The sequence below is a fragment of the Juglans regia genome, chromosome 7 (genome assembly GCF_001411555.2).
Source record: "Juglans regia cultivar Chandler chromosome 7, Walnut 2.0, whole genome shotgun sequence".
NCBI classification, from domain to species: Eukaryota; Viridiplantae; Streptophyta; class Magnoliopsida; order Fagales; family Juglandaceae; genus Juglans; species Juglans regia.
In genome coordinates this window covers 40,202,723-40,346,901 of record NC_049907.1, presented here as the reverse complement: position 1 = coordinate 40,346,901, position 144,179 = coordinate 40,202,723, and the positions used below count along the sequence as shown (strand labels likewise).

Below are 144,179 nucleotides of genomic sequence, written 5' to 3'. Positions count from 1 at the left end.
GATGCAGTTTCAACACGGAGGGTAATCATTTTATCCTACACACAGCATATAAAATTAATATTGACACAATAATTTAAATATGTTTCATTAAAAGTAATTATAATACTTACAAAATTCTCACAAACATCGGGATGAGTCCACTCTCTATTACTATTAGAATGTGATGCAGCATATAATTTTGTCAGAACATAATTGATATCTAACTCTTTCTACAAGAGACATTGTTAAGATATAAAGTCAATATTAAAAATAAACTATATAAAATAAATAAAAAATGGTACATTACTAATAGGCGATGGAAAGATCTTGAGCTTGCATGATGATGAATCTTCAACTTCAATCCATTCGTTTTGTTTACAAAATTTCACTCTTACATAGAAGTTGTAAAAGTTAGTAAGTGAAAATTACAAATATGACACATAAATAATTCATTTAATTTACCTTATATTGTGGATTCTCAAACATGTCGTAAAGTTTTTCCCATTCTTCAGGTCGGACATCCTTAAAAGAATGCTGGCGTGCATCTTCCTTGTTCTCGTACTTTTTGTATTGCTCGTGACACATTGCCTCATACTTGCGGAATGCATTATACATCAGCTCTTCGACAGTCATACGCTCTTCTCTCCATCCAGGATTTAGTTCGAAGTTATCATTGAAAAAATATATACACAAACGTATTATCATTTAGAATACTAAATAATATAAATATAAATTTATTATTTAAATATTACGTACCAAATAATACTTCTTTATAAACTCTTTCACATTTTGTGAAACTCTATGTTATAAAATCGTAGCCAAATGTGCATAAGTCCATGTAAGAGCACCCATATGCGATGCAAGTCAAGCTGCTTGTTGTCCCTCGACTCTGGTATGTTCGTCAGGAATGTTAACTTTAATCTTATCTACTTTACGATATTTCTCCAACATCACGTCACTAGCAGTGCCTCGTCCGTGAAGAGATTGTACTGTTATCTCTATAAAAAAATATTAGTTATTTACCTCGTATCAATTATCATATATCTTAATTGAAAAAATGAGTATTAGTTATTTACCTTGTTCAGTAGAGTCAGTCTCTAATGGTGAGTCATACAGAGAGTTAGGAACATGTGGAGATGGGATGCGAACTTCCTTCCTCTTTGGTGACATAATTGTAAGATACTGTATAATGTGAACACAAAATTGGTTAATCATCTATATCAGTTTCATCTATAGATCTACTCTTTTCATCTGTAGATACTTCAGATGACTCAATACTTTAATCAACTATCGCCTCAACTATTTCAGCCTCAATATCTTTCCTATGTAATGGGATCATCTCGTACTGGCTCAAATACATAAATAAGTTAAAGACATGTTGACTCTCTTGGTATGCTTCTTGAATAGATGGACCATCTTCTTCTTCATTTTGTCCCTCTGCCTCTGGGATAACATCATAAATATTTCTAGGAGAAAAACTTTGTACTACTTGCCATTGATTTCCTAACTGAGGATCGTCTAAATAGAATACTTGAGATTCTTGGAAAGCCAAAATAAAAGGATCATCTTCATACCATTTTTTTGATGTATTAATATTCAGAAAATATTCATCATGGCATTTTCCCCTTCGAGGATGGTTTAAATCCCACCAATCACACTTAAATATATATACCACAAGCTCCCCCACATATCTCATTCCAATTATATCTACGATAATTCCATAGAAATCAATATTGTCTCTATCATGACTCCATTTGACAAGGACACCACTATTTTATGTTTTCTTATAAAGTTCTCGATCAATTGTGTGATACCTACTTTCTCGAGAAATACATGCAGAATATCGAGCAGCGAGTCTCAAGGGGCCACGTGTCAGTGCATATAGTTCATCTGATATATCGTCCGGATTACTCGCAAGCATTTGTACAACTTACATATTAAATAAAATATAAACATTCAACCGTTAACAATCCAGCCTATTTTAAATATGTTAGTACAAAATTGCATCTGTATTAATGTCATTACCCGTTGTTCGAACCATTTTTGGAACTCTTGTTCATGTCTCTGGTCTATATTATTTACTCACAGTTCTTTGAGCACGTTAATATGATCATTGAAATTAAAAATTACCAACAATAAGTATATTCGTATAATTGTTTAATAAGTAAATTCAATGATTAATTAATAATTAATTTGAACCTACTTCAAACGGCTCTCTATATCTGGATAATTATTTAGCACGTACCACTGAGTTTTCTCAAACTCCCTTTTACTCAAATCATAACCACGCTGAGCACCAAGTGGACGTGCTTGTTGGGAAAATACAAAAAATCCGTTCCGTTGTCTTGCTTGGTCAATATCAAACTTTTTTTCCGGCCAATCAAACCTTGTGTCAATACCGTGAAAGTATTTGGAACAGAATATATGCCACTCATCATCAATATATATTTCTGCAATTGATCTTTCTTGGTGAACCTTATTACCCACTGTGCGTTTCAACTTTCTAAAAAACCGTTTAATGGGACACATCCATCTATATTGGATTGGTCCTACAAGTCGAGTCTCACATGGCAAATGAACGACTAAGTGAACCATGATGTTGAAGAATGACGGTGGGTAAATACTCTCCAACTTACACAATATTAGTGCAATTTCTCGTTCTATACGATCCGAAATTTCTACATTCAACGTTCTAGCACATAAATTTTTAAAAAATGCACCAAACTCAATTAATGCAACCCACACATCTCTGGTCAAGAACCCACGGATACCAATAGGCAAAATACGTTGTAAAAATACATGAGAATCATGACTTTTTAGTCCAATAATTTTCCAGTCATTTGTTCGCACATACCTTGTTAGATTCGAGGAATATCCGTCCGGTAATTTAATCTTCTGCAACCACTCACTAAATGTATCCCTTTCGTTTCTTTATAATGTATACCATCTAATTGGCATGTAAACAGACGAACCACTTTGTTGCAAGTGCATTTTAGATCTAATTCCCAACCGCTTTAGATCTTTCTGTGAGTTTATATTATCCTTCATTTTACCTTCAATTGACATCAGCGTTCCTAACACGAACTCGCATATATTTTTCTCAATATACATAAAATCGAGACAATGCCGCAATTTTAACGTCGACTAGCAGGGGAGTTCCAAAAATATACTATTCTTTGTCTAATTCAACTCATTCGTACTTCGTTTTCTCTTTCGCTATTTTTTACCAAAATCATTACTTCCGATATCCACAAATTGTGCAATACCATTTTTGCCAAATAAGAATGGTGGAGGGTGTCCCAATTCAATAGTGTCATCAAACATCATACAATTTCCACGCCATCTATGGTCACTAGGTAAAAATCGACGATGACCCTTGAAGCATAGTTTCCTTCCATACGTAAGCCATTCAGATTGAGTATGTTTCTTAGAAGTCAGACATGCCAATTTCCCTTTAGGGTACGTTTGGGTGTTGAAAAGTGTTGAGAAGTGTTGAGAATGTTTGTGAATAGTTATGAGTAGAGATTGGAGTGAGTTTGTGGGTCCCATTGAGAGTATTTTGAATTGTTTGGATGTGTGAAGTATGTTGAGTTGTTGACTTTTGAGTAAGTAGTTGATAAATGTGTGGGTCCCATAAATATTATAGTGATTTTATTTTTAGTAATAAATATTATAATGATTTTATTATAGTGATTTTTTAATATTAATAAATATTGTAGTGATTTTATTTTACTTTTATATATAATAATGATAAATAGTATAATGATTTTATTTTTAATTTATATATAATTGTGATAAATATTATAATGATTTTATTTATATATATATATAGTTATAAATATTATAGTTATAAATATTATAGTAATGTTATTTTTTATTTATATATTATAGTGATTTTATTTTTAATTTATATATAATAGTGATAAATATTATAGTAGTTTATTTTTTATTTATATATAATAGTGATTTTATTTTTTATTTATATATTATAGTGATTTTATTTTTTATTTATATATTATAGTGATTTTATTTTTTATTTATATATTATAGTGATTTTATTTTTTATTTATATATTATAGTGATTTTATTTTTTATTTATATATTATAGAGATTTTATTTTTTATTTATATATAATAGTGATAAATATTTCTTATTTATATATTATAGTGATTTTTTATTATTTATATATTATAATAATTTTTTTATTTATATTTAATAGTGATAAATATTATAGTGATTTTATTTTTTATTTATATATAATAGTGATAAATATTTTTTATTTATATATTATAGTGATTTTATTTTTTATTTATATATTATAGTGATTTTATTTTTTATTTATATATTATAGAGATTTTATTTTTTATTTATATATAATAGTGATAAATATTTTTTTGTTTATATATTATAGTTATTTTTTATTATTTATATATTATAATGATTTTTTTATTTATATTTAATAGTGATAAATATTATAGTGATTTTATTTTTTATTTATATATAATAGTGATAAATATTTTTTATTTATATATTATAGTGTTTTTATTTTTTATTTATATATTATAGTGATTTTATTTATTTATATATTATAACGATTTTTTTTATTTATATTTAATAGTTATAAATATTATAGTGATTTTATTTTTTATTTATATATAATAGTGATAAGTATTATAGAATGTTTGTGAATAGTTATGAGTAGAGATTGAAGTGAGTTTGTGGGTCCCATTGAAAGTATTTTAGGTTGTTTGGTATGTGAAGTATTTTCAAAAGTACGAGAATACTTGGAAAGTGTTGAGGACACTTGGTCACCCAAACACAGCCTTAGTGTTCCAACCTGACAAGTTTCTATAAGCGGAAAAATCATTTATTGTCCATAACACTGTAACATGTATCTTGAACGATTTGTCTGTTGATGAATTAAATGTTAAGACCCCACTCTCTCACAAATCTTTCAATTCTGTTATCAGTGGCTGCAAGTGTATGTCTATATCATTTTCTGGTGATCTCGGACTTGGAATGAGCAAACTCATCATGAAATATAGATATTTCATACACTTCCACGATGGTAGATTGTATGGAATAAATACAACTGGCCAAGTACTATGACTAGTATTCATGTTCCCAAACGGATTAAATCTATCTGTTGCTAACCCAAGTCGAACATTTCGAGGTTCTTCAGTAAACCATGAGTGTTCCAAGTAAAATTCATTCCACTTGAGAGTCTTTAGGATGTGACAAAACATTATCATTCTTGACTCTAGATGATGAGCGTCATGTCATATCCACAGCCTTTGAACGTGATATAAATAACTGTTGTAATCTAGGTATCAATGAAAAGTGACTTACAACCTTCCGCGGCACATTCTGCTTCTCAGTTGTCTATCTTCATTCATGGCAAATGGGGCACATGTTCAACTGCTTATTCTCACGCCAAAATAACACACAATCATTCTTACATGCATGTGTTACATTGTAATCAAACCCGAGTCATCTTTTCAACTGTTTTGCTTCGGAGAAATTGCGGGGTAAAATATTGTCTGATGGAAGTGCCTCTTTAAATAGCTCGAGCAACATATTGACAGCCTTAATAGATATTCGGCATATGGATTTTATATGAAGCAGTCTAAGTGTAAATGACAACTTATTGTGCCTTCTACACCCTGGATATAATTTATACTATCAATCATTCCACAAGCGGGTAAAAGTGTTATGACATGGATAATTTGAATTTGATGGATTTGTTCCACTTTCATTTATAAACATTCTCGCACTAATGTCGCCCAGCATTTACACCATATTCTCTTCGGGATCGTTACCAACAACCTCTGGATGTACATCTTCATCGATGTCTTCTTCTTCATCTCGAAATTTCGAATGACGTCGGATACGACTCTCCATGTAAGACCCAATCAATACAACCTTAGTCAATACCTTTGACAAATAGATGCTCTCTCACCAACTTTATCTTATGAGAACTCAAATTCTTGTAAAGTCGGCATGGACATCTAATATGATTGTCACTACCAATTGCATACGATGCGAATTCCAAAAATTTCTTAACTTCTTCAGCATATACATTGTAATCTTTACCCAACCGATCTCTAACTTGCATCCAACTCTTATCCTTGTCTAATATCTTATTGCAAACAGTCGCATGCATCAACTAACAATCAATTATCTAACATACTGTGCAATTTCTTCATTTCATCGGGTTGTTGGTTCTATCTCATTTGGGATTGTAAGATCATATTCGCCAACCTACCAACTATTATCTGTCATGTCTAACAAAATTTTTGCAGCATCTCCCAATAGTTATCAAAATATGCTCGTTTGGTCGTGCATACCAACGAGTAATACATCGATGCACCATCATCGAAACTGCACATCGAGCGAACAATAAGGGATGACTCTATCAAAATCATAACGTCAGATGCAATAGATATAGTTTGATAATTTGTGAGAACGATCTTACAATCTCAAACTATCCCCTGTGGACAATTCAAGAGTTATCAATCAAGCATTCCACATGATTGATAACTCTCGAACGGGTCTAAGATTTATTTCAATAGCAAATAGAAGATACGATATTAAAACACAATAATATTAAAAAATTCGAGAATACAAGATGATACGAAAATAGATGATACGAGAATCCCCATATCTTAATTATGTATTTTAATTATCAAACTATTTTAAGTATCTATTTATATTATGGGTATTTTAAGTATCCTGAATATTAAGTGTATTGTAAGTATCCTAATTATATTAATTTTTTAATATTAAGTGTATTTTCAGTATCTTTAGTATATTAAATTTTACTTAATTACTCGGTAGATTAATTATACATTATAGTTATATTTAAGTATTAATTAAAATTTCATTCTTATTATTTGTTAAGTTAGTCTTCATAGTTTTTAATTACTTATCAATTAAATATTAATATGAATTTAAGTACTAATAATTCTTATATTTTTATAATATAATTTTAGCCAATTTTAAGTTAGTTGTAAGAAAGTTTTTACAACTATTATCTTTTAAGTATTAAGTATTATTAATTCTTATGTTTATTATTTTTAAGTTATTTATAATTAATTTTATTATTTTTTAAGTTAGTTGGAAGATAGATTTTACAACTATTATCTTTTAAGTATTAATATGTGTTTAAATATTAATAATTCTTATGTTTATTATTTTTAAGTTATTTATAATTTAATTTTATTATTTTTTAAGTTAGTTGAAAGATATATTTTACAACTATTATCTTTTAAGTATTAATATGAGTTTAAGTATTAATAATTCTTATGTTTATTATTTTTAAGTTATTTATATTATAATTCATTAGTACAACCGTTCAAACACTTAAATGACTGTTCGAACACGTTTAATTGGTGGGATATTTTTCCACCACTCCAAGAGACCATTCAAATGATGACAAAGGACATTCGAACGGTAATCCAGAGTCATTGATTGTCAGGATAGTTTTCTACCACTGCAATAATCCGTTCGAACGATAACAAAGGACATTCGAACGATAATCCAGAGTCATTAATTGACAGGATATTTTCCCACTACTGTAATAAACTAATTGAATGTTTTTTTCATAAGTTCAAACGCAAATAAAGCATTCGAACGGTTTATGGATACCGTTTGAACACATCACCTTAATGTTTCAATATATTTATTTTCATCATTATATGAAAACTGTAAGATCATATGTATTAGTAATATATATTATCATATATATACTAAGATATACTATCATATATATAGTAATCTATTCTAAATATCATATATATAGTATCTTTTAAGTATTATACTATATTAAAGTGTACTATAAAAATGTAAGATGATATATATTAGTAATATATACTATATGATATATAGTAATCTATACTATATATCATATATATAGTATCATATATATTATACTATATTAAAGTATAAAGGAAAATATAAAATCATATGTATTAATAATATATACTCACATATATATAACCTTAAATATACTAAGATCATATAGTAAAGTATAGAGAAATTTATAAGATAATAGTATATTAGTAACCTATACTCTATATATGCTGTATAGTACCATATATAACATATACAGTAAAGTATAATAGAATATATTGTATGATATATATTAGTTAAGTATAAACTGATATATATAGTACTATATACTATCATATATATATATATATACATATATATTATCATATATAATACTTTGATAGTAAAATATTATAATATATTACTATTATACTATAATAAAATATATGTAAGTTATTATGTTTTCATTTAAAGTATTATACTATCATAATATATATATATATATATATATATATATTATAATATACTATTAGTATATTATTTTATGAAATTGTTCAATCAATTAATTTATTAAATTGTTATTAGTATATTATTTTGTAAATCTTTTCTCATATTAGATTTTATCACTAATGTTGAATATATATTTTATTTTTAAAATTTCAGGTTCATAATAATGTCTTATAGGGGCCGCAAACGTGGTAGATCAGGGGAACCTTAAATCCAAATAGTTCGAGAGTGAACTGTTTTACTTGTGCGGCAGGTAAAACTGTATGATTTTGTGATTCTTATATGGGAGGGTCATTCTTTTCCATCAATATTCAATGATTGTGGTTAGGCATGAATCTTAGATTAGCAAGAAGGAGTGAAACTCATTTTCTACATTGATATCCTTGATGAGTTCTATAAAGAGCTCTGTGGTGTCAGCCTAGACGATGGAGGGGCATACAGGATCTGTGTCCGAGTAGCTCTTGTTATATTTTCAGCGGACCTACTTGCTACATATCTTGGTATTCCTAGGCTGATCGATACCTATCCGAACCTGTTGCCTAGAGAGTTTGATCCTTCAGGTGATGCAGAGATGTCTCAGGACGAGGGACCAGTTTACACAGATGAGATCGATACACTTGCTGATCATGAGGTTAGAGCATTAGGCAGATATTTATCTTTTTTCTTCAAGATCATGAATTTGATCATTACCAACAATATTGACCCTCGGCAGCACAAAATTGAGGTTGGCATGGATCGAGCGGGATTTATGATACGGGTCGCTCGTGGCATTCCGATCGACCTCATAGGGTATATATTTGTGAAGATTCGATCAGGAGTTCGGTACATTACAACAGATATACTGCCATTTGGGATCTTGATCACTCGATTTTTGCTACATTTCGAGGTCGTGCCAGAAGTTGCCAAGCGTGCATGGGAGCCAATGAGACCGATCAACAGCACCACCCTGTCACGGAGCACAGGACACTCGATATTTTGTTTTCGTGGACATGTTCTTGACATGGCTGATATTCAGAGAGATGCACAGCCAGGAGATGCTGGAGTATCAGCTGGTGATGCATCTACACAGGCCGAGGCATCATGCACATCTACTTGCGAATAGATGACCGACTTACTCCGTGCTGAGATCGGCAAACACACATCAGCGTTGATTGATGCAATGCATATTGCCATGTCTGAGTTGCGTACAGAGATGACTGTTAGCATCTCTAAGTTACGTAAAGAGAATAATGCCAATAATGCAACTCAGATCACACTCAGTACTCGACTAACACAAGTAGAGAGACAATTAGTTGCAGTCGAGGATGTGTGTAGAGACCTCGCATCACAATAGTTTCTATTTTTTATTTTTATTTATTTTGGCTATAGTCATGGACAGTATATATGATGTTTTGATAATTTGTTTTAATTGTAAATTAAATATTTTATCTTTTCTAGAGTAATTATCAATTTATATTATATGGTATATGGTTGATAATACTTGTTTAACTAAAAATCTTATTTAATATAAAAGAAATCAATAAAATATTTTTAAATTAATTACATAAAATTAATTAATGAATTTGTATATATGATATATATATATTTTTTTATTTTTAATTACATATCGAGATTAATATTATACGTTCAAATGTATAAATGTAGTGTTTGAATATGTTCGAACAAAATATATTCCATTTGAATGGTTTAGAAACCTTCTCGTCAGGTTTTGCCACCAAATATTTTCCGTTCAAACAAAAATAATTATCGTTCGAATGATTTTAAACTTTCCCCAGCATAATATAAATTAGTTCTCCACGATGATTTTTCTGTTTAAACGTATTTTTTTCCGTTCGAATGAAAAAATTTTTTAAGACGATTTAATTTGTTACAGAAAATACTGTTCAGTCAAACAGTTTGTAAAGTCGTCAATTTTTAAATTTCATCCAAAAAATGACTTTTAGGGACAAAATTTAGTTCGTTCCTAAAAGAAAATTTTGTTGTAGTGAGTAACAAACCATGTAAGCTACACCTCGATCTATGTACAAAACCCTTCTCTTGAGCATTGGTACGTGTACAAAAAACATATGATTAAGAATTCTTATGTGTTAGGTATTTTTTAATAAATTGTATTTATTCGTAACGTTTTTTTATCATTACTGTTGCTTTTGTCATTAATGCTTTGTTTGTTTTCACAAATGAGGTGAGATAAGTTGAATTGAGTTGAGGTAAAAGTTGAAAGTTGAATAAAATATTATTACAATATATATTTTTAATATTATTTTTATCTTGAAATTTAAAAAAAGTGAATTATTTATTTGTATAGAAATTTAAAAAAATTGTAATGATTAGATGAAATGAAAAGTTTTGTAAAAATAAACGAGACTGTTTTCCTTCAATTTTTTTTCCTTCTTGAATTTTGAAGAAAACTCTTACAACATCTTTTATTTTCAAGCGTTTTTAAGTTTTGAACGGTTAGTGCTTTATGGCTAGTATCTATTTTACCGTTTGATTTTGTTTAAATATTATATATGGTAATAAAGAAAAAGAAAGCCGTTGGGTTGGGCATTAATTCAATCAATTTTTTTTTTTTATAAGTTTGCGTTTACGGTAGGGCTAAGCTTTGACTTCGACGAAGTCAGAGTTGAAGTTTCCAAACTCTGACTCCGACAGGAGTCGGAGCAGAATTTTTACTCTGACTCCAGCTTCAAATGGAATCGAAGTTCGACTCCGATCGGAGGTCGGTTCTCTGAGCTCCGAATGGAGGTCGAAGCTCTGACCGTCCATTAGGCTAAATGAATGTCCTTTTTCTACTTTTGAGCACAGCAAAACCCAAATCCAAATCTCTAAAAAAAATATACTGAATCGATAAAAAAAAAAAGATTAAATACAGTAGTTTAAAAACTAAATAACATTTATGATGTAACCATAAGTTATAACAGTTCCATTTATAACATAAAAACAACATTGACTTAGTCTTGAAAGATAACTACATAAATATTAAACACGAGTTTCACTCAAATCTCAATGGTCCATTAGTTATCACTGAAATGAAGATAGAAAGTTGCAATAAATAAATAAAAAAAAAAACTGTTAATAGAAAATTGAACACGGTAAAAGTAGAATTTGACTCTTACTAAGAAATGGGTTCTCCATGGGATGGAGTTGAGAGTCTATAGTCTCTCAACTCCATCCCAACTCTCAAGGGGTGTCAGTCTAAAACTCTCAGTCATCGGAAATTATATTAGGGTTCACAATTAGGTCTATAAAATCATAAAAAATAGAAGTTAAAAACATTAAAAATAATAAAAAAATCATTTAAAGGCATATAAAGTTACCCAATTCAAACCTATAGCTCTTGGCATCAACGCCAACGATATATAGTCCAATGGTGTTTCGCTTCATCAATTTAATGGTTCACTTAGACCTTTTACAATTTTTGCAAGAAAAATGATCACAACAAAACCAAAAACATCACCACTAGCAGTACCAGCAACAACAGAAACAAAGCAATAAAACACCAATCATCCATAAAATCTCATACACATTTTATCAAATACACTGCATGCATACTGGTTTGCACAGTCCGTTACCATCAACCATATTCAATTTTTGCTACATTTCCATACAACAACACAACTTCACAAGAATCACAACAATTAATACCAAAACAACTAATTCTAGGCAAGCCAACAACATGGAAAAAAAGAAAACAAAAAATTAAATCAATTTTAGGGCTCGGAATCGAAAACTTACAAGAGGCTACGGAGGCTGGCCTGAGAAGTGAAGGGGAATGGAGTGTTGCGCACTACAGAGGAGCAAACAGGAATGGCGGCAAGAAAGAGGGAATGAGGTGGCGAGATCCGAGAAGTTCATTGGTTCAGAGAAAAGAAAAAGGAGAAGGAAAAAGGAAGAAGGGAAGGGGTCCTGCATTTTGGATCCCCCGTGTGATGAAACGACGCTGTTCCACATTAAGTGGAATGGCGTCATTTAATATTTTCTTTAAATCCAGATGTCGTTTTACATTTGGATTTTTTAAAAAATATCGGAGTCGGAGTTCGGAGCTCCAAGTAGCTTCGAACTCCAACTCCTTATTCAGAGCTACTCCGATTCCAACTCCGATTTTCGATCTTTATTTTACATCTGGATTTTTAAAAAAAAATTGAAGTCGGAGTTCGGAGATCCAAGCAGCTCTGAACTCTGACTCCTTATTCGTAGCTACTCCGATTGAGTCAGAATCGGAGCAGAAATCGAACAGAGTCGAAATTTTTAAAAGTTTGCACAACCCTAGTTTACGGCATTAAAACCTTGGAATCAAGAGTCACTACCCAAAAAACTTCCAACGTTTAGATTTAAAAAAAGGTTGTACGAGAAGTGCATTGAAATGCATGGGTATAAATATCCTCCAAGTGGTTTTCTAGTAGCTAGGAAGTAGGCTACTTTAATTATTTTGATTGCCTATGTTGAGACAAAAGAGAGGTCATGTTTTTATATGTAGCGGAGCTTTGACCTCAAACTCTTGTACAGTCTTGTAAAGAGTTGGTTTGATTTATACAATAATTAGTTGAGTTATTATATCTTAGAGGAGATAAGTTAAGAGAAAGTCTATTGCAACAATTTATTTAAAAAACTTTGTATATCACTAAAGATCTGAATCTCCTTAAAAAGAGCGAAATTTCTATGACTTACAAACTAATTTCATTTTAATGTTAACTTCATTGTAATTTTAATTATATTATTGTGTATTTTACTAACAATTAACAGTTTTGTGAAATCTTTAATTTGTGCTAAAATATCACATGCAATGTTATATATATATATATATATATATATATATGTGGGACTTTCTTAAGAGATGAAAGTTAAATAAAATATTATTAGAATATATTTTTTTAATTAAATTTTTATTTTGAGATTTGAAAAAGATGAATTGTTATTTTATTTTATTTTAGAGATTGAAAAAATTATAATAATTAAATAAAATGAGATGAAATAATTTGTAAAAACAAGTCAGGTCTTAGTATTTCATCCTAAACTAATTACGGAATTTAAAGGAGCTAGAGAACAACTTTTTCACTACAAGATTGTATGGATACCGTTTCTAGAAAACGCTATATTATTGAAGAGTTTGAGGGGAAACTCTTCAATAATTTGTCGAGTGTCGTCTAGCTAGTACTGCGGTAGTCTGCCTGACTTTGATATATGCTTGATGTTCCCATTTCCCATCAATATTCTAATAATAAGAACCACACAAAATCAACCCTCTCGACCTTATCCAATTTGTTTTCATTTTATTCAGTTGCTTATACATATGGCGATGAGTAAACATCATGGGCAAGAAGGACCACTCTTGTTTGGCGGAGTAGTACAGCACGCATGGGATATTTATTCGAGAGAAATTATAGTTGCAATTACGAGTGTGTAAATATCATATAATTATTTTATAAAAAATGAATAAATATGAGATTCATATAAAAAAAATTAATTTGTTAATTATAGACCTTACTATTTTTCAAAGTTATTATATGACGTTTATGCACTCTACGATTGTATGTAACATTCCTATTTATTTAATTGGCACTCTTAAAATTAAGGTCTTTTTTGAATAATGCCTCACACTTCATCTCATCTTTTATGATCTAATTTCATTTTAATATCCAAATATTATAAATACAAACACTTTTTAATTTCAAATTTTTAACTTTTTCATCTAATAATATTACTTAATCATTACAACTTTTCAGAATTTCTAAACAAAACATAAAAAATAATTCAAAATTTTTAAATTTTAAAATAAAAATTATATTATAACAATATTTTAATTTTATAATATTTTTATTCAATTTTTTTTTTCTCTCATTTTTCAAAACCTCATAGAACATTTTGACTCAAATCATTTTTAACTCATCCCATCTCAACTCATATCTTATTACTATTTATAAATCATCCTAACTCACTATCCAAACTTGATCTAAAATCCACATGATCCAATCCTTTTTCCCACTTTCTTCTTCCGGGTTTGATGGACGTTGCTTATATATAGCCCAATGTTTTTATTCAGAACCAGAACACAATTAAGCAAGCCTTCTTTCTTCCGCCCTAAACTTCAAGGAAAAAAAAACAAGAAAAAGAAAGGGTTTCTAGCTTACATATCTTGATTTGCGTCGCACAATGGCGGGCAAGTGGGTTCCAATCTCAGAACAAGAAACAGTCAGAGATGAACTGAGCGTGTTAACCATGTCCGACCACGACATCATGAACCATATTCATGCAACCCATATTCCGGGGGATGAAAAGTTTGATGTCGACTCTCTTTTCCTTTTCGCTGAGAACATCCTTAAGCGTGCCTCCCTGATTGTTGACAATGTTGCCCTGGTAGTACTACATACTCTTTAATTTGTTGACAATGTTGAGCTTGTATTTCGTTCTTTTTATACCGGATTGTATATATTTAAGATTTTCTCGGTGAAAATTATTTAGGACTTGCTGCACGGTACAGAAGCACACCTGGAGAGCCTGGACGACATGATGAGCCCCAAAGCGAGCTTTAATCCGCCGTTGTGTACACTGAAGCGAATTTCCGGCGAGGTGATTTCAAAGGACAGTATTTTTTTTTCTTTATTTTACATATTTTATCGCCTGGACATCAAGGACTGGTAGATGGAAATCTTTCATAATTAAGCATAAGTGTAGTTAACATGATCAATCCTAAAGTTTGAACTCGAATTCACAGTGCATGAGACTCGTTAAAAATTCTTCTATATATCTGAGTTGTAGAAGGTCTCTAATTTTGACATCATCCAAAAGTCTAAGAAACGGCTTTTTTCAACCACAAAGAAGTCTAGTTAATTTTGATATCCTTGTATTAAATATTATTGACATTTACATCAAGCCCTTTTGTTATGTGTAACAAAAGTTAACCAAGGATTTAATGTTCCTATGAAAAAAAAAAAAAAAAACCAAAGGATTTAATGTATTGTAACGATTTTAATTAAGATTATTTGGTTGATGTCAATATATACAATTTAAATAAACCTCATATTTTTAGCATAAAAGTCAACATGCATCGATCACTCGCATTACTAACCCCGTGGTTCCTTCCGTAATTACCCGTAGTTATGTAAAAATGTCGATGTACGTACAGATGCAATGCAAGACCCCGGGAGAGGAAATTGCTCACAAGATAACGATGTCGATACTAAACAAGCTGTCTGGCTATTCGTGGGATGCAAAGGCAGTGCTTACGCTTGCTGCTTTTGCATTGGACTTTGGGGATTTCTGGCTCCTCGCCCAGCTTCACCCAACAGATCACCAACTAGCCAAGTCAGTGGGAATTCTAAAGCGAGTTCCTGCTATCTCAAGGCGGCCGGGGCTTCAGAAACACCGGAAAGCATTGATTGAACTTAACATGCTGATCCAGGCCATATTGGAAATGATGGAGTGCATCTTGGAGTTAGAGAAGTTATCTGCAGTACAAGCCTACAAAACTAAGTACGTACCGGCGCCATTGTCGATTGCCATGGAGCATCTCCCAGTTGATGTGTATTGGGTTATCTTAGCTATTGTAGCTTGCGCTACTAAGATGTGTGGCCTCACCAGGGACGAGTAAGTTTCTGTTCTTGTCAATCATGTTAATTATGTTCTTATCCTTATTAATATGCCTTCAAATCATTATTATATAAAGGATGATAACTATATTATTTTCCAATCAAAATATTCCTTTAAAAAATCTCCACTGCCTTAATTAGTTTTTGAGAAATTTTGATTTAATATAAAGTTAAGAAAATAGTGTCATTATTGTTATGATATATGCAAGTGGTTATAAAACATTAAAACTATTCTTGTCATTCTTTAATTTTTCTGAAAAAAAATATTGATCTTTGATATTGTCTATATATCAAATCTAACGCAAATGAATTAATGGTTGCCTCATTTCAGGGATCAGGTACAGGAAATCGCCCCTTTCGCTCACAAACTCAACATCGTCCTCTACCTACTAAAGATGCAGATTAAAATTTGCAAACAACAAATCGGTTAGCCACGCCCACGATCAGCGGTTTCATTCATAGGAATGCATGTACATATGAAATGCAGCTTAATTGCCTCTGTTTTCTTTGGAATGCAATGCCTCAAAAATGGACTACCACCCTTTTTTGCATTATATTTATCAATTATCTAACAAAAGTACTGTCGCTTTATCACTTTAGCTATAACTTCTTTTTATGCACTTTTATTCTCTTTTTAAAATTCAACTTCTTTTTATGCACTTTTATTCTCTTTTTAAAATTTGAATTGTTACAACCTCTAGTATATCGTCTTCATGTATCTAATTAAAAAAAATTTATATGCAGTTACTTTTACGTACTCAACTGATGTGATTGACTGTATAATTTTTTAATATAAAATAATTATTTTGACTAATCACATTAGTAGAGTGCACAAAAAATATATAAGAATACATGTATATATATCATAACTCATCTAATTAATGGTCAAGTTAATTCTAAAGTGAGGAACTTACAATTCTCAAATCGAAGGATTAAGCGAGAATTTTGTTTATTTGCTGATCGCACTAAAGAACATTACAATTTGAAGAAATAAAGTAGGATTTCCCTATTAAATAAATTGCTTTTCTTAGAATTTATGTTCGTTTATCATCTCTTCTCGAGCTTTCACATTTCTCATAAATGCTTTCTAAATTTAACATTTCCCAATAAGCCGTAAAACTTATGACAGCTTATTGGGTTTGTGAAGCCGGATTTATTATTGCATCGGCCTGACTTAATGACCCCACAAAATAAGGGTGCGTGATTTTTTTTTTCTTTTGCGAATTTTCAATGAGGCTTGGGTCATCTTCACTTCGGATTGAGTCAATTTTTAGGATTGTTTTTTATTTGAGAAGCGCAAGATAGAAAGTTTGTTCAAGATTTGCGTGAAGGTTGCTTGAACGAAATTTAGATAGAAAGTTTGTTCAAGATTCACTTGAGTGAATGATGCGAAAAAGTAAAAATTAGATCTTTTGCTGTATAATCTTATAAATATATATTTAATGAATAATATAGTTGTTCTAAATAGTGTGATTTTATTGGGAAGTATATTTTATCATTTTTCAGCATAATAAAACTATCTATAACTTTATGAACATATGCACATTGTAAATCATGTTAATTTTGTATTATGCGATTATTTGTTTGTTTTCTTTTTTTACTTTTAATCATTTTCTCACAACACAACTTTTCCTAAAATAATCGAATGGTTCGACATTGATTATAATAATAAAATTAATAAAATTAATAAAATTAAATTAATAATAATGATGATGATTATAATAATAATAATAATTAAAAAAAAAGCGCGCCATTTCCTTATAAGGAAGAGACAAGGGATGCGAGATCATTTAAACCAGTACCGCTTTTGGGAGAGATCCCTTGTGGAGGGTGGCACTCCTCGTTAATGCGTCCCCCGCTCAACATACACCTTCAGGCTCCAGATGCCATTTCTTCGAGAAGGTGAGGAAGATCATTGAACTGCTGTCACTTTCTTGGACTCAGACATGTCGGTAAACGGGCTAGGAAATCTGCTCCAGCGTTGCACTCCCTGTACACATGCCTTACTACCACATGGATATTTGATAGATGCCCCTGTATTTGTTCCCAAAATTATTCTAGGTACCAGACCCCACATTGCTTTTTCTCCAGCCACTGCACCACCAAAAGGGCATCTATCTCCACTTCCAACTTTACAAGACTGAGGTTTCTGCAGTACCTTAGACCATGGAGAAGAGCCATGAGTTTTGCTACATTGTTGTTGTCGTGACTCAGTCCTAAAGAAAACACCAGCTTCAACCTCCCCTTATCATCCCTGATCACCCCTCCCCCCAGCCCCATATGGCCTGGGTTTCCGAGGCTGCTGCCATCCACGTTCAATTTGAACCATCCCTTCGCCAGCTTTTGCCATTTTACAATTCTCACTCTTTTCCCCTGTGGGGGCCTTATAAGGAATGGATAGTGCCTTTAGTAACTTCTCGTCCCCATTTTGCATTCTATTTCCAGCTTTAAGACGAACCCCAACCCATGCAATTGTAGCCTTTATCGACTGTCATAGGGACTCCACTGAGTTCTCCTTACCTTCCATTCTCACTTTACAACGCCACAACCAAAGAGACCAAGTTAGGATAGAAGGCATAAGGCCAATCAAGCACCCTTTTTGGGATGACCGAGCTGCGCACCTGAACCAAGCTTCTATTTTTTCCTTCCAAGATTTCTGTGGATCAAAAGGCATGCCCACTTGGATAGCCGCTCTACGCCATATTTTCTCCGCAACTTTTCCTGTAGCCAACACATGATTTTGATCCTTCACACACCCCTCTCCACATCATTCACATTGTGAAACCATTGGTATGCCCAGCTTTTGTATTCTTTCATTCACACTAAGGCAAACCATTCATAGCCTTCCACATAGTTACCGTATAATTTTTTGGAAGAGCCACATTCCAAACCCAATCCGCCGAGTCCATTTTTGGTTCCTTAACTTTAACACACTCCCACACACTGTAGGAGGAAAAACTACCATTTACGTTTGGAGTCCATATCAACAAATCTTCACCTTATTTATGTTGACCCAGATCCTCTAGGATCTCTTCCAATTTATTCTCCCCCGCTAGGCTCTTAAGCAAATCCACATCCCATACATTTTCAATTCTACCCTCCCGAACTTTAAGAGAGGGCCGTGCATTAATTGTCATTTCATCCTCAAGAGTTTCGTGCCTCAACCATTTGTCATGCTAGAAGGACACATTGCCTTCTCAGATTCTCCATCTCACATTGTTTAGAATATGTGGCATACTCATCATCACGCCCTTCCAGAAACGTGTCCCACTGTGCGGCTCCACCAAAGAAATGTGGTCTGATATTACATGCTTGGCTTTGAAGAATTGCGCCCAAATCGAATTTTCAGACAATAATTTCCAAGCAAACTTGATGAAGAGCAAGCATTAAACTTCTTGTAAATTCCATAAACCCAGACCACCTTCCCGAGTTGGCATACACACGGATGACCAAGCTACCATTTCCTTTTCAGTTTACCCTCCCAGGACCCTCAATAAAATTGCTCATAAGTTGATTTATCTTCTTTAATACAGCCTTGGGTGCTTGAACTACTGAAAGCAGATGTATCGGCATGCATGTTGGTGACTTGCTGCAACAGAAGAACCTGAGCTCCAACCAACAAAAATCTTGCTGCCATCCCCCTAATTTTTCTCTGATGCGAGCAACCACCTCATCAAAATGGCTCACTTTGAGCCTTCCAGCCACTATCAGCGTTCCTAGTTATTTGATAGGGAAAGTCCCTTATGAAAATCTTGTTAAACGAAGCAGGGACCTCCTTCTACCCGCAAGAATTGTCTTGGCAAAAAACATAACTGACTTTTCCTTACTCATATCTTGTCCAGACCACTCCCCACATTCTTGGAAAATCTCCTTGATTTTTTTAATCGACGCACTGCCTCGAATAGCAAAAACCATGATATCATCTGCATAAAACAATTGTGAGATAAGTGGAGCTCCTTGAGGGTGACTGAACGGCTTTATTTTCCTTGGTGTAACCCATGGCCACTAGGAAAAAAAACCATCTGTAGTCCCATTCATGGCAATTGAGAACCCCGGTGATGAAATACACTGGCAAATTAGCCCATAGAGTTCTGGAGAGAAGCCAAAGGACCTCAACACATGCCCCAAAAAATCCCAATCTATGCTATCATATGCTTTTACCATGTCCACTTTAATAAGCATATTTCTACCATGAGCTTGGTTATCAATCTATTGCACCATCTCTTGGGCCAAAATGATGTTCTAAAAAAATATTACGGCCTGGTAGGAAGGCGCCTTGTTCCGAAGTAATCGGTCTACACAGTTTTGGAGACAGCCTCTTCACTAGAATTTTAGAGCAAACCTTATACACCACTGAGCACAAACTGATGCATCGAAAATTTTCGAAGCCCGTGGGAGGTTTAACTTTCAGGATTATGACTATGTGCGAGGCCGAAGAAAACCTCGGTAATGGAGTGCCACTAAAGAATTCTCTAACAGCTTCCATCACATCTATCAAATCCTAACATGATCTGCAAAATCTGGACCCAAACCCATCTGGACCCGAACTGCTATCTATCGAGATGGAGAACATGGCTTCTTCAACTTCTTGGATTGAAGGGAGCTGCTCGAGCATACAGTTCTCCTGCTCAACCACCTCAATGTTCACATGACAAACCTGAAGGTTCCTTCTGTGGCCTTGCTCATAGAAAATCACAGAAAAACTCCATTGTAGCCAGGTCGATAGCCTTTGGGGACCTCAGAGTATTCCCATCCCTTAGTCTCGTCTCATTCACCATTTTTTTCGACATGGCTTTGAAGGACCTGAAACAATGGGCTGATGCTTCCCCATTCTCCAGCCAATTAAATTTCACTTGCTGGGCTAGTCTTTTTTCTTCCCGTTGGTTCCCCACAGCCAGCACCTCCCCTATAACCAGCAAGTCCATTTTAGTATCTTCTGAGAATTGCTGTTGCAGCTACAATTTGAGGCTCTCAATCCTCCTTTCCAAATTCACTATATGATGCTTTGTCCTGCCGAACACCTTAACGTTCCATTCCTTTACGGCCACTTTGAGATTTTTTAGTCAACAAGACGATTAAGCCCCAGCTCTTGTGAAGGTAGCTGCCATATCTCCTTAACCACCTCCCTAAACCCCTCATGTGATACCCACATTTGTTGAAATTTGAATGAAGATGGGCCATACCAAAAATTTACTAGTTGAAGCTCAATGACCATAGGGGCATGGTCTGATGATCTCCTTGGTAAGTAACTCAACGTGGCCTCTGGGAGCAGCACAAAGGCCTTCGAGTTCATAGACACCTATCTAATTTCGACCAATTTCGAGCCAAGCCCAACTGTCCATTACACTAGGAAAATAGGCTTCCCAGTGACTTCATATCTCGTAATCCACCTGACTCAATGGAAGCATTCAACTCCTCCATCGCTACACTCAAACGAGGTCTGCCCGCACGCCTTTCGTTATCTCCCCGAATAACATTAAAATCTCCAAGGCCTAACCATGCTGCATCATGCGGAATGTCCTGCTATAAAAATTGCCAAAGCTCCCTGCGTTCATGGTGACTGCATTTCGCATACATAGCAGAGATATAAATCCGCTTGTTCTCAAATGACTGCGACAATGTCACGTGTTTGGCACTAGCATTTAGAACTTCAACTTGTAAACCCTCCCCCCATAACAACCATATCTTCCCACCAATACTCTGATTTGAAAAATAGGACTCAAAATTAAATCTACTTTGCAAGAATTTCAATTTAGATTCATTGGCAAAGGGTTCTGCCAACATAAGTAAGTTCGACTTCCTTCCAGAACATAGGCCTACACATCATAAATTCGGTCGTAAGGGTTTGCTAGGAACCTTGGTAGAGCTTCTTAATTGTCTCCTGCTTTTGTTTATCTCCATTCTTGGCTGCAACTCACTCTCCGATGGGGAATCTTTGAATTTCCTCAAGTGCTACCTGAGCTCCCCTTCAAGATCCGATAGAGATCCCTCCCGACCAACGTGTTCCTCCTCCCTTAAACCCATGCTATCCCCACATTCAACTCAGGCAATTCCATACCACAAAACCCACCCTCTAACTCTTTTGCCTCCCCTGGAACCTCTTCTAAGAGAAGCGGACAGGAATCAGGCACCAAAGAAACCTCCTCCATCAGTAAAGTATTTGACCAGGGCCCTTTGCTGAGCAACTTCTTTTCTCCCAGCTCCACCTCTCCCTCCTCAACGTCATCCCTTTTTCCAGAGCCTGTTTCTAGCACACATGAAATCGAGCCTTCCACCTGAGTCTCCTAAACCACCATTAATTTTATTACCGTCCCTCTCTTTTTCAATGTTGCTCTGCCCTTCCTTTATTGTTTCTACATTTTGGTTGCCCTTTTCCTCCTGTGTTTTCGGAACCCAACTCCTCTTCTGTTTCTCCCCTTCTTTCTTTTTGCTTTCCACTTCTTTTTTCCCTCCATCTTTCCAATGACAAGTTTTAGCTTTGTGCCCTTGAACATTTCATCTACAACAATACACCGGGAGGATCTCATACTTTATATCCACATACAAACAGGAAGGCTTATAGGGGATTCCAATCTAGAGCCCTTGAAGTGGGTCCTTCGTTGCATCCATTTCTACACACACCTGAGCCCCATCCGTTTGAGTCGCACACTTCGTGGTATTATCTCGGCGCAAATATCTTCCAATAAGGGCAATAATATTCTTCAAGATTGATTCATGATAAAAGTTTGGCAGCAGACCCGGAAGAACTACCCAAACTAGAACGAGAGAGGGCTCCCTATCCTCACTAACATCTGGATGCCATTGAAATCCCCAATAAGGCACTCCATCAATCTCGGTAGCTTCTCTGAATAAAACCTTCAGAAAATCAGTCTCATTTGAAAGCTAAACGAAAACGTTCCGAAGTTTGTGCATTGAAGAAACCATAGGTTGTGCCCCCAATCCCCAATGACTCCAAATGAATGAACGGATTGAGTCCAGTGTTGGACGTTGCCACATGAACTTCAAAACCATGAAAAATTTAAAAGGTTTTGCAGAGCGATCGATCTCCTATTTGAAAAAAATGACACAAACTTCTCAATCAATAACATTTGAGGGTCTCATCGGAATAGACTTTCGGGAGGGGCTAGGATGACTGCACAACCATGTTTGCGAAGGTTCGCAGTCGCCCAGCCATCGCCTGGGGGCCCTGCTGGCCAAAGTGGCGGCCATGATACTTACAATCATGCAAGAGACAAAATCTAGCAGAGCTCTAAAAGGTAAAAACATCACTCTAAAATAAAGTCTTAAAAAAATATTTTACATTTGAGTGATGTTTTGAAAGGAAATATTTAAGAACACTAGAAAATAATTGTGTTGGTCAAACGGAATGTAAACGAGACATAGTGCTATAAGTATACCATTCTGTAAACAGTAAAAAAAAAAAAAATCATCGTCGGTATAACATTGCGTAAACTTATCTCCGTGTACTAATAATTTCAATTAGGAAATATAGTAAATGCGAATAAATACAGCCACCCCACCAACAATTCTGATAGTTACAAGTCTAGGTTTTATCCCGTGATGCACATTATTGATCTCGATATTCCTCGATGGGAGCATAATTATAGATATATATATATATATATCTCGATATTCTTGATTGATCTGATCCTCAAACCGAAAATATATCGCTTGTTGCATAAACCTGGCATCGCATGTAAGACTGTTCATCCGGGCCGGGTTTTTTCCCGGCCCGGTCCGGAACCCGGAAAACCGGGTTCCGGTTCCGGGTTTCGACCCGGATCAAACTCGGGCCGAAACCCGGGTTTGAAAACCCGGACCAACCCGGTCCGGATACGGGTTTGAAACCCGGGTACCGGGTTTTAACCCGGTACCCGGATCTTTATTTTTTTTTATAAAAACCGGTATCAAAACGACGCCGTTTTGATACCGGTTATATTCATCTTCTTCCCCCCCCCCCCTCCCGCGTCTCTCTCGCTCGCTCGCTCTCTCGTTACGCTGCGAAAACCCTAAGCCCCTTGAGCCCATGACCCCGTGAGCCGTGACCCCGTGACCGTCCGCCGCTCGTCCTCGCCGCATCTCGGTCGCTGCATCTCGGTCACTGTCGACCTTTCCCTCTCTCTCTCGGTCGCTGCATCTCGGTCCCGCTTGTTTGGGTACTCTCTCTCTCTCTCTCTCTCTCTCTCTCTGTAACTATGATTCTGTGCGTGAGGAATGGATGGGGTAATCACTTGGTTGAGTAGAGTACTGGGTTTGGTTTTAATTGTTAGGGGAATATCCAACTTGATTTTATTTGTTGGGTTTGGTTGTTCTAACTTGTGTAACTATGATTATGTTGCATTGTTTATATAGTTGTTAATAGCTTGTGAACAACCGAAGGTCCGAAGCTATATTTTTGGATGTGTATTTGGATGTAAGCAAATCTCCTATACCAAGTATAGGAACGTGGAGGTGCCCACAATGCGTGGGGTTGTTTTGGAGGGTTGAAGATAGAACAGATACTATAAATGTCCATTAATTTTCAATACATTGCAACTAAATCCTTATTGGGTTTACATGTCTGCATTGCACATCAGTATTCAGTAGTGCAAAAAATGTACCTTCAATGCCAATAGGGCATAGCTGTGTGCTCAACACGACCATGGGCATCCATCGAATTTTACCCACTGTACTGGACACACATTCCTCCATATTATAAGCCTGTTCATCCGGGTTCCAACCCGGGAACCCGGGTATACCCGGCCCAAGCATCAAGCATGCGTTACTAATTATAAAGACTTCCCCCCAAATGGCACTAAGCCTATGACTTGGAAACACCACCTAAGTCTAGTATTATTTTTATCTTTCAATCATGCAAACATGTTGGAACTTTTTGTTTGCTGTTTTGTTTAAAATATGTATTTCCTGAAATAATAGGGGTACCCCAATAGGCAATAGCTCCATCATGTCTTATTATAGCTAAGCTCGTTTATCAAAATGGCTTTGGCAACAAGAAAAATTTCCCCATTTTCAACTACATAGATATCAACTGTCATGCATGCTTTTGTTCATAATAGAGCTAAAGATAAGAAGGCAGCTGGCTGCTTTATTTGATTTGTTAGAACAGTCTGAACAGATTCAAAGGCACATCTAAAAGCAGGCACAAAAAAAATAAAGATCCCTCACCACATATTCAACCATTAGCACAAAGAACTTCCCCAATCATAACGAAAAGCATCTCAAGGTTACTTCTTCAAAATAAAAGCTGGCTGCTCTTCTAAAAGCAGCCAATAAAAGCTGGCTGCAAATTGCTTAAATTGCTCAAATAATCCAATAAATTCTGCAAATTGCTTAAATTGCTTTAATTGCTTTATGTTTCTTCAACCGAAATTGCTTAAATTCTGCAAATTGATTATTATTGTTTGATTATTTATTATATTGTGTTTGGTGGTTTTTATTACTCAATAACAGATGGAAGAAGATTCTGTGAGTTGTAATGTCGGTACAACCCAAGGGGTTGGTGGTGACTCCTCGTCTATTCCAGTGGATGTAGAGGAGCATGGGAGTATTCCAACCCTTTCATCCACATATACACAACAACCTACCCATTCCATCCCACCTTTACCCAAGCAATCAAAAAAAACACCTAGTAACCAATCGGTGGTTTGGGAACACTTTACTAAAGTGCAACCTCTTGACCATAATAACCCAAAAGCTCAGTGTAATTATTGCACTAAGCTATACAGTTGCCACTACAAGAATGGCACTTCATCTATGTTACACCACCTCCAGAATGCATGTAAAACTTCCCCTCTTAGATTTAAAGGAGTTGGAAAAAGTCAGTCATCTGGTGTTAAGAGGGATGGAGAGGGAAGAGTGTGTAGCCCACAAAGTCTAGTGAAGTATGATGCAGAAAAACTTAGGATTTCAACTGCTAAGTTTTTTATTAGGTGTGAATTACCTTTTAGGCTTGTGGAGAACGAAGGGTTTGTCGAGTATGTGGCTGATTTAGAGTCTCGATTTACTTTGCCATCCCGAATCACTTTAAAAAGGGATTGTATTAAGCTGTATAACGAAGAGAAGATACAGCTAAAAAAATTGTTGGATGGTCAAAGAATCTCTCTAACCACCGATACCTGGACATCGGTGCAAAATATGAACTACATGTGTATTACTGCACATTTTATTGATTGCAACTGGAAATTGCACAAAAAAATATTAAAGTTTTGTCAAATTCCCAACCATAGGGGCGAAACTATTGGGAGGATGTTAGACTTGGGGTTGCATGATTGGGAGATTAATAAGATCTTGACTATCACAGTTGATAATGCCTCTTCTAATGATGTTGCTGTTGATTATATGAGGAGGAGAATAAAGGATAGTGATTGTACCATATTGGGTGGTGAGTTTCTTCACATGCGGTGTGCTGCCCATATATTGAATTTGATTGTTATGGACGGCTTGAGAGAAGTTTATGAGTTTGTAACAAGAATTAGAGATGCCGTTAGATATGTGAAGTCTTCACCGTCGAGGTTTGCCAAGTTCAAGGCTTGTGCGGTAAAGGAAAATATTAGTGGGAGGATGATTTGCTTGGATGTTCCTACTAGATGGAACTCCACATATTTGATGTTGAGTACCGCTGAAAAACACAAACAAGCCTTTGAACACTATTATATGTGTGTGGATAGTGAATTCGTGAACCCCACTGTTGATGATTGGAGAAAAGCACATATTTTTGTAGAGTTGCTGAAAGTATTTTATGATGTTACATTGAACATTTCTGGTTCTTTGTATGTGACGGCTAATGTATACTTCCAAGAACTCTGCACAATTGAAGATACATTAAATGATATGTGCAATAGTCATGATATTATCACTAGCACCATGGGCATAAATATGAAAAGTAAGTATGAAAAATATTGGGGTAGCACAGATAGATTCAACTTGATGATATATGTTGCTTTTGTGCTTGATCCACGATATAAAATGATAGCACTGAAGTTTTGGTTGAATCAGTGCAAAGGGGATGAGTTGGCGGATAGGATAGAGGCTAAGGTTAAACTCTTGTTAAGGCGCTTGATTGAGCAGTATAACAAATTTCGTGTGGATAGTGGGGGGAGTTCTAATGTGGTTCAAGGGAGGCCAAGCACTACTTCTACTTCTACTACTATGTCGACTAAATTTGATATCAGGTTAGAGAAATTTCTTTTGGAGCAAGGGTTTATGGAGTTTAGATCAGAACTAGATCGGTATTTGTCGGAGGGGTGTGCACAGAAATCACCCAGTTTTGATATTTTGGATTGGTGGAGAGTTAATGCCACCAATTATCCTGTCCTTGCTGAGGTAGCACGTGATGTGTTATCCACTCCCATTTCCACTGTTGCCTCGGAGTCCGCATTTAGTACTGGAGGACGCATCTTGGATCCTTTTAGGAGCTCATTGTCTCCAGAGACCGTCGAAGCCCTCATTTGCACTCAAAATTGGTTAAGGACCAAACCTGTCGACATCCAGGAGTTGGAAGAATACGTACAGTCGATGGATCTTGAAGGTAAGTTTGAAACTTGAAATATTTTTCTAATATCTATTTATCTCGATTTATTATCTATCTAACTCATTGTTAATATTTTTTTAGATGATTCTGTAGCTTCATTTTCAACAGAGGCTGCAGTGAGTCTCTCTTCTCATTCATGTTAAAAAAATTCAAGAGTAAGTGTTTTCTTCTTGCATAATCTTACTTTCTTAAATGATTTAAGATGTATTTTGAAACCACTTCTTCTTGGGTGTTGTTGTGGGTTTGGGCATAATCTTGCATAATCTTACTTTTTTTTTTTGGGGAAAGCTCTATAAAGAAAAAATATACTTTCCTCATTTTTTCTCCTTTCTGAAAGCCGAATAGTAGGGACTATTAATGCTATTGTCTTCTTGTTGTTACTGCAAATATAGCAACAAAACTTTATGTCTGCCTTTCTCATAATTTATTATTCTTGTTACTTAATTAAGGAGGCAGTAACTCCATAGCCAAAATCCCATACTGGATAGTGGATACTTACCAGGATTCAAAACTAAAGAAGAAAGCACATGGGTCATTTTATACGGATTCATGTTAATTTTATTTTAATTATTTCCTCCATATAATTTATAAATTTCTTGCAGGAAAAAGGTGGCAGCCTGTGTGAAGCATTTTGTGGGAGATGGTGGGACAACTAAGGGCATCAATGAGAACAATGCAGTGATTGACCGGCATGGGTTGCTCAGCATTCACATGCCTGCACTTCACCTTTATCAGACAATTGGCAGTCGGTTCATCTTCAAAGAACCTATATCGATTTTCTTTCATGTATACTCTCTTGCCCTTTACAACACCTTTGATTTGTTGACTGTAAACAAGTCACTTACATGTTCATCTAGTCGTAGGTCTTGTGGTATAAGGAGCTTCTTCTCAAGGGCATCCGTTTCACTTTCTAGCTTTTATGATATTCCCCCTTATCCTTGTCAACATTTTCCTTTTGGCGACTTTCTTTTTTCTGAAAAGTTTTATTGACTGTGCAGCATGTAAATTGATAGGTAAATTTTGACCAATCAATAGTACTACACATGCAAGTCTTCTTCATTTATCTGTCAGTTCATGCTCAAGGTCTTCTGCAAAGTCCTTTATGAATGATTGATCACATTTTTAGAAACTTTCACTATATCATATGTTTTCAGTCATCAATCTTCATTGTAGTTTGTGTTCTATTTTTAGTAGATTGTTACAAAGAGACCCCTGGCTGAACCCCTACCCTTGCTCTGGGCACCTCCTGTAGGTTTTTATCATACCATTTAGGTACTTGCACGGAAAGCTCTCATTTTGGTTTGTATCTTTGCAGGAAATGGAGAAATAGATGCATGGGATGAAATCAGTCAGGCTTTAAATGCAAAGAAGGCTCAGCTCTCTCAGGAGGGTGGTTGGAGTAAGGAAGAGACTTCGGGCAAAATGGACAATGAGAAATGCTGCTGGCATTAGGACACACACATATGCTGTTTCCTGTCAATGAGATTCAGCAATTTTGGTAGAAAGTAAAAGAATATCGTGATTAGTTTTGTGTATTTATGGGCTATGGATGGCCAAGGGCTTTGATATGGACACACACATATGCTGTTTCTGATTTTTATGTATTAGAGTTTAATTAAAGTAATGTATATGTTTTTATTTTACATGTATTTGTGAAAAAAAAAAAAAATCCGGGTTCAACCCGGAATCCGGAATCCGGGTTTCGAAAAACCCGGATTTATCCGGGTTCCGGCCCGGGTCTAACCCGGATAAACCCGGTCCGGGTTCCGGCCCGGGTTTGAAACCCGGGTCCCGGGCCGGGTATACCCGGGTTCCCGGGTTGGAACCCGGATGAACAGGCTTAATCGCATGACGGTCCTCTGCCTTTTTCTTATCTCTATAAAAAGAAATACATGCACCAACCACAGTCATGTCAACCTCCGCCAATGTTCATGACTGAGAGTTTTCACGTTGATATCCTCATTATTTGCCACAAGGAATCTCTAGACTGTAGGACGTACTATTGTTCAATGATGACAAAGGAGGCATGATCATGTCTGTGGGAAAAGGAAAGACAAATGAAGACATGATAATGGAGCTTCTTGTCATCGTTATCTGTTTCTCAAAGCCAACATGATTAATGTTTCTCATATTAATGCACCTTCGAACTGGAATGATCCTCTCACTCGGACTACAGGGTGGATGAAAAGGAAGAGGAAGGTAAGTACGTAACAAGTTGTCAGGAAGAGAAGGGGGAGTGAAAACCTTTCAAAATTGGTAAGACAAATACTACTTGGCCGATTACCGTTTTTTATTTTAATTTTGTTTACTTAACAATTAAGAAAACAATTTTAAATATATTCGTATATTTTTTTATTTTTTAAAAATATTTAAATATATTAAAAAATATGATTTTTTAAAAAAAAATTAAAATAAACTAACAGCGGTGCTTCTCAACCGGTAGAGTAGCACCGCTCAATTGGTAAATCATGCATTTATATATTACGTATCTTCATTTTTCGTTACCATGCAAAGCAACTTGATACATTGAAGATATAGAAATATTTTGTTTTCTATTTGCATGCATGCCCGCAAAATCCATGTACTAGAAATTACAGATTATCAAACAAAATACTTAATAAGTAAAAGATTACTTTTAATGCGAGACAATGATTGACAGTATGCTTTTATAACAATTTCTTTTCTACTTTTAAAAAAGGAAAAAATAATAAAAAAGACTGCCATCTGTTTTGCACCGAAGAAAAATACGGACACAATATTCATGTGAAAAAATAGTTGAATTGTAACATCATTCTTTCTCAGAGCTGGTCTCCACCAACTATGAATAATATCTCTTTGACAATCTGGATTATGCATGAAACGATTAATAGGGGTCACCTCTTTTCTTTTATTTTTTCCAACCGAGCAGGGGTTCCTGATGCTTGTTTCTTGGAACATAGTCTGTAGCTAAGCCACGTGTTCCTTATCTCGAAGGATCTACTTTTCAGACAAGATCAATCAATGCTTTTTTCTGGGATATTAATTACTCTGTGGCCGTGGTCACAGGGAACATCTTTGCACCGTTACAGATCATTTTTAGGTTAATTATTAATTAAAGAGATTAATTACGAATACAAACCTCTTCCTCTTTTAAAGAAATCCTTTGGAATACATTAGTGTGTGATATAATTAAGGAAGACATGAATATTAGCAAAAATTTTCTGTTTGAGTCATGTCATGATCAGGTCCCAAATGCACAAACTTTATCCAATTAGTCTCTGAGCAAAAAATAGACTCTATCATAAAATATAATTTTTTTAATCTTTTTTTGTTTTTATGATGGGTTTATTTTTTATAAAAGACTTATATAACACTTTTACATTTTAAATTTTTATATAAAATAATGTTAGAAAGAAATCATTATAACAATACACACTTTGTATTCACCATGTGACTACTTCTAGTTGATTATTTTCAATACTCACTTAAAAAAATATGTTTTCTAAATGATACTATATCATATATACAAAATAGATATTCTCAATAATAATTTTTATCTATATTTATTCTTTTATATATGATCATCAGTTCATCACCCAGTTTTTTGAGTCTTTGACGTCAAGAGAGATACAAATTATTACAAAACTGACCCCACAATATTTATATACTATTCTGTAATATTATTTCGAACATTTAAACGGAAGCGCTCATTTTATGCACTAACTTGAAACTCAAAATTCTGACGTAATTTTAGGGGAGATCGTTTTTCCTACCCCCATATGCTGCAACCACCGCAAGCTGCGAATACCTACCTATATGTAGGCCTGCAACATGGCCCGCCCAAGTCCTTTTTTACCCGATCCGACTCAGCTCGCAATCTAGGGCCCAGGGGGATTAAACCGACCCGACCCAACCCATTCGGATTGGGTAAAAAAGTATCGATCTTTTAAGAGGGTTGAAAGCTTTGCTCACATCACTCTGACATCGTGTTTCGCACACCAATCACCGATTTCGGATCTATAATTGCGGGCTAACGAACTATGAGAAGGACTACTGGTTTAATTTGGACTTGGGTATTACCCTTTTGTAATAATGTTTAATGAATTTCGATTACTCATTAAAAATAATAAAAATTTATTGTTTGTTGTTTAGGCCGGAAGATGAATGAGTATAAATTAAGAAATCAGGAAATGTGGGCTTATCATTCTCCTTTAATTTCTTCATAATTTATTGTGTTGGTGGTTTAGGATGTAGATAGATCGATAGCTGGACCTGCAGGCCAGCTTTTTCAACGTGCTGATCCTTGAAAGTTATAGAGATTTTGGGGCCATGCACAGATAATTATTAGGAAATAGCAATGTTAGATACAGTCTCTATTTGGAGACTGTAATACAAGCCTAGATAATTTTATCTTAAATTTTTTTAAAAATTATAAAACTATCCCTCTTGAAATGATGTTTTTTCTCATTTAATGAAGGGCCTGCACATGCAGTCTCCAAGTGGAGACTGCAAATAGAATTTCTCATTAGGAAAATGATAGAGCGATCGTTGGAGTTACCGTTGATTTTATTATATTTTTTTTATAATTATATTTATATAAATTTTTTAAATAATTTTAAATATTTAAAAAAATAAAAGATATTTATAATATTATTAAAAAATATTTTCTACTTCGTGATTAAAGAAATATTTTTTAATAATTTTTTACTTATTTTTTAATAATATTATAAATTTCTTTTATTTTTTTTAAATATTAAAAAATATTAAAAAAAAATCTATAAATAATAATTATAAAAAAAACATACTAAAAAACACATGGCTCTAGCAGGACTCTAATTATTATACTTTCTATCATTAACTGATCTGGCCTGGACCATATCCACTTGATCATATAAATATATATAAATATATATATATATATATATACTAGCGGTTGGGTAATGTGCGAGGCACATTTGCCCAGTTAAAAAATAATTTATTTTGTAAAATATAAATATGTTTTGGATTAAAAAAAAGAAAACGTAATCATAAGTAAAATAAGTAGTATATAGAGATTTTTTTTATGAACTCAATTTCTGTACCTAACAAGTGAAAAGAGATGTGGAGAATTTTTGTGATAGTGATAGTACTTCACTGCATAAATCGAAGCAATCCAACCGAAGAAAAAAAAATGAGAAGTGGTAAAATGAAGGGTTGGATTTAAATCTTAAAAATTTTAATGTACCAGCAGCAGCCTCGTCTTTCAAAAAACAACACACGTAGACATCATATCCTTAGATATGATTTGGATCGATGTATTAATAGTAGTGACATGGTTTGTGAATAGTAATATATAAAATTATTTGGATTAAGATGTTTTATTTGATTGTAGAAAATGAGAGAAAAAAAGTTAAAATAAAAATATTATAAAAGTTAAAATATTATTGGAATATAATTTTTTAATGTAGTTTTTGTTTTAAATTTAAAAAATTTATATTTAAGAAAATTGTAATGATTAGATTAACAAATAAAAAAATATTTTATATTTAAATAATATATTAAAAAATATATAAAAGTTTCTGAAAACCTAAGAATCTATTAATCTCTTCCTCGAACTCAATAATTTTGTTTGAGAAGAGATAGATTGTCAATTCCCTCCTGATCCAATGATGTTGTAAATTTTTTATTTTTTTAAAAATGTTTATGATGATTAAAAAAATACATGAAAAAAAGAAAAGAAAAATAAAAAAATGAAATACATATTCATGACATATTTTCAGGTTACTTTTTTATTAGTTGTAGCAGTTCTCTTTAGTTAATTAAGAATATTATCATATTTAAATTATGTTAAAACTCTAATTATTTATATAGTTATACTTTTTTAAAAATATTTAACAAAATTTCATTATTTATTTAATGATGAAATATTAGTATTTTATAAATGGCTTGGTTATTTTGAAATTAGTGGTACTTGTGTAAAATCCTGTATGGCGTAAGATTTTCTAATTGATAAAAGAAAAGCACGTTTGCCACATCTATCAAATTGAAGAAAAAAATAAAGTGTAATTTCAAATATTAAAATAGTCTAATGTATAAGAATAAAATTATTATTTATTTATGTTCATCATTTATTATGAAATTTAAATTATATTAAAAATTCAAATTAATTAGATAGTTTTTTTCTCTTAAAAATGTACAGTAAAATTTTATCATTTATTTAATGATAAAAAATTAGTATTGTATAAATTAAAGTTGATTTTTAGTGTATGATATAATAAACAGTAATAGGATATGCGAAAAAAACATGCGAAGAAAAAAAAAAACAACTTCTTTATTGATCATTTAAAACTTAAAAATCAATATTTTTTCCACTTTTTCTTTCTTCCTCTCTCTCATTCCCTATGCACGATTGCGGTATTACGTCGCACATTGGCATTCACATGAATAAAAAAAAAAAATTTTACTGTTCATCGTTCATCATACAATTGATGAATAGTAATAAGATAAGATAAGATTAAAAAAAAAAAAAAACCAGCAGATTTAGAGTTACTGTTCACGATGAACAGTAATAAATAGTAACATTATACGCACTTTTAAGAATAGGCAGATATTTATATATCTTATTTTCTCAAAAGTCAAAACCATCCCTTGTTTAATTTTAACCCGTGCCTGAATTTTATTTTTGTAAAATATTTTTATAAAACTATTAGTATTTATAATATTAGTCTGAGAAATACCGTACAACGTAGTAAATGATCATAATATATTAATTATTTAATATTATTTAGAGACGTGACATAAATATCAATATTTTATCTATTTTGCTTTTATTCTGGATCTTAAATTTTTGATAAAATTTTTAAGAAATATAATATGCAATAATTTATGTATATATGTGTGGACACATTACATTACTGTATCTTCATATAAAATATCATGTCATTAAAAACTTAATAAGTAATAATATTATTGTTCATTTATATATAAATTTAATAATAAAACATATATAGTGCGATCGATCGATGAGGTAATAAATATGCATGACGTCATCACCACTCTGAATATTAGCCAACAGAGAGATATGATGCCTGCATGCTTCATGTAAAGTTTATTGACGCACTACCGGTCTTATTACTCAGTCACTCATCGAGATTAGGTCATGTTTTGGTTACGGGCATTCGTTCACCAAACATAATAGAAAATATTACTTGTTTTTTTTTTTTTTTCTTTCCCTAGCTGATCGACTTTATAGCTTATCTTCTTAACGGGCATTATATGATTAAAAATTAATGTTACATATAATTGTAAAATGCGTAAATATTGTGTAGTCACTTTAAAAAAGAATAGAATCTATCATTAAAAAATTAATTTTTTTTATAAGTTCTATATTTATTCACTTTTTTTCGAATGACTACACGACTCTTGCACATTTACGACTGTAAGTATCATTTTTTGATTAAATTAGAGAGATCGATTAGTTTGTTTTCGAAAAGTTCAACTTTCTTTTTTGTTATAATGAATATTGTATTCAACTCAAGTACTAGTAAAACGAAGATATGTAATAATCATATTTCTAAAATTTGTCAACAATCAATAAAAATTATTTGTTGTAGAAAAAAAAGGAAAATAGTTGTAATTACCCCAGCAATATTAATTAAAAAACAAAAAAGTTCTACAGACTACAACTAGAACAAGATTATATAAAAATAAATTTATATTTTAGTTGATTCGTTAGATATATTTTACAATATAAATAATTTTACAATCTGATATATTATAAATTGACGTAATTTGATGTGATACGTTAAATTATAAATTTATTTTTATATAATCTATTTGTGATTAAAATATTTTTCATAATTAAAATTCTCCGCGCACGCATGCTTTGGTCGTTACAGTACTAATTTCGTTTTGAGCAATGCTTTGAGTTTTTTTTTATTTTTTTATACCCTTAACATTTTTTTTAAAAATAATTCATAACATCATTAAAAAATAATTTCTTAATTATTAAAAAAAAAAAAAAATTGTTGGGACCAACGTCAGTAGAGTAGCATTTTTCTTTCATTTTCGCCTTTATCCATCCAGACCAGGGTACAGCTGTGTTGTCCTCGAGCTGAAGCTCAACCTGATCTATTTTCTTATCTTCCATGGCTTCTTCTTGTCCATGCGCTTTAGATTCTAGCATGCCATCGTGTACGTTCTCACCTCCATGCAACTCTCTTGGACGATATTTATTATTTGGTAAAGCTCTGTGTTTTCTACCAGTCAGCTTCTCTACCTGCTCGACCATCTCCTTCGTCAGAGTGGACCCAAAATGAAGTCTTGATTTTTTTGCTTACATTAAAAAAATTGTCAGATATAAGAACAGATGACCAACAAAAACCTGAATACCCCTCACATAAGATTAGAACTAAAAACTCTGAAACGGAATTTGGCCTAATAAATTGGCTCTCACCCAAGATAAAAGTGAAAATCTTATTAATGAATTACAAAAACACACACACACACATATATATATATATATATATATATATTTTGAAAAAGTTGGGATTACATGTCCAGAAGTGATTCCTTCCAAATTTTATTAATAAAAACCCACTTATAGTGGAGGAAAACCGTGATAACAACAGAACACTTCAAGGTTCAAGATAAGGAAAAAAACTCAAAAATCCAAGTGTACCAGAGAAACACCTTAACCTCTAGAGACCAAGGACACCATGCAACAATATGCAAACGAAATTAAAAGAACCAAAAACATCAAACCTGAGACAGAGTCTAGCATTTGAAGGCATCAAGATCCATTAAGCTTGTGCGGAAGCTCTTGGAATGTCGCCCATGTACCTGATTTCTGATCTGAAGCCCAACGAGCTAAAAAGTCCGCCCCTGCATTTCCTTCTCTAAAGATATGTCCAATCTTAAATTCTAATGTAGATAGAATAGTTCCAACAAATGTTAATTTACATGCTTCGATAACGCGATATGGCCATTCCTCTTTCAAGTTCCAACAAATGTTGGTTTCGCATGCTAATTTCAGAGATGTAGTTAAAGAGACTTGGAATAACCCGGGCGTGCCTATGGGTTGTTTCGGTTTGGCTACTAAGTTGAAAAAGATGAAAGTGGTTTTAAAGGAGTGGAATTATTGGGTTTTCGGGCACACAGAGACAAATATTCAAGCCTTGGAAAATCAGATTGAGCATTTAGAAAGTCAGCTTCAGGGTGGTTTCTCAGAGGACGTTGATTCGGCTTTACTAGTCGCTAAAGAACAACTTGCTATATGGCTTCACAGAGAAGAAACTAGGCTATCACAACAGGTAAAGCTTAGTTGGATGGAAAACTGGGAGGCGTCGGCCCAATTTTTTAAGACTTTTGCCTCTTCATCTAAGACTATTGTACATGAAATGAGATTTCGGGATGTGACGTGTCTAAACAATCCGGAAGCTATTCATTCAGGAGTGGTGGATTTTTTTAGCTATTTCCTTCAAGCTAGACCACAGAGGAATCTACCAGATTTGGCGATGTATGTGCATAATTTTATTTTAGAGGGGGAAAATGATTGCCTCCTTCAACTCCCTTCAATCCAAGAGGTTAAAGAAGCTATGTTCTCCATTCCGGTATATAGCAGCTCTGGACCTGATGGGTTTGGTTATGATTTCTATAAATCGTGCTAGGATATTGTTGAAACTGATGTGGTGGCAGCAGTTAGTGATTTTTTCAATGGGGTTCTAATGCCTAGATTTTACTCAGCTTCTCATGTTGTGCTCATCCCAAAAATGCAGCAACATACAGGTTTTGAAAAATTTCAACCTATAAGTTTGTGCTCTGTCGTTTACAAGGTGTTTTCAAAATCTTGGTTCGCAGATTGTCACCCATATTGAGCAAAATTATCTCGCCTTAACAAGGTGCCTTTTTTCCCTAGGAGAAGTATATATGACAATACTACGTTGGTCCAAGAAATGATGCAGATAATAGACAAGAGGGTTTGTGGCGGAAATATGCTAATTAAAGTGGACATGGCTAAGGCGTATGATAGCCTTGATTGGGAGTGCTTATTACACGTTATGAAAGCTTTTGGGTTTTCTATTCGTTTTTGTGAGTTGATCAGGCAGTGTATTTCAACTCCTTAGTTCTCTGTGGTGATGAATGGATCGATAAAGGGTTTTTTTCCCAGTGGTCGTGGGCTTCGTCAAGGTGATCCATTATCGCCATATTTGTTTATTCTGGTTGAGGAAACTCTCACATTTGTTGAAACATAATTTCGCAACTGAAAAAATTATTCCTTTCTCTCATCCTCGTGGTACTCCCCTTATTTAGCACTTACTTTATGTTGATGATACTGTGGTCTTTACTAATGGAGGTAGATCTTCCCTAAAAGCTATCAGAGACGTTTTTGCTTTATATGAAGACTGATCTGGTCAAATGGTGAGTAAAGATAAGTCATCTATTTTCTTCCCCAATTACTATACAATTACTCAAAAAAGAAATGTATTGCAGCTAACCTCGTTCTCTGAAGGTTTCTTTCCAGCTAAATATTTGGGTGTCTCCCTTTTTACTGGCCGGGTAAAGGTTTCTTACTTTGATGATTTGTTGAATCGTACTCGTGGTCGTTTGGACGGGTGCCAAAATAGATTCTTAACCGTTGGTGCTCGTCTTATTTTATTGAAACATGTTGTTTTGAGTATTTCGGTACATTTGCTATTGGTCTTATAAGCTCCCAAGATTGTGGTGGCATCTTTAAATAGGCTCTTGAGTAATTTCTTTTTGAGAACATCGATTGGTAAGCAAAACCGTAAGTGGGTGGCTTGGCAAAAGATTTGCTCCCTCACATTGGAAGGGGGCCTGGGTTTAAGAAAAATAGAGGAAGTTCAATCCTCATTATTCATGAAGATGGCTTGGAACTTCTTGTCCCACGACTCTATGGGCAATTGTTTTCAAGAATAAATACTGCAGAGGAAAGAATGTGACCTTGGTGGATAATAGAAAAGGCTCATTATTATGGAGATGTGTTATTGCTATGGTTCCGAAGGTCATTACTCACGCTTGGTGGCGTGTTAAGGATGGACATGTGTCTTTTTGACGCGATCCATGGTTAAAATCAGGTTCTCTTATGGAGTCTTGTGAAATCTCTGCGCATCCATCTTTAAAGGTAAGAGAATGCCAAATTCAGAATGGACGGGATGTGGACTTGTTAAAAGAGTTGGTGGGGGAGTCAAAGTTGGAGGAAATTTTGAATGGTCTAGGGGAACATAAAGAAGGTGCAGATGTGCTGATTTGGAAACCGACGTTGAATGGGGACTTCTCATCTAGGTCAGCTTGGGAGTGCATCCGTGTTCGTGCACCAAAAACTGACTGGGCCTCATGGATTTGGCATTCTGCTCTTCTTAAGAAATATTCGGTTACAATTTGGTGGGCTTTAAACTCTAGCCTCAGTGTTGATGCACGTATTAGAGATTTGGGAATCCCACTGGTCTCTAAATGTGAGTGTTATGCTTAGGAGTGTATGGAAGATCAAGACCATGTCCTCGCCACATGGATGATTGCAATGAATATTTGGCGAAGAGCTTCCTTAACTATGGGTATGCCATATGACCCGGGTAGATCCTGGAAAGCTAATGTGGAGCTATGGTTTCGGAGAGCAACCCATTCATCACAAAAGGTACTATATTTGGTCTTGTTCCTATTATTATAACTTGGTTCCTTTGTGTTTGGAGATGTAAAGCTTGCGCGGAAGGGAAATTGAATAACGTGGATACTCTATGGGGGGCGATAAAAGTAGCTATTGGTTGGGTTGGTTTAAGATTGTGTGTGGGGAAAGATTTTAAAGAGGGGGATGAAAGAACTTTGAAAAATTTTAGTATTCCGATAACTGTTGTTTCTACACTGAGAGTTTGTCTTGTGAAATGGAATAAACCTTCTATGGGGTGGTTTAAATCAAATGTGGATAAGAGCTCTCTGGGTAATCCTGGTCGGATGGGAGTTGGCGGCCTTATTGGATGTTGGGACAAATAATGAATCTGAATTACGAGCCTTATATTATGGTTTACATCACTGTAAAGATTTGGCCATTCAAAAAGTTGAGATTGAAGTTGACTCTTTATTAGTTGCTAGTTGGTTGGAGAAAGCACTACAATAAAAATGTTTATTTACGACTAGTTATTTTCAATAAAATGATCATTTTCAACTAAAATGAGTCTGTTTTCATAGCAAACAGTCTTTTTCATCGCAACAAAATGGTCACAAATACCCTTTTCCTTGTAGTGAAGGAAGATGTAGCATAAGGTACTTGGAAGATTATTGGGAAATCCGCCTCTACATTTATTTCCTTCTCTAAAGATATGCCAGATCTTAAATTAATGAATTACATATGTTTATATAGAATTGTTACATCTATAAAAAAAAAATTATTACAAAAAAAAAAATTTACAAATTACCGTGCCTAACTTGATATAGGATGTCAGATCTAAATTTGAATGAGTTTTATAGTCTAACATATCAAATTAATTTCTAAATTTAATTTTATAAGATTTTTCTATTGAGCAAACAGTTTTTGTATTTTACCCTTTCTTCCAGGGATGATGATCTTATTTGATTGCATACAAATAAGGAAGTGGCGATCAAACTGCCAACCACACTCTTCAGTGTCGACACTGTGGAGTCACGCCGAGTGGTGATATGAAGTCTGGACATGCTAAAAACATGACCGAGTCATGGCTTCTCATTTATTTTTCCCAATAATATTTACCGCTCCTGTGGCTATATAAATGGACGACGCCAGCTGATTGCATCAAACGACACCATCTTTGCCACTTCCCCCTCTACTGCTGTCACCCAAAGAGAGCTTCAAACCCATCATTTTGTGTAACACAACATGGCCACCAAAGTGGGGTCGGCTTCTTCCCAGCATCCCAATAAGGGTAACCTGAGCTTATTCACCTCGACCGACCACGAGATCTTGAACCAGATTTATGCAACGCACGTCCACGATGATGAAAAGTTTGATGTTGAGTCTCTTTTCATCATCGTCGAGAACATCCTTAAGCGTGCCACCCAGATCGTCGATAATGTTGTCCTGGTATGGTACCACATTTACTTTGCTAAAACGTTTTAGTTTTGGGAGTACTGGAGGTTCGGTTTTCCCACAGTTTCACACCATTCTTCTGCTACACCATAACGAAAACATAAGGTTACTTGTTACAATGCTTGATTAAGAGACGCTAAGCAAATTGGCTAGTCGGTAAAACTACTTTTTCATTTATTTGAACAATGGATCGGACCAAGAGGTTAAAGGGAAAGCAGGACAGGAGGCTGCTGGTCTCTTTCTCTACTAGAAAGCATAAATCGCGACATGCTCACTTCTATTTTATCGGTTGGTTTTGCCAATTGCAACACTAGCTTTATCACGTTGTATACAGATGAGATGAACTAATTTTCAGCTTATTTTCTTGACCCGCAGCAGGGTAGCCAAGCAACGGTAGAACATTTGGACGAGAAGATCCCCAAAGCAAGCTTTAGTCCACCCCTGTGTACACTCAAGAGTATTTCCTGCGAGGTAATTACAAATCACCATTATTTTTCTTTTTATTCCCCTCCATGCGCCCCTCCCTCTTCTTTCAACTCAGTAAAGTCAGTACTCAAGGAAAAACCAAAGAGTGAATAAAAAAAGGAATGATCAGCTTATAATTTGGATGATTTTAACTTTTGGTTTTTATTTTTTTTACGCATGTACACGATTTAACAATATCAAATATGTAATGTCAGATGCAATGCAAGGCCCCTAGTGAAGAAGTTGCTTACGAAACAACCCTGTCAATACTTAACAAATTATCGAACTATTCTTGGGATGCAAAAGCAGTGCTGACCCTAGCGGCTTTTGCTTTGGACTATGGGGAGTTCTGGCTGCTTGCTCAGAATCAGTCATCGGACCAACTCGCCAAATCTGTGGGAACCCTGAGGCGGGTTTCTATCCTCTTAAAGGGACCAAATCTGCAGAAACATCGCCAGGCGCTAATTGAACTTAACAGTGTGATCAAAGCCACACTGGAAGTGATTGAATGCATCTTTGAGTTAGAGAAGCTATCAAATTATGACACAAAGGATGTGCCAGCTCTGTCAACTGGCGTGGATCATATTCCAGTGGATGTTTTTTGGGCCATTATCACCGTTGTAGCGAGCACGACTCAGCTTTGTTGCCTCACTAGCGATGAGTAAGTGCTTAATTTATGTTTTTTCATTTTTGGGTAAGTGATGAATAAGCTGTTGTCCAGGTCAACATGACTCTGCATATGCCAATTATACTCTTAGTTAGAAGTAAATCACAATCTGAATGCTTGGTAAAATTTTAGAAAGTAATAAGTTTCTCTTACATATAAACAATCTATCTTAAAATAATTCAAACGGTTTGCCCAATTGATCTTACAGTAATCTTAAGCCTTGGTATGGTATTTTTTTTAAGCTTTAATATAATTGTGGTTGCACGCCATCTTGCCAGTGTCAAAATGACCCTGTTTGATATACAGGGGCAAGAAACAGGAACTTTCCCTGTTTTCTCAGAAACTCAACGTGATCGTCTCAAAACTTAGGAGGCAGATAACGATTTGCAAACAACAGATAGGTTAGTTTCTTGGCCGCTACTTGAAAGAATGCAAGCTTCGGTTGGTTCATTTTTCACTTATTAATCAATTGATTGCCTTAAAAATGGACTTGATATATAATGATGAAAGGTTTTAATTCATTGCAGAGGAGACAGAGGCTTATTGGAGGCTTGTGAAACTTTTTCGAACTCCTACGGAAGTCATGGAGGTATTTAAGGGACTGATTTTCACCAAGGACAAATTGCAGCCGCTATTTGATGGTTCTACTAGAAAGCCGGTACGCTTATCTACGAATATTAGATGTTTGGATGTTCTATTGATAAATTAGCATATATATGGAAGACCTGAGTAACAGAACCGTCAAATTAACGACATAACTACATCAACCCTTTGATTACAACTTAATTTGTGGCTGATATCTGTTTTTCAAATTGATGATTATTATATTCTTTTTTGGCTGAAGTTATAAAAATTAAGCCCAAGTCATACATAGTTAAAATCAAGCATTAACGCTGCTCTTAATCTTAAATTTAGTCATCCTCAATCAATACATTTGAAGTGGTTTTTTTTTATCAATGACAGTGGTTAACCACTTGAAATATGTCTCGTATTAAATATGATTGGACATGACAAAACTTACCATGAATACAGCAATAAGGGGTCGGCTTGGTAACGTCAAAAGAAGAGTAATACAATCACAAGGATTACATAAAAATAATTCTATAAATTGATGTGATTTTATATGATCTGTTAGATCTATTTTATAATAATTTTGACAAATCACATTAAATTACATCAATTTATAAAATTACTTTTGTCAAATCATTTTGTAGCAAGAGTATTTTTCATGTCAAAATAAGTCACTCGGCAATTGAGATGTTTCGTCCGGCTTGGGTTTAATCCGAATGGGATTCGTTATTTACTTTTAGATAATACATTTTACATCGTTTCCATTCCATTTTTCTATTTCTTTTTTGGTTGGTGCGAAATACGTATAGTTCTTATTTTATATATAATTTACTTGATCTCTCCTTCGTAGATCAATGACCGCTTTTTGTAAAAATCTCTGAACAATATATGCAATTCATCGGGCTGGCCTTTAAATTAATGGGAAAGGAACATTGTCGACGATAAAAAAGAATTGCACATGCATGTGAGAATCAGTACTTTTCATAAAGCTATAAAAGCGACTTTTGTATGGCCAAGTTCTTTGAAAAATCATCTGGCTATAGATGCGTAAGTGGCACATTAATAATAGTTTACTTTTCTATGTATGAGAAATCATTGCTAACACGGGTTAATTTCCCCGCATCCGTAATTTATGGCATAAACAGGTTAGCATTGAGGTGCTGAAGAGGAAGAATGTATTACTGTTCATCTCGGGGCTAGATATCTCGGATGATGACATTTCAATTCTCAAACCAATTCATGAGTTAATAAGTAAGGAGGATCAGTATAAGATTGTATGGATTCCAATTGTGGAACAATGGACGGAGGACCTGCAAAAGAAGTTCGAGATGCTGCGGGCCAAGATGCCTTGGTACGTAGTGCAGTATTTTTCCCCAATAGCCGGCATCAGGTTCATCAAGGAGAAGTGGCACTTCAAGGGTAAGCCCTCCGTTGTGGTGTTGAGCCCTCAAGGAAGGGTTGAAAGTGACAATGCAATCCACATGATCAGGGTATGGGGAGTCAAGGCCTTCCCCTTCACCACTGCAGTGGAAGAAACCCTTTCCAGTAACAAGGATTGGATTGGGTCCATAGCAACTGGCGTTAACCCAAATATTGAGAGCTGGGTAAATTCCTTTCACGAATCTAGTGCACCCACGTGCACAGCACATACACGTACACAAATGTATTATCAATTGTCTCAGTCTTGCTTGCAAATCATTTTAATTAAGAAATAATGTATTGTGCTTTGGAATTACATTGAGAACTGAGATCATGTACGTCTTGTTCAAACAGATCAAAGAGGAAAAGTATATATTTTTCTATGGGGGCAAGGACAACGAGTGGATCCAACAATTTACAAAAAGAGCAACTGCTCTTGCCAATGACTCGGTGATAAAGGAAGCAAGGATTTCCATAGAGGTTCTGTTGGTAGGGAAGGGCAGCAAAGGAGAGGACAACCACAGTCTTCTAGGGCGCTTCTGGACCGGCATTGAGAGTATGTTCATTTCCAAGACTCAAAGGAAGACCGAAGCAGACGCTGTGACACTAGAGATCCAAAAGCTGCTCTCCTACAAGAATGAGAGTGGATGGGCTGTGCTCAGCAAAGGGTCTAGTGTGGTGCTCAGTGGCCATGGGACAACCATCTTGAAGGTCTTGGAGGAGTTCGACAAATGGAAGGAGCTTGTGCGGGAGAAAGGCTTCGAACTCTCTTTCAGAGACTACCACAACCAGGTTCTTCACACTTCTCACATCTGCTGCCGCATTGATATCCCAAATGGCAGTGGAAAAATCCCAGAGAACATGAAATGTCCCGACTGTCCCCGAATCATGGAGACGTATATCAGTTTCAAGTGCTGCCACATTGATGGTGCTGCCAACTCAGTGCATTAAAAATGGCCACCAGCTTCCTGAGGGCTAAATTAATGGTATGAGTAAATAAATTTATGTGGTTGAATATGTTGGTATCCGGAGGTTTGTTTGTAAGATGAGTTTGTCATGTGGATATATATAATTTCTTGGTTGTATTTTTCCTTAATTTATTTTGTCTACCGAGTGGATATGCGTGTAATCTTGCGTTGTCAGCTTGCAAGTGGCATCCTTCTGGTATGGACTTTCATATGCTCGATTCATTTGAATCTTTTAGATTTCTTTCTATCATTGTGGAGTAAATTACAAATTATATTTCAAATCGAAGGATTAAGAGAGAATTTTGTTCATTTGTACTAAAAAAAATACAATTTGAAGAAATAAAGTATGATTTCCCTATTAAATACATGATTCTTTTCTTAGAATTTATGTTCGTTAATCATCTCTTCTTGCGTTCTCACATTTTTCAAAATATTTTCTAAATTTTCAATTTTATCAATTCACTCAATCTGTTTGTTATACTTATGATCAGCTTTTCCTAAAATAAACTAACGATTCCACATTGACTTAGAATAATGATTGTAAATGCCAAAAATCGCATAACAGGTAGAAATGGGAAAATGGGAGAAAGAGTCATCCTAGTCGTAAAAAAAAAAAAAAAAAAAATATATATATATTTTACGGTCTCTTACGATCTCTCGTTTCTTACGATCTCTTGTTTCTCTCTATACAACGGAGATCCCTTTCAGAAATGGGTTGGAGATCCCTTTCCTGATACGGCCGATATTTTTTCTGGTACACAACACATCTCTTTTTTGTACCGGTTCGGCATATTCCGACTGTACCGGCCATTACGGTATAATTTTTAAAACTTTGACCGGAACTTTGAGGGAAGTTAGCACGACCACCATCTCGTCCTCGTCTAAATCCACGTCCATGACCTTGGTTAGATGGGGTGGATGAAGACAATGGCTTAGTGATTGTAGTGTTAGCCACAAGAGGACTTCCTGAGAGGAGAGAGCGAGTTTGGTGAGCTAGTCTTGATTCATGACCTAAAATATAACTAAAGACTTGGGATGAAGAAAGTGGTTCTGGCCAAGTCTTGATAGAGGTAACTATGGATTCATAGTCTGAACCTAAACCAGCTAAAAGGTAAATTCTGAACTTAGAGGTAGACAGTGGGTGACCAGCGGCAATAAGGGAATAAGCAAGAGATTTTGCTTTGTGAAAGTAATCGGTGATGGATTTCAACCCTTTCTTTAGAGTAGCCAACTGATATTGAGTCTGCATAATATGAGCAGAGGATTGAGTAAAGAGAAGACTATGGAGAGTAGACCAAGCTTCACGTGAGGTGATGCATTCAAGCACCTGAGCTAGAACAATATAGATAAGAGAAGAATTAATGGCTAAAAGAATCAACTGGTCTTGAAGAACCCATTTCGTGTGCTATGGGTTAATATGACCGTCAACTATGGGAGTGAGTATGGGAATTGAACCATTGAAAAAACCGAATAATTGGTGGCCTTTGAGAAATGGTAGAATCTGGGCTTTCTAGAGTAGGTAGTTGTCAATGGTAAGTTTTACAGTGACAAGGTGGGTGGCCAAATTGGTGATGCAGGGGTTGATTGGTGATTTTTTGAGTTCCATGATGCGCAAACAAAGAAGAAGTGGACGCGAGTCTTTTTTAGAGCTCTGGTACCATAAAAAGGAAATGAAAAGAAAAATACAGAGGAATTAGGTAATGCACAGAAGGTGCTTGACAAAATGCTTCTTTCATGGAATTCCATTTCAAATATATATTTGACTGACTCATTTTTTCCTCAATGCAATATATTCTGATTCTGAGAATTTATAGACTATTACAAAGATCAACAGAGAGTATTTCACAAACATGCACATTGAATCCAAGCCTGCCAACTCAGCAATTTTGTTATGTAATATTCTTCCAGATCCTTCCATAATATTCTACATGTGCATTCTGTTATGGTAGATTTGATTCATCATCCTTTGAGGCTATACCTCTTGAATCTTCCTTTGAGGAGTGGACGTTTGAAGCAGAGAGATCAGGAGTCTTAATAAATAGTGATTTAATGATGTAACGGTAAGGAATAATATGAATGATCTCTCGCATGATACTCGCCCAGGATATCAATCTCTCACGACAAGGCAACGGATTCAAAGTCCTAACAACTTGCAGTCCAACCATGATTGGAGAGGATCAAGTCATAAGTCAAGCCTTACTAATTAAAGGCTCAATCTATATAAATGGAGGTCAAAGCACATGCCAGAGGTAATTTCTGAACGATCTAAAAATTGAAATACTCCATACACTCTAATCTAACTTATGAATTGGAAGTGTCTTTCACCACGCCGAGCCCCTCTAAATATGCCATTCTTGGCCATATCATCCATTCCAGTAGTAAGAACTAAAAATTATTTAGTGGAATAGGAGAGTAAAATTATTAGTATCAAAGGTTTGAAATTTTTGTCCGTGTTATCAGATTCAGAATGCTCTTTAATGGTTTGAATTAGCCTTACTTGTCCATTGCTGTGGGGACTTCCAAATTTTTAGTGTTAGATTCTGTAATTCACGAATACAAAGGGTTTGATCCTTTTGGTCCCTTTTCCCCTATAAATGGTGCACATGTGAAACCTTCTCTTAAGATATTCCTCCATTCTCAAATTGGTTCAGCGTTCCAAGATCTCTGCTATTGAGGAAGTTTCTGAGCTGAAAAAACTACTTCAAAAAGAAAGTCTTCTTAGGAGGGCTGCTGAGGAGGAAGTTAATAGTCTTAAAAGTCAACTAGCTCAATCGAAAAGGTCAGAGGTATGTTTTATGTATCTCTAAACAATTATTTTCTCAGCTTTGTCTATGGTCGTCATCCTCTCTCCCTGTTTCCCCAATCTTTGGTATCTTAATCTCACGTAGAATGCTACTTTTGGTATGATAGGCATCAGGGAACTCAGAGATCATAAAGCTTCGTAAGATGCTGGAAGATGAGGCATGCCAGAAAGAGAAACTTGAAGGAGAAATAGCAATACTGCATAGTCAGTTGCTTCAAATAAGTATTTGAAGCTGACGAGGTATGCTTAATTATTTGGAACTTACAAGGCTGTGGCTTAGTTTGAATTTAACTTTTTTGTCTGGATGATATCCATTGACGTCCTCCCTTGGAATCTTGTATCATGGTCCTTGCCTTGTTCTCTCATCTGGTAGAAATGAAGTATGGGTTGATAAGATAGTCTTGCCAGAAATCCTTTAATACTTGGGTTATGTGATCACGGATCATAAATTTTGTGGGTTTGTTCAGTGTTTATTAATTGGACTCTGAATGTAAAACTTTTGAAGATTTTTTGAAAGTTGGTTTTCATTAAGTCAATGTTGGGATTCTTAGTTCCTAAGGCACCTCAATTCCTGCAAAAGGTGGGATTTAAAATCTTACTACTTGAGGAAGAATATGTATTCTCTATTCCAAGTAATTGTTTGAGATAAAATCATGAACTGTGTTTAAGATGTGCTATTTAAAGCATGTTCTTGGTTTTTGTTCCTTGGTTACACCACGCATTCAAGGCTCAAGCTAACCACTGCAGCCATCACATGAAGCAAAAAAAGGTGGTTTGGGGCAACCAGCATGGTGGGCAGACAATTTGAGCCTTCCATACCGTGGTTTCATGCCCAACTTGTACACCTTGGTTACGGTTGGAATTCTTGGTTACCGAAACATAGAACAATAATATCCAAAATTGTGTTATCAGAACAGGTACACCCAAAAACAATTAAGTCTAGAAACTTCAGTTTTCTATAATTTATTAACTAATTACAAGTTAACCTACTTGGCAAAATATCTATTTTTTACAATAAATTCTGAACTGGATGGGAAGTATGCTCATTTTCGTTTTATTTGTTGAAGGTGATGACTGTATTTCCCCAAGATGATTGACAAATTAGGGATGTCATGCAAAAAGCCATCAATCTATGGTGTGCAAATTAAAAATATCACCCAAAAATTACTAACATCTAATATCCACATCAACACCTACAAAAAATGCAGATATAAAGGTGGCATTTTCATGCAAAAAACATCAAGCTTTCTGACTCAAATAGATGAAAATTATTCTACAAGAAAATTGTACCGATTGTTGTAAAGCAACTAGTCTACATATGAAAGTGGAGAGATAGAGAAATTAGTTCAAGCGATACCTGTGTTCATGAAAGGAATTCACTCCAAGAGTCTTAGTGGAATATGCTCGCCCTCCAACACTTGAAAATCCCAGAAGAAGTCACTACGAGATTTCTAGATGGAGGCACAGATTTGGACTGGCAAAAAGAAAACGACGACCCTAGCTTTTATGGGGAAGGAAAATGAAGTGGAGGTCAGAGCGGAAGCTTTGGGGCGTATTCAAAAATGGAGATGAAGTCGTGTGTATGAAGTGGGTGGATTTAATTGCAGGTAGCCGAATTAGAGAAGAACGTGGAAGTACTGGGGAAGAACGTAGATGATTTTAGAAATGGGTAAGGCTCGGGAGGGGAGGGAAATGGGGAAATAAATTAGTTTTGGCGTCCAGACCTTTCCCGTCGATTACATGTCGTTGCAACTTGTGATTTTATATTCCCGTCGATTTTTTTCGCCACTAAAATCCATTAAATCGCTGCAAATAATTAAGTTGGGACTGCCCCGTGTTTTTATGAAGATTGGATTTTAAAACGTGCGACGAATTCGAAATTGCTACAAATGGTATCTTATTACGGCAATTTTTTTTGTAGCATAAATAAAATTGCTAGGAAAGAGCCTATTTCTTGTACTAATTAGTAGGAATATGAAGCACGTCCACAACAAACACAATAGGCATGACGTTAAAATTTGACGTCATTCTAAGAGCTGGTCTCGGCCAAATTGATGGTCTCGGCCATCAATCTATTTGAATAAAGTATATAAGTATAGAATTCACATAAAAATAATTAATTTGTTAATAATAAACTTCACTTTTTTTAAAAGAAATACGTGTTACTGAACTCCAAGTATCTAGTTCCAGATAAGATCAATCAATGCTTTTCTGGGATGCTAGCCGTGTTCACAGGGCACATCTTTATCCCGTTAAAGACAGATTTCTTTTCTAGTCCTCGGCATATCATTTTTTCCCCCGAGATGATAAACTTTTGTAGATAGCATTCATACATCATTGACGCTTGTCGTTATTCTTTTCTTCTTCATATTTACCACCTTAATTTAAACCAACGTGATACTTGCATAAGAATTATGCCACAGCATAAAAAGGATCACATATATACATATTATATATATATATATGTTGGCTGGCTGCAAATGGCCGTTTAGATTGATCTTTAACTTCCAGTCTTCCGCTTTGTCAATATGCGGATCCTTGAAAGTTGAGAGTTTGGTCCCACAAATATTATTATACTTAGTGGAGGTTTGGATAGTGAGATGAGATGAGATGAGTTAAGATGTTAAATAAAATATTGTTAAGATATTATTTTTTAATATTATTATTATTTTAAAATTAAAAAAAATTAAATTATTTATTAAATATATTTTATATAAAAATTTGAAAAAATCACAATGATTAGATGAGACGAGTTGAAAGAATTTAAAGTTTGATGTTGAAGTACTGGTATTATATATTCAGTCGTCACTCATCTTGAGATAGTGACGCATCTTCTTTAGCATAGTGACCCATATTCAGTCGTCACTATCTTGAGATGGGTCACACAAAACTCAAAAGTTAATAGAAAATATATATATTTTAAAATTATCCTAAGCTGATCGACTTTAGCATATCTTCTTTACAGGCATGATATGAATAAAGGGGAATTAAGCCCAACCTCTTATCTATTTTCTTATCTTCGATGGCTTCTTCTCATCATGCCCTTTAGATTCTAGCATGCCGTTGCTCTCTGTTAAGACAGTCAAATATGCTGACCTGGTTCACAGCAATTCCACCTCTTTAGCAGCTAAAACAGTCACTGAAGGTGACCTGGATCATGGACATGCAACTTCCACTATGCTTGCAGAATCTTCTCACAATGCTAGACGTCTGAAGCCTCTAGAAGTGTTATATCTGATTCTGACAATTGCCTATGACGTGTACCAATTATATCTCTTGGGTTGTTATTCATTCTGTGTATAAATTGGACTGTGATGTAAGTAAGGAAATACAATTCGAAATATGATACTGTGAATGAGAGGAATTTTCTTTTTGGCATTTTGTCAAACATTCTGCTTGCATATTTATTCGTTACTTTAGTACTCTCACCATGCAGCTCCGTGCAGCTGATCTTTTGGACGATATTTGGTAAAGATTTACGTTAATAATAATAAAAACGGTAGATTTAAAAAGAGAGGCCCAACAAAAACCTAAATACCGCTCACATATGATAAAAAGTAAAAACTATGAAACGGCAATTAATTGGATTAATAAATTGGCTCTCAACCAAGATAAAGGTCTATATTAATATTGACTGGTTTGAATCACCTTAAAAATTGACTAACGGAGTTTCATTATTTTAACATTTCTGAAAATCCCTCTGCAAACGACGACGACGACAACAACAAAAAAAAAAAAAAAACTGCAAATATATCGACTAGGAATCATGCATTGAATCAACCAAATGGTTGCACCGTTTCCATCTCAATGAATTTAATTAACTTGCCACGATCATCATGCACATGCCATATTGCATTTGTTAATTTGATACTACAAGTGTATAAGAAAAATCAAATAAAATAAGGGAAATCTTATTGATGAATTACATATACTTAAAGCGAAGTGTTACATCTATAAGAAATATTATAAAAATAAATTTATAAAATGATGTGGCTTAATATAATATAAAATGTGAGATCTAAATCCGAATTGAGTTTTAGTATAACGTATCACACACATGACCAATTTCTAAGTTTAATTTTATAAGACATCTAGTAATAATATGTACAAGTCTTAAATATATAAATCTCGTACAAGCCTATTGTAAAAGAATGAATTTCACTAAAAAAGAATAGGTTTTTTAATATTTTTTTAGGTAAAGTCTACTTTTTTATAAATAGGTTATACAGAACTTATCTATTTAAGATTTATACAAATCATTTTTATTGCATACGAAGAAAGAAGTGGGACCAACTGCCAACCACACTTTAGTGTGTGAGTGGTAATATGGGCACGCTATAAAAGAAGAAGAGAAAAAAAAAAAAAAAAACGCTTGACCAAGTTTTGGCTTCCAATTAGGGGTGTCAGTGGGATTTAAAAAGGTTAAATTGTTTATTATATTATATTTAAAAATTTAAAAAAATTATAATAATAAGATACAATATGATGCAATGTGATGAAATGAGATGAATCACTACTTCTTGTATCCAAACGGATCCTAAGTTCTCAGTTCCTTTTTCCCAATAATATTTCCCGCTCCTGTGGCTATATAAATGGACGACGCCGGCTGATTGCATCCACCTACACCATCTTTGGCACTCCCTTCTACTGCTTTCACCCAAAGAGAACTTCGAATCCATCCTTTCGTGTAACACAACATGGCCACAAAAGCTTCTTCCCAGCAACCCAAAATAGGTAACCTGAGTCTATCAACCTGCACCGACCACGAGGTCTTGAACCAGATTTATGCAACGCATGTCCAAGATGATGAAAAGTTTGATGTTGAGTCTCTTTTCATCATCGTCGAGAACGTCCTCAAGAGTGCCACCCACATCGTCGATAATGTTGTCCAGGTATGGTACTACATTTACTCTTTTGAGGGCTAAAACGTTTTAGTTTTGGGAGTAATGGAGGCCGTTCGGTTTTCCCACAGTTTCCCACCATTCTTCTGCTACACCATAACGAAAACATAATATTGCTTATTACAATGCTTGATTAAGAGACTAAGCGAATTGGCTAGTCGGTCAAACTCTTTTTTCTTTTATTCGAAAAATGGATCGTACCAAGAGGTTAGAGGGAAAGCAGGACAGGAGGCAGGTCTCTTTCTCTCGTACTAGAAAGCATAAATCACGACGTGCTCACTTCTATTTAATCGGTTGGTTTTGCCGATTGCAACGCTAGCTTTAGCACATGATTTGTATACAGATGAAATGAACTCATTTTCAGCTTAAATGAGACAAATATGATTGTTTTATTTTTTTATTTTAACTAGTTTTGCTGTTTTTGCCCCACACGTATGCATCCTTCTCTTTTTCAATTTTATTCACTCGTGGTCCGCAACAGGGTAGCCAAGCATTTACGGTAGCGCATTTGGGCGAGAAGATCCCCCAAGAAAGCTTTAGTCCACCCGTGTGTACACTCAAGAGTATTTCCTACGAGGTAATTACAAAGCACACTTATTTTCTTTTTCTTTTTTGAAAAATTCTACTTATCATTCTTACACATAAATATTATGTTTAAACAGAAGGATATAAATGACAAATCATATTGTGAATGGTATGAAAATAATAAGTAGCATTTCTTAAAAAAAAAAGAATTAAAATTTGGATATGATTTTGCAAAAGCCCAAACGCATCCTTTAACTTCTGGTTTTATTTTGTTACGCATGTACACGTTTTTACAATATCAAATATGTAATCGCGCGCAGATGCAATGCATGGCCCCTGGTGAAGAAGTTGCTTACGAAGCAACCCTGTCAATACTCAAGAAATTATCGAAGTATTCTTGGGCTGCAAAAGCAGTGCTGACCCTAGCAGCGTTTGCTTTGGACTATGGGGAGTTCAGCTGGCTGCTTGCTCAGAATCAGCCATCGGACCAACTTGCCAAATCAGTGGGAACCCTGAGGCGGGTTTCTATCCTCTTAAAGGGACCAAATCTGGAGAAACATCGGGAGGCTCTAATTGAACTTAACAGTGTGATCAAAACCACACTGGAAGTGATTGAATGCATCTTTCAGTTAGAGAAGCTATCAAATTATGACATAAAGGATGTGCCAGCTCTGTCAACTGGCGTGGACCTCATTCGAGTGGATGCTTTTTGGGCCATTATCACCGTTGTAGCCAGCTCGACTCAGCTTTGTTGCCTCACTAGCGATGAGTAAGTGCTTAATTTATGTTTTTTCATTTTTGGGTAAGTGATGAATTAAAAGCTGTTCTCCAGGCCAACATGACTCTGCATATGCTAATTAAACCCTTAGTTAGAAGTACATTACCAAATCATAATCTGATCGAAAGCTTTGTACGTAAAATTTTAGAACGCACCAAGTTTCTCTTACATACAAACAATTTATCTTAAAATAATTCAAACGGTTTGACCGATTGATCTTACAATACTCTTAAGCCTTAGTATAGTGTTTTTTTAAGCTTTTTAATAGTTAATGTGTATGCATGCCATCTTGCTAGTGTCAAAATGACCCTGTATGATATACAGGGGCAAGAAACAGGAACTATCCCTGTTTTCTAAGAAACTCAACGTGATCGTCTCAGAACTTAAGAGGCAGATAACGATTTGCAAACAACAGATAGGTTAGTATCTTGGCCGCTACTTGAAAGAATGCAAGCTTCGGTTGGTTCATTTTTCACTTATTGCCTTAAAAATGGACTAGATATATAATGATGAAAGATTTTAATTCATTGTAGAGGAGACAGAGGCTTATAGGAGGATCGTGGAACTTTTTCGAACCCCTACGGAAGTCATTGATTGCCTTAAGGGACTGAATGTGAAGCCGCTACTTGATGGTCCTACTGGAAATCTGGTATGCTTCTGTTGTTGATCTTAGATTTAAATTAAATCATTTAATCCCGTAGAAATATACTCGATCATACCAATCTAATACCAAAGACTACCAATTTAGACTTTTGGATGCTTTTTATTTTTATTTTTATTTTTTTTGTAAAGAGTAGTACGTGTATTATGATATATGTCGTACTATTGATAAAGTAGCATATACATAGCACACCGGAGTAACAGAATTGTCCAAGTAATTTAGTAACTACACAATTACATATTTTAGAATGGGTATACACATGCTTTTGAGATTTGAAGGAACGATATCATTCTAGTTATATCCCTACTTGTTCCGGTCTGATTTGATCCAATTTTAGTATAGTATTAATGAATTATATAGTTAGTATAACTATACAATAGTGATATAGCGATATATAATAGATTATATAGTGATACTACAAATACTAGTGATTTATATAGTTATTTATATATAGTGGATTACTAATAGTATCTTATAGTGATATAATATTTGATTTTTATGTATGTTAGTGATAATATGCTAGTGATAATATATTTGTATCTAACTTATTTATATATTTGATTATACATGTTAGTGATAATATGATGGTTACATACACTTTTTATATGAGTTTATATAATCTAATGTATAGAAATGTATTTATAAAAAATAATATATATTATAATTTATAATGCTATAAAATGTATTTATCCTTAATATATATATATATATATAGTTTATATTAATAACATATGAACAAATGTTCATGTTTAAGTTTAAAATTTTAAGTTATATTAATTAGCAATTTAGCATATAATAGAAAATTATTTTACATATAATTATAAAAATTATATATAATAGAAAAAATCATATAAAAATATTTTATATAATATAAAAAATTAAATATATATATGAACCAATCCGATCCGGTGTTAGAAAAAAAAACATGAAACAGATTGATTTCAATCAATTTTGAGAAAAATGAAATTGGTAATGGACCGAACCGGTTACGAATCAGACCAAATTCACCGATTCAGCCATGATCATCGGTTTATTTTTCAACCCAATTTGTGGATGATATCTATTTTCAAATTGATTATTCTTATATTCTGTTTCGGCGGTACAGCCGTACATATCTATAATTATTGCATTAATGCTATTCTTAATCTTAAATTTAATCCTCTTCAATTAGATTGATTAATGTAGAATATTTCAAGTGATTTATTTCATCTATCACTTAAATAACCACCACTCAAAATATATACATGTCACGTAATAAATACGGTTGGACTTGATAAAACTACCATATTGAATACAGCAATAAGCAAGCTGGGTCGGCTGGGTAATGCCAAAATAAGTCACTTGGCAATTAAATGTTTGGGTTTAATCTAGAGGTGCTATTCGCATGATGTGGGTAGCCTGCCCGCACGCCCATGTGGGAGTAGGTTAGAAGGGGGCGGGGTACGGGCCGCCGCTGCCCACTCTTAGACTTTAATCTAAACCCAAAGGGAATTCGTTGTATACTTTTAGATAAAAAATTTTATAAAAAAATTTACTGGGTTTCCATTCCAATTTTGTTTTTCTTTTTTGGTTGGTGTAAAACACGTATATGTAGTCCTTATTCTATATGGGGTAAATATATAATTTACTTGATCTGAGTGATCTCCTTCGTAGATCAATGACCGCTTTTGTAAAAATCTCTGAAAAATATATGCAATTCATCGGGCTGGTCTTTAAATTAGTGGGAAAGGAACAGTTTCGACTGTAAAAAATAATTGCACATGTGAAATAACATTTCATAAAGCTACAAAAGCGACTTCTGTATGGCCAAGTTCTTTGAGAAATCTTCTGGCTATGGATGCATAAGTGGCACACAAACAATAGTTTACTTTTCCATGTATGAAATCGTTGCTAAGACGGGTTTCCCCGCATCCTTAAATGTATGGCATAATTAAACAGGTTACCATTGACGAGGTGCTGAAGGGGAAGAATGTCTTACTGTTTATCTCGGGGCTAGATATCTCGGATGATGACATTTCAATTCTCAAACCAATTCATGAGTTAATAAGAAAGGAGGATCAGTATAAGATTGTATGGATTCCAATTGTGGAACAATGGACGGAGGACCTGCAAAAGAAGTTCGGGATGCTGCGGGCCAAGATGCCTTGGTACGTAGTGCAGTATTTTTCCCCAATAGCCGGCATCAGGTTCATCAAGGAGAAGTGGCACTTCATGGGTAAGCCCTCCGTTGTGGTGTTGACCCCGCAAGGAAGGGTTGAAAGTGACAATGCAATCCACATGATCAGGGTATGGGGAATCAAGGCCTTCCCCTTCACCATTGCAAAGGAAGAAGACCTTAACAGCAACAGGTCGGATTGGCTTGGGTTCATAGCAACTGGCATTAACCCAAATATTGAGAGCTGGGTAAATTCCTTTCACGGATCTAGTGCACCCACGTGCACAGCACATACACGTACACAAATGTATTGTCAATTATGTCTCAGTCTTGCGCGCAAATCATTTTAATTAAAAAATAATGTATAGTGCTTTGGAATTACATTGAGAACTGAGATCATGTACGTCTTGTTCAAACAGATCAGAGAGGAAAAGCATATATTTTTCTATGGGGGCAAGGACAACGAGTGGATCCAACAATTTAATAAAGCAGCAACTGCTCTTGCCAATGACCCGGTGATAAAGGAAGCAAGTATTTCCATAGAGGTTCTGTTGGTAGGAAAGGGCAGCAAAGGAGAGGACAACCACAGTCTAAATCCAGGGCGCTTCTGGACCGGCATTGAGAGTTTGTTCATTTCCAAGACTCAAAGGAAGATCGAGGCAGACGCTGGGACACTAGAGATCCAAAAGCTGCTCTTCTACAAGAATGAGAGTACTGGATGGGCTGTACTCGGGAAAGGGTCTAGTTTGGTGATCAGTGGCCGTGGGACAACCATCTTGAAGGCCATCGAGGAGTTCGAAAAATGGAAGGAGCATGTGCATGAGGGGAAGGACTTCGAACTCTCTTTCAGAGACTACCACAACCAGCTGGTTGATCTTCACACTTCTCCCATTGGCTGCCGCATTATTGATATCCCAAAAGGCAGTGGAAAAATCCCAGAGAACATGAAATGCCCCGACTGTCCCCGCGACATGGAGGCGTATATCAGGTTCAAGTGCTGCCATGGTGATGCCAACTCACTGCATGATTAAAAATGGCCACCAGCTTCCTGCCGAGGGCTAATGGTATTACTAAATAAATTCATGTGATTGAATGTTGGCATCCGGAGGCTTGTTTGTAAGATAATGTGTGTGCTTGTGATGTGACCCCTTAAATATTTGTGTTTTAAGTTTTTAATTGGAGTGTCGTGTGGATATATAATATCTTGGTTGTGATTTTCCTTAATTTATTTTGTATCCCGAGTGGAAATGTGTGTAATCTTGGGTTGTCACTACTTATAAGTGGCATCCTTTTGGTATATGTGAACTTTCATATGTAAGGTCTGCGTTGTTATGAAGACATGATTTTAATACCCGCTTATTTTTTTTCATTCTAATTTTTTGTTTATAATTTGTTAATTTTTTTCTTGTTTGTGCATTTTTAATTTTGAAAATAAATTATAAAACAAATTTTTTTTTTTTAAATTGTGATGGGAGTTACTTGTGCTGATCATGAGGCCAGAATACTCGTGAAAATAGCTAAGCCGCGCGACTCAACTAGTTCCGGCCAAAAAAAAGTTGCGTTTTGCTGAAATTAACAACGTACTAACGTTTTCAAGACAGAGATCTACAATAACTTCATATCCAAATATTTTTACAATTTAGAAAAATACATATAGAGCAATGAAATCTAACTGCATTAAATACCTAAACATAAATAATATAAACTCAATATTTAATACGATATAGTCTAGACTCTACATGTTGTATTTATTGATCATCTTAATTATTATATTTATTTATACATTATAAAAACAGAATGATAACTACTCACTTTATGCGTCAATATCTATTTCGGTTGATCAAAGTCTTAAATTAAGATGATAATTATTTAGGATAGATTTTCACAAATTAAAAAGATAATCCCAAAAGGCTATGAAGAAAAATTTAAATCATTCTGTCAGTTGTATGATAATACGCCTAGCTAATTCTCGTGCCTGACAATTTTTTTTTTTATTATTTTAGGTCTTACCACCTTTGTTCTTGTTTTTACGTGAGATCTAGAGTGCACAAAATCTTACATATCATTAGATTTTGAGTAGGTACTCTGGTCATATATATGCAATATAAGTTATAAACAAAATAAAGAAAGTGAAAACGAGTCATGCTCTATAAAAAAATGAAAAAGAAAAAAGCATGCTATATCAAGTTTTAGCTATAGCATTAATCTTTGGTTAGGTGAATCTACATTGGACTAGTCATTTTAAAGTCAAAATAATAATATTATATTATATATTTTAATAATATTTTACAATTTTTTTTTTATATTTTGTAAATACACTTTATATATTAATTAATAATTTATATTTTATTTAAAATTATTATTTCCCAACTATTTGTTTCCTCAACCTAATATTAACATTTCATACTAATATTAACTGAGATATTTAACCACATCCATTAGAATACTATAATGCTAATATGCAAACAGATGCATGGCTAAACCACCCATATTACTATATAGTACCACTTCTAATAAAATTGCAAGTGTAATCAAATCTCACAATGAATCATGCAGATATGGACATCAAAATTGTGTGAGAGAGAGATAGAGACTTGAGCATAAAGAACAAATCAGAAACTTTATACTCATTCATGAAAATGAATCAAAAATACAAATGTTATCTTCTACCTAGCACTCGACTGTACTGTCCACTACATTAAAAATCAGATCTACTTCAAATATTAAGAAGGACACTAACAAAAATTTATTTACAAGCAACAAGCCAAAACAAAGTGGTCCTTTGGTAAGGAATGATCTCTGCTGCATTGTGCATCCTCAGGTGGTTGTTGTGCAACACTTGGTGGCTGCACCTTCATGTCAGTATCATTGAGAGCCTCAACTTGATGGTGAGCATGATCATCATGCTTCAATATATATGGAGGGTTAACAAGAACAATAGAAAAGTGCTTGTTAACAAGGCCTAGTCGTTAAACCTTTGAAAGAACTTTCTTAATCAAGACAAGAAGCTCAAATGAGGAGTTGGCGGATAATGGAATCATTCACCACACAGCTAGGCGACAAAGATTACTACTTTCCCTTTCAGCTCCACCCTTCCCAAGGGCATAACCCAAACTATCCCAAGACATTTGAAAATTCTAACCAAAGTGCTCTGGCAATGAATTAATTAGAAATATGAAAACGACAACGTCATAATTGTGGCTCAAAACTATCAAGAATCAATGGAATCAATTTGCTTTACCTCGCTCATCCTCGGGGGGCTTTAGCCTAAAGGAATCCACTGTCTTAGAGTCTATTATGCAGTGGGAACATCGGCCAGTAACCAAAAGACGCAAAAAATCATGCAGGCAATCATGTTTTCTAACTTGTTAAACTGATGAGAATCAATAAAAGTTGAAACACTATTTTTGAACATCTTCACTGAAAGGGGATGGCAAAATCAGACTTACATACAACATAAAGAGGTAGTAATCGACCTCTATCGAGAGCATATAACAAAATGGCTTGGTTTCCCTCAAGAAAATTTGGCTCTCAAACTATCTGTTCAGTTTTGTTTTGCTGATCTGGTATGCAAAGAAATAAAAGTCATCATAAAGAAGATAAACTTGATGTTCTGTTTTGCTGATCTAGTATGCAAAGAAGATAAACTGGTATACATGTGTTCTATTTTGCAAAGAAGAACAACAAAAACATTTTATTCCTGATCTGGTATGCATGTGCTCTAGATTTGGCTGTGCTCACATGAGAGATTAAAAGACATCAAAACCAAAACTATCACGACTAAAGCCTCAAGATTAAAAGACTAGCCATAACTCAATGAATTAATTTTATTACAAAAAGAAAAAAAAATATTCGTACAGCTTAGGGGCTTCTAAAATTCATCAAATAAAAAAAAAAACATATGTAGATGCCAGCAACAAAATTCAAACCTACTAAAAATACTAAGAAGGACACTATAACATAAATTTATTTACAAGCAACAAGCCAAAACTAAGTCCACAGTCCACAAACCATATATATATATATATATATATATATATATATATAGAGAGAGAGAGAGAGAGAGAGAGAGAGAGAGACCAAATCAAACCAGACCATATATTCATTAATGGCTTTCAAGACACAAACCATATATATATACAGACCAAATCAGTATCATTTTATATGCAAGTCCACTTGGACTTTATTCATATGTTTATTAATGACTTTATTCACATGCAAGTCCACGAGTTTGGTACTGGAGTTCCATTATCCTTTACTTGCATTCTAAAACATCTTTTTACAAAATGTTGACCCAAGATAATGAATTATTATAAATAGAATACCTTTCACGCAAAACTCCCACCATTAGCTGAGGTATTTAGTAAAATTGTTCAAACAGGGGAGGCTCTAGTGGTGCTTTCACTAGTGGCTGGAACAATGGAACCATATCAATGAATGAAGCTAGTGGAAGTAGGGGAAACAATTAGGGATCAACAGATGCTTCTGGTGGGCACCAGTGGGGCAAATTGACCATAACCACGGAAATTAAAGAAACTAATCAGCAAGGGGAACTGTATGGGCACTACGGAAATTGAAGAAACTAATCAACAAATTGACCATAACCAATATGAGAAATACGAGTAATAAACCAACTTTAATTTCTGGTGTATCGGTACTACTTTCTGGTGTACACGGGAAGGTTCTAAATGAACTATATAGAAGGTTCTGGTTTACCAGTCCCCAAAGACACGAACTTTTGCACCAATAATCACAACCCATAAACCCAATATCTCAAAAATCAATCAAAATTCACACCAATATGAGCATGAATGCAGACATGGGTCAACTGAAATTGCACAAACAAACATACAAATGGTTAGGTTAGGATACTTGGAGATAGATGAGAAATATGAGAAAGAAAGAAAGAGAAAGTGAATCGAAGACAAACGGAGAGAGAGAGAGAGAGAGAGAGAGAGAGAGAGAGAGAGAGAGAGAGAGAGAGAGAGAAGCATACAAATACCGAATCGCTGGAGTTGTAGGATGGGTTAAAGAAGACGCAGGTACTGATGGGAGCTTTCGGGAAATTGTATGGAAAGAACGAGGGAAACATTCGGGATGAAGAAAGGGAAAAGAACGAGGGAAAAAGAAAAGGAGGTAGATGAAATAATAAAATATATTTATCCAGTATGAACAGTAACTCGTCAACTTTGGAGAGCATCTAAGAATTAATGTAGATGAAGTCTTAAATTCTAGACAATTGGCTAGTCCAATGTAAAGACTTTTTCTCACATCTAGCTAAAGTTTGAACTTGCATTGGCATTTGGTTAGTCCATTGCCAATGCTCTTACAAGTCTAAAATAATAGTGAAAATACTTGTCCCTCACATTCTTTCCATGCCTATTTTAACCCTCGATTATATTGTCAAACTTGATGTTCTAATCCTCTAATATTTAACCTGGTGCCACGCCTATTTCCCCCTAGGCATATATGTTCGCGCGGATTGTATTGATTATCATACTTCAAAAGGTCCAATCCAAGTCTAAAATATAAATTTCAACAATGCAATTAGAGACCTAACAATAATTCTGAACTCTCCACATAATGTAATAACCTCATACAATTAGCAAATAAATTCTTAAACCATCATATTACTAAAAACCTTTCCGTTGTGCACTTTGACAACTTGCCAAAATGTCTAAACCTAGTTGTCTAATCCATTAACGTACCTACCAAGATGACTCTTGCCATACTTTGATAGCGAAAAGACTTCTTGTCTCCCAAGTTCATGCACCCTCATTTATACTCTTAAATTCTCTATTCCTTTCTCAACTACAATTAATAATCTTAAATTTGAAAAGAATCATTTCTTAAAACCTATTGAAACTATAACCTCAAATCCGAATAATAATCGATTGTCCAAACATTTGCAAAGTCTATAATCTTTAAATCTGAATATAATTATAGCTTAAAGTCTGCAAAATCTAGGGCATGAAATTTCATCCAATTCATTATTAAAGTCTGGAGGATCTAAAATCTCAAGTCTTAAAAACATATTGTTCTCCAAAAATCTGTAAAACGTAAAAGTTAAACCTCAAAAGGAATTATTTATTAAAATCCACATAATCCATATCTTAAACCTTAAATATCAATATAATTATTTCTTGAAATCAGTAGAATTCTAAACATCATATCTAAAAATTATTTTCTAAAGTCCACTGAAATCCAAAACCTCATATTATAACCTGCAGAACCTCAAACCTAGCTTCCGATCAAGATTATGTACACTTTCAAAATCTAAAACTTAAAAATTATTTCCTATAGTCCACATAGTAAGCCTACCTAATCTAAAACCCCAAATGTCATGAAAAATCATTTCTTAAAACCCAGAAAGTCTAAAAGCTCAAATCTGATCAAAATCATTTTAAAAAATGCAGCATCTCTAAACCTCATATTTCCAAAATCTCAATACTTAAAGTCTACAAAATCTCAAACCTTAAATATCAGTATAATCATCTATTAGTCCTCAAATTTCTACACCTTAAATCTGAAATTACTTCTTTAACCCACAAATATCCAAAACCTCATATATTATAAAAATCATTTCTTAAAATTTACCAACTCTAAAACCTTAGATTTCGTAAGCCACCTTCCATGAGTCTGAAAATGCGGACACCTTAAATATCATCAAAATCATATCTTGGAGCCTACATAATTCTAAAAGCTTAGACCTCATCAAAATCATTTTTAAGATATTCAAAATCTCAAAACCTTGGATTTCCAAAAACCTAATTCATAAAGTTTGCAGAATCTCAAACATGACTCTGATACCAATTATAACGCCCCGGTCCCTGATAGGTCTAAGAGTTACTTCTTCTCACTAAAAATTATATTAGTATAAATATAAACTCAAATTTCTTAAGTACACATATAACTTACTGTTTCAAACCAACTCTCCAACACAATTAATCTAAAAACACCATAAAGTCTTAGTATAAATGTCAACTCCTCATATACCACGTTAACAAAACATGACAAATTTACCAAATAACATTCTTCAATAATCATGGCATCTTTTTATGTTTAATCCATTATACTTAAATAATCTCCCTCATACTCCCTAATCTTGATCCTCAACTGAAACATTCAAATCATCTGAAAAATATTGTAGAGATAAGTGGTAAGTTATCAACAACTCAGTAAGCAGAGAACATATACTAGTATATAAACATAAGCATTTACAGAATTTAGAATGCATAACAAAATATTTACTTTCAGAATGTAGAATCTGAACATTTGCTTTCAAAATGCATAATCAAATCATGTTCTCAAAATATCATATCGAAACTTTTAGAAACATTCTTATTAAAAAAAAATCCTTTAGCATATTATAATCTGAGAGATTATTTTCATATCATATCAGAGCATCATATCGGGACAGAGACCATGCTTAACCTCTGTGGTAACGTTATAAACCATCATTATACCCGTGTCGGGACTTTATGCCACTATTATATCTGTGGCAAGGCCGTAAACCACTATTATACCCGTGGCAGGGCCGTATATCACTATTATACCCGTGACAAGGCCATAACGGAACAGAACATAATCAGAAAGTCATGCCAAAGGTTTCAGATGCCACTATCAAAACAGAGTACTGAACAGATTTAGATAATTTCACATATTCAAAAATAGATTCAGAATATATTCGCATCACATGCACAAATTTTCATAAATTTCATATTCGCTCTTTTTGCATAGTTCAGAAGTAGGAATATTTTTCTCTTTCATATAGATTTCATGAGTAATGCAAAACAAATAACTGAATTTGTTTCAAATTTCTTTTCATAACAAAACATACATATTTTCTAAAAGAAAATATCTATTTACAACCGGCCAGGGGAACCGCGGGGGCACCGCGTCCCACGTGGCCAGTTGACTTTTCTTTACATTTTATCTGTTGCATTTAAAGCTTCCGATTGAATTAAAAACCTGTCTTCACATTGTTTTAGACGTTTTTCTCTCGTCTTTTCATCTCTTCGCTATTAAAACTATCTTTTTTCCTTGCATCATCTACGTCTGCGTCTGCATCTGCATCTGGAATAGATCTCTACAAGAATAAAGTCAAGTTGAAGTATAGAAAAAATATTATAATTTGAGAGAACTATAAAAATAGTATCTGGACTGCAAATATTTTTTTCTTCTTTAAAACCAACTTAACCAGCTTTTTCCTTCCCCTTCATATTCTTTTCCTAAACAACCAAAACAGATATTTGGAAGTATAAACATTTTCTTTACTTTTTGTTCTGATTTTTATTTTTTATGAAGGGATTTATGGAGATCAGGATATGTTATATGAAATGGTGGTGAAATAGTGGGTGACCATGGGATTTGTGTGTGCAGCAATTTCTGAAGTTTGAGAGTGGGTATACTGTGTAGACGGTGTTTGACGGAAGATGAACCTTACTTTGATGAGGTGTTGCCTAGTGGAGAGCAACAATTTTTTTGTTTCGTAAACAACAACAATCAGTTGTTCAGCTTGCAAAAGATAGCATATTTTAGAGAGAGAGAGAGAGAGAGAGAGGGGTTGCAGTTGCAAACAACAACCACCGGTTCAAGCTACCCACGACAACCACTTTCAGCAGCTTCGACTACCCACGACGACGACCACTGGTGCAGATTCGACTGCTCGCGATCGGCTACCCACGACAATGAACACCAGTGCAAACCCACGACAACGACGACACTTGATTTTCGATTTCCTTGTTTTGTATTTTCCTCTGTTATTTTTGTCTTTTTCTTTTTTCTTCTCTTATTTTTTTAATAATAAAATATTAGGCGGTTCCTCAACGGTTACTCGCGTCGGTTGTACGTAGAAGAACTGTTTCTAAAATCAATCTCAGTTTATTTCTTTTATGCAAAATATCGTATAAGAACCCCGCTTATCTCGATCTTTTAACTTCTCTAAATTTTTCCACGACTGTATCAGACGAATATCAATTCTACCTATAAAATAGACACGTAACTTACTTAAATTTCTAATTAAACACACATTTTGATATTTAAGCCTGCACTACTAAAGTAACTTATCTTTCCGAAATTTCTAATATTCTCATAACCATAAATATCATCGATTCTCAAATTAATTGATATTCACTTAATTCTCTAACTATTAAACTCTAATATATTTCAGTAAAATAAAGTATATGGCTAACATAAGTACTCAATTACAACTAAGCCCATGTAAAATACATCTTTAGCTTAATATTCTCTTAATATGATTATAACAAAATATATTAAAGTAAAAGGCAAAATTTCATTTAATAAAATTAGACTTAATCTATTTTTAAAAGGGTTCAAAATAAAGTTTCATACTTACTATTTACTTCTTACATTCATTTGTAAAAATATTAATACTAAATAATATAATTTAAATCCTTATTTATTTTCTTTATAAGTTCTTATATTTAAAACAAAGCCCTCAGGGCCTCACAAAATAAGTGTAATATATAAACAAAATTAGACCCAATATACAACCTACCTAATGACAGGGTGTTTAGGTAATAAAATGCATGAGCTCTTAGGGAAGGCTGAAATTTATAAACAAATTTATGGAATTACAACCACCCCAGACGAGAGACCATACTCACCGAGAGATATGGAGAGGCGCGACAGGGTATTGAGCTGGGCAGAGGTCGAAAGGGGGTCAACGCGACGGCACGACACTGAGAAAGGGAGAGAAAAAGTGATGAGAGGGAGAGAAAACATGGTGAGAGAAAGAGAGAGAGAGAAGGAGAGGAGCCCATGGGGCAGGACCGATATGCGGTTACTGGATCGGCACGGGGTGACTGGGGCTTTTCTTGGTGTTTCACGCTTGTTCTGTTGTGGGCTTCAAGCCTAAACTAACTGGGCAACAGCAGAGGAGTTTGCTTTGTTTCGTTGGTGTAAAAATAAAGGTGCTTTTCGTGGTTTTCCGTCGATTGTTCCTATGGTGGTTCACGATGGAATTGACGTGGAGGATCATGCGGTTGGAATGGGAGCATGGTGGTGCAAGGTAGTGGCGGGGTGGAACTGCCTTGCACGGTAAGGAAGAGAAAACGTGCCCTATTTTATGTGCTTCAAACAAGGGACGTGGAACCTTGATGGGTGGTTGGCACATGGCAGCTGGGTTGTTTTCACTGTGGTTCAAGGTTAGCTATGGCGGTTAGACGTGAGGCTTCGTGGTGCACTTTTCTTGCGGTGCCATGGAGTGCTTGGTTGTCTCATGGTAAAGCAGTTTTTCTTGAGAAAGGGGTGGTGGCACACGATGGAGCTTCTTCTTCTTGATCCCATGCGACAGTGGCTGAGTAGCTGGGTGTGTTGGGGTGCTGCAGTAATGGATGATGGCTTTTTTTTTTTTTTTTTAACAGTGGCAGGAGGAAGAGTTGATGGTGTCCTTGCTGTCACTAGGAGGGAGATTTGGTGGCTATGAGAGAAGAAAAGATTATAGGGTAGGATAACTTTGTTGTGTGCGTGAGTTTGGTGCTACCTGGATGTGGAGATGTGGGGAAGTGAACGTGTAGCCGCCCTAGCATGGGGGAGTTTCTACATACATGAGGGTATGCATGTATTTATATAGATAACTGAAACCCTAGAGAAGGAGAAAAACAAAATGTAGAAACGTGTATGAGAGATTGAGTAGTCATGTTGGGCTTTTAGAATAAAATCTTGGGCCACTAAAAAAAAAAGGCACACTTGGTTTATAAATTATTAAATGAACTTTAACCTAATTATAAGTTCAATAAAAATTTATATTTCATCGTAATAATATTTTGAACTCGAGACCTATTCAAAATTATTTGACAAATCTCAAACGGCATCCCATAAATATTAAACAAAAAATAAATTTATACAATGCGTCTTGACTTGAACTTGGTACGGAGTCCAGGTGTTACAAATAATTTAGAAAAAAAAAAGCTTATCTGCACAGATAACGGCATAAACACCATGCTAATCAGCTTTAACATTAACGCGCGGAAACTGGGCAGATTTGGGAACGGGATAAGATACAAAATTCTCGTATCATCTCATATCATTTCATTATTACATATTTTTTAAATTTTTATACAAAATATAATAAATAATTCAACTTTTTTAAGTCTCAATTTATATTTTTTAAATTTTAAAACAATAATAATATTAAAATATAATATTTTAAACTCTCAAATAAAACATAAAATTTTCATCTCACTTCTCATACCTACTCTGGTAGAAAAGAAAACAAAACAAAAAAACAAGAAAAAAAATGAGAGTGAGGGAGAGACCCGCAGTGTAGTGCAAAATATATATGTTTGGCTCTCCGATTTCTGAATGGGCACTTTTGAAGATACACACAAAATGATCAACGATTGAGAGTCGGAACGCGCGCACGAGAATTTGTGGAAGAGAGAGAGAGTGAGAGTAGAGAGGCTTACCTACGATGTCAGTGTGGACGATGGTGGTTGGATTTGGGTTTGAAATTCTGAGGGAGACGAGGTGAGGTAAGGTGCTCTTGTGGAGCGTGGGTTTGAAAGTTTGCTCTTGTGCACCGGTGTGGAAATGACAAGAAATTCTTTTCAATCTTCACTCCGCTTGAGATTACCTCATCTCGTCTCTCCTAGAATTTCAAACTCAAATCCGCCCACATGCATCATCCACACCGGCCTCGTAGGCAAGTCATTTTGCAAATCCGGTCACCACCGTCCACACCAGCGCCATAGGGAGTTCTCTCTCTCTCTCTCTTTGAAGAAGGCTTCTATGAATTCCAATCTCAGTCCTCCTCCCTCTCCCTCCTATGATCCGACCTCGAGTAATTGGACTCACGAGAACAAACTCAGCCCCATGTGATTTGTTTGGAAACATTTTCTATTTTAAAATTTTCATCTAATCATATCTCATTCCTAAACATAACTCGATCATAAATATTTTTATATTAATTATTTTAACTTTTTTAAACTAATAATTACAAAATTTCTAAACTTTTTTTTTTAAATTTCAAATCTTTAAACAAACATAATATTAAAAATTTATATTTTAACAATATTTTAATTTTATAATATTTTTATTCAACTTGTTCTCTCTCATTTTTTAAAATCTCAAAAAATATTAATTCAAACTATTTCACTATTATTCACAAACTATCTCCCTACTATTTATAGGCTCTTTTTGTAAATAATAATAAGATAATTTGTAAATAATAAGATAGTTTGAATTGAATATTTTAAAAATTTTAAAAAATAAGAAAAAAAATTGAATAAAAAATATTATAAAATTAAAATATTAATTATAATAATATATTATTATATAATATTATTTTTATTTAAAAATTTAAAAAATTTAAAAAAATTAAAATTATTTTTTATTTAATAATTTGAAAAAATTTTAATGATTAATTTAAAATTTTGTATTTAAATTAGATCTGAAAATAAGATTTTATTGTAGGCTCCAAACTAGCTTTGATTGATCTTGCCCATTTTTACAATTTCAATTCAGTGCCTTGCGTTAAAAAATAAAAATAAAAAATAAAAGAAAATTGATGTTACGTTGTGCAAACTGTTGTATAAATTGATATATTATTTCTAAAACTAAAGACTTCAGCGCAGAAGAACTCGGTTCAATAATTACTTCATGGAAAATATTATTTTCAAAGAAATTTTTTATCGAAAATTTTTACTGTATTTTTTTTAAAAAATTTTTACTTAATAATTAAGGAATTATTTTTAAATAAATTTATAATTTTTTTATATTTTTTAAAATATTAAAAAAAGCAAAAAAAAAAAACATTTCATTAAGGTTTATAATTTGGCATATATATTCAAATGAGAATGAAAATAATAAAACAGGTTTATAATTTGATTTCAAGATGGACCCCACTTGAAGCTAGCAGTACAGACTTGGTTAGAATATAGACAAAAAAAATGAATTATTAGATTCGATTACAGGTTTCCGCTTGATGTACAGTGTAGCCATAGATGTACTCGTTATCTCGGTTTCCATGGTTGGTAGTAGGCCACGCAATTTGCATAAAAAAACACGAGCATCATCTGTCGGCTTCCTGCACCTAATCAATTAAAGAGCTTGATCTGCAAGACTGCAACGTCACAAAAAAACCAGGCTGCGTCAAATATATGTACACACAAATATGAAAATTAGTTTCGAACTTTATTCTTATTGACTTGTTTAATATTTAGCACAACATGGGCAGCGGCTCGGAAGCATCAATGGCGTACAAGCTGGATGAGGAGATCATGAATCAAGTTGCTGCTATCCGTGTTACCGGTGATGGAAATTTTATTGACGCCGAGTCCCTTTCCGTTGTGGTTGAAGACATCCTTAAGCACACCGCCCCTATTGTTGGTAGTTTTCTGCCGGTACACTACCGTCCTGCTTATTCGATCCATGAATCTGGCTATATTGTTTGATTCATTTGGATCTCTCTTAGATTTCTTGAAACTTATCAGCATGCCAGAGCTGTAGGTGAGTACATTCTTTTTTACTTACGGCTAGCTTACTGCGCGCAGGGTACCCAAGCACCTCTGATAAACGTTGAGGACATTACCCCAAGTGCCAGTTTCAGTTCCCCCTTCTGTATACTTAAGCAGATTTCCTGCAAGGTCAGCGTTTGGCTTTTCTTTTAAAGTTACAATTTCCGTCGTAATGCTTTGTATCATTGTAGACAACCAAAATTAACCAAAGGTGCATGGTTGATTCATATATGGAACCCACCAGATACATATAAATTAATAATATTACCACTTTATCATGTTAGTTAGTTCTTATTTAATTTTTTTTTTTCTGCTGCAACTTTTTTTTTTTGAAACCAAAGAAACCTCGTGTATTCATTCATTATACTGTAAACCTGAACAATTTAAATCCTTACATACTTGTAAAAAAATAAAATCAGGACATTCATCTATCCATATCTTATCAAACTCTAAATTTAAAGCATGTTTTGCAAGTAAGTGAGCTACTTCATTTCCTTTTCGTCCTATAAACTGCACTATCCAAGCACTGCGACCTTCCATGATTGTTTTTATATCCTCTATAATGTGGCCTCTGCATGACAAATCTTCCTCCCTGCTATTAACATCTTTGACCACTGATTGAGCATCTCCTTCGAAAGTGACTCTGTTAAATCCCAGATCACAGCATAATTCCACTGCAAACCATAAGGCAACAGTTTCTGCAACATCAGAATTTGTTGCAGGCAATCTCCTTCTACAAGCACATACCACAACCTCCCCTTTCTCGTTTCTTATAACCACTCCCAGCCCCATAAATTTACTATTGAGAGCAGCATCCCAGTTTACTTTAAAGCCTCCTTGATCAGGTTTTTTCCATAGCACATGACTTCCTCTACTGCTCCCACTAGTTTCAAGCTGTCTTGGTTCCTCTACTGGAGTTATAATCTTTATTTGAGCTTCTTTGAAATCATCCAACATTGTCTTTGCCTTTCTCAATAAAGACTCAGGTCCATTGAAGATGTTTTCAAAAATAAACGAGTTCCTTCTTTGCCACAATGATCTCATCACCACTGCTACTATCTCTAGCTCTTCTACCTCAAGCTTTTGCATTGCCTTGTCCCAGAAAACTAAGAAACAATCTTCCTCAACTGTCCATTTTTGAATAGCTCGAACAGAACCAGCCCATACATCTCTGTCTGCTGCAACTTTTCTGGTGCGAGGACAGTCATGATCTAATAATGACTGATTATTTTACCATAATGTTCATGCTAATAGTGAATGATTAAAACGATCTCTAATCTTACAAACATATTACAGTAGCTATTTAATTAATCTTACTAATGTTTTAAATTACCTTTGTTATCATAACTTTAAGCTTTATTTAATTCCATCTCCTTTTGTTTTCTTTAAGTTGGTGATTATGGGCTAGTTTGGGTAGTAATACTCCACTATTATTTATTATTTTTTACTATTATTCATAGAATATCTGAGATCACCTCACTGCTCAAATACAACATGTATATATATATATAACCTCTATGAATGTAATGGGCGTGCTTAATTTCTATCATTCATAAAAGGAAAAGAGAGAGAGAGAGAGAGAGAGACCCACTCTCCCACTTTCTAACTTTCTCAGTAATCATTTTAAAGGAAAGAGTTTGGCTAACTTACTGATACAAATTCATTGGATATTCAGTTTGAAATATTAACTTATTAAATGACCACTTAAATCTTCTTGGATCAAAAGTTATTGTTGTCTAAAATCTTATCCTGGATGGAAAATCCTTTTTATGCATACCAAATGTACATTTCAAATATCCACACCAAATATGCACTCTAAATATACACACTAAATATGCACACCAGTATATTTTAATTTTTTAAATGTTTAAAGATGTTTAAATAATGTTTTAAAGAAAAAAAAAATGCAATTGTACTTATATGCATATTTGGAATGCACATTTAGTGTATACCCTAGTATTGTCTATTACTTATGAGTAATACTATACACCACACTCACATCCTACTTTCATCCAATTAAGTAAGATGTGACACATTTATCATCATAGGATGATAAAAAACATCCAATAAATGATCATTCAATGGTGATAAATGTGTCACATCTTCTTATTAGGATGGTAGTATGGTGTATAGAATTTTCCTTATATTTTGGCCCAAACTTTTATTTAAAGCCTTTTTTTCTTACACTAATTTACTAAAATGGCTTACTAATTAGAAGACTAGCATAATTTATTCAAATATAATATATATTTGCCTTGAATATCATTGATTAAAGAGCAAATAAATATGTAATTAATTATAGATGGATTGCAACGCTCCGGGTGAGGTAAATGCACACGAAACGACACTGTCAATACTTCGCATGTTATCAGACTACTCATGGGATGCAAGGGCTGTGATGACACTAGCGGCATTTGCTTTTGGCTTTGGAGAATTCTGGTTCCTTGTGCAGTTGCAATCCTCCGACGAACTAGCCAAATCAGTAGCATCCCTGAAGCAAATACCAGTCTTAGTAGGGCGCAAACAGTTTCAGAAACACCAGCAAGCATTTACTGAACTTATCAATCTGATCAAGGGAACAATGGAAGTGATTAGGTGCATTTTTGAGTTGGAGAAGCTTCCTAACTATGGTAGAGAGAATGTACCAGCACTGTCAAAAGCCTTGGACCATATCCCCATTCATGTTTATTGGGTCATCAGAACTGTTGTGGGTTGTTCGACTCAGATGACTCGCATCACTGGTGATGATCAGTAAGTTCTCATTGTCGATCCATTGCAATATTCCCTCTTCAAAATCTTAACTCGAAGTTATTTTTGTGTAAGAATATGGGTTTTAGGAAAAATGAAATATTCGGACAATTTCTCTACTTGTGCTATCGATCCTTGTGCGGGCAATGCTAACACAATACTACTCTTCTATCCATGGTTCCAATGTTGTTGGATCTCTCTGAACGGAGAGTGCTGTGCAGTTTCTAATCAATGAGTACAGAATTAGAACTAATAAAGGTTCATTTGAAGTTATATATGTACCTGATATATAATCCCATATATAGCAGTACTATTAAATGACCATGGATGCCCTGATTTCAGGCAGCAAGCAGTAGACGACCTATCCAGCTTGGCTTACAATCTTGATCACATCCTCAACAATCTTAAGATGCAATTAAATACTTGCAAACAACAAATAGGTTAGCAACTCACTCTTAAGAAAAGCATAATTGCCCGAGTTCTAAAAAGAATGCAGTCCTCTTCTCTTGCATCTTATATCTTGTTTAATTAATGCTTGTAGAGGCTACTGAGACTGAGGCTTATCAGATACTCGAGAATCAATTTCAAACGCACCCCACAATCACGGAGGTGATCAAAGCGCTGTGTTATGGCAAGAGTAATATGCAGCTGCTCATTGACGGTTCTACTGAGGTTTGCTCTGTTTACCCATCACTTTGTATTGTTCTAACTATTACGAAGACACTGTTATTTCTTATTGCTTTATTTCTTTAATAGATCATGTCCCTTAGGGTGCCTCATTTACTAATGCTAGTAGGCCAGTACTGTTTATAGCCAATGCTTTTGGAAATTTAGTAGTATTTTCTGCATAAGATCATGATTAACTAAGAAGCACTAGGCAGTAATTACCTCAAAGAATAATACTTATAATTGATCAGATCCTCTACAGTTCTTAACCAAAACCACAATTATTTTATGAGTTGTGACATTTAATCCAGAATAAATTAGTCGAATAAAGAACCAATGGTAGCTGCCCTGTATCCCAATGCAGAAATAAAAACTACCCTGCATAAGATCAATTCATGCATGTCCATCCAAAACTAGACATGATATTACCATTTATAATTAGCTATAGCTTAGCTGATATACAAATCAACCAATCTGAGAGAATAATTAACTTGAATGAGAGCTACGTATCTCATCAGTTAGAACTTGAATCCGGTGCTAACGTCAGAATTATATCGCACAAATTACAGGTTAACTTCGATATACTGAAGCATAAGTACGTGCTATTGCTTTTTTCGGGCCCAGACGTTTCCGAGAATGATCTTTTGACACTGAAACAACTCCATCAAGAGATAGGAAATCGTGGTAAGATTGTGTGGATCCCAATTGTGGGCAAGGCGACCCCCGACATTGAAATGAAGTTTAGAAGCCGCGGCTCTGAGGTGCCATTGTACATTGTGCACAAATTTTCACCTATTCCGGGCATCAAGTTCATCAAGGAAAAGTGGCACTTCAGGCACGAGGCACTTCTTGTGGTGATTAACGCAAAAGTGAGGGTAGAACAATGTATTTTACTGGGGCAAATAAAGGACATAAACTCCTTCCCTTGCTTCCGGAAGAAAAAGATGGATGTTCTTGTCGATGGCATTTCTAGATGTGCCTGTCATTGTCTCTGTGTGCACGTACCTACCTCTAAATGTTGTCAACGCCACTAGCGCAAAGACGAAGGAATATGTGCGAGGGGATAATGATGTGGGATAATGTGTGTTGCATTTATGCATACAAACGAGATGAGCTTGACCGTGGAAAGTGCACGGACATGATCGAAATTTGTTTCCCATGTTAATCATACAGCTGGGATTTGTATTACATGATCATGGTATGAATCTGTGTTGAAATAAAAAACTACTAACTAATGTGAATAAGCATGTATTATTGATATTTGCAGTAGAATATAAACTTGTTAGTTTTAAAATTTAAAATCCAAACATTCTCTAAAGCCACAAATGTGAAAAAAAAAATAGAAAATAAAAAAAAAAACATTCTACATTATGGTATGTACCGTTAAAATCTCTAAGTTCTATTTGAACAAGACTTGTTCGAACAGGTATTTTTTCATCTCGAAAGCTGATCAAACACATTCGAACACGTTATAATGTGTAAGAACGGTCTAACTCAATTTCGTTCTAAAAAATATTTTTTGATTTCATCCCAAAATTCTTTTGGGATGGGCTTTTTGGGATAAAATTGCAATAAAAACTTCTCATCTCATATAATATTTAGGGACGAAAAATTAGGGATCGTTTGTTTTTAGAGATGAGATGAGATGTCGTTTGTTTTCAGAGATGAGTTGAGATTAAAATTAAAAAGTTGAATAAAATATTATTAGAATATATTTTTTAATATTATTTTTGTTTTGAGATTTGAAAAAGTTGAATTGTTTATTTTATTTTGTCTAGGGATTTGAGAAAGTTGTAATGATGAGGGGAGATGAGATGAGATGCTTCCTGAAAACAAACGATGCCGTTTGAACACAAATTTTCATCTCAAAAAACCGAATTTCTTGCGGTGAAAGGGGTAATCTCACTTTTCATCCACAAAGTACCACCAATTCTTCACTAAGTTGCACCCTAAACTATTAAATAAATAATAATTTCAGCCCAAATGTCAATGTATATATATATATTGCATTACCAAAACTATACAAATGATAATTTTCAAAAAGGTTTTTTTTTTTTTTTTTAAGGCAAGATACTTCATTGAGTTATTATAAAAACCCCAAGCATATTACAAACTTTGTAATTATTTATTTCATTTATGAACAACTTTGTAACTATCCTTTGCTTTTATTGGAGGTATTAGTTTGTTTGGAAAAGCAAGCTAGCTAGCTAGGTAGCCTTCCAAAGCTCATTGGCAAGCAATCTGGGCAGAGACGCGTGCAGTAGTTAATTATGTTCCAATATTAATCCAATTGACAAGCAAACCAGAGAGAGAGAGATCTTGCAGATCATGAGAGGATAGAGGCATTCTTAGAGCATTTTTATTGGCTTGGTCAAAATTAAAAGATAGTTAAAATTTAAATAATTTGTATAAAAAATACTCTATATTAGATTGGATATTTTCAAAATAATTTAAATTTCTGTTACAGTGATTGGCCAAATATAAAGAATCACAATTGATTCACCAAATATAGAAAATGAATGGCTAATCCAATGTAAAGATTGAATTTAAATAGAATAGATAAATATAAAAAAGTGTGATATTGACTATATTTTAAAAATGTATTTAATTACTATTAAGAGTGGGGCTACTTTGCCGCCTCACTCTTACTATTGGGCGTACTGTCCAGTGTTTTTTTTTTATATTTTTGTAATACATTTCGATATTTTTTAAAAATAAAAAAAAAATACATCAATATATTTCAAATTATTTATTTAATTACTAAACAAAAAAAAATTGACCAGCAGTGAAATACGGTCACAGTAGCTTTTTCCTATTATTAATAATTGAACAAATGGGCTGACATCGAATTAAATTAATAGAAGTTACAGTTGCTTCTGTACGGGAAAAGTTAAAATTATTTCCCAATGATTTCTTTATTCCTCAAAAAGGAATGGGATTCTTTTCCATGCGCTATGATTGCTTTTTAGGATTAGCGAGAATAGTATTAATGTGTTTCACGTGAACTCGCCCTGCGTAATTCATACACGAAATGCAGAATGAAGAGTATAAATTGAGGCGTAGAAACTATCAATTAATCCAAGTGCAGAGACAATATCAACATTCATTACATATCAAAATGGCTGCCTCCAGTTCGTTTGAAGGTTCGGGATCATCTGGTAATACCAATCAGCCCAGGGAAAGAGAGAGCATCACTTGCATGGATCCGGAATTCTACGAAGCTGCAGCAAAAGGAAACATTGAGTTCTTTAAAGTTCATGGGACACATCTTAATGTCCAGCTAACACCAAACAAAAACACTGTTCTTCACATTTATATTACAGCCCTTGTTGCAGGAGCAGAGTCACCAACCAACTTTGTAGACGAAGTTCTCAAAATACATCCTTTACTTTTGTGGCAAGCCAATGCTAATGATGAAATTCCTTTGCACATTGCAGCAAGATACGGACATACTGCCGTAATTAAATTCCTTCTTGAACGAGCAAATTATCATATCTTATATCAAGACCTCGAGAGCGGGTTTAGATCGGCCAGAGAGATGCTGGGGATGACGAACAAAGAAAAAGACACGGCCTTGCACGAGGCAGTGCGCTACAATCATCTAGAGGCGGCTAAACTATTGATGGTAGAAGACCCAGAATTTTCATATTTTGATAATGCTGCTGGTGAGACTCCGCTTTACATGGCCGCCGAGAGAAAACTTCAGTCTATGGTGTCCGAAATTATAAACACCTGCAAATCTCCAGCTTATAATGGCCCCCTTGGTAGAACGGCTTTGCATGCTGCAGCATGTTGGGAGGAACCAGGTATTACTGCTTTTTTCAGCATTCTAGCCTCTATGGTTCAATCGGTTTATAGTAATGCTTAAATAGTAAAATATTATTAGGCTTATATTTTCGATTTTTTTATCATTTACCTCAGCTACTCTACTTCTTGTTTGTCTCTGGATCATCACTTGTTCCCAACACCTTTCGCAATTGAACTCATGGAATATACATTATAGGAAAATTGACACATTTTTATTTTCCTAAAGGCTGATAATTGACAATTTGGCAGTGTAATTAACGACGTTAATTATGAGTTTTCAAAAGAAAGTAGATCATCTAGATCAACCACATAATAACATTAACAATAACAAGTGACACGTACGGATTGAGATTTTATTCATGTTATGAATTTTGTTTTCTATCACGTAACAAGTACGTCCTTGATGCTAATTAGTTTCAATTATGAAATGATCATTTGATCTATGTGTTTTAGAAGTGATCAAACTAATTCAAAAAATCGGAGGTATAAGTAAAGAAGCAGACCAGAAAGGTTGGACTCCGCTTCACTTGGCTGCACACTACAATAAAAATGAGTCAACAAAGCTGTTGCTGGAATACTATAGAGATGTAGCATACATGAAAGACACGGAGGGTAGGACTGCTCTTCACATTGCAGCTCATCATGGCCATCATATGGTCATGGAAAAAATTATATCAAGCTGTCCGGATTGTTGTGAATTGGTTGACAACAGAGGCTGGAATGCACTCCACTTTGCTGCGGAGGGCCCCGTTCTAGATGATTTTAAAGGTTATCAGCATATAAAACTGATCATCGGAGCCATCCTGGACAATAGGTCTCTCGGGAATCTTTTGAATCAAAAGGACGCCGACGGGAATACACCTTTACATCATCTTCTCCGACGTTCTTCCTATTGGCTCGACACCAATGATCATCGGCTTACGAATGGCATAGACAATCTCTTCTTTGACCCTAGAGTCGATCAGATGGCCTTTAACAATGAAAACCTTCATGCTTGGGAAATCGCTTTAACCGCGGCAGACGTTTCAACCCGAAAGGTAACATATATATCTTTTTAATTTTCATACCCCAAAAATAAGAAATTATTATTTTTTCTTGGCAAAGGAACTTCATTAATAAAAGCAACTGTTTGATACATGAAAACTTCCTAACTAAACTTATCATACAGATCAACTTCATGGGTGGGGGAAGCGAGGTCTTTTCCACTGTGAGAGTCTAAGAAATATTGTGGGATTTTAATTAAAGGAATTTTTCTAAACTCAGTGTTGGAATGTACCCATTGTGCAATAGAATGCGTACATCAATTTTGGGATAGATGTATCTTGACTGCGCTCCAAGTTTCAAAGTCTTTTAGTAGAAACCGTGTATCTTTGTTATGCATTTTGTCTCCCAATTATTTGCTTTCTTTGGTTGATTGATGCATGAGATGGCATTTGAGGAGTCACCTTCAATGATGATTCTTTTTATCTGCTGTGAATATGCTTCTTGAACTCCTATGAAAGTTGTCATAGCCTGATCTCCTTAATTGATTGGGATTAGTGTTGCTTATGAATCTGTTTATCACAAATCTCATGGATCCATTATGTGATTTGCAAACTGCTGCTGATGTGCTGCCTTTTTTTCTAACTATTACATCAAATGTTGCTGAAAACATATCTTCTGGTGAAGGTGGGATCCATTTAAGGGTGATTTCAGCAATTTTCCACGTCCAAGCTTTGCAATGTTCTTTGTAGGTTTCTATGGTCCTTTTGACAAATTGCTCACTGGTTGGAGTTGTGATATTGTGGATTATCTTATTTCTAGTGGACCAAAGGTTGTCCATTGCTAGAACAGCAAATATCTGGAAGGGGTGAGATTCACTGGTCGACAGATTTAGGTTGCTTGTAGGGTTCAAAATCATATTCAGATAGGACAAAGTTTTTAATCTTTTGTGAAGGAAATACAATTGCTTCACAAAGACCTAGTTGGCAAAATGTCATTTAAGGTTTTCCAATGGAATAATTTTTTTAAACTATCTTGCATTTTTAAAGACCATAGTTTTTTCCAATTAAGGGAAGAAGGAGAGGCATTGTGACCATTGGATTGGAGAGTAATTGTAGCATAAGCATACTTAACAGAGAGTTTACCCGAAGAATGATGTATTTAGGGGTATCTGGTTGGTTATGGAAATGATACTAATTGAGGTGAATTTTTGGGATTTCAACAACTGATTCTTATGAGAAAAGAGCCTGGAAAACAAGAGTATTTCATCTCCTAGGTTCCTCCGATGTTAGTTCTGAAACTCTCAATTAGGGGTCTTGCAATGTATAAGAGGACTATGGCGTTGGGGTTGATGAAATTAATGTGGGAACCCAGGGGTTAAACCAAATTTTGGTATAAACTCTGTTGTTAATCTAGAAGTAGACACTATAAGCTATGAAATTTCTTTGTTTCATCATACCTTTTCAGAATCTGGAATCAATGGGTTTTGTTGTAGCAGAATGCCAATAGGAGTTGAGTTTTTCATGTATTTTTTAGACAATGCGCATTTACAGATGATGTTTTCTCCACTAATCAGATACCAACCTAATTTGCTCAGTAAGGCTTTGTTAAAGTTAGCCACTAATCTAATACCAAGACCACCTCTTGACTTGGGTGTGCAGATGGAGTTCCAGGATTATGGAGTGAAGTTATGAATTTTATTAGAATCAAAACCCTATCAGAATCTAATTAAGGCTTTGTCAGTCTTCCTGGAGATATTTTTTTGGATCCGAATGGTGGACATGCATAGTGCAGGAAGGTATGGCATAAGCAATTGATTTGATGAGTGTCGTTCTACCAACTTGTGATAAGAGTTTTGTTTTCCATACAGCTAATTTACTAAGGATGTTTTCTAAAATCTCCTTAAAGCGATGTTGAGTTGAGGAGCCAAAGTTGAGAGGAAGGCCAGGGTATATGATCTTAGGAGGTAAAATTTTGAGATTGAGGATTTCTCTTACTTCCTTAGTGATGGATTGTCTACTATTTCTACTAAATTGGATGGAGGATTTGATTGTGTAAATTTTTTGACTTGTCCAAGAGGAGTCCAGTTCAAGGAAGTCAGAGTAAGCTTGAGCATTTCGGACTAAAGATGAACCACAAAAGATGAGATCATTTGCAAAAAGTAAATGATAGAGAAATGGTCCATTTTTACTAATTCTAATACCCTTTACACTTCCTAGTTGTTCCTTTTTGCAAATGAGCATTGAAAGGACTTCACTCCCTAGGATGAAAAGAAAAGCAGATAGGGATCTACTTGCCTTAGTCCTTTTGATGGGTGAAATAAACCATGTGGTTTCTCGTTGGTCACTATCGAATAGGAGATTGTGGTGATGCATTCCTTAATCCAATTGATCCTAGTGTGATGAAAACCAAGGCTAGAAAGGATGGCAATCAAAAAGTCCCACTCCATGAAATCGAAAGCTTTCTCCATGTTTATCTTAATAGCCATAAGTCCTTATCTCCCCTTTTTATTTTTCAACACATGGAAGACTTCATGTGCTAAGATGATATTTTCTTGGATAACTTTTCTTGGGAGAAAGGTAGTTTGATAAGGAGAGATGAATTGGAGAGAATTTTTGCAATGATTTTATAACAAACATTTGAGAGACTAATTGGTCTAAATTGATAGAATGTGCTTGGGGAATCAGTTCTTGGAATTAGGACTATATGAGTGTGATTCATCTCTTTTAAAAGATAGCCAAAAATAAAAGAGCTTTTTATGGCAGCATTAACATCATCTTTCACTATGTCCTAGTATTGCTTATAAAAAAAAGCCTGTAAATCCACCAGTAGTAGGGGATTTTGAGGAGGGGATTTGTTTGATGGTGGAGAGTATTTCATCATCAAAAGGAATTTCATAGAGAAAGGTGTTGTCTGAGTCAGTTATCTTGTCACAAAACAAATTAGCTAAATCCTTAGGAATGGGAATGAAAAGAAGACTGAAAGATTGTTTTGAAATGGTCAAGAAACATTGATTGAATGTTCAGGATTGGAATCCCATTGATTTGAAAAGTTTTCCAGACAATTGATATTATTCATTCTTCTTTAGTTCTTTGCATGGTGGATGACATGAAAAAATTTTGTGTTCAAATTAGTGGTGGTAAGCCATTGGATTCTGGATTTTTGACGCCACAAGATTTCCTCTCTTTAATTGTTCATTAAGATAATCCCTAATAATATCCTCTTTATAAGAAGAATTACTAGAAGGAAATTGATATTGAAGTTGAGTTAGCTAAGTGGACAAACTTTTTATGCATATGTCCCCAAAAGAGTTAACATTCCATATTTTGAGTGCTTTTTTTCATTATTTTGAGTTTTTGAGTAAGAATAAAAGGTGGGGAACCATTGAATTGGAGATCCCAAGCACTTTTTTCCACTATATAATATTGGCAGTTAGGGGTGTAAAAAAAAAAGGACCAGACCAAACCGGTCCGGTTCGATCCGGAACCGGTTTCCGTAATGGCAAAACCGGCCGGAATCAGTTCGGTTCCGATTCTAGACTTTTTAGGCCCGGCCCGACGTGACCAGATCCGTTCTATCTAATATATATTTTAAATTATTTTTTTAATATTATATATAATTATATAAGTTAATTTAAAAATAAACTGAAATTGTAAAACTTTAAACTAAAATTGATAAATCCCATCAATTGAAAAAAAAATCCTAAATATCAAAAGATTTGAATTTATATACCAAATTTGTAAATAAGATCACTAAAATATTATTTACCAAAAAAGAAAGAAAATCACTCAAATATTATTAACAAATTTTTATGGCCTAATAAATTCTGAATATATTCTTTTTGATAAGTACATAATATATTAGTAAATTAATAAAACTAATATACATTAGTATATAATGTATATTAATTATAATTTACATTTTATGGCCTAATATTGATAGTCCAATACTATATTACTATTAGTAATATCCTTCAAGTCTATATATAAATTAGTATACTAAATAATTACATATGAAATAATGATATAGTTAATACTATTTTTAAAGCAGTTTTTTTTTTCTTTTAAGAAATAGATTTTTTTTTACAAATTTACATTTTATTAAAATCGAAAAACCGGACTGAACCAGACCGAAATCGGTAAAACCAGATGTACTGGTTTAAGGGGTAACCGGTGGGTATTAATCGATTTTTAAAAATGTAAAATCGGTACATACTGGTTCGATCCTAAATCTTGTCCAAAATTAGACCAGACCAGACCGGTTATACCCTTATTGGTAGTATTACAAGTTTTTAAGACCTGTGGACTACTACTAATTTCACAAACTCACATATTAATATGGTTAAATGTGACATTTAAAAATAAAAAGAGTTTTACATCTAACATATTATATCAAGTCCTATCAATTTGTACAATTATTTTTATAAAATGTCTTAATTGTAAAATACGCATTCTTTATCTGTTAAAAGATTGAAAAATAACATCTCTTTAGCTATTTACTAATTTGAAATGCTCATAATTCGGCACAATCAATATTCGTCAAGAGTTTGGATATATTCAAGAAAGTATCTTTTACACCAAATGGGCGAGTACCAGAAGTCGATGAAAAAATAGAAAAAGTTAAGAAGGAAGAGAAGAAGAAAGCGATAAAGAAGGAGGAGGAGGAGAAGAAGGATATTGTAGAGAAGACGAAGGAGGAGTATGATCAGTTGCAGGAGGACGGGAGAAAAGCAGCCGATAGTCATTTGGTAGTGGCTGCACTAATTACAACTGTGACATTTGCTGCAGGTATTACCATGCCTGGGGGTTTCGTTGGTGGAGGTGAAAAATCACAACCAGCTGGCTCTGCAATTTTGAGAACAAGTGCTGCTTTCAAGGCATTCATTATTACAGATGTCCTAGCCATGGTACTATCTACTTCTGCTGTATTTCTCCACATGTTCCTGGCACTTATACCTCGAAATATTAATCTCTATGATGCGCGCGTCTCTTTTCATCAACTAGCCTTTTATGTCCTTCTTTCATCCATGATACCAATGGTGCTGGCATTTATCACAGGCACGTATGCTGTCTTAGCACATTCCTTAGATGTTGCCATTCCCGCTTGTATCATTGGCTTATCCTTCTTCCCTATGGTCATTTTTATATTCAGACGATTCTTGATTATAGCCGACCTGGCCTTAAAGGACACGCATGATTCCTTGGATAATTTATCATGTATAACGAAGCTCTCAAAGAGTCAAAGTCTTAAACAATATATTTGATAAAGCCAATGGCCATCATGATTATAAGCATATTATATTAAAAGTAATTGTGGTATATGCATGGAGTACGTGCAGGTGCGTGTGCATGTCATGTGCTATATATATTATATATTACCAACTTCGTCTTCGTATAATAGGCTGACTAATTTGAGGCATGCATAATGACAAAAAAATAAAATAAAAATTGAGGCATGCATGGTTACTTTTGTCATTTGTGGGGGTTTGTGGAACGTTTCCATGGTGGCACATGTAGTACTATTTAAAACATTAAACAAGTAATTATAAAAACTGAGTTGAGTTCTTTTTTTTTTTTTTAAAGGTCCTGAGCATCCTAATTAAGTTTACGCAGATAATATATATATACACATATATACTAATTATAAGGTGCTACGTGCAAGGCACTTATAAACGTACACCCCGTAGTTATGCTAGCATTCACAGTTTAAACACATTTGAAACTCATGTAAATACACATCAATTATATTAATAGCGCGCGTTATAAATTTGATGTTAATATATAAACAATTCAATTCATAGGAAAATAAAACAAAGATTTAATTTTTAAAATTATATATCTTAACAAATGAATAAGCAGAAATCATTATGAAATCGAAAAAAATTATATAAACAAATTGTATATATGAGCGCATATCAATGCTATTTACACCTTAAATTGTGAAAATGGCCTTATAAATTAATCATTAAACTTTTGATTACTTGAACCATCTATTAAGCGTAATTAAATATTGGTCGTCATGATTAAGATTGAATCACGTATATATCGTATTCTTTTAATCAGCCTTAAAGGTTATATGTTATTATTTGAGAATATATAAAAATTTATATTATAATCTGATCAATTAATGCTAATTTTACTAGTTTAAATTATAAGATTAAGAAAGATCATGATAATTCAAGAATGTTAAAATATTTAATTTCTATTTCTTAAAGATTACGAACATATACAACGGAAACAACAAACGAACGTGGCAATGTTGAGGTAGTACTTTTGATTAATTAGTCCTCGATCGAAACTACCCAGCTTATAGATGACGATGTCGTCCACCCATTTTCTTAAATTTGTTCTTCTCCTAATTTTGTTTAAATGTATCAATTATATTGATCTATACAAATTAATTAAGACGCGGGCTAGCTTGTTTGAAATTCATGAACATATTTTTTTTTTTAATATTAATCCGTTTATAAACAATATTTTGACGTACAGTTATTTTTTTTCATCCGTGTACGAAAATCTTGTTACAATTTGCACTTGACATGTATTTTTTATGGACTAGCATAGATCTTATATTGGTCTTGAGTTCATAATGGGATGGGCCGGTTAAAAATATTAACATCTGAGGAAGCCTTTCTCTCACTCTATATATAAGGGAATGATAAAAAAATAAAATTATATATTTTTAAGTGGTGTGCAAGAGTGTAAGGCTTAATTTAAATTTTTTTTATATTATAATAGAGTATTTAGCCTATTGAATTCTATTATGGTGTATGGTTAGGGACGGAAGGAAGTTTTCTCTCTCAAAATCAGCTACCTTAGGTTGTGTTTGGATGTTGAAGTGAGTTGAGTTGAGATGATAAAATATTGTTAGAATATTATTTTTTAATATTATTATTATTTTAAGATTTGAAAAAGTTGAATTATTTATTATATTTTGTATTGAAATTTGAAAAAGTTGTAATGATGAGTTAATATGAGTTAAGCCCTTAGAGTACTGCATAATAGAGATGGGTTATTTAATTAGGCATAGAGATAATTTCTTATCTCTTTATTTGTTTTTTTATTTACACATGCTACGAGTGAAATGAGATAGTTTGAGGAAGTATTTTTCCAATAATTGGTATCCGAGCATACTCTTTATGTTCATAGCTTTTCTTTTTACGGTTTCATGGTTTTTTTTTAAGTATATATATATATATATATATATATATATATATATATATATTTTTCTCTCCATTTTTCACCGAACCTCAAATCGAAACCATAAAAAAAAAAAAGTGTACGCCGGCGGTGGTGGCCGGAAATGGGCTCGTCAGTATCTCATCGTCGGGGTATGCCGGTCTTCTCAAATTGACGCTGGTAGAATATCAAAAAAGATGTTGACAACGTTGTGTGCTGCATCTTCATGTAAGAGAGGAAACTTTTTTTTCTTCTATCTCGCGGAAGGAAACGTGTGTTGGGTACGTAGAGTTTTCGTTTTTTAAAAAAAAAAAAATTAAACTGTGGACTTGCATATATATTTATATATGGAAAAAATGTTCTAGCCACAAATAAATTAAATAAAAGTAAAGAAGAATATTACTACATCGCCTTATTTTATTCTTTCATTTTGACCGCTTATATATTTATTTATTTATTTGTTTAATGGTTAAGAAAGTTACTATTAGTGTATTGATATTTTTTTATTTTTTAAAAACATTTAAAACATGTTTTAAAAAATGTTTAAACTTAAAAGCAAAAGAAAAGAAAAGTACAATTTACACTAGGGGCAAATGCACCAAGCGGATAAGTTGAGGAGGTATAGTAGTATTATTTAAAAATAAATTTATAAAATAATATAGTTTGATATGATATATAATAATTTAAAATTATTTTTATCAGAAAATAAATTAAACGAATCATATAAAATTATTTTATTTTATAAATTTATTTTTATATAAATTTTTTTATATCGGTAATACTTCTCATATAATGGACTAATATCCAAGTCGTCCAGCCCTGTACTAGTGACTACCCACAAATATTTGTGCAAGTCGCCCAGCCCAACCCAAATGCCTTCGCTTTTTTTCTTGTTGACTATCCTTTTACTTCTCTTTTCCTTTTCATTTAGCCCATGATGACGAATTAGTAGAAGGTTATATTAGATCAGGATCTTGCATGGATCTGTTTCATACATGCCCAATGGGAGACGGTTGTCTGTCTGGATTCAGATCTAGTTCGTATCCGATCCAATATTATAATAATATTTTATTATTATAAAAAAATTATTTTCCTGTCATCTTTATTTCTTAATAAATAATTGAATAATGCATATTTGCAATATTGGGCATGTTTGCATGCATTCTTTTTAAGATTTGTACATTGTTTGCATGCATAAATAATGAAAGATAGACAAAATCAACGATTTTGATTGGATATGTTTTCACCTATTATGGAATACATCATGATGGATAATTGGATTTTGTTGTTGTTTATAATTGGATATTGGAATGGTTTTGATTCAGAGATGAGTTTAGATGGTTTGTGAATAGTGGAATAAAAGTTGAATTATTTATTATATTTTGTGTGAAAATTTGAAAAAGTTGTTTTAAGATTTGAAAATTTGAATTATTTATTATCTTTTGTGTGAAAATTTGATAAAGTTGTAATCATGAGATGAGATGAGTTTAGATGGAATTTGAATGCAAACAAGGCCGGATGAAAAATGAAACTTGTCAGTGAATACCTGTCATTTTCTAAGATTCATATGAATAATTATTTTCATCCGGTAAGGGAATAATAATTTGGGAGAATGCTTAGGAAGATAAAGAAAATTATTAAGTATCTTTCACTTGATGAGTCATGCGTATCCTGTCAATAAAAGGGTAATCTTAAGTCGTTGCATTTAATTGTTTAATTTGTTTTAACATGCGTAGGAGTCCATTATGTTTTTCAAACTCTAGCATAAATCTCGACATGATTATGAGTAAGAGTCGATTTTGTGTTTTTCATCTTGGCGATAATTATGGGTGCATTCTTATTGTGTATGCATGATACTTTTGTACTATCCTCAACCTTTGGGAATCATGTTTGAAATGAAAATTATATTTTCACTATGAGGATATTTATGGGTGCATACTCCTTGTGTATGCATATAAATTTTTGTATTATCATCAAATTTTGAGAATTCTGGATTGTCTCATTCGGATTCTAGCATTTGTTTGAGATGCAAATTATATTTTCATTATGAGGATATTTATGGGTGCATACCTCTTGTGTATGCATAATAAATTTTGTGTTATCCTCAGCTTTTGGCAATTTTACTATGCCTTTATAATTATCTGCCATCAAGACGCTAACTGGAACCAATTAGGAAGATTGATACAAATCTCTCACTATCAATTTAACTATCATAAACTTGGATTTAGCTTTAAGGGTAGATGTGCCTGCTCAACTCGCTGAGTAAGGCTCTACTATGGAGAAATTTTTTATATGAGCATCGGTAATGAACATTTTTAAGGGGAGTTCAAACATTACTAAGTATAACGCCATTTTACTAAGTATTTGTCATCATCAAAAAGAGAGAGATTGTGACATTTCAAGCATTAATTATATAACTCTATATCTACTTATGGATTTTGATGATGACAAATGAAATGTGACATATGGTGTGCAAACTAAAAAAAAAAAAAATCAGTTTTTATGGGCTTAAACAAACATCAAGTAGTGGTGCTTGAAGTTTGAAGAGATTGTTAGCTCTTTTTTTAAAGAGAATCTTGTTGATCAAAGTATATATTTGAAGCTTAGTGGGAGTAAGTATGTTTTCTCTAGTCTTGTATATATATGATAAATTACTCTAGCAAATGGCATTGAGCTTGTGTTTGAGACAAATCATATATTGTCTTCTCATTTTGACATAAATGATCTTATGAAGCCTTTATATATTAGGTACACAAATTGTTCCGAGATTCAGTGGCACTCTTCTTCGACCATGTTTTAAACAGGTTTAATATATAAGATTGTTCTCCAAGAAAAGCACTTACTGTGAAAGGTGATAGACTGGCTAAACCCCAATACCTCAAAAAGAAATCAAATGCAAGTTATTCCATACGCCTCATTTATTGCTAGTTTGATGTATGAATAAGCATGCATGCATGCATCCTGATATCACTTATGTTGTCAATGTATTTGAGAGATACTTGAGTGATCCTAGATTGAATCTCTAGAAACCTGCTAAAAATGTACTAAGGTATTTAGAGGGCACTAAAGATTTTTTCTAACATATTGGCAATCCAACATTCTAAATATAGTTGGATAGTCTGATGTCGATTGTGTAAGTTGCTTAGATGACAGGAGATCAACTCAAGGTTATGTGTTCATGATGGCAGGAGTAGTTGTTTTTATACAAGTGTCAAATAGACAATTATAGCTTCCTCAACTATGGAGGCAAAGTAAGTTGCTTGTTATGAGACTACAAGTCAGGCTATATAGTTGCAAAATTTTATCCTAGGGTTGGGTATTGTGTATACCATTATGAGACCCCTAAAGATATTTTGTGATAATTTTGTGGCAATTTCTTTCTCTCAAAATTCTAGGAGCTCTTCATGCTCCAAGCATATCGATATTAAATACTTGTTTGTTAGAGAGAGTGATTGAGTCTCATATATGTGTTGGGCACATTTTCACAGAACATATGTTCATCATCTATTGACAAAATGTTTGGCTCCAAAAATATCTCTGGAGCATGTAACAAATTTGGGTTTGTTTGAACCTTATGTTGTATTTAGTTCATGGGAGTTCTATATGTATATGCAAATTGTGAATTTTGACTATGTTTCCATATGTTATTGTGTGCACATTTTGTTTATGGAAATAATAGTTTTAACACAAAACATTCGGATTAAGTCTTGTTGCGCTTCTTATGAAAGTGAGTGTTGACCACTATTTCATATTATTTCTCCATCATACTTGCATCTCATCTATCTGAGTCACATGATTGTGAATTCCTATTGAGCTTTGTACATCTTGTTGGTGTATGGTTAGCATAACTAAATACTTGCAAACACATTTTGGACTTGTTACGTTACGAAGATGCTTGCTTGGTTTTCATCTTGGGATTGAGTGATTTATGCTATCCAAGTGGGAGATTGTTATATTTTTTATGAAAATGATAGGGATCCCACTGGGGGAGATCCCATTAGAGAATCCCACTCCAATTTTATTTATTTTTTTTAGTTTTTTTTATGTAGTGATTAAGAAAATGTTGTTTAATAATATTGTGAATCTTCTTCTTTTTTAAAAATTATTTAAAAGTGTTAAAAAATTATGTGAAAAAAAAAACATTTTTAAATATTTTTTTCACATTATTTTTTAACACTTTTAAATATTTTTAAAAAAATAAGAAAATTCAAAATATTATTAAACAACATTTTTTTAATCACTATGTAAAAAAAAAAATTGGAGCAGGATGCTCCAATGGGATCCCCAACATTATCCATTTTTTATGGATTAGCATGGATCTTATATTGGTCTTGGACTCATAATGGGATGAGTAAAAAATATTAACATATGACGAAGCCATTTCTCTCACCCTATATATAATAGAGTTAGCACATTGAATTCTATTATAATGTATGGTTAGAGATAGAGAGAAGTTTTTCCTCTCTCAAAATCAATTACCTTAGAGTGCACAATGAAGATGGGTTCTTCAAATTATAGAGGTAATTTCCTAACCCTTTTATTTATTTTTTATTTACGCATGCTATGAATAAAATGAGATAGTTTGAGTAAGAAGTTTTCCAACATGACAAAGAGCTAATGGGCATTTAATGTGACATGGTCTTCTGAGGCAAGGTCATTAATATGACATGGCTCCAGTGTTTGCGCCTCTAACGCGGCGTGGCCCCATGGGCGAGTCCTAACGATAGGAGAACGATGTTATCCTTTGGGGGTACCTTGTCAGGTTTAAGTCGTCCCGCCCATGCTTGCCATAGTACGAGCATTTAATGTGATGTGGTCTAATTTTGAGGCTGGATCATTAATGTGACGTGGCTCCTAGGTTTGCATCATTAATGCGACGTAACTCCCTGGATGAGTCTCAGAGGTGGGTGAATGCGACAATCACTTCTAGTCCCCTGACAAAGAATGGAGAGTCGCGCGCGTCTTCTGTTGGCACAATAATGTAAATCCTTTATGCAAGGCGTCATGGGGACTGTCAGAGTAGGTGGGTCTCATCTATCCCTGGCGTATGGTTTCTTGTGTTTCATACCCTTCTCCCACTGGTGTGATCTCATGGGCCTGGCCCTGTTAACGACCTTGAGGCCTTTAGAAGAATGAGATTTGGGTCAGGGCGGGCTAGGTTATTGTGCCAAAGTATACTTAGAATGGGCCTAGCAAGAAATATCCCTCCCAATGTTCTTGTTTAATTTGAGGGTTTCAAGTGAGATGAGAGAAAGACATATAAAGTGGATCCTACAATATTTATTGTTGTCTATATTAATATTTCGAAAGCAATTGAGCAATAAGTATTGTAGGCTCATTTTACATGTCTATCATTCTTTCACTTGAAAACTTGAGGGGCATTGATCCTAATTTATATAGAGAAGTGCTTTACACCATCACTTTTTCCATCATCCTCCTATTATCCTCTAACGTGTCGTTAAATAATTATAAAATCTTTTATCATTCATTACTTATTATTCAATCATTGAATGCCATATAAAGGAATTATTTATGCAATTTTCGGTTCAGGCTAGAGCCCAACGGTGTGATTGTATGGCCCATGATAGTGTCTTGGGCATTGATACGGTGCTCTTGCATTCATCCATGAAAGTAAACAATAAATAAAGTGTAAGAAATAAAAATGAGAGAAATACATAAATTTAAGTGGTTCGTTATAAAGCCTATGTCCAATGAGTGTTTTGGGACAAATCCATTATACTTGATTATGTGTACAATATCTCATGGCCTCACGTATATCTCAATATAATGGAAGTTAAAGATCATTTTTCGCTTTAGCTAAAAGGTGAAAAAGTCGATAGAGCCAAAGAAAGAAAATGATGTCTCTGGAGTGCCCAAGGAAAAGATAAAAGAAGCCATGCAAGAACCCCCTAGAAGCTTATAGTGCATGTAGGGAAATCCCCTTTTTATTGAGGCTCCCTTGGGAGTAGTTGATCTCTTGTCAGTTTTATGTCCCTGTCACCTTTCTCCTTTGCATGTCTGGCTTAACTTATTGTACCTTTTACCTACTTTAGTGTAAGAATAAAAAGAAGAGGAAGAAAGAGCAAAGAGAGCTAATGAAAAGATGTTATTTCATTCTACATGGCGTACTGTATTACAAGGTGGTGCTGCTTATATACTAAAAGAAGTAAAAGCAATCCTAACAAACTGGAGAACACTCGAATATTCCAAATTTTGTATAGCTATGTAACAAACTCTAAATTTACATAAAGGTACATTACAACTCAGCTAAGATAAGGACTTTCTAGTAAATGAATCACAAAAGACATTACAAGCAGCAAGTCCATTTGATGATGGTTGTGCCTGAATATCAAGACCATCTATGATGCCACGAGTAGCAGCAAATGTATCTTCATAATCTTGTAGCTTATGGTTGCTGATTCCATGTTGATTATACTACTCTAATATCCCCCCACAAGATGGAGAATAGATGTTGATTATTCCCATCTTGGAGAGATGTGCATAAATAAGATAAGATGGAAGAGATTTAGTGAAGATATCAGCAAGCCGTGAATGTGTTGAGACATGAGCAGTTTGAATACTGCCTTCTAGGATTTTATCTCTGATTAAATGGCAATCCACTTCAATGTGTTTTGTGCTTTCGTGAAAAACTGGGTTAGCTGCTATATGTAGAGCAGCTTGGTTGTCACAAAACAATTCAGCAACTTGTGGATGAGGGATTGGAAAGGTCAATAAATAAGTGCCTCAGCCAAGTGAATTCAGTGGTGATGGAGGTCATGGCACAGTATTTTACCTCAACAAATGATCTTGACACAGTTGTTTGTTTCTTGGATCTCCAAGAAATGAGAGAATGACCCAAGAAGATGCAGTAGCCAATAATTGACTTTCGAGCATCAAGGCATGAGGCTCAATCTGAGTCACAGTATCCCTTCAGTTGGATTGAAGATGTAGATGACAATAGTAACCCTTGACCAGGTGCATTTTTAAGGTATCTCAATACCTTGTGAGCAACAACAAGCTGAGAGGTGGAAGGATGGTCCATAAATTGACTGAGAACCTGAGTAAGATAGTTGATATCTGGTATGGTTATGGTGAGGTAAAGTAGGTGTCCATTGAGTTGTCTATATGGAGTAGGATCAGCTAGAGGAGTCCCTGTGGATTTGCTTAGTTTATGGTTTTGATCAATTGGAATCTTTGAAGGCTTAGAAACCAATTGACCCAAATCAGCAAGGATATCTAAAATGTATTTTCTTTGACAAAGGTGAATACTAGTGGGAGATCTAGCAACCTCAATGCCAAGAAAATATCTCAAGGGTCTAAGGTCTTTAATTCTGAATTGGTTGTTCAGAAATGTTTTAAGCGCAAAGATTGGATCAAGGGAATTGCTAGCAACTACTATGTCATCTACATAGACTAGTAATGTTGTGAATGTGGTATCAGTGATGCAAGTGAAGAGACTGTAATCAGCCTTGGACTGTGTGAAACCAAATTGAATCAAATAGGTAGAAACTTGTCATACCATTGGTGTGAGGCCTATTTGAGTCCATAGAGGCTTTTGAGCAGCTTGCATACCTGACCAGGTTTACCCTTGCAATAGCCAGGTGGCATTTTCATGTATATTTCTTCTTTGAGCTCCCCATTGAAAAAAGTATTGTTAACATCAAATTGTTGTAGATACCGCCATTTAATTGCAGCTAAGGCTAGAATGGTTTTGACAGTAACTATCTTCACAACTGGTGAGAAGGTCTCATAATAGTCCACCCCTTCTGCTGGGTGAAGCCTTTAACAACTAACATTGCTTTCTTTCTCTCAACAATACCATTGAAATGATACTTGGTTTTGTAAACATATTTGCAATCAATAGGGGTTAATGATATTGGTAAAATCCAGAAAATGAAAGTGTTTGAAGTCTTTGGATCAGTAGCCATTGAGAAAAAAAAAATCTCACTATGTGGTTCTTGATACCATGTAAGAATAAGAAGAAAAGAGAAGAAGAGGAAGAAATAGCAGAGAGAAAACTGATGAAAAAATGTTTTTCATTCTATATGTTGTACTGTATTACAAGGTGGTGCTGCTTATATACTAAAAGAAGTAAAGCAATCCTAACAAACTGGAGAACAATCGAATATTCCAAATTATTTACAGCTATGTAACAAACTCTAAATTTATATAAAGGTACATTACAACTCAACTAAGATAAGGACTTTCTAGTAAATTAATCACAAAAGACATTACAAGTAGGAAGTCCATTTGATGATGGATGTGCCTGCATATCAGAACCATCTATGATGCCACGAGTAGTAGTAGCTATATCTTAGTAATCTTGTAGCTTAAGGTTGCTGATTCCATGTTGATTATGCTGCTCTAATATTTAGGTTTTGTCTTTTCCTTCTCTTTTTTATATCTCTGGTGATAGTCACACATGACTGGGTCTAATTAATTGTGTAACTATCAAGAATGATGAAGGGATGGTAATTATAAGAATGGTAAATAGAATTTTTCATTTATATATAAGTTAATTTATATACAATCTTCATTTAGAGATTGTTCATGTAAGTTCATACAGTTATATTTAAAAAAAAATTAAAATTATAATAATATTTTTTTAAAAATAATATTTTTTTTCTTTTACTTTATTCATCAATTAAATTACACGCGCAATCCTCCACTTAGTATTACAAATAGAATTTCTCAAATAGTTGTGCTTCAGCAAGAAGGGAGCCTGCGCGAAAACAAGGTGAAGCCCACAATCAACGTCCTCTGAGTAATGGAGACACGGGAGAGGATCGCCCGCACGTGTAGGCTACTTTATAAGAAAAACTCCAAGAAGTAGATAAACCAAAAGAGGTTGAGGCCGCGAAACAAGAGACGTTGATGTGAAATGCAATGGACTAGCCGTTTGGAGTCAAAAATTATCTGTCTGTCTTATTTTATCTTATCTTTATAAATTTTTTAAGTTTTTATATTAAATATAATAAATAATTTAATTTTTTTAAATTTTAATTTAATTTTTTTAAATTTTAAATAATAATAATATTTTATTTAACTTTTAATTTTTATTTAAAATCCTAAATGTTTTATTCATTTTTCTTTACTAAGAGCACTAGCATTGAACTCATCAAATAAGTCTAATCTTTAAAATTTGATGATTTTAACTTTAAAATCTTGATATTGGATTCACCATATGCTCAAATGTCAAGCTTTTAGTTACAGTATATTTCTCTTCATCTTCAAATCTCATTATTTACATTCTATAATCATTACTTTATTTACTTAAATTATTGTTTCCTAATTTTGAATCACAATATATTTAAGTTGGGAAATAATAATTTAAATATCAAATTAAATTATTAATTAATATATAGTTAGTGTAATTATAAAATATGAAAAAAATAAATTAAAAATATTATTATTAATAAAATAATATTATATTATTATTTTGATGAATCTAATAGCTAATTCAATGTGGGGTTATGGATAGAGAGTTTTTGAATTTATAAAAAATATATTTTTTTTTATCAAATTTTAAAAATAAAAATAATAAATTCAATGCTAATGCTCCAGGAGTCCAATATGATGGACTAGTCTGAGGATGGTCAAGCGTGAGATCAAGACTAAAAAATAAACTGCTTAACTCGTAAGCATTGACTATGGCAAATTGTCCAAGACCCAAAAACAACGTTGACCACGTGTTACATATGCTACGACGAGTCCCTATATTTACTAATCCCGGTTCCAAACGACCGTTACAGTACTATTTGAACTGCTACAACCGGTATTTGAAATCCCCGGGAAAACCAAAGCTAGAGAAAATAAGAATGATGGACCTGTCTTTCCCACAGGATTTTCAGAGTGACATATTCTGGTTCGAGGCTTTTGAGGCTCCGCCGGTGAGCCGAAGCGCTTTTGTGGCGTACACAGAGGGCCCCAGAATTGGATTTGGGGCAGCGAATTCAGGTAGTGGGCCGAATCCCGGGAACGTGAACAAGAGAATGATGAAATTCTTGCTGAGGAGTTGGCATCCGAGAATTGAAATCCAGGAGCAAGAGAAAGAACGAGGTTTTCGGCACATGATGAACGAGCGGGTGAGGAGGGAGAGGCAGAAGCAAAGTTACATGGCCCTGCATTCCACGTTGCCTTTTGGAACCAAGGTCTGCGGATTTTTCTGCAAGTGGGTGTGGTTTTCTTAGTCAAAATGGTCTTGTTAGTCATGAATCTGTTCTTTCGGTATTTTGTGTGCAGAGTGATAAGAAATCCATTATTCAAATGGCGTCCAAGGAAATTCAAGAGCTGAACGGGTTTGTGAAGGAGCTGAAAAGGAGAAACTTGGAGGTTGAAGCAAGTTTGGCGGCGGTGAAAGGGGACAGACCAGGGGGAGCCAAGATTAGGCTAAGTGTGCCCAATCCGGCATCTGGGCTTGATTCTATGGTAGAAGTTCTTAAATGCTTAAAAACATTGGGACTGAAAACCAGAACCATCAGGTCGAATTTCTCTGCTCAGGAGTTCTCAACTGAACTGGAGATTGAAACCGAGGTACTCTCTCCCTCTCTCTCTCTCTCGATTGATCGCATGTTGTTTTTTTATTTTTCTTCTGAGATAGATAAGGACATGGATGATCCAAGTGTTAGTAGTTTTGGAAACTGTTTCCATCCTCATGAGCTATTTGAGGTACTCAGTAAATTACAGTAATACTACCTATAGTTGTGGTGTCCGCAATCGACATGCAATCGTTTTGAAAAAAGTAAGATCTATTATTAAAAAATTAATTTTTTTATGTAAATCTCATATTTATTTACTTTTTCTAAAAACATTACGTGATACTTATATAATCCAAAATTGTAAATATCATTTCTCTGAAGTAAATTCCACACACATTTCACGAATGATGCACTATTTTAGGTACTTGTTAACTTAGAATCTAACTCACCAGCTTGTTAAGGTGAACTTGGTCGACACATTTAATAAACTCCAATATTCAAGCATCCAAATTTCACACCGACATAAAACCAAGGGGAAAAAAAGGCGTACTAATCTTTTAAGACTTTGTATAGTAACCCAAGAGAGCACTTGAAAAAAGAAATTGTAGTAAATTTTTAATCAAACATTTCAATTTGAGTCACAAATTATTTACATGTGCATAATGGTTGTTTTTCCGAGTAAGAGCCTCTTCAAGCAAAGGTGAAATTTGAGATGATTGGGAATGACTTTAATTGAGAATAATGGCTAGACTTTTAAGAACGAATTACCTAAATGTGTAGAAGATTCCGATATTAGGAAATTTCCTATCTGTTGAGTGGACTAACTTCGCACTGACTTGAAAATTGAAAGTAGTAGGAATATGGGCACGTGTTTAATTAGCTGCTGCTATCAGTTTAATAATACTAAATGCTGGTGGTTTGTTTGAAAGACTAGAGAGTGGGAATATTGCACGTGGGGTTTATCTGCTCATATATTTTACTGAATCTAATACTCTCTTTCGATGTTGGAAAAAGATGGGAGAAGCTGCCGAAGCGGAAAAGGCTATAAAGAGAACACTACATCAACATGAAGTGGAGAGGAAACTACTACTCCATTTCGAGGAAGGTCTGAGAAGGTAAAGAAAATAAAGGCCGTCAAAGAATTCCACACCTTCCCCTCACAAAAGGCCCACACAAATAAAAAAAAGGAACACTTTCTAACCGTCGGATGTAGGTCTTGTTATAATATATCATATGATATTAGTAAAAAAAGTAAGAGGAGGAGCGTGACAGTTTGACTGGTTATTATTATGGGCTTGAAAATGTATTTGTTGATTTTTTTTGAGATTTTGAATGGACCAAGAATTTAGAAGACTGTTTAGCGCTTAAGCATACCGATTAGCTAGACTATCGAATTGAGCACGAGGATATATTACTACCAGAAGGAATGCTTACATATGATATGATATTGGGTAGGGTAGGCTAATACTGTGGTTTATTATTATAAAACCCGCTGAGAAAAGTAACAAACGGTACAAGGTTGAATGAACCGAACTTGGGAAAATGAAAAATCAAAATATATGCGTTGAACAAGGTAACAAAATTAAAAACGTGGCCAAAGACGACTCTCTTTATTATTTTTTATTTTTGTTTCGGGACCTGGCTGGCTGTCTGACAGATTAGAGACAGGCTCATCGTTGGGGAATGTTTGCCCGCTGCTTAGTTGATGGTACGATAAGATTTATAGATCTTCTGTGCAAACCATGACTTCCCTTTTTGTCAAATAAAATACGATATTTTGGGTCTTCAGGTTGTCGATATCCTTGGGAGTAAAGATTTGACGGATAACACAAGAAAAGGAGAGAGATTGAGCAAAAACAGATATATCTTGGAACACCGCTTTATAGATAGATGATATAATAAACAAATGAATTTGGGTTTCCCATTCGTTATCATCATTATTATTCGACCCGTAGTACAATCACAATCATTTGACCAAATAAATTCACTGAACCGCGTTTCTGTGCGTACTCTAATTGTCATATACTAATAAACAGCATATAAGCCAAAACTGCTTAGGCATGGAGCAAGCGAAGTGATAAAATTCAAGTGCAGCCTAGAAACCTTGCTCTACATGAGAAGTGTGCAGAAATAACAAAACCAGAAAAATATTATCTGCGTGAAAGCGCACACAAAAATAAAACATTCGATATAAATACTAAAAACATGACCTCCGGAACATTAAATGCACCAGCTTTTCCGTCTATAAACTGAAGTTGCTCATCTAATTAACTTCAACAAAACATGGAAAAGACGAAACGTAGATGAAGTAACCTGCAAATTTGGTCCAACATAGAGGTTTTTGGAAAATAAGACGAAAAATATAGCTTTAGGTGTCGATTTCACTTAAGAGGAATGAACCTTGATGAATGGGTGGCCCCAATACCAGGTCTACCATGCTTGACAGGCTTGTAGCTGATTGAGAATTCGGCCAGGTAATGCCCAATCATTTCGGGCTTGATTTCAACCTGATTGAAGGTCTTGCCATTGTAGACCCCAATGATACTTCCTATCATTTCAGGAACTATGATCATGTTGCGGAGGTGAGTTCGGACAGGTTCTGGCTTCTCACCAGGTGGGGCCTCCCTTTTCTGATTCAAAACATCATGAAAAATGGTATTTAAGCCATTATAGTTTCACAAAAAGCACAAGCATACTCTATTAAAATTACACCAACTCATCACACTAGTCTCCTAACAGCATATTGTAGTCACTAAGGCAAGCATAGATTAATGTAGTGGATAACAGAAAAGGAAAAGAAAGCAGTCCTTTTTAATGATGTTGGAGCAATGAGAAAAAAAGTTGCATTCCTAGCATAAGACCAAGCATTTGATATCATATATTCCAGATTAAAGCATAAACGTACACGTGACCAGTCTTCACTACCCAGATTAAACCATAAATGTACACATGGCCAGTCATCACTACCGATCATCATATGAGATTTTCCATTTAATTTCAATTATATGTACTAACCAGCATGGCAAAAATGGGAAACAGCAAAGCACCAAATTGGGCATACAGATATAATGCACACTCTTTAATAAAGAACTCAGTTTTCTTGAGATATAGTCAAGTCAGAATCAATCACTGAAAATAATGAAGCAATTGACAAGAAATCATCCATAGCAACTACTTCAACAGTGTTACATTCACCAAAATAAGCAAGTTTCACTTAAAAAGAAAATAAAAGGAGAAACCTAAGTATACAGGTAGCACATGAAGGAAACCAAAAGGATTACATCAAGCATATAGTATAAATCCAAAAAAAGGATATGGGGCATTTCCAAACACAATAGAGCACTTGGACAGTAAGTATAATTACAAGTTTTAACTAAATAGATAACTTGAAGTTCTTGAATATGCACTTATGACTATTTCAAACAGCCCACATAAGACGGGATCACTCCAGATCAAACTGTTTCCATGCCCTCTAAAATTCCTAGCTCACATAAATAAATGTTGATGATTTTCCAAGGCATCAACCATTTGACACTAATATAAAAAAGAGAATGGACTAAAGGCCATTAGAAAACTAGCAACATCAATTGAGCCGCCACTTTATTTACACAGCACAATCCGCTAGAAGAGCAATTGTCCTCGAGTATTGTCTAAATAGAAAATACAATAAATCACTGCTATGTGCTTTGACCACAAGGTGCAATTAAATACCCAATAGGGAGGATTCACTTCCAATACAGTTTTTCCTTCTCTAAGGCCTCAACGATGAAACTTACAATCACCCTGTATGGCAATCACCACAACTTGCAGTGCAGAAATTCTTGAAGGCGGCCAAGGTAATTTAATTTTCCAATCCCCACAGAGTGACATATTTCACATAAATTTTATTAAAACTACCACAATAATTTCCAAAGCACATCTTTCAGAAGAAACCTTCAGAAATTATCATCACAAGCAACCCAGATCATGCCTGTCAAATTACATATTCACTCCCAGCTAGTAGTTTTTAACTAAAGCTTTCTTAGAAAGGACTACTGTCTTCCACTAGGTAACAATACCTTTTGTTGCTGACCAACACTTCCTATTCGAACATCCTCTTGACCTTCTGCCATTCCTTGCAAGTCTATGAAAGCAAAATCCAAGATCTCATCCCATGGAGTAACTCACTCTTCAATTACGTAAACATGCATTATCATTCCTCCAAAAGAAATATTATCATATGATGACCTTTTTATTCATCAAATACTAGCAGCTGCAACTCCAAGGAGGAAAACCCACGCTCAACTGATCGAGAGAGTTCGGATAAAAACATACCACAAGTCTAGCCAAATCAAATAATAGCATAATGTTAACCATACCATCCCATTGCTAAACTTCAGAACAGAATGAAAAAGAATAACCATTAACAGCATAGAATATATATGCAAAAAATCCACTACTGTAGAATATACCTCAAAAAAACAAGTATCACACTTTAATTTATCGTATACTCGGAAAACCCATTAACAGACACATCCACAGACAAAAATACTGTAGAATTAACCTCAAAAAGATAAGTATCACACCTTGATTTATCGTATACTCAGAAAACCCATTAAGAGACGCATTCACAGACAAAAATACTGTCGAATATACCTCAAAAAAAAAGTACCACACCTTGATTTATCGTATATTCCGAAAACTCATTAAGAGACGCATCCACAGACAAAACAAACAAGCACACTAGCATTTAAGTTCAAGCATCTACTTTCCCACCACAAACCACTCCATATTTGGCTTGGCTTTTATAAACAACAAAATAGTCAAGAAAAATTACCGCCTTGCGAAGCTTCTTGATCAAGGCCATTGGCTTCCGCTTCAATCCCCTCTGAAACCTATAACACCACAAGCAACAAGCAAAAATCAGACCCGTTTGCCACCGTAACACAAAAATACCCAAAATTGAACGAAAATAAGAATAATACCACAGATCATTAATGAAAACTATAAAATATACCTTCTACGAGCACGGGCATGGAAGAGCTTGACCAGCTCATCCGTAGACATATCGAGGAGAGCGTCCAAATCAACCCCTCTGAAGCTAAACTTCTTAAACGTCCTCTTCTTCGGCTGCCCTGCCGCCGCCACATCAGTCTCAACGTCAGCCTGAAAACAACCAGACAAACTGAGATCCAGCGAGAGAGAGAGAGAGATTAGCGTGAATAGAAAAGAATAGAATCGAGAATAACCATCGTTTGAGTTTGAACCAGAGAAACCCTTATCGGAGAGATGCTTCGGTGGGAACTGTGGCCGCTAGGGTTTGTGCAGAAAAGGGGGCCTTGCAGATGGTACTTATATATATCGAGAAGTTGGGGAGTGTAGCCCTAGGTTGAGAGCGTGAAATCTTTGCGCATAAGGACCTATAATTGTGTGGAATTGATTTTAAGGCCATTGCTTAGTTTGGTTTCTTAAATACTCTCAACTCATCTCAACTAATCATTACATTTTTTTTAAATTCTAACATAAAATATAATAAACAATTCAATTTTTTCAAATCTTAAAATAATAATAATATTAAAAAATAATATTCTAACAATATTTTATCATCTCAATTCAACTCACTTCAACATCCAAACACAACCTAGGCTACGCTCGGTTCTCGGAGTTGGATTTAGATTTAGACATCTTTTAATATTAAAGTAATCAACTCTTAAATTATTAAATTCGTTTCAATTCAAAATTTTTTTACATTTAAGATATATAATATTTTTCAACTTAACATCTCTTTATATGCGAGATCCATAATTTTTTTAATTTTTCATAAATACATCTAAATTCATCTTAATATCTAAATACATTTAAATTCATTTTAGGTAGATCCCATAAAACTCATTCTACCATATCAACTTACTACTATTTATAGAAAATTGAACTCAGCTCTACTTAACTTAACGTTCAAACATAGTCTTAAAATCTTAAAAAGATAATATTTGGTTTGCTGTACAAAAAAGTTTACTAGCTTGATTTAATATAATCGATCAAATTAGAAGATTATTTTATTTTAAAATAATTCAAACGTATTATTTTAAGTTATATTAGTGTATAAACTTCCTTATATAAGATTTGTGTATAGATATAACGCTTCTCTATTAAAAGATATAGAAATGAATAGAATTTGAAGAGAGTGAGATTAACCACGAAAATACAACTTCTTTAACATAAAGATTGAAAAAATATTCTCTTACAATCCTTTTATATTCAATCAATACAATCGTGTCAGTTCATCAAAATAAACTTTAATTTTAAGAAATTATCCTTAATTTTATATAAAATTGTACAAAAATTATAAGCATATCATTATTTTTTATTAACAATATTTTTTACTTTCTTTATTCTTCGTAACCACAACTTTAATGGCAAAAACCAATGAATCCGTAAAACCGACCGAATCGTTGTGTTCGATCCAGTTAGAAATTGGTCCAATTCTGGTTCCTATAATCAAAATTGGTCCGATTTCGATTTTGATATTTAGAACACAAATTTGCATCGAATCGAACCGGAGCAGTTGATATATATATATATATATATATATATATATTTATATAATATATATATATAATATTTTTATATGATTTTGTATATTATATATAATTTTTGACATTACATTATATATATTTATATTATATTTATTTTATATGTACCAAACTGGACTCTTGGTTTGCTTTTCTTTATGTTCTTTAGGTTGAAGATATTATTGAGTGATAGTCATGTATATTATATTTGTGCGTATGTCTTTGTGCAGACGTTATTACTCATGCATACAAGTTTGTAATCAATTACTCTCGGTCGAGTGCCTAGTGGGCTTATGAGTGGGGGAAATTCTCTTACAGTTACCCTGTCAATTCCTATCGAATGGGTCCAATGGGAATTCTTCCTTTCCTTCCTTGATTAATCAATTTATGCAATTGCAGCTATGCGGCCATTTCTTTCTAGGACAGGGAGTTAAGGGTTTCTCGGTGCTCACGTGTCGCACTTCTGCTTTCTAGCCATATCCGAGTTGTCTTTTTGTCTTTACACAATACTTGGCAATGGTTCGCCTTCAGCTTTATGGTTGTATTTCGATGGTTCCGATCCACATTAAATGGTGCCTCTTCAGCCCCTTCATCACTATTCGCGTCAGGCAGTTACTTCTTTCCCACATCGCAACACTGGATACGCTATGTTAGAATCACAGCGATCGTGGAAATCTAGTACTATGTGGGTCGCTTGGGTTCCTACTGCCTCGGGATGTCAACCGTCGAGCTTGCCTATATAAGGTTCCTATTCTCTCTTCTACTGAGTATCATGTGTTCCCCTCTCCCTTTCAAGCACTTCCCCTTGCGTTGTTCTTTCTGATTCATCTTCTTTCTCCCTGGTTGCTAATGGCCCATAAGAAATCCTTGTGCCCTTCTAGGCCGACTAGATCTTCCGACCCTGTCGATGCAACAGACGAGCAAGGCAACACCATTCAGAGGAGTTTGTTGGCTTCTCATGGCGTTCGGAGGTGACTCCCGTCGACTTTAAGGGTTTTGCCTCCAAAGTGGCGATGTACCCCGTCATGTTCTCTAGCATACTCAGATTGTCTTTCTGTTGTCTAGTGTAAAAAGTGCTGGATCATCTCTTGTTGGCGCCTACTCAGCTCCTCCTAGTGTGTAAAGGATCCTTGTGTCGTGCTTCATCATTTGGCATTGTGCGTTGGAGGAGGCCGGGGCTGACTACCCAGACCTCATGGCGCGTGAGTTCCTTCTCACTCACAACCTTCATTTTCACACACTCCAGCATGCAACACTTCTTTTTAAGCTCCAAAATTACTCTCTTATCGTCATCTCACCCTCCTGTCTTCACCTCCTCTAACAGTTTCTCATACTTCTCCACAGTAGGTGATGTGGTAACTTACATTTTTCACGTTGTAACTTGTTGTTTCACGTTATAATTTGTCCATTGTAAGCTTGCGGCTTCATGTTGTAACTTATCGATTCACGTTGTAATTTTTCTATTGTAAGCTTGCAGCTCCATGTTGTAACTTATCAATAACATTATCCCTTTTGCTTTATATTTATCTTCTGCGGCCATTTGCTTTCAGGGTCTCCCCTTTCTTTTTTCTCTCTTTTTTTATTTTATTTATTTATTTTATTTATTTTATTTATTTTTTTATGGCAGGCCTGAGGGTTTCGACTCAGGGAATTATGGGGTCTACGTCGAGTGGGGGGGATTGTCGTCATCTAAAACATTACAATTCAACCTACCAGCGTCGAACCAATCCCCGACGACCCTGACAACTTCCCGCTAATATTGTCCTCATTTGCCTTTGTTAGTTAGTTATCCTCTTGATGCATTTAGCAATATTGTTTACAAGGCCGATGTCTCTCCACTTTTTCTTTGAGCCAATTTTTTTCTTTTTTTATCATCGATCTCTCAAACACGCTTTTCCCCACCTAGTCCTTTAGTTCTTCCATCTTACATTGTCATGCTTTATTTTGATATGTAACTAGAAAAAAAAAATGTCATCAGCATATGTCGACTCTCGTCCACTGCTTCCAACTTGGAGTGGATGGAAATCCCCCCCTAAGAGTTAAGCCGCGTTAGGGAGATTCTGGTTGTCTTCTCGAGAGAGGTCAGGAAGTGTTTTGCTAACCCACATCTATGTCCCTCCTAGTAGCACCGTGGCCGTGGAGTCGAATTAATCTAGGTTGATTTTTGCTGCAATGGAGGCCAGGGTAAGTATTCAGGTGACCGGGAAGCCGAACTAGCTCTCCGTCGTGGGAGGGATAAGGCAGCCTCTGGCTCAACCCGTCCCTTTTGTCCTTGTAGGAGGTAGGTTGTTCAGGCAATTTGCGATTGGACTCGCTCCCACCCATTGACATTGCGTATTTAATTCCTAACTAAAAAATAAGCAGGCTATCATAACTTTATTCTTAGCTTCAAAGGAGTTAGACTTCGCAAACTTAGGCCATTTGGCCTATGATGTGATGTACTTGTAGTTTTTACCATGTTGTTGATGTCTGCGTTCCTTGGTGCAACATTCAAGCAGTCGAAGGATCCGGCCCGCACTCCAATGGGGATGGGTTGGAATGCCTCAAGCCAAACCGCTCCTTTGCCCCATGAGGAGGTAATTCGAACAGTGATGTGGTTGATCCGCTCCTTCGCCGTGATGGGGGTCGGGTAATTTTTCGGGCAGCCTCAGGGTTGGACCCGCTCTCTGTCATGGGAGGGACAAGGTGGCCTCTGGCTCAATCGTTCATTTGTTCCCCGCGAGAGGTAGGTTGTTCGAACAGTCTATTATTGAACCTGCTCCCGCCCATTGACACTACAGGGAAGGGTAAGTTTTGGGTCAGGCTGGCGCTAAACCCGCTCTTCATCGTAGCGGAGGTCGGGGTAAATTATTCAACTAGTTGTGGGGTTAGTTCCGCTCTCCGCCGCGAGAAGACAAGGCGGCCTCTGGCTCGACCTGTCTCCTTGGTCCTCAGGGAGAAAGTCGTTCGGGCAATCCCACCTGTCATTTGAGCCTTGCTCAAAGTGCTAAACTCTGTAAGTGGGGATCCCGATTTTCACTAGCGGCATCGCCTTGTGGTCGTAAGTGAGGATGAAAGGAATTTCCCCTGTCAATGTCTTGTTGACGACGCGAAAGTTCAAAGTAGGTGTGGTGCATTGTCCTGAAAAATCATGCCTTTCATTAAACAACAAAAATTTACAGTTTTCAAGTAGCGAATTACAAAATAAAGGGAGATGGAGTCTTCAGCCAGGGAGCTTTCGCCTGCTATGCCTTTGCCTCTGGGACCATGCACCCTCCCACTCCCGCTCCCCCTCGAGTCCGATAGGGCGAGTTGTAGACTAAAGCTTGCTAGGGCTCCTTAAGTGGTGCATGCTCTACTCTTTCCTGTAGGTGTCATTTGAGGAGACCCCACTATCTTCTTGCTTCAGTTCTTGGACTAATATTCCCTCGCCAAGACCTGTTCGCCTCGGATTTCTCTCACTTCATGGTGGGGATCCTAAACTTTGGTGGCAAGAGCACAACCATCACTTTGGTGGCAAGAGCAGTTGGTCCACTGATGATGATGTGCCTACTTTCTTTGCAATCTCTTTGTATTTCCATTTGAGATTACGGAGCTCGTCTTGCATGTTCTTCCTCTCCTCCTCCACGTTCGCTCCAGCTCCAACTTTTTGGGACTCCATGCGCTCACTATTACTAGGCTCCGCCACTTTGTTTTGTCATTGTTGAGGTTTCTTAAGCTCCTCATTCTCCTTACGAAGTTTTTGCACTTCGCCGGTTAACTTTGTTGCCTAGTCCTCCATAGCTTTCAGTCTCGCCTCCATGACAACTTCTTCTATGTCCCTTTCGAGTTGTTTGGAATGGGTTGTCTTAGACATACGAAATACATGCAAGATCTACGAAGGATCCCACAAACGGCGTCACTGTTAACGTCATGTTTCGTACGCCTTTGAACCAGATTCTAGCAACTCAGATCTTCAAAACTGGGTCTTCAAAAACGAAGAAGAAAAAAGCTAAGAGAGGGCGGTTTTGGGGCCAGTGAGTCTTTGATGCTAAAGTCAGTAGAGTATTTTGGAAGTTTGTAAATAATGAGAGAGTCTAAAGACCAGAGAGCTTTTTTGTACCTGGGGATCGCTATTTATACTGAAAGTTTGGGGGGCGGATCGTGCATGTCCCTGTGGGACCTACGTCATCACTATTGTTCCCTTTGTCAAAGTCCTTTAATGTAGTGTGGCTTTATGATGGCATTATTAATGTGGCGTGTTGCTCGGACAACGATGCCATTAATGCAAAGTGTTCCCCGATTTGCCTTACTCTGTTGGTGTCTTCGATGGTCCGTCGATGTCCCCTTGTAAGAAATCAAAGGTTCTTCGTCTTTCCCGTTCTACCATATATGAGTCCCCATGAGCAGGATGAGGCCAAGCAGCATCAGACCTGTCCATCCCATCAGTCATCATTGCTAACTTTTCCTTGCAGGCGAGTTGCATCGTGGGTAAGTTTAGGTCCTAGGGATGAGTATCGGGGTGAAGCTTATTACTCTCGGTCGAGCACCTAATGAGCTTATGAGTTAGAGCGAAATTCCCTTACAAACAGATTTCTCAATAATTTATCTCTGTTACAAACACTAAGTCTCTAATAACAAAGTCATCAACTGGTTGGTCGATATATCCCAATTAGTTGGGGCTTCACTTTGATCTCAATACACACGAAATGCTGCATGTCTGCTTCTTGCCTTCGAAGCTCGACTTGATTGTTGTGGAGTCTCATCTCCCTCTTCCAAATCTCTTCCTCTCTCTTTTGAAGTTCTTGCTCCTTACTTAACAATTCAACTTTCTCTTTACAAGTACTTTTTCTCTGTCTATAGTTGCAGTATGGTAATCTCTGATTCTAAATCTAATTTTGTCAACCAACAATATGCATAGTAGAAATAAGATGCAAAACATATAGTAAAGTTGTAATTCATGGAGTATAAAAAGTCTAAATTGGGATGAAAAATAAAAGACTGTTAGGTTGTTTTCTAATTTTATGATATTCAAATGGTATTATCATTAGTGGGAAATGCAGCTCCTACCTCTCCATTCCACCCGTGCACAGATTCAATAGCTAAAAATGCAAAACACATATGGCTCAAGGAATCCACAAATGAAATAGAGGCTTGACACCATTTTTCATGCTTCTTTCTTCTTCTCTTATGTTATAAAAAGCTCCAAAGCTACCAACTATCCTAATCCAATTCAACCACGATACCACCAGAGCCAAGCCTAGGTAGTCAATTTAATGACAGTTGTTCATAGGAGTATCCATTGGGAAAACCATAAAAATCAACTACCAATCCAAGATATGTAAATCCAAATTAGATAGAAGAGATTTTTTTTTTCTTCATTTTGGTAGTTAGAAAAACCAAGGAGAAAAGCAAGTTGAGCACAGGCTTTAACATTTATTTTCTTCAAATGAGAAATTCTTCATAATTACACAACTCATTAAAACGTACATATGTGGTAGTGGGCATCCAGCACAAATTTCATTAATAAAATAGTTGCTAACTTTAAGATCAAACCTAAAACAAGACAATAACAAATTTAAATGTTCAACTATTCTCGAGCCAATGTAATCATTGTAAAGAAAAGATTCAAAGCAAACCCACAAGCCTAAGAATCTTATGATCACCAATGAAAGGGACTTTTGATGTAGTAAGCATTACAACGCAAAGGAAGAATGTACCTATGTGCATTTACATTAACGATGAATCTGGCGGCTATTCAAGATCTGAATCGTCTTAGTGAAGTCTACAAGAATTTGAGGTCAAGAGTTAGAGAGAGAGAGAGAGAGAGAGAGAGAGAGAGAGAGGACTCATCAAGCAAAGATCTTACAATAAAATGGTGAGGAGGAAGCAACAATGAATAGAACCGAATGTAAATGAATCCATGACGAAGAAGCAGGAGGAGGGAGGGACTGTTGTATTGCGCTTAGGGTAAGAAGTGGGAAAAGCATCGAGATGAAGGAGAGACTTATCAAAGTCACATATGTTGTTGAATTCAATTATATTTTGTATTGCATTACTAGTGATATTTATACACAATTTGTACAGGAATATGAGAAAATAAAATCTGTTACAGAACTTGAGAGAAAAACTAACAAAGTTCCACTACAGTGGCCTTTGATGATGTAGCAACATTGAGACTCGTCCTGAGTTTAAAAAATATGTCAGCTACCAATGGTTTTGTAAATATATAAGCTATTTGATCATTTAGCTGATGAAAGAGATATTTAATGTCTTGACAGCAACTCGATCTCTAACAAAGTGAAAGTCAATATCGATATGCTTTGTTCGTGAGTGGTAAACAGGATTGTCAGCCAAGTAAGTGGCAGCAATGTTGCACACCAGAGTGTTGGGGCCTGAGTTAAAGGTAAATCGAGTTCAGAAATAAGGGTTTGAAGCCAAATAAGTTCAGCTGCTGAGGAAGCTACAAATTTATATTTTGATTCCATGCTTAATCTTGCAATAGTTCTTTGTTTATTTGAGCTACATGAAATGAGGTGCTTACCCAAATAGATGCAAAAACCACTAGTTGGTCCGCATTTGAGTAAGCTTGCAATTTGAAGGAAGATTGAGACGAGAAAAATAGGCCATGGTTGATAGTGCCTTTTAAATAACGCAATATTTTCTTTACTACAATCTGGTGTGGCAACTTGAGTGTGTGCATGAATTGGTACACCTTATTGACGATAAAGGATATGTTGGGTCTAGTGAGTGACAAAATACTGCAAACCTCCAACAATACTTCGAAAAAGTGTAGTATCACCAAAAGTTGGTGAGTCAAATTGGGACAGTTTCAAAGAGGCTACCATAGGAGAGGTTATCGGTTTTGCTTGCAACATCTGACTTTGAGACAATAAGTCTTTAATATACTTTTTTTGAGAAAGCAAAAGGCCATCTTTCAAGTGACTTATTTCCAAGCCAAGAAAATACGATAGATGCCTTAAGTCTTTAACAGGGAAGGCCAAACTTAAGTCATGAATTAAGGTGTCAATTGCAAAGGCTTTAGAGGCAATTATGATAAAGTCATCAACGTAAACTAGAAGGTATATGCATAGATCACTATGACTAAGGATGAATAAAAAGGCATCAGCCTGAGAAGCTTTAAAACCATAAGTGAGCAACTACGAACTCAACTGGGCAAACCATGCCCTAGGGGCCAGCTTGAGGTCTACTTTATGCAATTTACACACACGAGTGGGATACAGAGGGTTGATAATCCCTTGAGGCTATTGCATGTATAGTTGATCATTGAGGGTTCCATGAAGGAACACATTCTGGATATCAATCTAGCATAGGGGCCATCCACGAGCAGCTGCAATTGATAAGATGAGTCGAATTGTCAAAGCCTTAACCACTAGACTAAAAGTCTCATGGAAATCAATGACAGGCTGCTGATGATAGCCTTTGACTACAAGTCTTGCCTTCCTTCTCTCAATGGACCCATCGGCATGACGTTCTGTTCTATGCACCCATCTGCAACCAAGGACATTAGCAGAGGGGTTAGGAGGGACTAAGGTCCAGGTATTATTTTGGAGCACAGCATTGTACTCCTATTGCATGGCATCACGCCATTTCGAATGTTTGGAAGCTGTCGAGTAGCTGGAAGAGGTTTTAGAGGTATGTACAGTGGTACTGAGACAAGTTCGTGAAGGATAAGGGATGGTGCCATCCAGACGGACACGAGGATGAGATGAATTGGTGTGGCATCTTGTGATGATTGGAGAACGGGGTGGAGTTAGGATGGGGGAGCGGATGGAATTGGGGAAGAAGAACTAGGGATTTGAGTTCGATTTTGATTTCGGGAAGGAGAGGATTCAAGAAAGGAATTCAGAGTGGAAGATGGGAATGGACCTGGGCCTAGGATAAATGGAGATAGGATGGGTAAATGGGCTTGCGAGGAGTGAGTAGGTAACGGGTTTTACTGTGAGGATCGAGAGGAATCTGTAATGGGCCGATTATTTGAGTAGGAAAATGAGCCTTCATGGAAGACTACATCATGAGAGATATATAGCCTTTGGGTGTTTAAGTCCAAACACTTATATCTCTTGAGCATAGAGCTATAACCGAGGAAAAGACATGGAGTGGATCTGAAATTAATTTTGTGTTGGTTGTAAGGATGTAAATTGGGAAAGCATTGACAACCAAAAACTTTTAAAAAATGATAATTAGGATTATGGTTATAAACATGAAAAAATTGTGATTTATTTTGGGTATTTGATGATGGTAAGAGATTAATAAGATAAGCAACCGTGTCAAAAACAACCGTGTCGAAGGCTTCGGCCCAAAAATGGAAAGGAAGATAGGCATGGGCCATAAGAGCAAGCCCAATTTCAACAATATGCATGTGTTTCCTTTCAACAAGCTCATTTTGTTGATGGATATGTGGACAGGAAAAACGATAATGAATACCAAGATTTTGACATAATGGCGTGAGGGGTTTAAATTCACTACCCCCATTTGTTTGGAAGGTAACAACTTTGGTATTAAAAAGACGTTCAACAGAAGATAAAAAAGTTAAAAAGACATGGAGAACATCGGATTTTAATTTTTAGGTATAAAACCAGGTGAACCTGGTGAATTGATCTACAAAAGAAACGTAATACTTGTATCCTAGCCAAGAAACATAAGGGCCTAGGCCCTAAAGTTGATGGCTTTTGGCAAGAGGGCAATCGGTACAGGTGTATTTTGAAGCAGTTGGAGAAATCTTCAAACAGTTGGTGCGCAGAATTTTGGAGACCCCAAAGTGATGAGGATGGCCCAGCCGACAATGCCATTGAGCCATGGAGGTTCTTCGCCAAGATGAGCAAAAGGGGAGGAGGGAGACAGAGGAGCAGTTGCTGAAGTAGAAGGAAAAACATAAAGTCCATCACAAATTGGTCCTGTGAGGAGGGGCTTCCCCGTCAAGATGTCCTTCACAGAAAAGAAATTTTCATGAAATTCAAAATAGCAGAAATTATCGCAAGATAATTGTGAAACCGAGATCAAAGTTTTGGTTCCACTATGAACATGAAGCAGATTGTGAAGTAAGAAGGAAGATGAGGGAGAAGAGAGAGAAGAGTCACCAGTGTTTTGTATGGATAGGCCCAAGCCATCTCCAACCCGAATTTGTTCATTACCACTGTAAGGCTCAGAGGAGAGATTGAGGTTGGGAAAATCATGAGTGATGTGTTGGGTTGCTGCCGAGTCTGGGTACCATGTGGAGTCGAAGAAGCTGGTGGGACTTGTGAAATTCGTAGAGAAGGAAGTGGGAGCAGCATACTGATAGCTGTGATCGAAGCGATGCCAACACTGTAAGGCCACATGACCTGCTCTGTGGCAAACTTGACAGGTAGGTCGCTGATTGTAAGAAGTATTTGGTTGTGCAGCAGGAGAGAAATGACGACCACCACGATTGGAGTAGGGTGGCGTGCATCTGCCATTCCGACCATTATGACCACCACGATAAAAGCCTTGTGTATGTCCATCAGTGTTAGTAAAACTGACAGAAGGCTCAAGGGAGGTATAACTCCTTGCCGTATGAGAGAGTCTACTTTCATGAACAAGTAACAAGTGGTAAAGCTCGTTAGATGAAATGGGCTTAGCCCATGTAGTTACAAAAGTAATAAAAGATTCATATGTTGAACTAAGTCCCATGAGAAGGTAACAAACTCTTGATCAGGTAAGGGATTACCAATGATCAGCAAGTAAGCGAACCTTACCAAAATAATTTGTGATGTTTTGCTCGCCTTGAATTAGATTAGCAAGTTGAAATCTCACTTGAAATGGTTTGACTTGAGAATGGGATGCAAACTGAGAAGCAAGGGAGAGCCAAAGCTCACGAAAGGTGTTTAATGAAAGTATATGACCAATAACAAATTATGAGAAGGAAGAAAATAAAATGCTGAGTATCAGTTGGTCATTGTGTTTCCAAGAGGCAAAATCTGGGTTGAGTTGCGCAGGGGAGGTGGATTGATTTGGTAGTCTTTCAGAATGAGGGGCAAGGCTTCCATCAACATAATGATAGAGGTCTTAGCCTCGTAAATAAGCAGAAATATGCACTTTCCACAGAGGGTAATTATCTGTATTCAACTTGGTTGTGACAATATGAGAAAAGGAAGACATGATGGAAGAATTTGGAGAGGGAAAGAAATGAGATAACGCCATAGATCAAAGACTATGGGTCGAATGCTTTAACACCATATCAGAGTCACATATTTAGTTGAATTCAATGATATTTTGTATTGCATTGCTAGTGATATTTATACACAATTTGTACAGGAATCTGAGAGAATAAAATCTGTTACAGAACTTGAGAGAAAAACTAACAAAGTTCCCTACGTTTCCACTATAGTGGCCTTTGATGATGTAGCAACATTCTCTATGTTAACAAGATTGAGAAGGGAAAAGGACTTTCACATCAAGATTTTGCATGTCTCCTAATCATTAGCTCTCGTAACAAATTAGAAGACTAATGTAGGAAAATCAATTCAATGTTGTAAACTGAAAAAGTTTCCTCTAGTTTGACTCTTCTTTTAAGTTTTCGTTATGGTTTTGAGTAGTTTGACATCTTAAAGATAGTCGAATAAAAAGTTTTTGAGATGGGAGTTTCGGATATAATTCCTCATGACTCGAGAGATTGATCAGTTGAGATGAAATCATATCTAATTTCTCTTTAAAAAATAGTTCAACGATATGCCATATTGAGCATTGTTTACAATCTGCAGCAAAACATGTCATAAACATTGCTATTTGCTAATTAAGTGGATTGTTATAATTCACCAATTTGTCGTATCTTCGTTATACTCTTTTAACAAATATTCAAAATTATTTAGATGCTTATTTTACATCGGTATCCTTTGTATAATATTTTAGTTGGTATTCATGGTATATAAATAGACTTGTTTTGGACATGTTTCGTACGTAACGAGGGACTCTTCGGACAGTTAGGAGATTGATCAAGGAACCCACAAACATACAAATAAAGAAGGGAGCTCGGGGGTGGTCAGGAGGCCTTTCGATGCTCAAGTTAGTTTTCCTTTTTAGGAAATGTTTTCTTTGCCCTTAAATTATGTGAGTTTGATCATATCTTGAGTGAGCTTTTATACTAGGTAGTTTGGAGTATTGTTGCTTCCATTCTCAAGGAGTTGTCCCATCGTGCCTCATACTTTATGCACGTGAATCAGTTAGGGGGTGTGATGCCCTAAAGAGAATAATTAATGTGGCGTTGAGTTCTGACTTATGTCTCGGCACCCCCTCAATCAAGTCTGATGAATCTCTCTCTCTCTCTCTCTCTCTCTCTCTCTCTCTCTTCATAAGGAGAGTCATGGTTGTTCTTTTAGCACGAATTCTAACAGTTGCTGCTTCATAACCATCATTTTGGTTGCTTATCAGCTAGCTGCAGCGGCACCCACATTTCTTTCCTCAGTGTGTGAGTCATGGTTACCTCTCCCGCACGCTTCCTAGCAGTTGCTTTCTAGGGACTTGAGGAGTTTGTGTCCCTTTGGCTTATCCGGGTGGCGCCCACCTTCCTTTTCCCAAGTGAATGGTGGTTATAACTTCTCCCACACACTTCCTGGTAGCCACATGTTGGTGATGATTCAGGGCAGATGACAGGTTGGCGTATGTCACCCCTAGCCATCTCTGTCAGTGTCTCATTACTCTTGGGCTAGGTTGAACAGGCCTCTCACTTGGCGGGACAAGCCCAACAAAGGCTGTTTTCTTCTCTTTGCCAAATAGATGGGCCTGCTTTAGATCATGGGGTCTCGGACTCTTGGGTTGAGCATTTTTACCCTCTCCAAAACCCTTTGCGTATTATTCATCAACTTGATAATATACAAATTTTCTGATTCGGTATATTCTTTCTCTTCCATATAGTTCTTTCTCCTTCTCTCATGTATAGCTCTTTCCTTCCTATTGTGTGATACTCTTATCAACGTAAAGTTGTTGCTTTGTTTCTCTGATATGGTATCAGAGCAAATATTGTTTTGATAATAGAAGCAACTTCTTCAGTTTCTTCTTCTAATCTCTCAGACAATCCATCTAGTATCATCTCCAAAATGATGACAATCTAGGTGATGTTCTTGTTATACAATCTCTAACTGGGGATAACTATTAAGCTTGGAATCGTTCTATGTTGGTGGCCTTGAGTGCCAAGAACAAGCTAGAGTTTGTGGACTGGTCAATCTTTAGATCCTTTGTTCCCTTTTTGGAAGCGTTGTAATGATATGATTGTTTTATGATTGCTAAACTATGTTTCAAAGCAAATTGCACCCAATATTCTCTACACCAACACAACAACAGTGACGTTGGATTTTAAATAAATGTTTGATCAAGATAATGGTCCTCAGATCTATGAACTTCGTAATGAAATTGCTTCTCTTTTTTAAGGGCATAATTATAAGGCCCCATTTGGATGTGCAGTTGGTCTCCTCTCAACATCTAAACATTTTTAAACTTCTCTTTCATACTTTTTCATCTCATCATTATTAATCATTACAACTTTTCTAGGCTTCCATATAAAATATAAAAGACAAATAAACTTTTTAAATTTCAAAATAAAAATTATATTCTAAAAATATTTTAATTTTATAATATTTTTATTAAATTTGTTATCTATCTTTTTTCAAAATCTAATAAAAATTTTAACTCAAATTATTTTATTATTATCTACAGAATTTTCATCTAATGTATTGTTCAAACGAGGCAGAGATGGCATTCCAAAACAATACATGATTTGCTGCTAATCGATCTTTCCGGTTCGATCCGAAACCCGGAAATCCGGGTGTATCCGAGCGGTTATCCACCTGAATTACACCCGGGTGGGTGAGAAGAACCTGGATCCAGTTCTGTGACCCGGTTATCCGTAACCGGGTCATTTAATTAAAAAGAATCCGCCCCTTGCTGCCCTAAGCTTTCGAATCCCTTCTCTTCTCTCTTCGACGCATGCGTCTCCTCCTTTCCGGAATCCATTCTCTTCGACCTTCGCCGCATGCGTCTCTTCTCCTTTCAGAATCCATTCTCTTCTCCTTTCCGAATCCATTCTGCCTTCTCTCTTCGACGCAGGCGTCTCTTCTCCTTTCTGAATCCATTCTACCTTCTCTCTTCGACGCACACGTCTCTTCTGCTGAATCCCTTCATCTTTCGAAGTCCTTTGCAGTTTGCACATTTGGTATGGTCATCTCTCTTTCTCTACTTTGTTAGTTTCTGTAAATGATGGGTTTAAGGATTTTTGATTATGAGTGTTGGGTTTTTTTTTTTTTTTGTAAACAAACGATGGGGGTTTTGGGATTTTTGTGTTTTAGGGTTTTATTGTATTTTTGGGTATTTTAGGGTTTGGTTGTAAACGATGGGACTGAGTTATGAAAGACAAAATAAGAGGGTTTTTTTTTTTTTCTTATGTAAGATATGAGTGGTTGTTTCAGATGGGGAGGGTTTGTTTCTGGTTTTGGGGAATTAACCAAGGTTTTACACCATTGTTTCATGTTCTCCCATTTTCAGACTTTCAGTAGACTTATTTCAATTAAAATGAATTTTTCAGTGGGTATAACTCTGTTTCTGCTATAGAACACTCTGCTGGTTGTTTTATTAATTTATACATTATTATAGGGGCTAGGTATTGCTAGTATATGTGGGATTGATGTAATTCTTGAATTACATCAATTATTTAGTCTTAATTTCCAAGTAGAAGAGGTGTCTTTCCAATATTGATACTCATTGTCGTAGATATTTGGTTGGTAATTAAAACATTTATATGGTCCATTAACAGTTCAGTGGCAAGCTTGACAATTTAGAATTGAGATTAACTTACATGACTACATTGGTTCTGGTTTTTGTACAATATCACAAAACTATTAATAATTAGCTTATACTCCTGCATAACTCTTGCATAATTATTCAAGTTATGCAGTGCTTTTTTAATCTTCTGCACAATGAACTTGGGTCATTATAGCTTACATGACTACATTGGTTCTGTGTTTTGAAAGTGTAAAATGTGAAGAAAATTATGGTACGACAGATTGGTTTAATTGGCCAAGCTTGTTTGAGCTTTTATTTGTAATCTCACCCTCTTTCTCACTGATTATATTTGCTGTCATTGTTGGGTCTGATTATATTTGCTGAAGCATGTACATTATTAGAATTGAGATTGTATAATTGAGATTGAGATTGTATCTCGTCATTGTGTTAAAAATGTTTACTTGGAATATTAGAATTGTGGTAATTATTATCTGCACACTATATTTGGGACAATTTTGGATGATACTTCATTGACAGAGAGAGGTAGACAATGACCAAATCTATAACTTTGTAATTCCTTGCATGCTAACATATTGTCATGTTTCCATCCCCATGCTATGCAATGGCATTGTATTTGCTGAAATCTATCAACCTCCTGAATTTATGTTGGACTTATAGAACAAATAGTAAGAGAACAAATTATTTGTTGGCTTACAAACTGCAATCTAATATTGTAAGAGAACAAATAGTTTCAAGACCACAAGCAGTGTCATGCAAATTATTTGTTGAGTTACAAACTGCAGAGGCACAAACTAGGAGCAGAACCCATATTGACCCAAACCCATGACAAACTGCAAAGGCACAAACTAATGGCAGAATTTTTTATTTATTCTACTTATTTATGAAGTGTATTTGTAAAATATAAAAATTTCATTTTTCTGTTGTAATTGATGTTGTTGGCAGCTTATGGAGAGACAGTCCAGTAGAAAATTTCCCCCCAGTTCCAGATTCAAGATGTGAAGACTAATGCATTTTTTCTTTGTAAATTTATGTTTTAGTTTAATTAGTTATGATGTATTATTATTTCTTTTGTTCTTAGTAAATTTATGTTTTAGTTAATTAGTTGTGATGTATTATTATTTCTTTTTGTTTTTTGTAAATTTATGTTTTGCATTATGATGTAACAACAATATTATTTATTTTACATATTTATTTATTTTTTTCTTTAATTTTTTTTTTTTATAAAAATCTTAAAAAGTGTTTAAATTATTTTTAAAAAAAATTCTGGTCAATTTAAGCATATCAGAATTTTTAAAAAAAACAAGTGCTATAAAAACATTTTTTTAAATTTTAAAGTCTTTTTTTTTAAAATAAATAAATAAAACCAGATTTATCCGGTTATAATTCGAATTAAATCTGATTACAACCCGGATCCGAATTAAATCCGGATTGAATCGGTTATCCGCCCGGATTTTAGCACCCGGATCCGGATCCGGTTGAACACTCATAATTAAAGATAGCATTGTTAATCCAGGGTATTAAACAAAACACGTGTGGTATCGGCAATCCAGATATGACAGGCAGTTAACACTTTGTCACTTTCAATTAGATAATGATAGGGTTATTAATGACTATTCATTTCATATTTGTTTTTTTTTTAATTTTTAATTTTATTTAATAATTAAAGAAGTGATTATTAATAAAATTATTTAATGATTAAAATGTTAAAAATACTTAAAAATAAGGGTGAAAATCGACGTCGTCGACGCGATTTTTGGGCAAAACCGACGCCGAGCGACGTCTGGAAAAATGGATGAGGCGCCGATCGTAATCGGTCAATGGCAAGGAGGACATCGATCGAGGTGGTTCTCTACCAATTCTTTGGCGTTTCTACTGAGAGAATTATAAGAGAGAATGAGAGAGGGAGAGATGCATAGGAGAGAGAGAGAGAGAGACAGTTATAGAGGAGAGTTCGGGAAGAAGACGATCGGGGAAGAAGAATACTCTTAACGAAACAACGTCGTTCCACTTAAGTTTAAGTGGAACGGCGTCGTTTCAGACTTATTATTTTTTTCTTACGTCCTTAATAAAACGACGCCGTTTGGTTTAATGCCAAACGGCGTCGTTTCCAGTATCTGTTGTAATACTTATTAACTAAAACGACGGCGCCGTTTTGATAAGAATATATTAAAAAAAAAAAAGATTTTATTATATCGGTAGGTTCAGCGGTCCGGTCCAGCTTCAAACCGAGACCGAACCGCTGAACGTTGATTTTTTGAAATTTTCACCACATGCCGATCGGTTCGCGTCGGTGGTGGCCGGTTCTGTCGGTTTCTGTACAGCCCTACTTAAAAATAATAATAAAAAACATAAAAACTTCAAATACACCGAAAACACTATTGAGACCACGTTGCATTTGAAGTCAGTGTCACCATGTCAAAAAGCATTTCAGATTTCTTTGCTATTTAGGGTTCAGGCAACATAAAATTTTGAAGCACTGGAATCAGTAAAAGAGAAGTGTAACTATCTTGGCCTTAAATAAATCAAAATTATTTTTCTTCTTCATCAATTCAAGATGGCATACAAATAGAATATCCTAATCAATCTCGTGTACCAATTGAGCACCAATTGCTGACGTGATTTTTCATATTTTGTTATTAAAAAAAAATGAAAAGAACAAATGAATATAAATTATATATGTACATTGAGATACAGGGAGGTTACATTTTACGACCACCACCACCCTTATAGAAACCATAAGCCAACCACCACAAACCACCTCCCACGACCAACGGGAAATAGCAACCCCAATTAAATCACCACCGTTGGAACCACTGTACCTCCCCACGGCCCCACGTCACCCTTTCTCTCTCCCTCTAATCCCATGCATCGGTGTCTCTTCTCACTCAATGCAAACGTCTCTATTTTCTGTGAGTCAATGAGTTTCACCACGTCCCAACACCTCCTTACACAGCCACACATGGTTGCTTCACTGAGACATCTCTACACCTACAACCATGTGCCACCCAAAACCACACGACTGGATACCAACGAACACCATAGCCATTCTGTTGCACCAGACCACCAGTGCACAGAGTGAGGACCCCGGGCCAAGCCAAGCAGAAAACCACCGAAAGAAAACCTTCACCGCCGCACGTCTTCCACACCCATGGCTTCCTACACCCACAACACGGAGGCCTCTGTTTTTAAGGAAAAAAAAATAGAGCACAGCTCACTCCCATGTACGCCATCTATGATTCTTCCATCGTCACACCGGTGGAAGCTAGCTTTACACCAAATGCTTCACCACCACCGTCCACTAGCACCTCCAAAAGCCAACCACCGAGAGTCACTATCTTACACAGCCACCTGCACCAAGAACTCAACAAGCCTCTATTTTTAGCAACCTTAACAAAGCAAGCGGAACCCTATAGATCCCCAACTTCCACCATCTCTAGTGTTGCACCACATCCACATGACCATAAGCCATCAAAATCAACCCACACATCTCACAGCAACCACCACTGCCGAGACTACATAGTAAGCCTCTCGCTGTCCATGTTAACTTTATCTAAGTATCGGTTTTGCCCTCATAGTACTCTCTCTCTCTCTCGTAACACTGTTACTCACCCACATCAGAGGTTCACGATCGAACCCAAGACTCATGCCGCATGCATACTCTGCTCGTGATTATCTGTAATTACTAGAAATTAAAACCATGACTCGTACAAACATATTTAGAAGAAAAGGACCAAAGCACTAAGGATTTGCAGCCATCGAGATTGGGAAACTCAACACATTCAGAAGATACAGAGATGAGTGGCAGTTAGAAGCTAACCTCGTTAAGCTTCGATATGGACTTGGATCGACCCAACATCGAGGACTACCTCCCTTCCAGATCCTCCATCCAAGAGCCTCATGGCAAGCCCTACTTGTAGATAAAAACTAGGTGAGGAGACCACGAGTATCGACGGGAGAGGAGAAGAAATTGCAGAGAATGGAGAGGGAGAAGTAACGACGGGAGAGGAGAAGAAAATGGAGGAGAATGGAGAGAGAGGAAACGACAGAAGTGTCCCACTAAAAAATAGGCGTCTCGGCTTTTCCCATCCGTATAAAATTCATTCCTGCCCAAATCAAAATGCACCGTTTAAATAACGGTACACTTAGATAGATTGATGCGTATCGGTGCACTAACATGGCTGAAGATAAGAGTTTTCCTATCCTAATTTCAGCTACACGTATGTTCTTTATGCATGCAAACATGGAAGGACTTCCAAAATTTTATATACAAAATACAAGGCTCGCTTTTTGTCAATTGCTTCTCGCTCTGTATTTCATGTGGGCTAGAATTTTAATTGCCCGAGGCTTACAAAGATGGTTCCCGAGATCACTTGATTCCTAAAAGCCTAACATTCTTTTTTTCTTGAATTTCACTCTTAATTCTTCTTCAGATGGGATCTTGGCACCGTCCCTTGAGGTTGCACTCCACCATGCCATGAGCTCATCCTGCAAAATGTGATGGGAATTTCACCATTGCAGGGGTATGGCAAGCTTGAAAGAGAACGTGAATCAGAAATTTACGAAAGAGGGCATGGATCGGCAACCTTCTTCAAATTACTATGTTGCATTTATTTTCTAATTGCCAGTGTATTTGGTATGATCAGATATTTGATGGATACAAACAAAGATGGAAAGAGAATTCCAGATGGAACAGTGATTTGTGCATTACCAATGAACTTGAAAATGGGATTAAAAAGATAAAGCTGTCATATCATGTGGTCCCTGAAATCAAAGCAGGGTTACTTTACAACATTTTAATGAAGAACAGAACTGCCACTTGGCCAATATCAGCATGGATTCTTCAATGTGGGAAGACAACCTCAAAGTAATAGATTTATAAATGTTATAGAATGTGGTAAAAGACATCAAGCTCGCAAGATCTAAAGAAACAAGTGAATAACAATTGAAACTGAAAACTAATAGCTTAAAGGCATACAAACACTGTAAAATGACAAATTCTACTCAAACTATTACCTCAAGGAAATCATGATTGGAGATGTAGTGACTCTCGACCAAGCATTTTATTCCACCTACATTTACGCACACAGAATATTTGGCATTCTCTGGTGAATTCTCTCTTTGCTTCCCTGCTCATCCAGAAGAAAAATAAGAACGGAATGATAGGAAAAATGAGCCATTCTAAAGTCGAGGTTTAATTAATTGCATCAAGATGATCTAAAAACTTGTTATGCATAGAAAAAGCTACTAATTATCAAATAGATTAGTTATCAAAACAAGCTAACAATCATGAGTTAATTCAACTTATACCTGTTATGCAGGCCACATGGTATCCAGTTCCCCCTAGTCCTTCTTCCCACTTCCCAAGCCGCAGGCGCAAGAAAAAACCATTAAGGTGTGACAGAGACGCATGGGAATTCATCCATCTGGTGCCCATTCAACAGAGAATATTCTCTTAGCAAGCACATGGAGAATATCAATTATGGAGGTGATTATCGTAGGAAGAAAAGTCATCCCTTGTAAGGATTGCTTTCTAAAGAGTAAGTCTGCTAGAAAATTTGAGTTCTATCAAGATAAACCAAAACCCAAATTTGAAGAAAAATCAGTCAATAATTTGGTAGGAAAAGAAAAAACAAGGAATTTTTGGAAGCCAATGCTTTTCATTGCAATAGTAGAGTAGGACTTATTCCTCAAACTATAAAACGGGGTTTCTAAAGTCCTGTTAATCACGTAGACATGTAATTTTTCTCTACACAGCTAAGGCTCCACACAAATCCTCCACGTATGAAATAGGATGTTATCTCATGTAAGAAGAAAAATGAATTCAAGGAAAAAAAAGGAAATTATTGCCTATACTCTACACAAGCAATGAAAAACAAGTAAAGGTGTCCCCACACCATTGATGAAAACTGAGCATCTTGAGAACTCTAAAAAGAATTGTAAATATTCCCTCCATAGGGTATAAAACACCACCATATGAATTTGGGTTGAATTTAGGTGCTTCTAAGTCTCCCATGCCTCACCCACAAAAAAAAAGTCCCCTATGCCTCAAACATACAACGATAGTTGGACTACAGTATAGACTTAATCCCATAAAGGAAACTTGAGTAAACAGTCAATTTTTCTCCATCCTTGAATACATAAACAAAGTGTCAGAGGTAATATCAAGTGTAATTGAACATGTTACTTCTCGTGTATAGAAGCAATTCCAGTCAAACAAGTAATTAAGAGCATGAGTTTGCAGGTGATATATTATTTTAGTATGTCCACTTACTTTAGGATATCTGAGCGTGACAAACGAAGGCTTTTTATGGCATCGAAGATTCCTTTCGGTACATCTGAAACTTGCCCATTGACAGGGATGATCTTTTGTTCTTTTGAGTAGTTTCCCCCAGAACTTGACGCAATATATTTCTTCAATGAATTTGCATTTCCAGTTTTTTCAGGGGTTATTATTTCATTCTGTTTCCAGTTACTATGCTCTGGTATTCTAAGATAGCTCCCATCACAAGAATCTTGAAATGGTCTCTCCCAACCAGTTAGCAGCTTCAAATTTTCGTTACCTCCTTTATGCTGCATTTTGCTAGGACCAGCCAAAGCACCACCACCACCTTTTGTTTGATGTTCCCCTTTTGAGGAAGCACTGGGACATGCAACAGCCCAATGATTGAGCTGGAAACATTTAATGCATAAACAAGGCCGTTCTTCAGTCCCATTATATATATTGACATCCCTGAGAAGATCTTCAATCTCACTTTCTTTTATTGCAGAACACTCTTGTAAACAGTGGCCTTTTATGCCACAAAAGACACAGGTTGTAGTTTCTCGAGTTGCATTATCTGTTACATTTGATAGTATGCTGTGTTTGAGGGCGTCCAATCTTCTTGCAAAGATTGAAGCCATTGCCTCTAAACTTCTAAATTTTGGGGAAGGCAAAATTAGGTTCAGTTTATATGCAGAGTTCTGATCATTGTGACATTTGATCTTTTCAGAACCAATGATAGCCTCGGTATCAGCAGGACACTTATGTGATTCTTCACCCAAAGCAGGCATTAGGTTTTCAACTGAGTTCTCCTTCATTGCCACACCGTTGTGGTTTTTGGAAAAACCGTTATGATTCCCTGACCGAGGAAGAAGCCTTGTGCAATCACTGGAGCTGTCAAGACCTACAACAATACTCAGGTTGTGATCACCCAGGTTTAGTACAGGGCGACAAGTTTTTGAACAAAGCCTAGTTATCCACAAGCTTCCCATAGGATCATTTCTGCAGCTAATATCAATTGTGGTCTTCCCTTCAGATGGTGGATCAGAAGCAATATTCTCACCAATCTTAGTCTTATCTTTACCCAGAGATGAATTGGAACTTATTCCATTTTTCTCCTTACTCGATTCCACTCTGCATGAATTTTTATCCTCCCTGGAAATGGTCTTGCTATTTTCCTGATTGCGAGCAAAATTCACAGGAAACACTCTAGGCTGGGTCACCAAAGCTGCTCCATTTCCAGATATTGATTCCTCAAACTTCTCATTTGGAAGCAGAAATTGATTGCATATGTTATCACTATCTCCCTGAATGGCCATTGGAGTAGTATTAATGGTACACATCTTGTTAGCCAGCTCAAGTTCCTTAGATCCTTCCCCCTTTTCATATGCTGTATTCAATGATGTTTCTCCTTCCACCTTTGGACCATATAAAGACTGAAAGATTGATCGGAAACCAATATTTTTGAACACTGGATCTTGATTCTTGTTGCATGTGAGGGGATTCTGATCAGGAAGATCCAGATGTCCATGATCAGGAGGTGCAATAGCAAGAGCAGGAGAAGCTGCCGCAGTTTGAATTGGTTTTGAGAAGCCCTTCATCATGTTTGATATCCAATTCATAAAGGAGCTATCTTGTCTAATATAGGGTGCTGAACTGGGTGTTTCTTGGATTTGATTTTTCACTCTTTTACTCCCAACAATCAAGTGTTCATCAAAGCTCCGCCTCTTCTTGCCACTTGATGATAGCAACCCAGCACTGTTGCAGCTTTGAACACTCTCATGGCTGTCATCTCCTTCCTTTGATGATCTTCCATTAACATCTCCATCAGATAGAGCCTTTTCCTTACCTTTCCTTTGATTTCTATAGATTCTGTTGTTAGTTGGGGGGAGTTTACTTGGAAAATATTTTTTTCTAGGACGTATCGCTTCATAATGCCGAAAAGTGTTTTCTAATTTGGGAGAAAATTCTGATTCTACCATCTCAGCCGCTCCACCACAAGCATTTTCACCAATTGGAGTCTTTAAATCATTCTCTGCAGTTTGCTCCGGTTTTGCCAGAGGCCTTTTGCCTGGGGACCTAAAATTCTTAACTGGAGTTTCAGAAGCATTGCATTCATCCCCAGGGTGAACATCAGAGGTCAAAACAATATTCATACCCAATATTTGCTCACTTCCAAGATCTCTGCCTCTTCCAGTAGGATCCGCTGAGAACAAGTCATTTACCATCACATCAGGTTTAGGTTCATCTATTTTAATAGATAAAGTATCAGCATTCCTTCCATTTACCTTGCCAGTAGGTAAAAAATCAGCAGGTCATAACATGTCAGAGATGAAAAAAATGGACAGAAGTAAAATATAAAAGAAAGTTTTCACTTTACATGCAAAATAAAACAGTCTGCAGTGCTCTTGTGTTTTGGGAGCATAGCAAGTGCTTTTTTTATTTGTTCCTTTAGAAAGTATAAAACCCTGTCCGTATTCCTTTATAGAACAAGAGAATTAATCGGTTATAAAACATAAAACATCGACCAGTTTCAGCTCCATGAGCTTCCAAGAACTCTCTTGCATAACAAAGAGGAAAGAGAGCAGCATGCATCTATAAAGCTAGAAAAAACAATTCTCAATGGTCCTGCCAAACGGAGTCCCCAGGCTTTAATAGGATAGAGGATTGGAATGGATAGGTTCACTTTCATCATTATACCAGTTAATAACTAACCAGAATCTTCTTATTCACTAAGCAACATTTAGACTAAAGGCCTAGCATAAACCTTCCCTTCCAGACAAGTTAACATGAAAACATTTTTCCTTTACCTGTCTCATCTACATGATTTGGTCCACATCCCGGTATGATATCAGCATCATTTGCAGGGGATCTAGTTAAAGTATTTGTACCAGAAAGTTTACTGTTTGCATGAAATGCTGCTTGTGGTGTAATGACTTCCACATCTGTAGGTTTGCCAGTAGTAGACCTCTCGCTTGTAATGTTTTGAGGCAGCAAAAAAGCCACATTGCTTGGTCCTGCACCCCACATAAGAGAGCCCTTTTTATCAGCAAAGCCAGAATCAGCACATTTGAGACTCAAACCCTTATGTGGAGACCAGACTAATTCAGACAGGGGGTCAGAGGCCACAAATGTCATGTCTATCCTTGAACCAGCATTTGCACCTGCACCTGCATCTGCACCTGCATCTGATTCATCTTTCAGTTGTCTCTGAGTGCACCGGTTAGAATAACCCAGACCAAGTCTTAAATCAGTCCCTGGTTCTATGTTCTCATCATGCATATTCATCTTTGGTTGGATGGAGTCCTTAATAGGCGATGCTGAAATGCTAACTGGGATAGGATTAGGCTTCCCCATGGTACTACACGTGAATTATGTAATAATCGTCATGAATACTGACAAACTTAACCTGACTGCGATATAATATAGGACACGATTGTCTTAGAAACTTATGACAGTAGGAATTGGCATTCTAAGTCCTAGAATCCACTCACAAACACATATTGAAAACATGTTGAATTTGTAAAGCTAAAAGTAGCAAGTTCCATTTCAAGTAAAACAACTTCAATAGACTAACTTATATATCACCAGAGTGCATCTACAAACAGAAAGTGATGGTCCTAACAACAGCTATTGATGATGATCACGATCCTAACTTTAGGCAATGAAAATTCAACATGTCCTCCAACTATGTTGACCCACATTTTCTACCATTCCATGGCTTTATGCTTATAGAGTTGTTTCACTCAGTGTAATTGAAGCAATCTCACGAAACCCTTATGAAATTATTTTCCCATACAATTAGAGAAGCATCGAGGTAAAAAAGTATTCGAACACAAAAAAAATGAAGAGTTATTACGATTCAGCTTGCATTATGGTGAGCAGGCCTTGAGATAGACCTAGACATAACTTTGAACTTACACATTGAGCCTGTGATATCCCTAAATATTGCAAGATGAAATTCAGGGAATAACATAAGATTATCTTTTTTGCTGCAGCAAGACCCAGGTAAATAAATCAAAAGTAAAATGATAGTAAAACATAGAGATTTGGCCTTGCAACTCGATTAGGACAAGACTATATTTGCAAGATGTCCACACTTCCGAAGATATTGCATATACTAATAAGTATTGCTAGGACTTGGAAGTTTGGGGCTAGCTGTCATCACCGATTGCTGATTAAATTTTAGTTAGTGGTTTTGTACTTGGTAATCAAATTGTGAAAGAACAAGAATTGACTGTGTGACCAGAAAACCAATCCTTTAGTACTAACACTGTGTTCTCTAAAACACTGAGACATGCCCATGACATCTAGAAGAGTGTTAAGGATAAAATTTAAAGAGAGAGACATAAAAGATATTTCACAAAATTAAACTCACAAATTGACATGGTTTCATGTGATACGTTAGATCTATTTTACAATAAAAGAGACGTACCAGTTTTTGGATTTACTTTTGTGAAATTCCTTTGTGGCCAAAATATTTCCCAAATTTAAAATTTACAAAATTAAATTTACCTAATCCCACCACCACCTTAAGGTTTTGGGACACATGGTGACATCAGCTGGCATTAAGAAAGAGTTGGGTAATATTTTTGCTTGTGAAAGGAATGCCTAACCTATACTTTCATTGCCAAAACTTCAAAATAAAATACATAAAACCACAAATATACACATCTATGTACATGAATTCATGCGTGCATATAAGATGCATATGCATACACGGGCAGATAATTTCCCTCGGAACAATAATCATTAATCAAAGAAAAAATAAAAGGAATTTGTGAGCATGAGAATCGAAGCAACTCACTGTGATTGATCTGCAAAATAGAGAGATCACATCTTGATTTCCCAGAACTAGGAAGATTCCATTCTAGCATGGCCCACTCTAGACTCTAAGAGACAAAATACTCCCATGGAATTTTCTTAGACTGACTGTCTTGGAGATAAAAAGTTAAAAATTCAAATCTAGTTCCTTCACAAGAGGATATATTATTAATACATGATGATAAGGTCAGGTTCTGATCTGGCTTCTTGTTCAGTAGTAAAGCCATAACCTTCAGAAATCAAGAGACAATCAAACAAGAACACCATTTTTTATTTATTATTATTATTATTATTTTTGTAGAAATGCAAGTTTCAGAAGCTACTCAGGTAAACTTGCTGCAAAAGCAACGAAATTAAGAAACAAGCAAGGAGAACGATTGGTGGAGACCTACATACCTATTGTCCCCCATATACATGGGAATTGCTAATTTCCTTCTGCCAATTCCTTTATTGTACACAGTACTCTAACAAGCCAAGTACAACCCAAAAGAAGATGTCTGTATGTATTTTATATATATACATATATATATATATACATACACGTGAGCGAGAGAGGGAGAGAGGGAAGAGGTGAGGTGCGTGTGAGCGAAAACGCGAGTCTTCCCGAGAGGGAGAGAGAGAGTCCAGTTACGAAGAGCATGCCATGCGTCCTGCTACCACAGTGACATGGAGCTGTGTACCTTTTTCTGAGATTCTGAGGTATGAGGTTAACCATCTGCCGCGTGGAACATTCCCTTCCAATAACATTACGTTAGAGTTAATTACAAATTTTAGTTGATTTATTTTATAGATAATAATAGCTATGTCTCGTATTAAAAAGTTCGTACTTTATATCATTTATCCAAATGCGCGTCCTTCTGCTTTGTTTTATTTATCTGAAGAAAGTAAAAAGAAAAAAATTGACGGTTTTATGACTTTAGCTCAAAGGCAAGCAAGATGGGGATATTGAGATATTCTCAAATATTTTTAAATATTTTGATAATATATTTTTATTATTTTTTATTATTTAATATTTTTTATTATTATTCACAAAATATCTAAAAATATCTCACTATTTAAACGTAACTTAAATCTATTTTTGCATAAATCAGTAGTGAAGGTTAGCTTTTAGTAAAAGAATTAGGTTTTTTTGCTTAGAATCTTTTTTTTTCTAAATCTGTTCTACCCATAAATTACATATTAAAAAGTGCAGATAGTGTATATAGACTCCACTGTTTTTTTATTTGAGAAAATGAATAAATAAATAAACACTAAAAGTAATCAAATAAAAAGACATGGATCACATTCTTAATAACCCATTTAAATAGAATCTGAAAGAAATAAAAATATGAAGAAATATAATGGCCATTGGGAGGGATGTTTTCACCCAATCCACGATAGTTGAGCTGGGCGAGACTTTGAGGGGTGTCAAATCGTGTTAACGGGTCGTGTTCGTGTCTTGTCAAGACATGTATATTATACTATATAGGTCAACTCTAACCCGACCTGTTAAGCTTATCGTGTCAAAATTTCAAACCTTAACATGACCCAATAACATAACGGGTCGTGTCGTGTCAATCCGTTTTGACCTATTTATATAAATTGATTGAAACAAACTCAAAATTAACCTCTTTAATCTAGTTAAGTTTAACATAATTTTATATAAATGTTAAAATCATAATATCTATAAAAAAATATATAAAACTAACTACAAGTCCAAAATTACAATCTAAACAATAAAAATATCGAAATTAAAATCCCAACAATTTTATTTTTTAGGTATAAGGGTATAATTTTAATTTTAATTTTCTTAAAGGGTCATAACGGGTTGACCCGTTATCAACCCGTTAAGCTATCGTGTCTTAACGGGTCAACCCGTTTTTACCCCAACCCGTTAAAGGTAAACCCTAACCCGCTTTTATCGTGTCGTGTCACATATTGACACTCCTAACCTTGACACCGAGTACAGAATGTCCTCCTAAAATCTCATATAAAAGACACATTTTAAGTATAAAGAACTCTCTCTTAAGTCTATTATTCTAAAAAGATGAAGCCTAAAAACACTTGAAATTGACTTAAGCATAAGAGGTTTTCCGGACTTCCGAGCCCATCTTCGTCTTCTTACTTGCAGGTGAAGACAGTGTCATCCGAATTGCTAAAATCTTGTCCAGACATATGAAGCACAATGCTAACAACCATAAAAATAGAAGAAGTGGGAAGAAATATTTCATAAAATCTTATCTTTCAACGGTAGGTTCAGTTAAGATTTAGACAATGAAAAGGGAACCGAGACAAACAAGATCATCATGATCAGCAACTTGGCAATTTGGAAGAGAAATGATGAATAATCTCTAAAATCTAGATAATGCTGAAGGAAAAAGGGTCCCCAATTTCCAAAGAAATCAATCTCAATCATATATTATGACTTTTGGGATTAGCGTGCTGAGCCACTGTCTACCACGAGCCTGGGATTTTGGATCATGCATTCGACCCCACTACGCACTGGCGCTTTTGCATTACATCTAATACAGTGTCCGATTGTCCCTCTCAAGCTACCTTATAATACAGCGAGGGCAACGCATGGCAACATGCCAAAGATGAAAGAACTCGTGCATTCGCTAGCTGTTGCTGTTTTAGAACAATCCACAAAGCAGGTTTTTTTCGCCATAAAGGGCTTGACAAGACTATTGGATCTAAAATTTGTCGATGACAATGATCTCTGCATGAGCATTGTATCTTAGATTAGAAAAAATGAAAAATTCTATTTCTTATCTTTTTTATTATTATTATTTTTTAATTTTTTTGTCACATCAAATGATTGACTCATAAATACAATATAATAAATAGTATGAAATAGTGATAGAATTATGATAAAAAGTGATGATAAGTAATATTACATCAACTAAAAAAAATATTAATATTTTGTTTTATTATTATTATTATTATAATGAATTCCACTGTCATTACGTGTTTTCACAAAATTTTAGTAAAATCTGTTACAATCAATCACAGATTCACAATTACCGTAAAAAGTAACGTGTTTATCATTTTTTAACATTTTGATTAAAAAAATATATCTACTGACCCCTATATCACAGGTCATTTATTATTTTTATTATTTTATTAATTAAATATATATATTGATGTGTAAATATGTATATTTAAATAAAAAGATAAAAATAATAAATAATATGTATATTCATGGCGGACAATGATAATGAAACCCAGATATATAACTATGGATTATCACTGCAATTAAGCTCATAAGAAAAAAGTTTGTATCGAGTCTACAAACTATAAAACCAATAGAAGATAAAGAGCAGTCGCTGATTTTATTTTTGTTTTTATTTTTTGTTTATTCTGTTTTGCCAAGTTACTGATTCCAAATAAAAATGTAATAAAAGAGTGTGTATTGAAATTACAGTGCATGTGTATGGTGGTTAGTTATTGAAGATCAAAATCCACGCCAATCCCCCGAGATAACATGCCAATCCTAACTCTCCAAATCGCCATGTAAATGGAGAGAGAGAGAGAGAGAGAGGGAGAGAGAGAGAGAGAGAGAGAGAGAGAGCGAGCAAAATTTAAGAAATTCTATATGATCTCAATAAGTAACAATTCATGTGTTGATATATAGATAAAAATTTCATGAATCCCCATAACAGATAGAAATACAATAATGTCTCTCACCTCCGAGCAACTCTATTCCCTGCTCCCAGTAACAACACCTTACCTATTACACCCGAGTGAAGTCCAAAAACGAGAGCCGCCGTTCCACCTATAGCTAACCATTTCCAATCAATGCCATGGTCTTTTTGTGGCTTATTCACCACAGCTTGATCATTTTGCTCTTCACCAGAAGCTGGCTCTAAAGAGTCCATGCCTCCCACCAAAGGAATCTTTGTTGTGATTCTTGCCATCAGTGCGCTTCTAGACAAAGAAGCGTCTGATTTCCTCGCATTCTGATATGCTCTCAAGCCAGAATGCAATTTCTTGATAGCTCCCCACATGCCATGACGGACTCCCAACTTTGCCACATCTTTGGGTATTCCCATGTCTTCATCATGCACGAGTGTAACCTCGCATGCCGACAACTGTCCATCACCCTTGCGAGATTCCACTGCATATATTTTCCAAATTCAGCAAATATGACAGCAACACTCGGTTGTCACTGAAATTTGCTTACTGCATTGTTGCAAAAATAAAGAAAACAACTAGCACTCTTACCAGCCCTGATAATCCAACTAGAGAAATATAGCTCAACACGTCGAGGCTTGTCACGCTTGGGTAAAGATGGATACGGCACACCCTACAATATTGTAGCTCACATATTAAGACATGCCCATATGCTGTAAATACGTTAGGAATCACATACTACTATTATGTATAATCTTTTTTGACAGTACAAATACAAGCCAAGTTAAAGACATTGAACCAAACAACATCATGCAAATCTAGTAAAGTGACAAAGGAAAATCATAAAATATCCAGAAGCTTTACCCTCTAATCAATCATTTTCTTTCATTTTTCTTCTTTTTCTTTTTCTTTTATTATTATTATTTTTTCTTTTTTCTTTTTTAGGGGTGGTTGGGAGGGAGGGAGGGAGGGAGGGTCACGAAATCCCCTATATCAACTATTTTCATTAGCCAAAAGATTATTTTCATCTCAGCTAACCATGGTATAATCCAAGATGCAATCAAAAGATTAAAAAAAAGGCTCTCTGGGGAGAGGTCTCTGAAGCTTCTCAATGAAACAACCAAATTAACAGGTGATTCTATGTCCTTGGCTAGGCCAAGGGAGCAAAAAAAGCAAAATAAATAGCAGTGACATGTTTCAATGCCACAAAACATACAAGAAGAGGAACAAGGTTACTCATATACACTACATTAGTATTTCTTAGTCTTTTTAGGTTCACTTATATTCTAGATTACACAAGAACTGATGAACATACTAAAAAATTGCCAAGAATATCCAATTTGTCCAGAACAATCTATCATTATTTATAGAGTTGTTTTTATGATCATGAATAGTTACCACTGACCATCTTGATCCCTGCAGTCATAACACTCTAGAAGGGCCTGTTCTTCAAGGGGCGGTAAAGAAGCAATAAAGGACAAGATTACTGCTAAAAAATAAATGAATATATGTTGCAACTAATACCTTTGTCACACAATAGTAAGTCTTCCCAGCCTCCCATATTCTTCGACCAATGATATATTCTCGATCGCTGCAGAAGAAAGGGAACTACAAATAGGAGGGGAGTAAATTAAGATATTAATACATTTTTTTTTATTAGTGGTTGTATTATAAAACCAAGGCATACATACAACCCAGCAAATATTTTGATATACAAACCTTTTTTATCCAGTGAACAATCATTGTCCCTGTATGTTGGCACTCCTCCAATATTTTGGAATACACAAGCATAGGATCCCACTTAGGTCGAAATTCATCATCCCAGAAGAAATCTCTAACAACCTCGGGCGTTGCATCCTCAAAGACAGTTCTACTACGGTAAACTGGAGGGCCTGTCTGATAACAAAATCACCGTCAGATGGTAAGACACAATATGGTCAAACTACTACAACAACATCTTAGAGAACACGCTGCGAGGTCAAATATAAGATAATATACATGCAAAGCAAACAAATAGAGAAGAGGCTAACTAGGGCACAGGGGCACAAGCTCCTCAATCATCTTTAAAAGTCACAAATTTGTATGTTAAAAATATGGAAGGAAGTAACATATGTCTATCATCTAAGGAAGACTAAAAAGGCCCAACGCTGCAACAAGAAATGGAATCCCTGCTTTTCATAAGATGTTGGAACGAATACAAGAACAATTCACCAAATGCATGTCATGCAAGCAGAACATATAAAATTGACTGAAAATGTAAAATGAACCCCCTGCACCCCCCCTCCTCAAAAAAAAAAACTTGTAATCCCCATATGCTCTCTAGAATTTTCTAAAATTTCAATATACCTAGAAATGCCTCTTTTTTTCCTTTAGTCCCAAAATTTTGTATAGTTTCTATATATTATCTATTTTCAAGGATGTGGCCTCACTAAGATTAATTTAAACTAAGTTTAGGAGAAATAATAAATTTATTAATATGGATCTCAAAGTTTTTTGTTATACAATATTAGGCTTGTTAATATGGAATTCAAAGTGAAAATACAAGAAAAATCATTTAAGATTGATAATCTATATGAAAAGTAGTTGAGAGGTTTGATCCCCTAGACTTCATTGAGCAAGAAAAAATTTATTTAAGGTATATCATTACATTATTTTTCTTGTTGGGAAGTGATCAAGGAAGATCTTATGTAGGTCTTTCAAGAGTTTCACACTAATGCTAGATTTGAAAAAGGTCTTAATGCTACCTTCCTAGCACTCATTCCCAAAAAGATGGGGTCATCGGATGTTAGAGACTATTGCCCCCATTACCCTTGTAAATGGGGTTTATAAGATTCTTTCCAAAGTACTTGCGAATAGATTGAGCTCGATTGTGGAAAAGCTAATATCAAAGCCGCAAAATGCATTTGTCAAAGGTAAACAAATCCTAGATTCAGTCTTGATTGCAAATGAAGTTTTGGACGGATGACTCAAATCTAAAGAACCCGGGTTGCTTTGCAAATTAGACATGGAGAAAGCCTATGATGACGTCAACTAGGAGTTCTTACTTTATTTGCTTACAAGATGTGGCTTTTGAGAGAAATGGCAAAAATGGGTCGAATTTTGCATCTCTACAGTTCGATTCTCTATCTTGGTGAATGGCTCACCAATGGGTTTCTTCAACTCCTCTCGTGGTTTGAAACAAGGGGACCCGTTCTCTCCTCTACTTTTTCATATTTGTCATGGAAGCTTTCAGTAGGATGATTGTGGGCCTTGTGGAAGGTGGGTTACTCTATGGTTTCTCGGAGGGAAATGGCGATCTTGACATTTCTCACCTGCAATTTGCTGATGACACTCTTATCTTATGTGGTGCACATCTCGGGCACATTCAATCCTTATGGGCTCTACTTCTTTGTTTTGAAGCTGTTTTGGGATTGTGAGTTAATCTTTCAAAGTCTGAATTGGTGCTAGTGGGGGTAGTCCTTGGAGCAGAGAATTTAGCTGCTCTCTTGGGGTGCAAGGTATCATCTCTACCTTTGAAGTATCTTGGCTTACTTTTGGGCGCTCCCTTCAAATTCGAAGAAATTTGGCATAGTGTGGTTAAAAAGGTGGAGCACAAATAGGCTTATTGGAAAAGGTTGTATTTGTCGAAAGGTGGTAGGTTAACTTTAATTAAAGTACTCTTTCTAAATTACCCACATATTTCCTATCATTGTGTTCCCGCTCCCTACAAAAGTTGTCAACCGTATTGAGAAGTTACAAAGAGATTTCTTGTAGAGTGGATTGGGGGAAGAATTCAAATTTCATCTGGTTAATTGGTCAACGGTATGTACTCCATTTTCTGGGGGTGGATTGGGGATTCACCACTTGACAAAATTTAATCAAGCCCTGTTGGGTAAATAGTTGTGGAGGTATCAACACGAAAGAGAGGCCCTATGGAAGTCAGTTATAGATTCACAATTTGGGGATCAGGGTTGGGAAGGATAGTACTCGAATGAGGTATGCGGCCCATATGGGGTGGGTTTGTAGAAACACATTAGGAGACATTGGGAGATCTTCCGAGGACATGAGCATATTGTGGTGGGTGTCGGTTCTCGTGTTAGATTTTGGTACAACAAATGGTGTGGTAAAAGAAGTCTACAAGACACCTTCCCCGCCATTTTTGAGCTTGCATGAGAAAAGGATGCAACGATAGCCGATCTCTTGGTCATTTCCAGCAGCTCCCCTCAATGGAATATTGAGTTCACTAGGGCAGCCCAAGACTAGGAGTTGGAGACTATTATAGAGTTTTATGCGACATTATATTCCGTAAACATGACCAAGGGTACTAGCGATAAGATGAACTGGAGCCCATCCAAGAAAGGTAAATTCACCGTTAGATCATTTTACAAAGTTCTAACGAATCCTAGAATGACTATGTTCCCATGGAAGAGTATATGGCAGACGAAAGCTCCTTCAAAAGCAACTTTCTCCGTATGGACAACATCATTGGACAAGATCCTTACCACATATAACTTAAGGAAATGCCGAGTAATGGTGTTGGACTGGTGTTGTATATGTAAAAAGAATGGTGAATCAGTAGATCATTTGCTTTTAAATTGCAAGGTGGCCAGGACTATGTGGGATGATATTTTCATGAGAATAGGATTGTCATGGGTCATGCCTCTTAGATTGGTGGATTTCCTTGCAAGCTATAGAGGCCTTCACGATAACTCACAAGTGGTAGCCATCTGAAGAATGGTTCCTATATGTATGTGTTGGTGCATCTGGCAGGAGAGAAATGCTAGGAGCTTCGAAGATCATGAGAGAACAATGGATGAGCTAAAAGTTTTCTTTTTTAAATCATTGATCTTATGGGCGGGGGCCATTGTTTGTAATGGACGAAATGTCCATGATTTTCTCCTTTCGATTGTAAACTCTAACCATGGGCTTCTCATGTGTGCTCCCTATGTACTTGGGTTTTACCTATTTCTATGAATAAAACTTCTTGATTACCTATAAAAAAAAAATCATTATATGTTTAATGTGACACGAAAATATCTAGATTTTACATGAAATTTAATAAAAGTAGATTACACACTAGAATGAAAAATTGCCTTCTGAAAGATCACTTGATAGATTCTATGAAAATAAATAAATTCTAAATATTTCATTACAAAAATAATAATGGATGAATATTATTCCATGAAAAATTATCATCATAAATCTGAAACGTATATTAAGTTATGTTTTTAGAATTTTATTTTTACGCATTTGTAGCAAATTATCGTGATATAGTTTTATATATAGTTATGTTTTTTTTATTTTTTAATCTGTTTTTTATTTTACATAAATGTGTCACGTGATAGAAAAGTTGGCCCCCCCTAAAAAATACATTACAAAAATATTCATCCATTACAAAAATAAATTACAAAAATATTCATCCATTACAAAAATAAATATTCATCCATTACAAAGTAATAATGGATGAATATTATTCCATAAAACATTATCATCATAAATCTAAAACATATATTAAGTTGTGTTTTTAGAATTTTATTTTTACGCGTTTGTAACAAATTATCGAGATATAGTTTTATATATAGTTATGTTTTTTTTTTAATCTGCTTTTTATTTTACATAAATGTGTCACACGAAAGAAAAGTTGCCCCCCCCCCCACAAAAGATAAGTAATCTAGGCATCCTTTTTATCCTTAACAAGTTTCTCTATGAATGAATGAGAAGCCAATACTCTTATTGGGTACACTACATTTAATGAAACTCATACACATCATTTTAGCTGATGAAGAACAGAAAATACATATAATAGAAGTCAAAGTCAGAATCTACCGGAGGCTCATGGCGCCAAGTTTGGTATGCCATGTTAGGAGTAGACTTGTCCATGAAACTTTGCCATTCCAACTCTCCATTCTTCCCTCCAAGAAGATGCAATAAGTGTTCTAGATCATTCTCTGTGACAATGTCCTGCACTCGCCCCTCACCTTCTGTGGTGGAGCTGCAGGAAAGTTAAAGGAATCACAAACCAATTAAAGTATGAACCAATTAAAGTATGAATAAGAAACAGAATTGCTCCAACAACATACCAGATTTTGTTTGTAAAAGTTTTTTAAGATCACCAATAGATTATAAACACAGCAGCACAATACAATTAGAGAAAATTTATATCATCTCAGAAAACTCAAGAAAACAACTAAAAGAGGCAGTTCATAAACAAAATTAATTATACAGTCATTAGGCCAAAGTCATTAGGAGACACTTTCATTCCTTGCCTAAAGTGGCATATCAATCCGATGCACAAAACAAGCACTACCAAAGTTGACAGTTGTCTACATGAATCAATGATTATTCCAGGGAAAAAATCCAATGATTTTGAACTAGATGCATAATTAACATCAATGTTGCAATTTCAGTTGGAAAAATGACCTTATTTGTTGTACCTATAGAAAACGTACAAGGCATTTCTACTTCAGCACCATTTATGATACAATAAGCATCATATTCGATAGTTTACGATTTAGTTAACATCCATTTTTAATTTTTTTATAGGCATATACACTGTTCCATTGATTGCCCAATCATTGACCCGATATACAGCATAAACGGCAACCATCCATTCTTACTACAGACATACACATAATGCTATCAAGTGAAAACACTTCCAAATATTATCAGCAAATTTTTTTATGTCTTGTTTGGTATAATTGCTTTGAGGAGGAACAAAAATCTGTATTGCCAGGTCTTACTGTCAAGCAGAGTAAAAAATACTCTCTATATTAAAGCACTGGATCAGAGTAGCATGCTCTCCCACAATAAACTTGTCAATACCATTGACAAAAAATGTGCAGCAACAGTACACCCAAAACCATCCTCCATTTCACTGAGTCACCAATTTTAAAAATTAAAATGTCACCAATGAAGTATATAGATATTCCAAGGCAAGTAGCTGGTCTCTCATACAAGGTTACCAGTGTATAAAAATTCATGCGCCAAACTTAAATCGTTGAGCTCAAATCACTCTTTTTTTTTAAGAAATTATGCCCTTAACTCTGGATAGGACAACAGAAACTCCCAATATCCCTGACAAATCCCAATTCCAAAACATGGCCATTTTACACTCATTAAACCCTGCTTCCTTAACACTCAAAAGTATGAAGGCCAAATACCTAGGTCTCATCCAAAAGATTATCAAAAGAAATTGCACTACTCTCGCCAACAATGTGCCAACTTATCTCAATCAAGCAATGGTATGGTCATCTCATGTTATGCACAAAACCGTACTTATCTGGAAATAACTAAACCTGTTGCCCAAAACCGAAATAATCCCACTTCCAGTTAGCAGATAATAATAACATTATATGGTTACGCTCAGTTGCACTAAGTTAATCACAGTAACCAATTAAAAAATTAGCGAAACCAAAACGAACGCATAAACCAAGACACTGACTTTCCTTATTTACCACATAACATTCACAACAATATTCCAAAAAGATAAATAAAAGCCAAAAAATATAAGATTTTCTGTTAAAAAAAACTCGCCCAACAGCGTCGACATATCCTGGGATTGATAACTTCGATGTGGGCGCCGATCCCTTGCTTTTGCGTCCGAAATTGGACCAGATGGTTCGGCAAACAGAGAAGAAGGAGAAGGCCGTGAAGGCGATCCAGAGGCGGCGAGCTCCGAAACCAAGCAGAGCCGTCCAGAGGAAGCGGAACTTGGAGCGAAGGCCGAGAAAGACGAGGCCGGTCCATCTAGGGCGCCACGACCACCCGATGACCAGACCGATCGTTACGGCCAGCCAAATCGGAACTGCGCAGAGCAAAATGTCGACGAATGTCTCGGCGATCGAAGGCCGCCTCAGAAACTCCACGAGATCGAAGAACGGCTCATCCATGACCTCCCTAATCCTCTTGGACTTTCCCGAAAAGTCAGCGAGCTCGATCTACATGGACAACGGGGTCCTCTCCGACACGACACAGAACGCAAAAAGGGTGAGGAGGGAGAGGGCGGTTAGGGTAGATGAATTATGTCTTTTTGAGATGACGTGGCAGAGCAGAGGCCGTCGATAGGGGTGGCGGGGGTTGTGTTAGGTTACGCGATTAGTGGAGCGTGGTAGTTGGGGTTAAAGGTCGTAATTAGCAAGTGACAACTGAGGTCGGGGAGGATAACGTATTGTTATTAATTTGATTTTAAAATTGGACGGTGCCAGCTCCTGCTACAGTTAGGTATAATTGATTTTTTTTTATATATATTTTTAAGTATTTTAAAAAAAATAAAAAAAAATTATAATATTATTAAAAATTAATTTTTTAATCATTAAATAAAAATAAAAAAATAAAATAAAAAATTTTAATAGTAACACCAAAATGTAAGAATAGTATTTTTTTTTTAATTTTTAAGATGGTACTATAGCCATTGTCGATTTTTACAAGTTATTTTAATGTGTTTTTTTAATATGTATTTTTTAATATTTTAAATATTATTTAAAAAAAATTATAATATCATTAAAAAATACTTTATTAATCACAAAATAAAAAATTTAACAAAAAAATATCAACAGTAGGAAGCGGGAGGATTATCCTTTTAAGATTTTTAGCCTTCAGTGTTAAAGATTGGGTGCTCCTATTCGGTAGAGGATCAGTATCTGTGCGCGTATATCCTTATCAAAAAATTTCACTTCCAGTCACGTACTTTTTAAAAACATAATAATAATAAATTTAAGATTTTAATAAAAAAATTTATTTATTTTAATAATAACTTTCACTTTTAAGAAAAAAATTAACAAAGATTATACAATTTAAAACTATATATAACATTATTTTTTTTTTTAGTCATAATTTAGATAGCAAAATATTTTCAAGTCATTCCATTTCATCTCATCTCATCATATTTAATCTCAATATCTAAATACCATAAACACCAACACTTTTTAATTTCAAATTTTAACTTTTTTAACCAATTATTACCTAATAATTATAAACTTCTAAACTTTTAAACAAAATATAAAAATAATATTCTAATAATATTTTAATTTTATTTAATTTTTCTTTCTCATTTTCTAAAACTGAATAAAATATATTAATTCAAATATTTTATTACGTTTTATAACTTATTTTATTATTATTAAAAAATTATCTATTCCAAATTCATTTGATCTCAATTCATTATTTAGATCAATTGATGGCTTGTTTAGGAGGGTTAGAGCCGAACCGGGACCAATATTTGTACATTGCAATCCGTTTTTTTTTTTTAAAATAGTTGTTTATTTGTCCTCTCTCCTGAAAGAATTCTTGAATTTGTATATTACAATCCGTTTTATCATTTTATTTATTTAAAGATTCCCAATTTTTTAGATAAACCGATGCAGCAGAGGGCTTTTTAGATTTAGATCATAACTATCACGTGGTTGTTGCATACATAATGGACTTTAAAAAGTTCATCATGGTGATGGCAGGCCCATGAGAGGAAGATTGGCCCAACTAATTGGACTAAGCCTTATTTCATCACAACACCTCAGTACTCGGCACTATCAATGCATGACTCTCTTCTACAAACTGCATGTCCACAACTTTTAGATTCATACAGACAACTTTATCACCATTACAACTTATTTATGAATTATATAAGTAACTAAAACATTTTTTAAATTAATTTTTTTGATAAATTCGGATATCGGTTACAATTCAAGTAACTGAATATTTGTCTAGATTAAAACTGTTTAGTTGTGTATAATTATTTCCTACAAAAATGAATATTTTTTGTTAAAATTAGTTTATTTTCATCATAAATAATCATTCTCGTCGCAAATAATTCGTTACAAATATTCATTTTTCTTATAGTAAAATATCCCGACTGTATTATAAGTCCGAATGCGAATCTGGATATAACGGAATACCTGGATCAACAACAAAAAAAAAAAGATGGGAGGGGGGGGGGGGGAGCTTGTGTGTTGGAAAAAAGTCTGTGATTGTGATGGCCAACAAAGTCCCTGTTTTGAATAAAATGGACTTTTCCAGGTAATTTTTCCAATTAGCTGTTGAATGCTTTATAGATTTTACAAATGGTCAAGTCACCCAAAAAGTACTCGAAAATAATTAGGGAATCCATTTACAATATTGAAAACGAATTCCGAATGGCTTTATCGAGCATGGGAATTACTTTTTCTCATACACACTCAAGATGTCTCTCTTCTCTTTTGACTCCTATGAGGAGATCTCAATCCGTATGTCATTTCTTATGACTGATTGCACGGGAACATGATATGCTTTGCAAAAATCAACGAAAAGGCTAAGGCAAGATCCGTTGAGCTGCTACGCTCGCTATGATTTCCATTTGATATATATATATATATATATATATATATATATTTATATATATGATGATACTTGATGAATTCATCAGTTTACCACATTCTGGTACCTTTCCTGTTTTCCAATCAAAATAATGCATAAAATTATGGCTATTCGAGTGATAGAAAGTTTGCCAAACTGATAATGATAATTAGACAATGATATAGGTCGAAACCAGCTGTGGTGATGGAGATGGAGGGTGACCTTTTTCTAATTTTGGTTAATATTTAATAGCCATTTGTTTGACATTTCTTCCAGATTGAAATTCTTGGTCATATAACACCACATGGACAAATTTATGCCATTAACAAGTCAAAAAAAATATATATATTCACCGACCATTTGACCCAGAAACATGCCTCTAATTCTTTTTAATTAGTTGGATTGAAGTCTGGATCACAGACATGCATGCACTCATCAACATATGTATCAAAACTTTATCAACACAAAGAGAACACCAGAAATTGTCCATGAATCGTACAAGACCACCTACTGGAATATGCCACCCCCCTCTAGCAAAGTGGGTTCTATGTTTTTCCCATTCCTACCAAGTAAAGATGAAAATACACATCTTAATTAGACTGACATCTATGGTGGGGCATGGCTTACGAATGATCAGATCCATGAAGAACAGATCCACACGGCAGTATAGGTTTTTCATGCACAATCTGAATGTGCACATTGGGTAGGATCTGACCCACATGTTATTAAAAAGTTGAGAGAGAAATGGGCTAAGACTGAGGGATCGAGGTGGTTATGATGGCAGTCTTAAGGTGGAAAAAAGGAGTAAATTCAAAGCTCGACTTTGATAGGTAGCAAAAGAATATCTCCCCCTCTCATGCAACACATAAAGTGAAAGCTCCTGAGCTTATATTCTTTGTAACTCCCAGCAAGCAAAGGCAAAGGGAAAGACAAGATTCAACCACCAAAAGATAAAACACAACTTTATTTGCTTATTATTTTTTTTGCCTTCACAGTCATATTTTCACACTAACCCCGTGTCTGTATTTCAACGAATTTGGTAGGGAGTAGTAGGAACAGAGATTTTGCAGACTTGGGGAGCATTGGAAATTAAACTCCTAGCTATGATTTTTTTTTAACGGTTTTCCAAGTATTTCCTAAACTTTTCCAAGATTTGAAAGGGTGAAGCTGAAGCAAATAACTTCCAGAAATTAGTACTTCTTTGTTGTCTTTCCAGTTTGTTCTAGTGAATTTGCTTCTCATGAACAAGTTACCTGCACATTCTTTTGTGCGAATCAAATCCCCAGTAGTTTTTTTTTTTTTGTAGTATTCAAGATAAAGACTCTCTTTTTGATCAAGGAGAAAAACAAAACTATGAAAAATAACACACACACACACTCAATTTTCTACAAAAGGGATGTATATATAATGCAATTTTATTTAAAAGCATTGGTCTTGGAAGATTACCTACTCTTTGAACCTACAGATTTTTACGTGCACTTCCAGTTGCAAATTTCAAAGGAAAATGCTAGTTGCAGGAAAAACCACTTTATTGGAAGTAAGTGTTCCTGAATTTGCTCTAAACCAGGCCATTATATGTAGCTTTTCGGATAGCGTACTCAAAACAGAGTGCCTCCCTCCTTCGCTTGACAATCTCATTAGAGAAAAGGGAGAGATCGATGCATAATATATAAGAAAATGGATAGAAGTAAGAACTTACATGTTGAAAGCAGAAGAAATATTGGATTATTGATGTTTAGGCAGCTTCCCATCGATCATGTACGAAGACTCTCTAGCTATTGGAGAGTTGGGGGGAATGAAGCCTGGTCCGAGATCATTTGAATGAATGATTATCTGTGCTTCACATGGTCTCGAACCAGACAGCATTCCCCTCAACTCATGGGGAGAGAGTGAGAGAGAGAGAGAGATAGAGAGAGAGAGGACTGTTCGATTTTGAAACAGCCATGCATTTCATTGGCCCTTAATATACGTGGGGGAGGGAGAGAGTGTTTTTTGTGGGTCGGGTGACATGGAGTCCCACTTTGTACAGTTCCCTATTAAACCTTTAGACTTTGGAAGTAAAAAAAATAGATTGGGTTAGGTTTGGCTGAATGCACAGTCAATCTCACCGCACTTCTCTACCTAATTTTAACCTGTCTCTTCTTTAGTCATCCCCCCACAGTTTTCTTTTGCTTGTTACACCAAAATTGTCATCTTGCATGCAATAGACAAACCAAAAAACGTTTTCAAATGTACGTCAATGTTGATTTTTGTAAACACTGCCAAACAAATCTTTATAGGTTAGGACAATAGGTAATGATGTCAAATGAATCAAAAAAGGCACAGTTTGGTGGGAGAAATAAGACCAGTTGCCACTGTTAATTAATAGGTTCATCTCTCTCTCTCTCTCTCTCTGTGAGGGAATGGCACAATAATGAGGTCAAAGCAAGATTATTTTAGCATCTAGAATTTATTTTATTTTTTATTTAAAAAAAAAAAAAACAGCTCTTCCTCAGCCTCTTAATTTCACCAGGCATTGCCATTCAAATCCTCCAATGATAACATGTGGCGTGGTTCACTTCCATCCGATTAGGATCGGTCGATCATATATTGATCATGATTGCTTAGTGAGGATGTTATTGTTGAATCGGTATGGAGCTTAAAGTTGATAGTACATGATGTCTTGACATTGGTGCTTAAAAGTTAAAAGGAGGAGGTCTCTTTTGCTTCCCACTTGAAGAAAGGGAAAGATATGAGGTGGTGGTACGTAGAACCTTCATAGACGCATGGGATGCCCCAAATAGTACGACTCCAAGCTTAAATGGAAAGACATACAGGTTGGCCTGTTAAAAGCTTAAGCAGGATTTTGTGAAAGTTGGCAAAATTACAAAGATATAGATGTTAAATTGTTGAGATAACTACTAATCAAGTCTTGCAAATGAACTTCAAATAAAATCTCTAATAGGACTACATACATTTTACGACCGATCCAAAACAATTGTTATTTGCAATTAGGATCGTTATTGTTATTTGAGGCACATTTTCGAGTATTTGCAACCTGAGAGTTCCATTAACAGAAGATAACAAAAGAAACAAATACTCCCTAAGAACCAAGAGAGACCAGTAAGTCTGCTCAGAAAGTCCATCTTTTGCTATGTGACATCTAAGAAGCTTTAACACGGACGTGTTTCACGCTCCATAG

The 144,179-nt window shown here is 35.2% G+C and overlaps 10 protein-coding genes across 15 annotated transcripts; 7 read left to right on the top strand and 3 right to left on the bottom strand.

Annotated features, from left to right (window-relative positions):
* Positions 1 to 14,267: 14,267 nt before the first annotated feature.
* On the top strand, positions 14,268 to 16,501 carry LOC109011887 (protein SIEVE ELEMENT OCCLUSION B-like). The gene is made up of 4 exons (XM_018993250.2): positions 14,268 to 14,670; positions 14,776 to 14,883; positions 15,440 to 15,900; positions 16,234 to 16,501. The coding sequence occupies exons 1-4, from the start codon at positions 14,467 to 14,469 to the stop codon at positions 16,331 to 16,333; spliced, it is 873 nt and encodes a 290-aa protein (XP_018848795.1). The 5' UTR covers positions 14,268 to 14,466; the 3' UTR covers positions 16,334 to 16,501.
* Positions 16,502 to 40,075: 23,574 nt separating this feature from the next.
* Positions 40,076 to 44,868, top strand: LOC108985524 (protein SIEVE ELEMENT OCCLUSION B-like). Of its 2 annotated transcripts, none has more exons than XM_018957859.2 (7): positions 40,076 to 40,459; positions 40,841 to 40,936; positions 41,146 to 41,591; positions 41,904 to 41,998; positions 42,125 to 42,255; positions 43,313 to 43,771; positions 43,941 to 44,868. In XM_018957859.2, the coding sequence occupies exons 1-7, from the start codon at positions 40,256 to 40,258 to the stop codon at positions 44,535 to 44,537; spliced, it is 2,028 nt and encodes a 675-aa protein (XP_018813404.1). In that variant the 5' UTR covers positions 40,076 to 40,255; the 3' UTR covers positions 44,538 to 44,868. The 2 variants fall into 2 exon arrangements, with proteins under 2 accessions (XP_018813404.1, XP_035547857.1); XM_035691964.1 differs by lacking the exon at positions 40,076 to 40,459 and adding an exon at positions 40,487 to 40,753.
* Positions 44,869 to 45,249: 381 nt separating this feature from the next.
* LOC108985526 (kinesin-like protein KIN-UA) lies at positions 45,250 to 47,965 on the top strand. Its single transcript, XM_018957863.2, has 3 exons — positions 45,250 to 46,803; positions 47,206 to 47,340; positions 47,465 to 47,965. The coding sequence occupies exons 1-3, from the start codon at positions 46,795 to 46,797 to the stop codon at positions 47,585 to 47,587; spliced, it is 267 nt and encodes an 88-aa protein (XP_018813408.1). The 5' UTR covers positions 45,250 to 46,794; the 3' UTR covers positions 47,588 to 47,965.
* Positions 47,966 to 51,975: 4,010 nt separating this feature from the next.
* On the top strand, positions 51,976 to 57,731 carry LOC108985525 (protein SIEVE ELEMENT OCCLUSION B-like). Of its 2 annotated transcripts, none has more exons than XM_018957861.2 (7): positions 51,976 to 52,249; positions 52,740 to 52,835; positions 53,104 to 53,552; positions 53,886 to 53,980; positions 54,095 to 54,210; positions 56,161 to 56,625; positions 56,797 to 57,731. In XM_018957861.2, the coding sequence occupies exons 1-7, from the start codon at positions 52,055 to 52,057 to the stop codon at positions 57,406 to 57,408; spliced, it is 2,028 nt and encodes a 675-aa protein (XP_018813406.1). In that variant the 5' UTR covers positions 51,976 to 52,054; the 3' UTR covers positions 57,409 to 57,731. The 2 variants fall into 2 exon arrangements, with proteins under 2 accessions (XP_018813406.1, XP_018813407.1); XM_018957862.2 differs by having other exon boundaries at positions 51,986 to 52,249; positions 54,104 to 54,210.
* Positions 57,732 to 69,373: 11,642 nt separating this feature from the next.
* LOC108985531 (protein SIEVE ELEMENT OCCLUSION B-like) lies at positions 69,374 to 74,566 on the top strand. Of its 2 annotated transcripts, none has more exons than XM_018957875.2 (6): positions 69,374 to 69,730; positions 69,895 to 69,987; positions 72,161 to 72,609; positions 72,949 to 73,046; positions 73,148 to 73,278; positions 73,842 to 74,530. In XM_018957875.2, exons 1-6 carry the CDS (start codon positions 69,656 to 69,658, stop codon positions 74,304 to 74,306), a joined length of 1,311 nt encoding a protein of 436 aa, XP_018813420.1. In that variant the 5' UTR covers positions 69,374 to 69,655; the 3' UTR covers positions 74,307 to 74,530. The 2 variants fall into 2 exon arrangements, with proteins under 2 accessions (XP_018813420.1, XP_018813418.1); XM_018957873.2 differs by having other exon boundaries at positions 69,459 to 69,744; positions 73,842 to 74,566.
* Positions 74,567 to 76,374: 1,808 nt separating this feature from the next.
* LOC108985517 (death-associated protein kinase 1-like) lies at positions 76,375 to 82,959 on the top strand. The gene is made up of 3 exons (XM_018957847.2): positions 76,375 to 77,078; positions 77,533 to 78,116; positions 82,848 to 82,959. Exons 1-3 carry the CDS (start codon positions 76,391 to 76,393, stop codon positions 82,914 to 82,916), a joined length of 1,341 nt encoding a protein of 446 aa, XP_018813392.1. The 5' UTR covers positions 76,375 to 76,390; the 3' UTR covers positions 82,917 to 82,959.
* A 12,033-nt stretch (positions 82,960 to 94,992) lies between these two features.
* Positions 94,993 to 97,500, top strand: LOC108985516 (transcription factor bHLH92-like). Its single transcript, XM_018957846.2, has 3 exons — positions 94,993 to 95,389; positions 95,481 to 95,771; positions 96,731 to 97,500. The coding sequence occupies exons 1-3, from the start codon at positions 95,057 to 95,059 to the stop codon at positions 96,833 to 96,835; spliced, it is 729 nt and encodes a 242-aa protein (XP_018813391.2). The 5' UTR covers positions 94,993 to 95,056; the 3' UTR covers positions 96,836 to 97,500.
* Positions 97,501 to 97,794: 294 nt separating this feature from the next.
* On the bottom strand, positions 97,795 to 101,133 carry LOC108985529 (40S ribosomal protein S15-4). The gene is made up of 4 exons (XM_018957870.2): positions 100,945 to 101,133; positions 100,713 to 100,861; positions 100,533 to 100,590; positions 97,795 to 98,346 (listed from the first exon to the last, which is right to left on the bottom strand). The coding sequence occupies exons 1-4, from the start codon at positions 100,945 to 100,947 to the stop codon at positions 98,098 to 98,100; spliced, it is 459 nt and encodes a 152-aa protein (XP_018813415.1). The 5' UTR covers positions 100,948 to 101,133; the 3' UTR covers positions 97,795 to 98,097.
* Positions 101,134 to 120,108: 18,975 nt separating this feature from the next.
* LOC108985527 lies at positions 120,109 to 127,722 on the bottom strand. 3 transcript variants are annotated; one of them, XM_018957868.2, is made up of 6 exons: positions 127,478 to 127,722; positions 125,068 to 125,618; positions 122,270 to 124,463; positions 121,306 to 121,421; positions 121,012 to 121,124; positions 120,109 to 120,483 (listed from the first exon to the last, which is right to left on the bottom strand). In XM_018957868.2, exons 1-6 carry the CDS (start codon positions 127,495 to 127,497, stop codon positions 120,376 to 120,378), a joined length of 3,102 nt encoding a protein of 1,033 aa, XP_018813413.2. In that variant the 5' UTR covers positions 127,498 to 127,722; the 3' UTR covers positions 120,109 to 120,375. The 3 variants fall into 3 exon arrangements, with proteins under 3 accessions (XP_018813413.2, XP_035547850.1, XP_035547851.1); XM_035691957.1 differs by having other exon boundaries at positions 125,068 to 125,670; positions 127,478 to 127,721; XM_035691958.1 differs by lacking the exon at positions 127,478 to 127,722 and adding an exon at positions 127,065 to 127,243.
* Positions 127,723 to 130,632: 2,910 nt separating this feature from the next.
* Positions 130,633 to 138,818, bottom strand: LOC108985530. Its single transcript, XM_018957871.2, has 6 exons — positions 138,206 to 138,818; positions 136,499 to 136,664; positions 132,413 to 132,589; positions 132,218 to 132,301; positions 131,285 to 131,366; positions 130,633 to 131,177 (listed from the first exon to the last, which is right to left on the bottom strand). Exons 1-6 carry the CDS (start codon positions 138,559 to 138,561, stop codon positions 130,744 to 130,746), a joined length of 1,299 nt encoding a protein of 432 aa, XP_018813416.1. The 5' UTR covers positions 138,562 to 138,818; the 3' UTR covers positions 130,633 to 130,743.
* Between the last annotated feature and the right edge of the window lie 5,361 nt (positions 138,819 to 144,179).

Excerpts from the sequence above, each read along its gene's own strand:
- LOC109011887 (XM_018993250.2), top strand. The coding sequence starts at position 14,467 with ATGGCGGGCAAGTGGGTTCCAATCTCAGAACAAGAAACAGTCAGAGAT. Across the intron at positions 14,671-14,775 it reads TTGTTGACAATGTTGCCCTG|GACTTGCTGCACGGTACAGA; the intron begins GTAGTACTACAT and ends AAAATTATTTAG. Across the intron at positions 14,884-15,439 it reads TGAAGCGAATTTCCGGCGAG|ATGCAATGCAAGACCCCGGG; the intron begins GTGATTTCAAAG and ends ATGTACGTACAG.
- LOC108985524 (XM_018957859.2), top strand. The coding sequence starts at position 40,256 with ATGGCCACCAAAGTGGGGTCGGCTTCTTCCCAGCATCCCAATAAGGGT. Across the intron at positions 41,999-42,124 it reads GATTTGCAAACAACAGATAG|AGGAGACAGAGGCTTATTGG; the intron begins GTTAGTTTCTTG and ends AATTCATTGCAG. Across the intron at positions 42,256-43,312 it reads ATGGTTCTACTAGAAAGCCG|GTTAGCATTGAGGTGCTGAA; the intron begins GTACGCTTATCT and ends TGGCATAAACAG.
- LOC108985526 (XM_018957863.2), top strand. Across the intron at positions 47,341-47,464 it reads CTCAATCGAAAAGGTCAGAG|GCATCAGGGAACTCAGAGAT; the intron begins GTATGTTTTATG and ends TTGGTATGATAG.
- LOC108985525 (XM_018957861.2), top strand. The coding sequence starts at position 52,055 with ATGGCCACAAAAGCTTCTTCCCAGCAACCCAAAATAGGTAACCTGAGT. Across the intron at positions 53,981-54,094 it reads GATTTGCAAACAACAGATAG|AGGAGACAGAGGCTTATAGG; the intron begins GTTAGTATCTTG and ends AATTCATTGTAG. Across the intron at positions 54,211-56,160 it reads ATGGTCCTACTGGAAATCTG|GTTACCATTGACGAGGTGCT; the intron begins GTATGCTTCTGT and ends ATAATTAAACAG.
- LOC108985531 (XM_018957873.2), top strand. The coding sequence starts at position 69,571 with ATGGGCAGCGGCTCGGAAGCATCAATGGCGTACAAGCTGGATGAGGAG. Across the intron at positions 69,988-72,160 it reads TTAAGCAGATTTCCTGCAAG|ATGGATTGCAACGCTCCGGG; the intron begins GTCAGCGTTTGG and ends AATTAATTATAG. Across the intron at positions 73,047-73,147 it reads TACTTGCAAACAACAAATAG|AGGCTACTGAGACTGAGGCT; the intron begins GTTAGCAACTCA and ends TAATGCTTGTAG.
- LOC108985517 (XM_018957847.2), top strand. The coding sequence starts at position 76,391 with ATGGCTGCCTCCAGTTCGTTTGAAGGTTCGGGATCATCTGGTAATACC. Across the intron at positions 77,079-77,532 it reads AGCATGTTGGGAGGAACCAG|AAGTGATCAAACTAATTCAA; the intron begins GTATTACTGCTT and ends TATGTGTTTTAG. Across the intron at positions 78,117-82,847 it reads CAGACGTTTCAACCCGAAAG|GTATTACCATGCCTGGGGGT; the intron begins GTAACATATATA and ends CATTTGCTGCAG.
- LOC108985516 (XM_018957846.2), top strand. The coding sequence starts at position 95,057 with ATGATGGACCTGTCTTTCCCACAGGATTTTCAGAGTGACATATTCTGG. Across the intron at positions 95,390-95,480 it reads CGTTGCCTTTTGGAACCAAG|AGTGATAAGAAATCCATTAT; the intron begins GTCTGCGGATTT and ends TTTTGTGTGCAG. Across the intron at positions 95,772-96,730 it reads AACTGGAGATTGAAACCGAG|ATGGGAGAAGCTGCCGAAGC; the intron begins GTACTCTCTCCC and ends TGTTGGAAAAAG.
- LOC108985529 (XM_018957870.2), bottom strand. Across the intron at positions 100,591-100,712 it reads CATGCCCGTGCTCGTAGAAG|GTTTCAGAGGGGATTGAAGC; the intron begins GTATATTTTATA and ends GTGGTGTTATAG. Across the intron at positions 98,347-100,532 it reads TCAAGAAGCTTCGCAAGGCG|AAAAGGGAGGCCCCACCTGG; the intron begins GTAATTTTTCTT and ends GTTTTGAATCAG.
- LOC108985527 (XM_018957868.2), bottom strand. The coding sequence starts at position 127,497 with ATGTATATGGGGGACAATAG. Across the intron at positions 121,125-121,305 it reads CCATGTGGCCTGCATAACAG|GGAAGCAAAGAGAGAATTCA; the intron begins GTATAAGTTGAA and ends CTGGATGAGCAG. Across the intron at positions 120,484-121,011 it reads CCAATCATGATTTCCTTGAG|GATGAGCTCATGGCATGGTG; the intron begins GTAATAGTTTGA and ends CACATTTTGCAG.
- LOC108985530 (XM_018957871.2), bottom strand. The coding sequence starts at position 138,561 with ATGGATGAGCCGTTCTTCGATCTCGTGGAGTTTCTGAGGCGGCCTTCG. Across the intron at positions 132,302-132,412 it reads TTGTTCACTGGATAAAAAAG|TTCCCTTTCTTCTGCAGCGA; the intron begins GTTTGTATATCA and ends TCCTATTTGTAG. Across the intron at positions 131,367-132,217 it reads CTTACTATTGTGTGACAAAG|GGTGTGCCGTATCCATCTTT; the intron begins GTATTAGTTGCA and ends ACAATATTGTAG.